Source organism: Bufo gargarizans, chromosome 10 (assembly GCF_014858855.1).
Source record: "Bufo gargarizans isolate SCDJY-AF-19 chromosome 10, ASM1485885v1, whole genome shotgun sequence".
Classification (NCBI taxonomy): domain Eukaryota; kingdom Metazoa; phylum Chordata; class Amphibia; order Anura; family Bufonidae; genus Bufo; species Bufo gargarizans.
The window spans coordinates 88,644,921-88,789,099 of NC_058089.1; the positions used below are offsets into that span (position 1 = coordinate 88,644,921).

Here is a 144,179-nt window from a genome sequence, read left to right on the forward strand (position 1 = left end):
GAATATTCGTGATCAACACTAATCACCTTTTGTTTTGAGCTATTCGGTGGACCGCTGAGGATTTGTGGTCGTGGTTCGGCTGGTGCATTCCGGTGGGGTCGTAAAGGTCTGAGTGTGCTGCTCTACAATACTATTTGTACACAACTTAAGAAGGTCTGCAGCTTTCATCACTAGCCATCCTTCCTCTGATGTCATGGAGAAGCTAGTGTGTATGCTAATGGCCTTTTACAACTGAGTGTTATGAGGTCATTTTAACAAAGGTTTTTGCTCAAAATCTGTCCAGTGAGATATATTTTCATGTGGGCATCACAGCGACTTCATACTACCTTCAGCCAACCCATCATAATGTTCCAGACACTTGAATATCAAAAATGGAGTGGTTAGAGACAGTACTTGATGAGTTCCTTAATTACTACATCTTACAGAGCCCTGATTGAGGTGACGTTAACATAGGTGATGCCGGTAAATGGCCTAAGTCCAACCTGAGGAAGCACAGTGCCAAAATATGGATTAGGTCCAGTATTTCTCTGATTAATATTTATCTGTCTGGGTTTTTATACATGACCCCTTCTACAGGTTATTGTATCCTCAGCCTGACCTTTCAAACAGCTCCACCAGGTCTAGAGGGTTTTGTTGAAACTCATATACCAGTAACAGGTTTAGGGGTGATCTCCTGTCTGTGTAAAGTTGTTCCCTGGTTTTGTTTAGACAGACCTTATATTCTCATTTTGGGAAAAAGACATTGAATTTTATGAAGAAAATGAATTGAGTCCAGACTTTGTATAACGTTGAAAAACAGCTTTACTTGCATCAGAGAAACACTCTTCCAACTTTATCTTGGTTATCAGCAGGTATTGGCTTGAGTTTTGACAGGCAAACTAATTTGGCTCTGGACCTCTTTAGCTCTGCTGTGCTGTCAGATTGAATAGACACTTTTCCTTTCTGCTGTACTTAGCTTGGTAGTCTGACTCTCTCTTTATCTTGATCTGTATCTATTATCTTTATCTTTATTTCGCTCTCTCTTTATCTTTATCCAGGGAACCTTTCTTCCTGGCTTCTGAAGCTCTCTCTTTCTGCTTCTACATCCAGCTGAGCTGATGGTGCTCTTGATGGCCTTGGCAAGACCTGTCCAACAAGGACAAGGGCCTGCTTCTTATCCCATAGAGGGGATAAGCTAGACTAAGGCCTCTTTCACACGGGCGAGATTTCCGCGCGGGTGCAATGCGTGAGGTGAACACATTGCACCCACACTGAATCCGGACCCATTCATTTCTATGGGGCTGTGCACATGAGCGTTGCGTGAAAATCGCAGCATGCTCTATTTTGTGCGTTTTTCAAGCAAATCAGGCCCCGTAGAAGTGAATGGGGCTACGTGAAAATCGCAAGCAAGTGCGGATGCGGTGCGATTTTCACGCATGGTTGCTAGATGACGATTGTGATGGGGACCCGATCTTTATTATTTTCCCTTATAACATGTTTATAAGGGAAAATAATAGCATTCTCAATACAGAATGCTTAGTAAAATGTGGATTGAGGGATTAAAAAAAATAAAAAATGAACTCGCCTCCTCCTTTTGATCGCATAGTTGCCGATCTCTTGTTACTTCTTTAATCATGAGCTGCTGGCTAAAGGACCTGTGGTGACATCACATCACATGGTCCAATCACATGAAGAAAGAGCAGAGACCAGCAGCTATGGAGGAGGTGAGTTTACTTTTAATTTATTTTTTAACTCTCAATTGACCTTCTACTAAGCATTCTGTATTAACCAGCTCAGCTCCCCTAGCCCCCTTAATGACCAGACCACTTTTTACAATTCTGCACTACACTACTTTCACGGTGTATTGCTCGGTCATACAACTTACCACCCAAATGAATTTTACCTCCTTTTCTTCTCACTAATAGAGCTTTCATTTGGTGGTATTTCATTGCTGCTGACATTTAATTTTTTTTTGATATTAATCAAAATTTACCGAAATGTTTGCAAAAAAACGTCATTTTTCACTTTCGGTTGTAAAATTTTTCAATTAAAACTACATTTCTATATACATTTTTCTCTAAATTTATTGTTCTACATGTCTTTAAAAAAAATGCAATAAGTGTATATTTATTGGTTTGGGTAAAAGTTATAGCGTTTGCAAACTATGGTGCAAAAATATTAATTTCCGCATTTTGAAGCAGCTCTGACTTTCTGAGCACCTGTCATGTTTCCTGAGGTTCTACAATGCCCAGACATTAGAAACACCCCACAAATGAAACCATTTTGGAAAGTAGACACCTTAAGGTATTCGCTGATGGCCATAGTGAGTTCATGGAAGTTTTTATTTTTTGTCACAAGTTAGCGGAAAATATTTTTTTTTTTTTTTTTTTTACAAAGTCTCATATTCCACTAACTTGTGACCAAATTTTTGTTTTTACATGAACTAACCATACCCCTCACGGAATACCTTGGGGTGTCTTCTTTCCAAAATGGGGTCACTTGTGGGGTCTTTATACTGCCCTGGCATTTTAGGGGCCCTAAAGCGTGAGAAGTAGTTTGGAATCCAAATTCGTAAAAATGCCCTGTGAAATCCAGAAAATACTCATTGGAAATTGGGCCTCTTTGCGCATCTTGGCTGCAAAGTAGGGCAATGTGTTTTGGGGTGTATTTTTACATATACCCATGCTGGGTGAGAGAAATATCTCTCTAAAAGTCAACTTTTCCCATTTCTTTATACAAAGTTCTCATTATAGAGAGATATTTCTCTCACCTAGCATGGTTATATGTAAAAAGACACCCCAAAACACATTGCCCAACTTCTCCAGAGTGCGACGATACCACATGTGTGACACTTTTTTGCAGCCAAGATGCGCAAAGGGTCCCAATTTCCTTTTAGGAGGGCATTTTTAGACATTTGGATTCCACACTTCTTCTCACGCTTTAGGGCCCGGCCCCTAAAATGCCAGGGCAGTATAAATACCCCACATGTGACCCAATTTTTGAAAGAAGACACACCAAGGTATTCTGTGAGGGCATGACGAGTTCATAGAAGTTTTATTTTTTTGGGCACAAGTTAGTGGAAATTGATTTTTTTTTTCTCACAGAGTCTCCCTTTCTGCTAACTTGTGACAAAAAATGCAATCTTTCATGGACTCAATATGCCCCTCAGCGAATACCTTGGGGTGTCTACTTTCCGAAATGGGGTCATTTGTGGGGTATGTATACTGCCCTGGGATTTTAGGGGCCCTAAAGCGTGAGAAGAAGTCTGGAATATAAATGTCTAAAAAATTTTACGCATTTGGATTCCGTGAGGTGTATGGTGAGTTCATGTGAGATTTTATTTTTTGTCACAAGTTAGTGAAATATGAGACTTTGTAAGAAAAAAACAAAACAAAAAAAACTATTTCCGCTAACTTGTGCCCAAAAAAAAAAATCTTCTATGAACTCGCCATGCCCATCAAAAGTGATCTTTTTATAGCGCCGCAGCGATTTTACTGTGTTTTTGCAGTGATCAGAAAAAAAAAATTCGGACATGAAAAGGCATTTTCTATATAGTTCTGGAAATGTGCGGATCCGCTGAATGTGGAAAGCACATTGCCGGTGTCTGTGTTTTGCGGATCCGCGGTGTCCGTGTTTTGCAGATCCGTGGATTCGCGGATCTGCAAAACACATACGGACGTCTGAATGGAGCCTTACAGGGGGGTGATCAATGACAGGGGGGTGATCAGGGGGTTAATAAGTGACAGGGGGGGGGTGTAGTGTAGTGTAGTGTAGTGGTGCTACTTTACAGAGCTGCCTGTGTCCTCTGGTGGTCGATCCAAGCAAAAGGGACCACCAGAGGACCAGGTAGCAGGTATATTAGACGCTGCTATCAAAACAGCATCTAATATACCTTTTAGGGGTTAAAAAAATCTCATCTACAGCCTGCCAGCGAATGATCGCCGCTGGCAGGCTGTAGATGCACTCGTTTACCTGCCGATCCTGTGAACGCGCGCCTGTGTGCGCGCGTTCACAGGAAATCTCGCGTCTTGCGAGAGGATGCGTCCAGGAGGAATTACAGGGCCGCCGCCAGGACGCAATCCTGCGTGTGGTGGTCCTGTACTGGTTAACCACCTCCGGACCGCCTAACGCAGATGTGCGGTCCGGAGGCGGCGGCCCTGCGCAGAGTCACGCATATACGCGTCATCTCGCGAGGGCCAGGATTTCCTGTGAACGCGCGCACACAGACACGGAAGGTAAGCGAGTGGATCTCCAGCCTGCCAGCGGCGATCGCTCGCTGGCAGGCTGGAGATCAGATTTTTTTAACCCCTAACAGGTATATTAGACACTGTTTTGATAACAGCGTCTAATATACCTGCTACCTGGTCCTCTCGTGGTCCCTTTTGTTAGGATCGACCACCAGAGGACACAGGTAGGTCAGTAAAGTACCACCAAACACTACACCCCCCCCGGTCACTTATTAACCCTTTATGAACCCCTGATCACCCATGATCACCCCATATAAACTCCCTGATCACCCCCCTGTCATTGATCACCCCACTGTCATTGATCACCCCCCTGTCAGGCTCCGTTTCAGACATCCGTATGATTTTTACGGATCCACGGATACATGGATCGGATCCGCAAAACACATGCGGACGTCTGAATGGAGCCTTACAGGGGGGTGATCAATGACAGGCGGGTGATCACCTCATATACACTCCCTGATCACCCCCTGTCATTGATCACCCCCCTGTAAGGCTCCATTCAGACATCCGCATGTGTTTTGCGGATCCGATCCATGTATCCATGGATCCGTAAAAATCATACGGACGTCTGAATGGAGCCTTACAGGGGGGTGATCAATGACAGGGGGGTGATCACCCATATACACTCCCTGATCACCCCCTGTCATTGATCACCCCCCTGTAAGGCTCCATTCAGACATCCGCATGATTTTTACGGATCCATGGATACATGGATCGGATCCGCAAAACACATGCGGACGTCTGAATGGAGCCTTACAGGGGGGTGATCAATGACAGGGGGGTGATCACCCATATAGACTCCCTGATCACCCCCCTGTCATTGATCAACCCCCTGTCATTGATCACCCCCCTGTAAGGCTCCATTCAGACGTCCGCATGTGTTTTGCGGATCCGATCCATGTATCCATGGATCCGTAAAAATCATACGGACGTCTGAATGGAGCCTTGCAGGGGGGGTGATCACCCTGATCACCCCCTGTCATTGATAACCCCCCTGTAAGGCTCCATTCAGACGTCCGCATGTGTTTTGCGGATCCGATCCATGTATCCATGGATCCGTAAAAATCATACGGACGTCTGAATGGAGCCTTACAGGGGGGGTGATCAGTGACAGGGGGGTGATCACCCTGATCACCCCCTGTCATTGATAACCCCCCTGTAAGGCTCCATTCAGACGTCCGCATGTGTTTTGCGGATCCGATCCATGGATCCGTAAAAATCATACGGACGTCTGAATGGAGCCTTACAGGGGGGGTGATCAGTGACAGGGGGGTGATCACCCTGATCACCCCCTGTCATTGATCACCCCCTGTAAGGCTCCATTCAGACGTCCGCATGTGTTTTGCGGATCCGATCCATGTATCCATGTATTCGTAAAAATCATACGGACGTCTGAATGGAGCCTTACAGGGGGGGTGATCAGTGACCTTGTCATTGATCACCCCGCTGTGAGGCTCCATTCAGACGTCCGCATGTGTTTTGCGGATCCAATCCATGTATCCATGGATCCGTAAAAATCATACGGACGTCTGAATGGAGCCTTACAGGGGGGGGTGATCAGTGACAGGGGGGTGATCAGGGAGTCTATATGGGTGATCAGTTGATCACCCCCCTGTCATTGATCACCCCCCTGTCATTGATCACCCCCCCCCTGTAAGGCTCCATTCAGACTTTTTTTTGGCCCAAGTTAGCGGAAATTTTTTGTTTGTTTTTGTTTTTTCTTACTAAGTCTCATATTCCACTAACTTGTGTCAAAAAATAAAATCTCACATGAACTCACCATACCCCTCACGGAATCCAAATGCGTAACATTTTTAGACATTTATATTCCAGACTTCTTCTCACGCTTTAGGGCCCCTAAAAAGCCAGGGCAGTATAAATACCCCACATGTGACCCCATTTCGGAAAGAAGACACCCCAAGGTATTCCGTGAGGGGCATATTGAGTCCATGAAAGATTTAAATTTTTGTCCTAAGTTAGCGGAAAGTGAGACTTTGTGAGAAAAAAACAACTTATGCAAAAAAAAAAAATTTCTATGAACTCGCCAGGCCCCTCATTGAATACCTTGGGGTGTCTTCTTTCCAAAATGGGGTCACATGTGGGGTATTTATACTGCCCTGGCTTTTTAGGGGCCCGAAAGTGTGAGAAGAAGTCTGGGATCCAAATGTATAAAAATGCCCTCCTAAAAGGAATTTGGGCCGCTTTGCGCATCTAGGCTGCAAAAAAGTGTCACACATCTGGTATCGCCGTACTCAGGAGAAGTTGGGCAATGTGTTTTGGGGTGTCATTTTACATATACCCATGCTGGGTGAGAAAAATATCTTGGTCAAATGCCAACTTTGTATAAAAAAAATGGGAAAAGTTATCTTTTGCCAAAATATTTCTCTCACCCAGCATGGGTATATGTAAAATGACACCCCAAAACACATTCCTCAACTTCTCCTGAGTACGGCGATACCAGATGTGTGTCACTTTTTTGCTGCCAAGGTGGGCAAAGGGGCACATATTCCAAAGAGCACCTTTCGGATTTCACAGGCCATTTTTTACAGATTTTGATTGCAAGGTACTTGTTACACATTTGGGCCCCTAAATTGCCAGGGCAGTATAACTACGCCACAAGTGACCCCATTTTGGAAAGAAGACACCCCAAGGTATTCCGTGAGGGGCACGGCGAGTTCCTAGAATTTTAAATTTTTTGTCACAAGTTAGCGGAAAATGATGATTTTTCTTTTTTTTTCTTTTTTCCTTACAAAGTCTCATATTCCACTAACCTGCGACAAAAAATAAAAAATTCTAGGAACTCGCCATGCACCTCACGGAATACCTTGGGGTGTCTTCTTTCCAAAATGGGGTCACTTGTGGCGTAGTTATACTGCCCTGGCAATTTAGGGGCCCAAATGTGTGAGAAGAACTTTGCAATCAAAATGTGTAAAAAATGGCCTGCGAAATCCGAAAGGTGCACTTTGGAATATGTGCCCCTTTCCCCACCTTGGCTGCAAAAAAGTGTCACACATCTGGTATCGCCGTACTCAGGAGAAGTTGGGGAATGTGTTTTGGGGTGTCATTTTACATATACCCATGCTGGGTGAGAAAAATATCTTGGTCAAATGCCAACTTTGTATAATAAAATTGGAAAAGTTGTCTTTTGCCAAGATATTTCTCTCACTCAGCATGGGTATATGTAAAATGACACCCCAAAACACATTCCCCAACTTCTCCTGAGTACGGCGATACCAGATGTGTCACACTTTTTTGCAGCCAAGGTATATTCCAAAGTGCACCTTTCGGATTTCACCGGTCATTTTTTACACATTTTGATTGCAAAGTTCTTCTCACACATTTGGGCCCCTAAAATGCCAGGGCAGTATAACTACCCCACAAGTGACCCCATTTTGGAAAGAAGACACCCCAGGGTATTCCGTGAGGGGCATGGCGAGTTCCTAGAATTTTTTATTTTTTGTCGCAAGTTAGTGGAATATGAGACTTTGTAAGAAAAAAAGAAAAAGAAAAAATCATAATCATTTTCCGCTAACTTGTGACAAAAAATAAAAAGTTCTATGAACTCACTATGCCCATCAGCGAATACCTTAGGGTGTCTACTTTCCGAAATGGGGTCATTTGTGGGGTTTTTCTACTGTTTGGGCATTGTAGAACCTCAGGAAACATGACAGGTGCTCAGAAAGTCAGAGCTGCTTCAAAAAGCGGAAATTCACATTTTTGTACCATAGTTTGTAAACGCTATAACTTTTACCCAAACCATTTTTTTTTTTTGCCCAAACATTTTTTTTTTATCAAAGACATGTAGAACTATAAATTTAGTGAAAAATTTATATATGGATGTCGTTTTTTTTGCAAAATTTTACAGCTTTGCAAAAAAATCGTTACATTTCGATTAATAACAAAAAAAGTAAAAATGTCAGCAGCAATAAAATACCACCAAATGAAAGCTCCATTAGTGAGAAGAAAAGGAGGTAAAATTCATTTGGGTGGTAAGTTGTATGACCGAGCGATAAACGGTGAAAGTAGTGTAGTGCAGAAGTGTAAAAAGTGCTCTGGTCATGAAGGGGGTTTCAGCTAGCGGGGCTGAAGTGGTTAAGGAATGCTATTATTTTCCCTTATAACCATGTTATAAGGGAAATTAATAAATTCTACACTACAACTAACCCGAACTTCATTGAAGAAGTTCGAGTCTGGGTACCACATTCAGTTTTTTCTCACGCGCGTGCAAAACGCATTGCACTGGCGCAGAAAAAACTGAACCACGCAACGCAATCGCAGTCAAAACTGACTGAAATTGTGTGCTCACTCGCACCATGCACCCGCATCCTGTCCCCAATTTATTACGCCCGCGTGAAAGAGGCCTAACTTTCACTAACTAAGAGAGGGCTAGAATGAATAGGAGGTTCCAACTCTAGGCAAACTAGCTCTGCCATTGCTGCCGCCATTTGCTGGTAGACCAGGTACATTACACTTTAACAGTACATTACAAGGGAAAGAATATGCATAGTATACAGGACCTGGAAATCACTACATAAGATGACATTGGGTCAACCACAGGTGATAGTAGGGGCTACAAAGAGGTGCATATTACACATGCAGGGTCATAGAAAATGACAATCAGTGTTTTAAGTTACCATGTCTGTTACTGGAAGACGGGAAAAAAAAATCTTTGTGGCGTTAAATTGAAAAAAATAACACAATTCCGCCAAGGTTTTAGGGTTTTGAGATCACAGCTTTCACTGTGCACTAAAAATGACATGACATTCTTGCTCTGCGGCTAAATACAAATAGGTTTGAAAAAAATCTAAATTGTCTTTGCATTGTGTACAGCCATAACTTTTTTAGATTTTCATCCACAAAGCTGTATGAGAGTTTGATTTTTTGCAGACGAACTGTACTTTTTATTGGTGCTATTTTTGTGGAATGTACAAATTTTTGATCACTGTTATTCACTGTTATTAAAAAAATAATCTCTTGCAGCGTTTACTACACAGGAATTAAAAATATATATTTTAATAGTTCAGACATTTTCAGATGTGCCGATACATGATATGTTTATTTTTTATTGTTATTATATTTTTATATGTAAAATAGAGACAGAGCGGTGATTTAAACTTTAAATATTTTAATGTTTTTTCCTTTTAACTTTTTGTTTGATAACTATTAACCCTGTTTAGGGACTAGATGCTGGGATCTTTTGATTCCTTGTCCTGTTCCCCCTAATAGAGATTTAATCAGTGTTGATTGTGGCACCTGAGGGGTTAAATGACAGGGTTCGGCAGGATCTCTGTTCACCGTCATTGCGGCTGGGTGCCTACTGTATGATACAGATGACACACGTCAGTATGGAGTGGGCTCACAGCAGCAGCCCGCTCCATACCTTACCTCAACCACCATGACGTGCAGGTATGTCACTGAGGTTGAAGGGGTTAAACATTACACTGGTGAATAGATACTGTACAGGGGAGCGAACCATTGCTGATACTGTAGTTCATCCCCCAAACAGTCTGCATAGACCAACATTTAAGAATAGGCTGGAGAACCCCTTTAAAAATGAAGAGTAAATGGCTGATGTCATGGGTCACATCTAGAATTCTTTATTTCTCAGTTTTCATTGCAGTATGCGGAAGAATAGAACCTAAAGAAAAAAAGGTTAAGGAATGAATTACTGGAATTTGGAATTTTTTTGTGTGTCTTTAGTGTTTCTTTAAAATAACAGCAAACAAGTAATGTTTCTCTACCTACAAGGAAATGTGCTTTCTACTCACAGATGTATATGGATAAGCAGTGTAGCATGACTGCCATTCTACACGTTGTAAAAAAATAATTTTCCCCTATTTAAATCATCCTTCCCTCAAACTATAATGCAGAACATTTTACAAAATACTAGTACAATGTGCAGTGCTGGATGAAGTCATGAGAGATACAATACATACAGCAAAGCACATAAATACAGCTAAAATTCATAATTCATATATGTAGACATTAAGTAACATAGCAGGTGAGAATGCAAAGTGTGCACAGGTAGATCATGGCTCACTTCAAAAAGGGTTCACCAGAAATTTGATGGCCTATCCTCACGATAGATCATCAATATCTTATTGGTGGGGGTCCAACTCTTGGCATCCCCACCAATCAGCTGTTTAAAGAGACCATGGCACACCAGTGAGCACCGCCAGTGACATCACATTCATCGGTCACGTGGCCTACTTGCAGCTCAGGCTCATACAAGTGAATTGGCCTCAGGTGCAGTACCAAGCCCAGCCACTATACAGTGTATAAAAAAAAGAAACATTTTACCAATACTTGTAATTTAACCTCTTATGTGCCTAGTCAATAGCAAGCTATAACATATTTGTAATTTTTTTTAAATCATTTATTTTTTTAATTTTTCTTCCCTAGCTGTTTGTTCAAAATATAAAAGAAAGCACATAATAATGACTTGTCTTATAAAATAATCACACTATTTAACCCACATGGTAGGCGCCATAAAAATAATTTAAAAAATGCCAAAACCGCATTTCTATCACATTGCAAAAAAATAGATAAAGTGTGATCTAAAAATCATATGTACCCCTAATTTATCAACTTTTTTATTATGGAAAAGTAGTAAAACATACAAAACAATATAAATTTGGTATTGCAGGAATCACACTGGCCCACAAAATATACAGTGAATATCAAAGAAATGAAAACCTATAAAATTAAAAATTGCGGAATTAAATTAATTTTTTATTTTTTTTTGCATTGCTGCCCTCAGCAGAATTAATAAAAAACTATAAATTATATGTTTATGCTAGAATGCGAGGATAAAAACAGCTATTGAAGGTGTATGGCATGCTAAAGACAGAAAAACATTACAATTACTTACTACTTACAAACAATTAAAGGTGTTGTCTCATCTCAGACATTTATGGGATATCACTAGAATATACCACCTCTGGGACTCGCTCCTACCTCCAGAACGAGCAAGTGGACTCAACAGTATTCAGAAGGCCAATAGTGATAAATGGACAGCACACCGTGGAAGTGCGGCCATCACTCCATTTACTTCTATGGGACTGCCAGAAATAGCTGACCTGGTGCTCAGCTATTTTCAGAGCTCCCATGGTGGCGAATAGAGGGTGGCTGCTTTTGTAATACCCCAGAGTGGTATCACCATTTCTACATCCTGCTACTGTCTTTAATTGCTACACACAATGTCATCTGTGTATTTATTCCAGGTCATTTGTCACCGTGCATTGAAAATGTTGCTAGGAAACTGTTTTGTACATGTAATATGCCTGGTTCACCTGCAGGTGGCAGCGGACATATGGCATAGAGATCTTTAGATAAAATGGGACTTGCCATTCCATTCTCCCCCTTATGGGCAGAAGTGGGCTACTACCATTTCCTAGCAAGGAAGGGGCAGCAGGAAGTGTCTAGTCAGTCTAAGCCAGGGTAGCATCTGATGCAGATGTGCCAAGATGTAACAGTGAGGGGATGCCCCCCTCCTGATTCAGGAGTCCCTCCAGAGGTGAGCCGTTCATAGAACATCTTGATTCCTTACCGATTTACAGGCAGAGTATTGCGAACGGGTCAACAGCCAAAGGCACCCCACTGCAAAGGTACTAGATGAGCCCTAAAGTCAACCGACCATAGGAAAGCCAACAAAACATCAAGAGTGAAATAATTATTTCACTCTTGATGTTTTGTTGATGCGTTTAGCTAGATCCACGTCTTGACCCCGGCATTCATTTGGGGTAATTTAGTGGACCAGCCCAATTTGATGTTGTCACTAGGTGGGTATTTAAGTCCCACATCACTTGATGTATGCATGCTTGACAAAGGCTCCTTAGCCGAAACGTTGCATCTGGAATAAATTTCAATCATTGAACATGCTGTCTCTATCTTTTTCTTTTTCGACGTGGACTAACCCTGCGAAACAACTATATCCAGGTAGGAGCAACATGACACACACAGAAAACTATTTGGGCTGCACCACACCACTCTGCATTCCTAAGAACCTGGGGCACGATCGGCCCTGGGGGGGGGGGGAGGGGGCACGTTGCACTTTCTGTTCACTTTGGGGAACCCATTCTGGAGATTGGTGCAGGTTCCACCTTTGGGACCTGGTCCTATGTGACATTGATGGCATATCCTTTCCATATGTCATCAGTATCTGAGATTTGCCAACCCCTTTAACTATATAAATGCCTTGTGAAAACTACAGACAGTGCAGTATTTGAGAATTGACATATATAGCTATTGTTGAAACATATGCAACCCAGGTAGTTGTGATATGATTTAAAGGATTGTGCCACAAAACATATTCTATATTTTTCAAACCAGCACCTGGATCTGAATACTTTTCTAATTGCATGTAATTAAAAATTTAGTATAGCCAGTGAGCTATTCAATAAAATGTTTCTGTATAGCGCCACCTGCTGTTTGTTCTTTTCCTTATTTCTTGTCCACCTCACTGAGGTGGTCGCCCACACTCAGTTTAAATCTTCAACTGCCACCAGCCATGTCTTCTGTTAGAAGCTCGCTTTACTGCCGGGCCCAGGCATGCAGAGTCAGTTCACTGATGCAGCTGCCCACAGTGGGTAGTATACAGCACATGCCTGGGTCTGGAGCACAAAATCCTTTGCGTGGTGATGACATCACCACACCGGCTGGCCTGTTGCAAACAAATGGAATAAGTAAGTATGATTTGTTTTTTAAATTGTGCAATAATGTATGAATGCGGCATCTGAGGGGTACAATGATGGGGAGTGGTGCAATCACCACTCCCTGTCATTACACCCACTACTTACAAAGAAATGCGCTTCGTGACAAAGCAACATTTTTTGTCAAATTCGACGCAGCAGCCGAATTGATTTTTTTGAATAATTTATTCATCTCTAGCAGTTGCCCTGTGTTCTCTGTGTTCTCTGTTGGTTCTCTGAATCACATACAGATGAAGTGGAGTTAACACACATGCTTTATGAGATGTGTTATCTAAACTAAATACTTTAAGCAAACACCTTCAATTGCTTTTCAATGGCTTTTGATTCAAGATAACATGATAAATTAACCTCTTAAGGACACATGACGTACCGGTATGTCATGTGTTGTTCCGATCACCGCCGCCCGGCGGGCGGTGATAGGAACAAGGTGCCTGCTCAAATCATTGAGCAGGCACCTCGGCTAAATGTGCAGGGGGTTCCGTGACCCCCCATGTTGGCGATCGTCGCAGACTGCAGGCAATTTAGACCTGCGGTTTGCTGCGCTTTCTGCAGTTTCTGATCCCCGCGGTCCTGACTGCTGGGATCAGAAACCTTAAATCGCCCAAAATATATATTTTTCACACCCCTAAATGATTTTAGCAGGTGGGTGGTTCAGGGGGGGTTGCAGGCGGTGCAGGCGGTGCAGGTGGCGGGCGGTGCGGCAGGCGGGATCGTGATCCCCCGCCCGACTACTCTTGAATAATCATTGGTGTCCAGTGGGTATACCAGAGTGTCAGCACATTGCTGACACTCTGGTATAAACGGCTGACATCTGTGCTGTTGATGTCAGCCGTTTAACCCTTTCCATACCACGGACCGTACGGACCGCTGTATGGAAGAGGTTAAAAGTTAGGGAGCTCCCTCCCTCTCCCATCGGGGGGCTGCTGTGCCTTTGCAGCCCCCAGACAGGATGGGGTCACAGAGGGAGGGAGCCCCCAGACAGCCCCCGTCTGCTCAGTTGTGGCAGATGGGGAAGGTTCCCATGGCAACAGGACGCCTTCTCAGGCATCCTGCTGTCCATGGTGCTGAACATATCTGTGCTAAAGGCATAGATCTGTTCAGACAAAGTGTAAGTAAAATACAGTACAATACACTATCTAGAGTACTGTACTGTATTATACAGACATCAGACCCACTGGATGTTCAAGAACCAAGTGGGTCTGGGTCAGAATTTTTTTTAAAAAAAGTGAAAAAAGTAAAGATAAAAGAAAAAACATTTATCACTGAATAAAAAATAAAAAAAATACACTACACATATTAGGTATCGCCACGTTCGTAACGACCTGATCTATAAAACAGTCATGTTACTTTCCCTGCACGGTGAGCGCCATAAAAATAAAAAAATAAAAACTATGAGGAAATTGACATTTTGCATACCTTACTTCCCAAAAAAGGTAATAAAAGTGATCAAAAAAGTTGCATGTACGCCAAAATAGTACCAATCAAACTGTCATCTCATCCCGCAAAAATCATATCCTACCCAAGATAATCGCCCAAAAACTGAAAAAACTATGGCTCTTAGACTATGGAAACACTAAAACATGATTTTTTTGGTTCCAAAAATGAAATCATTGTGTAAAACTTACATTAAAAAAAAAAGTATACATATTAGGTATCTCTGTGTCCGTATCGACCGGCTCTATAAAAATATCACATGACCTAACCCCTCAGGTGACCACCGTAAAAAAAAAAGAAAACGGTGTAAAAAAAGCAATTTTTTGTCATCTTACGTTACAAAAAGTGTAATAGCAAGCGATCAAAAAGTCATATGCACCCCAAAATCAAACCGTCATCTCATCCCACAAAAAATGAGACCCTACCTAAGATAATCGCCCAAAAACTGAAAAAACTATGGCTCTCAGACTATGGAGACACTAAAACATGATTTTTTTTCAAAAATGAAATGATTGTGTAAAACTTTCATAAATAATTTTTTTTTTATACATATTAGGTATTGCCGCGTCCGTGACAACCTGCTCTAACCTGACCACATGATCTAACCTGTCAGATGAATGTTGTAAATAACAAAAAAAAAAGTGCCAAAAAAGTTATTTCTTGTTACCTTGCCTCACAAAAAGTGTAATCTAGAGCAACCAAAAATCATATGTACCCTAAACTAGTACCAACAAAACTGCCACTCTATCCCGTAGTTTCTAAAATGGGGTCACTTTTTTGGAGTGCATCAGGGGGGCTTCAAATGGGACATGGTGTCAAAAAAAACAGTCCAGCAAAATCTGCCTTCCAAAAACACCATGGCATTCCTTTCCTTCTGCGCCCTGCCGCGTGCCCGTACAGCAGTTTACGACCACATGTGAGGTGTTTCTGTAAACTACAGAATCAGGGCCATAAATAATGAGTTTTGTTTGGCTGTTAACCCTTGCTTTGTAACTGGAAAAAAATATTAAAATGGAAAATCTGCCAAAAAAGTTAAATTTTTGAAATTGTATCTCTATTTTCCATTAAATCTTGTGCAACACCTAAAGTGTTAACAAAGTTTGTAAAATCAGTTTTGAATACCTTGAGGGGTGTAGTTTCTTAGATGGGGTCACTTTTATGGAGTTTCTACTCTAGGGGTGCATCAGGGGGGCTTCAAATGGGACATGGTATAAAAAAAACAGTCCAGCAAAATCTGCCTTCCAAAAACCATACGGCATTCCTTTCCCTCTACGCCCTACTGTGTGCCCGTACAGTAGTTTACAGCCACATATGGGGTGTTTCTGCAAACTACAGAATCGGGGCAATAAATATAGCATTTTGTTTGGCTGTTAACCCTTGCTTTGTTACTAATTTGCACAAAAATCAAAATTCTGAAATTTTATCACCATTTGCCATTAATTCTTGTGGAACACCTAAAGGGTTAACGACGTTTGTAAAATCAGTTTTGAATACCTTGAGGGGTGTAGTTTCTAGAATGGGGTCATTTTTGGGTGGTTTCTATTATGTAAGCCTCACAAAGTGACTTAAGACCTGAACTGGTCCCTAAAAAGTGGGTTTTTGAAAATTTCTAAAAAAATTCAAGATTTGCTTCTAAACTTCTAAGCCTTGTAACATCCCCCAAAAATAAAATATCATTCCCAAAATGATCCAAACATGAAGTAGACATATAGGGAATGTAAAGTAATAACTATTTTTGTAGGTAATACTATGTATTATAGAAGTAGAGAAAATGAAACTTGGAAATTTGCAATTTTTTGCAAATTTTTTGTAAATTTGATATTTTTTTATAAATAAAAATGAATTTTCTTTACTTAATTTTACCAGTGTCATGAAGTACAATATGTGACAAAAAAACAATCTCAGAATAGCCTGGATAAGTCAAAGCGTTTTAAAGTTATCACCACTTAAAGTGACACTGGTCAGATTTGCAAAAAATGGCTTGGTCCTTAAAGGGGTTGTCCAAGTTATATTTATTGATGACCTATCCTCAGGATAGGTCATCCATATCAGATCAGAGGGGGTCCGACACCCGACACATCCGATCAGCTGTTTGAAGAGTAGGCGCGCGCCGTGTCAGCGCTGCCTCCTCTTCACTGTTTACCTTCTAGCTGTTGCATCTGCAGTGGTGAGCAGGTGTAATTACACACAAGCCGTCCCTGTTAATGTGCTCCTTTTAAAATATCCAGCTCACCTGTATGGGATAGTGCAATCATACAAAAGCGCGTTCATTTGTGGAGCCTGTGGGGATCGTCATCCCGGAAATGGACGGGAGAGCGCGTGCGAACACCCGATGGCCAGTCAGGTGACTGCACGCGCAGTTTCGCCCACGTGACGCGCCAGACACGTGATAGCCTGTCACGCGCCCGCCCGCGCCACAGTCAGATGACCTCCCCCACAGGAAGGTCCTTAAAACATAATTCCAAATGTTAATATATACAGCAATAGGGACAGTACAGGAAATTCTATGGAACAACCTATAAACCACCCATGTGGCGAACATGCCTACATTAAATACATGATTGTGAAAAGAATATATAAGAAAATAATTCAAATACATGATTAAAATTAATCATAATAAAAGCCAAATGAATAAGTGAATTGACATATAAAAATGAAAAAATTTATAAAAAAGAAACTAAAAAATAAAATTAAAAAAATGCCAATCTCGAACACTATTTCATAACACAGTGTACTAAGATGGGTTAAAAAGTGATGAACCGAAAACAGCCAATAATGTTCCAATAAATCAAGCTTCCTGAATCCCTCCTGGAATCATCAAAGGACAAGACCACAAAGGCATGGAACCAAAAAAGGTGAGCTAGGGAATATAAAAACAAATATGAGTCCAGATCCACCTGGTCTCATGTTGTGCCAATATTTTCATTACATTACCTCCCCGCGTTCTCAAATCAACACGGTCAATGCCACATACTCTCAGTAGGGAAAGATTACCCTCATGATATTCTTTAAAATGTTTTGAAATCGGTTTTAAATTAACCAGATCATCATCATCCCTGGCTCTCACTATATCCCGGACATGTTCCCTAACTCTTACTTTTAGTTCCCTGGTGGTGAGGCCGATATCGTTTTTTTGGCATGGGCAGGTCGCCTAGTAGACCACAGCTCTTGTGGTGCAAGATATACTATGTGTGATCTGATAGGTTTTCGTCTGGGTGGAATTACTAAACTCGATGGCCTTCTCCACATTTGGATACGCAATACATCTGCCACATGGGGAACAACCCCATTTTGGTCCACTTGACCCAAAAATTGTGCCCATTCCTAAAGCGGCATAATAAGATTTCACTAGGTGATTTCTCGAGTTCCTCGATCTCCTAGCCACCAAGGCCAGAGCAGGGGTAAAAAATGTTGTCAGGGTAGAGTCTGTCCTTAAAATTGCCCAAAACTTTTCAACAACTGGTACATGTTCTCCCACTGTGAGTGATAGTTGGTAATATATGTCACTGTTTCAACGGGTTGATTCTTTGGTTTAGGATGCACCGCACTCTCCCGTGGTGTATTCTTGGCCCTATTGTAGGCTTTCTTAATTGATCTTTTGCTATATCCTCTTTCAAGTAACCGACTTTTCAAGACATTAGCCTGTTGCTCTTATCCTGGTAAATTGGCCAGTTGGAATTCCCCTGATGGTCTGTTTTGGGTGTGACAATGTTGTGTGTAATAGCGTATTTACAGATGTCTCTTTCTTGTATACATCTATCTGTAAATAACCCCAATCATCGACTTTAATCGTGACATCCAAAAAATCTGCTGTCTTGGGGCAATAATTACAAGTTAAATGGATGTTGTATTCATTATCATTGCTGTCCTTGATTAAACCTTGAAGCCCATCCGATGAACCATGCCAGATCAAAAAGATGTCATCGATGTACTGGGTCCAAAAAATGACTTGGTCCATCAACACAGCCTAATCTGACATGAAGAGCTCTCCCTCTCCCACAGCCCCAGGAAGAGATTGGCATATGACGGCGTGAAAGCCGCCCCCATAGCTGTCCCCTGTCCCCTAGGTAGAAGGAGCCGTAAAAGTAAAGAAATTATGTGTTAACACAAAAAGTAAAAGATCCATGATATATCTTGATGTATCACTGTCACTGTCACTCATAGATAAAAAATAGGATGTGGCTTTTATTCAGTCTACATGTTTGATGTTAGTATAGAGTGACTCCACATCACATGTTACAAGTAAGATATCAGAGTCCAAATGAATCCCATCGATCTTTTGGAGTAAATCAGCAGTATCTCGTGTATATGAAGGTAGGCATTCAACAAGTGGTTTTACTTTACAATCCAAAAATTTGCACACATTTTCAAAAGGTCTCCCACATCCAGATATAATGGGCCTACCTGTGGACTTCGTGTGGCAGGCGCAGCACTATGAAGTGCCTTTTGCGCTGTGGCATTAGAAGAATTTTGGTATCTCTGACTTTTAGTCTAACTAGACTTTGAATCCAGAGGGGAGACAAACCAGGCTGGTGTAGTGAGCTGCATCTATATTTATTTATATAAGGAGATATATAACGCGAGTTTGACCGCGACGCGTGGTTGATTAAGTGTGTGGTTGCATACAGTGGCGGAAATAATTATTTGACCCCTCACTGATTTTGTAAGTTTGTCCAATGACAAAGAAATGAAAAGTCTCAGAACAGTATCATTTCAATGGTAGGTTTATTGTAACAGTGGCAGATAGCACATCAAAAGGAAAATCGAAAAAATAACTTTAAATAAAAGATAGCAACTGATTTGCATTTCATTGAGTGAAATAAGTATTTGAACCCCTACCAACCATTAAGAGTTCTGGCTCCCACAGTGTGGTTAGACACTTCTACTCAATTAGTCACCCTCATTAAGGACACCTGTCTTAACTAGTCACCTGTATAAAAGACACCTGTCCACAGAATCAATCAATCAAGCAGACTCCAAACTCTCCAACATGGGAAAGACCAAAGAGCTGTCCAAGGATGTCAGAGACAAAATTGTAGACCTGCACAAGGCTGGAATGGGCTACAAAACCATTAGCAAGAAGCTGGGAGAGAAGGTGACAACTGTTGGTGCGATTGTTCGAAAATGGAAGGAGCACAAAATGACCATCAATCGACCTCGCTCTGGGGCTCCACGCAAGATCTCACCTCGTGGGGTGTCAATGGTTCTGAGAAAGGTGAAAAAGCATCCTAGAACTACACGGGAGGAGTTAGTTAATGACCTCAAATTAGCAGGGACCACAGTCACCAAGAAAACCATTGGAAACACATTACACCGCAATGGATTAAAATCCTGCAGGGCTCGCAAGGTCCCCCTGCTCAGGAAGGCACATGTGCAGGCCCGTCTGAAGTTTGCCAATGAACACCTGAATGATTCAGAGAGTGACTGGGAGAAGGTGCTGTGGTCTGATGAGACCAAAATAGAGCTCTTTGGCATTAACTCAACTCGCTGTGTTTGGAGGAAGAAAAATGCTGCCTATGACCCCCAAAACACCGTCCCCACCGTCAAGCATGGGGGTGGAAACATTTTGCTTTGGGGGTGTTTTTCTGCTAAGGGCACAGGACAACTTATTCGCATAAACGGGAAAATGGACGGAGCCATGTATCGTGAAATCCTGAGCGACAACCTCCTTCCCTCTGCCAGGAAACTGAAAATGGGTCGTGGATGGGTGTTCCAGCACGACAATGACCCAAAACATACAGCAAAGGCAACAAAGGAGTGGCTCAAGAAGAAGCACATTAAGGTCATGGAGTGGCCTAGTCAGTCTCCGGACCTTAATCCAATCGAAAACCTATGGAGGGAGCTCAAGCTCAGAGTTGCACAGAGACAGCCTCGAAACCTTAGGGATTTAGAGATGATCTGCAAAGAGGAGTGGACCAACATTCCTCCTAAAATGTGCGCAAACTTGGTCATCAATTACAAGAAACGTTTGACCTCTGTGCTTGCAAACAAGGGTTTTTCCACCAAGTATTAAGTCTTTTTTTGTTAGAGGGTTCAAATACTTATTTCACTCAATGAAATGCAAATCAGTTGCTATCTTTTATTTAAAGTTATTTTTTCGATTTTCCTTTTGATGTGCTATCTGCCACTGTTACAATAAAACTACCATTGAAATGATACTGTTCTGAGACTTTTCATTTCTTTGTCATTGGACAAACTTACAAAATCAGTGAGGGGTCAAATAATTATTTCCTCCACTGTAAGTGTGTGACTTAAGAGTAAGTGAGGGAGTATCTGAGAGCTAAATCATTTGTGGACATTGAGTGGCTGTATTTGACTGTATTGTATGCTGTGATAACACTTTTTTTTTTCCTTCTCCAGGGGTGCACAGGTGAGTAATTAGGGTGTGGCTGTCTAATTTGGGTGTGGTTGTCTAATTAGGAGACTATAAAAACTCAGCAGTGTGAGCAGCACAGCCTCTTTGAATCCAGAGGGGAGACAAACCAGGCTGGTGTAGTGAGCTGCATCTATATTTATTTATATAAGGAGATATATAACGCGAGTTTGACCGCGACGCGTGGTTGCATAAGTGTGTGACTTAAGAGTAAGTGACTTTAGATTCAGGGACTTCAGTGGGGGACTGTAATTAGCCAGTTTCTTAGTACTACATTATATTGTATTTTTTACTTTGCTGGTGTAATCCCCATTTAGTATGTGTTGCACAATTGACAACGCAGTCCAGTGCACATCTTGCATGATGTATGCAGTCCTGGAACAGGAGTTCAAGGGTGCATATCTTTGTTCAAGATGTGAGCAAATTACCCGTTTGGAATCGCTAATCGAGTCTCTAAATGGGCAAGTTGCAACACTGAGAGGCATTGACAATTTGCAAACGAGTTTGCTTCTCACCGAGCAAGCACTCTTTGGGGTAGATGAGGAGGAGGGTGACAGAGAGGAGGCTGAGGAAAGTGAGGTAGCTAGCTGGGTAACAGTTAGAAATCGGGGTAGAGGGAAGAGTGCCAGGGAGGCTAGCCCTGATCTGACACACCCCAACAAGTTTGCACGTTTGGCAGATGAGGGGGATGTCAGTCCAGGGATGGCACTGCCGCAGCCGGACACTTCCTCTGCCAGTCAGGGGAATGCCAGCACCGGTAAGCAGGGGACCAGGAGAGCAGGGCAGGCCAGACAGGTGCTGGTAGTGGGAGATTCAATTATTAGGGGAACAGATAGGGAAATCTGTCACAAAGACCGTGATCGCCGAACAGTGTGCTGTCTTCCTGGCGCTAGAGTTCGACACATCGCGGATCGGGTTGACAGATTACTGGGAGGGGCTGGAGAAGATCCAGCGGTCATGGTCCATATCGGAACCAATGACAAAGTTAGGGGTAGGTGGAGAGTCCTTAAAAATGATTTCAGGGATTTAGGTCAAAAGCTGAGGGCAAGGACCTCAAAGGTAGTATTTTCCGAAATACTACCTGTACCACGGGCCACACAAGAGAGGCAGCGGGAGATTAGGGAAATTAACAAGTGGCTCAAGAACTGGTGTAGGAAGGAGGGGTTTGGGTTCCTGGAGAACTGGGCCGATTTCTCTATCGGCTACAGGTTCTATCGTAGGGACGGGCTGCACCTCAATGGGGAAGGGGCAGCTGTGTTGGGGAAGAAGATGGCTAGAAGGTTGGAGGAGTGTTTAAACTAGGGACTGGGGGGGAGGGTAATTATGTTATAGAATGGGAAGATAGTGCAGATAGAGACCGGGGGCAAGGTAGTGAGACTGGGGGAGGAACGGAAGGAGGGACTAGAACAGTTCAGAAGGAAAGGTGTAGAGTAAAAAATATACATAAACCTCTCAAATGTATGTATACTAATGCCAGAAGCCTGACTAATAAAACTGGTGAACTGGAATTAGTGATGTGTGAGGAGGACTATGACATAGTGGGAATAACTGAGACATGGCTGGATGATAGCTATGACTGGGCAGTTAATGTACAGGGTTACAGCCTGTTTAGAAAGGATCGCCAAAACCGGAGAGGGGGAGGGGTCTGCCTTTATGTAAAGTCCTGTCTAAAGCCCACACTACGGGAAGATATAAGTGAGGGACATGAACATGTGGAGTCACTGTGGGTAGAGATACATGGCGCTAAAAACAATAATAAATTACTAATAGGAGTTTACTATAAACCACCTAATATACCAGAGTCCACAGAAAATCTACTACTAAACGAGATAGACGAGGCGGCAAATCATAATGAGGTGGTTATTATGGGGGACTTCAACTACCCAGATATAGACTGGGAAACTGAAACTTGTATATCTCATAAAGGAAACAGGTTCTTGGCAATAACCAAAGACAATTTCCTCTCCCAACTGGTTCAGGACCCGACTAGAGGGACGGCCATTCTGGACTTAGTATTAACCAATAGGCCTGACAGAACAACAGACGTGCAGGTTGGGGGACACCTGGGAAATAGTGACCACAAAGTAATAACCTTCCAATTATCATTCAAAAGAGCGTTTCTACAGGGAGGAACAAAAATACCAAACTTCAAAAAAGCTAAATTTAGCCAACTAAGAGAGGCCATAGGCCTAACTAAATGGGATAAAGTCCTCACAAATAAAAATACAGCCACAAAATGGGATATCTTTAAAAGCATCCTAAAATCTCATTGTGAGAGGTACATACCGTATGGGAATAAAAGGTTAAGGAACAAAAAGAAACCAATGTGGATAAACAGAACTGTAAAGAAAGCAATAAATGACAAAAAGAAAGCATATAAAACACTAAAACAGGAAGGTAGTACAGAAGCACTGAAAAACTATAAGGAAAAAAATAGAACATGTAAAAAACAAATAAAAGCGGCCAAACTAGAGACCGAGAGATTAATTGCCAAAGAGAGTAAAACTAATCCTAAAATGTTCTTCAATTATATAAATGTTAAAAAGTATAAATCTGAAGGTGTCGGCACGTTAAAGAGTAATGAGGGGAGAGTCACAGAGAGCGACGAGGAGAAAGCAAAGCTGTTAAATATTTTTTTCTCCAATGTATTCACTGAGGAAAATAAACTGTCAGATGACATGCCGAATGTTGAAAAAATTCCCCATTAAAAGTGTCCTGCCTGACCCAGGAAGAAGTGCAACAGCGACTTAAAAAGATTAAAATAGACAAATCGCCAGGACCGGATGGCATACACCCCCGTATCCTAAGGGAATTAAGTAATGTCATAGCCAGACCCTTATTTCTAATATTTGCAGATTCTATATTGACAGGGAATGTCCCACAGGATTGGCGCATGGCAAATGTGGTGTCACGACCCTCGGTCTTGGTCGTGACTCCTTGGGAGCCGCATGCGGTTGACCGCGTTTTGGAGTTCGTCAACCGCAGCTGGGGGCACTTAGTGGTTGCCTCAGGTGCGGTTGTCGCGGACAACAGTCATGCGTGCGGTTGCCCTTGGCAACGTGTTTTATATGTGTGCACATTCCCTGTTTGGTGTCCACAGGGTTTGAGTTGTATGCACTTCCCCTTTTAGTTGCTGTCTTCCCTTCCACTGGTGTTGGAAGGGTTAATCCCCTTCTGTGTGTTGTGAACATTGGGTGTGTCTCTGTGTGGGTGTGACCTCAGGCCTCCTTATAAGGTTGGTGTGTTGGAGTCTGAAGGTTCAGTTGGGATTTGGCTCAGCTTGGTGTGGAGCTCTGCTCCTGGGCTGTTTGTTATCCTGTCTGTGTGAGCCACCCTTATTTATTATTCTGTTTCCCTTGCTGTGTCTGTTGTCCCCTCCGGTGTGTTTGTCATTCCTCTCCCCACCTGGTGTATGTAGTTGTGGTGTGGGTTTTGTCTGAGAGGTTTGATTATGGTGTGTGATGGCTCTGAAAAGGGCGTGCTTACCCGGAGGGGTTAAGCGAAGGCAAGACCGTGGGTTTCCAAGCCCGGAGCCTCTTTCCATCTTGGCTGCGGCAGGTAAGAGTAGATAACATTGTTATTGTGCTTTGTGTCTTACCTGCCGTACGGCTTCCCCCATTGCCTTGCACCCTGTCAGCTACTGGGCCTCTGGAGACGCCAGTCATCCGTGTCGAGGATGCACAGGCATTCTCTGCCCTGTCATCAGGCCTAGGGTGTAGCAGGGATAGCAGGGTCCTAGGTTGGAGAGTATGAGCCCCCTTACCTTATGAGGCGGCTCATACGCTAGGAGTCCAGGGAGAGCGCTTAGGGTTGCGTGAGGAGGTGACCAGCTCCCTGTTCCCTGCTATCTGGCGTTGCAACAGCAGCTATTGCACGGTGGGGGGTTTTCCCCACTCACCACCGTGACATGTGGTGCCAATATTCAAAAAGGGTCCAAAAACAGAGCCTGGAAACTATAGGCCGGTAAGTTTAACATCTGTTGTGGGTAAACTGTTTGAAGGTTTTCTGAGAGATGCTATGTTAGAGCATCTTAACGGAAATAAGCAAATAACGCCATATCAGCATGGCTTCGTGAGGGATCGCTCATGTCAAACAAATTTAATCAGTTTCTATGAGGAGGTAAGTTCTAGACTTGACAGCGGCGAATCAATGGATGTCGTGTATCTGGACTTCTCGAAAGCATTTGACACAGTACCACATAAAAGGTTAGTATATAAAATGAGAATGCTCGGACTGGGAGAAAACATCTGTAAGTGGGTAAGTAACTGGCTCAATGATAGAAAACAGAGGGTGGTTATTAATGGTAAATACTCAGATTGGGTCACTGTCACTAGTGGAGTACCTCAGGGGTCAGTATTGGGCCCTATTCTCTTCAATATATTTATTAATGATCTTGTAGAAGGCTTGCATAGCAAAATATCAATTTTCGCAGATGACACTAAACTGTGTGAAAGTAATTAACACTGATGAGGACAGTATACTACTACAGAGCGATCTGGATAGATTGGAGGCTTGGGCAGATAAGTGGCAGATGAGGTTTAACACTGACAAATGTAAAGTTATGCACATGGGAAGGAATAATGCAAGTCACCCGTACTTATTAAATGGTAAAACACTCGGTAACACTGACATGGAAAAAGATCTAGGAATTTTAATAAACAGCAAACTAAGCTGCAAAAAACAGTGTCAGGCAGCTGCTGCCAAGGCCAATAAGATAATGGGCTGCATCAAAAGGGGCATAGATGCCCGTGATGAGAACATAGTCCTACCACTTTACAAATCATTAGTCAGACCACACATGGAGTACTGTGTACAGTTCTGGGCTCCAGTGAACAAAGCAGACATAGCAGAGCTGGAGAGGGTCCAGAGGAGGGCAACTAAAGTAATAACTGGAATGGGGCAACTACAGTACCCTGAAAGATTATCAAAATTAGGGTTATTCACTTTAGAAAAAAGACGACTGAGAGGAGATCTAATTAATATGTATAAATATATCAGGGGTCAGTACAGAGATCTATCCCATCATCTATTCATTCCCAGGACGGTGACTGTGACGAGGGGACATCCTCTGCGTCTGGAGGAAAGAAGGTTTGTACACAAACATAGAAGAGGATTCTTTACGGTAAGAGCAGTGAGACTATGGAACTCTCTGCCTGAGGAGGTGGTGATGGTGAGTACAATAAAGGAATTCAAGAGGGGCCTGGATGTATTTCTGGAGCGTAATAATATTACAGGCTATAGCTACTAGAGAGAGATCGTTGATCCAGGGATTTATTCTGATTGCCTGATTGGAGTCGGGAAGGAATTTTTATTCCCCTAAAGTGAGGAAAATTGGCTTCTACCTCACAGGGGTTTTTTGCCTTCCTCTGGATCAACTTGCAGGATGACAGGCCGAACTGGATGGACAAATGTCTTTTTTCGGCCTTATGTACTATGTTACTATGTTACTATGTTACTACTCTGTAATTCCTCTAGTGCTGTTCTATGGAAACAGTAGGTTTAAAGAGCACACCAAATGCTTGAAAAAACTTATTTATTAACTTCAACTTTTCTTCATGTAACACTGCCGCCTCCACAGCAGATAGTCCATGTACATAACACGTGTTGAAAAGATATCACAAAATGGCGGTATGATGTAGATGGTGGTTCAACTGTTCAATCTTGTCATTCAACATAAAATGGTGGATATATTTCTCTCTTGAGTATCTGTACTCTCACTTTAAGTTATTTAAGCACTTTATGATCTCTCTGAGAGGTATATCTGAGGTCTAACTAATAGTTCTGCTTGCTCAACTTGGTTTGCATTTTGCAGTATGCAATTGCTTATGATCTGGTATAAGCAGTTTGCAGTTTGTATGCAATTTGTATGGAATCTGGTTTGTATGCTTGCAATTTGGTGGAACTGTAAGTAAACACATATATAACTGGTTCAGTATACAGTTCTAATCACAATACTAACAATATGAACATTATATAACTGTTCTAAATACCTATTTTGGCCTCTTGTTCCCATAAAACTGGACTCTGACTGGAACTGTGTGTCTGTTCAGCTCCTCTCTCTGGTGAGTAATGAGTCCAGCAGCTCCTGATAGTGGTATTCCCAGACAGGCTGTGTGTGAGGCTGGCTGTGATTAGTGAAAATTCTTGCTGTGTGAGAAGCTGGCTGTGATTGGTCTAGACTTCTGCCCAGCAACAACAGATTAACACTATGCTTTCTGTTGTTTCTGCTGTGTCACCGAACCCACCTTACATTACAAAATGAGTCTTAAAGGCATATTATCTTTTTCTGCTTCTGTGAACACAAAATATAACCGTTATATGACATCCAAAACATGATGTTACAGCAAATAACTCTGCTATTGTCTTTAACACATAAACATAGGAACTGTATTAAGGTTATTAGCAGGTCTAGCTGTATACACATATAAGCTATACTAGCAACCTAGGACAGGTATTAGCTGGCCAGCTACACTCCCACCAAAATTACCTATAATTCTATGTTCTTAGTGGTAGGACTTGAACATAAATTTGAGGAATTTTCCTAAAAAAAATAAATAAAAATATTCTTCATCTATTTTCAATTCCAATTCTTCTCTCAGAAACTTGCTTACTGATGCTGAAACTACGGCTGCTCAAGTCTTGGTATTGTCTGAATATTGGTAGGTGCAACTCTGGCCTTCCCCATAACCAGGGCACAGTGTATCTTTTCTTCTCCTATTACTCTGATGTAGGAGCACTGACCATAACCATAACTACTGGCATCTGAAAAATGATGAAGTTCTATTTTCTTGTACTTTCCGAAATCTTGAGGTACAAAACATCTGGGTATCCGAACTTCTCTCAAGTTTTGCAAGTCTCTTATCCAACTTTCCAACCTTGGCCTCAAATTTTCAGGTATGGGCTCATCACATCCCAACTTCTGTTTGCATAATTCTTGCAGTATTTATTTTGCTCCGAGGATTACTGGGGCCAAGAATCCCAATGGATCAAATATAGAAGCCACTGAGGAAAGAATGGTTCGTCTAGTTGCAACTTTCTCTTCAATAGATACTTCGAAGAAGAACTTGTCATTCTATACATTCCATCCCAATCCAAGTGCGTTCTGAACTGGAAGATGATCATAATTGAGATCTACATTCTTCCTTGTTGATGCACATTCAGAGTCACTGATGGATTCCAGTACCTCTCTGTTGTTTGAGATGAATTTATGAAGGCGCAGGTTTCCTCTTGCACATAACTCTTGGCTTTCCTGTTTGATTGCAGATTCTGTGGACTCTAGTCTTATGAGACCATCATCTACATAAAAGTTTTTCTTCAGAAAATTTGTGCTAATAGGCAATCCTTTTCATTCTGATTGGCCAGATACTTCATACCATAATTGGCGCAACCTGGAGACGATGCTGCTCCAAACAAGTGTACTTTCATTCTGTATTCTGCTGGCTCTGAATCTGTATCTCCATCCCCACCATAGAAACCTCAGGAAGTCTCTATCTTTATTTTTAACATGAAACTGGTGGAACATCTTTTCAACGTTACACATGACCGCTACGGGATACTTTCTGAATCTACAGAGTACTCCAGGCAGAGTTTGTAGATCTGGTCCTTTTAGTAGATGATCATTCAATGCAACAACATTGTACTTTGATGGGCAATCAAATACTACTCTAATCTTATTTGGTTTCTTTGAGTGGTAAACAAACCGAAAGAAGGGATATATCACACTTCTCCTTCTTTAGGTTTGTTATTAACTTTCTCTGCATGTCCTTCTTCAAGGATGCCTTCCATGAATTTCAAATAATCCTGCTTGAATTTGAGATCTCTTCCCATCTTTTTCTTCAAATATTTCAATCTTGCTAGGGCAAGATTTCTGTTATTTGGCAGAGGAGGTCATTCTCTAAAAGTTAAGGGCATTTCAAGATGACCTTGTTGATTCTGCTGAATATTTTTTTCTAGAGTGTGTACGAACTTTGTCTTCTTGAGATACACTCTTTTCTTTAGAACTTATGTCTGCAAAGTCGGATTCAAGGATCTTGATTACATTAGCTGGACTTACAGTTGGTAACTCTTGGACAGATATTCAATGACACAATCCTGTAACCTGTCTTGAGTTTGCGATCTGCTGTTTTCCTCCAACAACACCCCATCCTAGATCAGTTTGAACAGCGTAGGGTTCACACTTTCCTCCAGTGATTACCTTTCGTGGTACCAAGACTTCGGGATAATTGTAACCTATCAACAGTCCAACACCAAACTCCTTTAGTGGGGACATTTTTATGAGATATGACAGATAGGTGCTACCATTTATTGGCTGTTTCACAGGTAGGTATGCGATCTCGAACTAGAGGTATATCATCTTTTGTATAAGCTGGAGGTAGATTCAATGTGCAGTTTGAATGAAGTCCTCTAAATCTCAGTCCTTTGACCCTTTGACTGTTCACTAATGTGTCTATCCCCATCATTGTGGTGAGTTTGAGCCTCATTGGTTCTGTAGCCACTTGCAGATTTCTTGATCAATGAAGGTGACATCACTCTGGGCATCCATTAGCTCATAGGCGTATACCTTCTTGTTCCTCCTTTTAGTATTTAATATGCACACTGGTGCAACCATTGATGTGCCATTGCTTTCTCCTTCCCTCACTCTGCAAGAGAATAACGATACTTTCTTTCCTTACTTAGTATCTTTAGGTATTGAGGATTTATCTTTCTTTGGACGTTCGTCATGTAGTGGTGTAGAATGGCGTCCTTTGCAAACGCTGCATGTGGCCTTTTTCTTACACTCCTTAGTAACATGGCCTTTTCTTAGACATCCAAAATACAGTTGGTTATCCAGTGCAAATATTTTCTATTCATCTGGGGACTTCTCCTTCAGTTGTTGACACTTGTGTATGGAGTGGTTCTCTCCACAGAATATACATTTGAAGGTAGTCTGAAGATTTGTCGGTTCTGTCTCTCTATTGATCCCAGTAGTGACTTTGGACTTGCTCTCGTAAGTGTCTGAACCTTTAGCTGCTGTGTTGGTTGCAAAGCTAGTTGCTCTTGCGCGTCTTATATCTCTCACAGGTCTTTCTTCTAAGGATTTTAAGACGTAAGATGCTGTTACTGGATTACATGCTATCAATGTTTCCTTATTGATGAACTCAGAGAACTCTCTAAAACTTCGGAAGTACTTAACTAGATCTAACTGTTCAGTCACATAGCGATTCCATCTAGAAGCCACTTCTTCAGGTAGCTTAGTTAGCATCCTGTGGTTTTCTAGATAATTATTTAGTACTTCTAGTCCTCTTACATGTGGGATGGCATTGCTGCATGCTTGCAGGAAGCCACCATACTTTTGGAGTTTGAAGTGTTCTTTAGGACCTATTTTAGGCCAGTTATTTAGTTTCTCTCTAAAGGATCTTTGTACTAAGAAAGGATGACCGTATCTTGCATTTAATTTTTCCCAAGCTTGTTTGTAGGCTTATTCGTCTTTTCTATAGAAGTTACCTTCACTGAACTTCCTTGGCTTCTCCACCAACATATCTCTGAAGTTAGAATAACCTGTTAACTGGACTGAAGCAATGATGCTCAATGATCATTTCAAAACTTGCCTTCCACTCTATGAACTTCAGTACGTCTCCTGAAAACACATTAGTTTCCGGAACGGGAAGTCTAGCTAGGACTGTTCTCTGTGGTCGTGCTGGGACAATGGTTGTAACATTCTCCTGAGTACTGCCGTGACATCTAGGAATAGAATCATCCTGTTCTATTTTCTCACTTAGTTCCGAATTAGGTGAGTCCCTCTCTTCTTCTTTTCCGGTAGAAATAGAGGGTAAATCCACACACCTTTTTCCTAACACTGGACTAGGCCTCTCTTTGTCTTTTTGAGCATGGATGGAAGGATAATGACGTATTTCCTCACTAAGTGCTGAAGATTTCCTTCCATTCTCCTGGGAGTATGCAGGAGTCTGCTTTATCACTTAGTACAGATTTGAGCCTATGAGTACTCTGATTCATATCCTCTATGGGTACTCTAAGTCTGTCTTCTATGATCTTAACTTCTTTTTGCCTTTCCAGACTTTTCAATTCAGCTTCCATTTGATGGCGCTGTGCCTCCATTTCAGATTCCATCTGATGGTGCTGTGCCTCCATTTTAGCTTCCTTTTCAGCCATCAGTTGGCGCTGCGCCTCGATGGCAGCTTCCATTTCAATTTCTGCCCGCTTGACAGCAAGTTGTTCAGCTAATTCCTTTCTTTTGGCTGAAGTATTTGAGGACTCAAGTAACACTTGAGATTGTAGTACCACCTAAGGACCTAGCATAGTCTCTCATAAAAAGCTCGTTCATTCTACTTTTTGCTTTAACTTTATTATAGTTTTCTGCAGATGATAGTTCTCTTATGATCTTAGTGACCGCATTACATGGGTCCATGTTCCTTACAATATCCTTTGAAGGTGTCGTAAATGACCGCAGGTTGACATATGCTGCCATAAGCTCTGATTCAGATTCTTCTATCGTCTCTACCATATCACTCAAGTTCCCTTTTATACTTTCTTGCTTTAGCTTTTTACAAATGTCTTTAATGTATAATTTCCATTTATCATACATTCTGGTGAATTTTTTCCTTTCAGTACTGCTTCTTGCTCCAAATTTTCCAGCATCTTTTGGGTCCGTTTTCTGGCACGGGATGAAAGTCTTAGTTCATCTGTTTGGGCTATATTTGCTTGAGGCAATACTAATGCTGCTTTACCTCAGACAGGTTCCCTTGTTCATCCTGCTCTACTCTATCTATCTTTGTATCCTCTAACAGTGGCATGGTAATACTAGGTTCAGACATTTTACTTTAAATGCAATACTAACAATCAATACAAATTTTTAGAGTCCTTTCACTTTAAATGCAATACTGACAAATGCAGAATTAAATGACTGTCGCTATAAATATAACAGCGACAAATGCAGGCAATAAATGACTTTCACTTTAAATGCTTTAGAGTCTGTGTACTACAAACTGTCCTTTGTTTTTATTTAAGGTGTCTTATTTCTGAACACAAAAAAATGTTTCTTTATGCCAAAGCCTATATGCAATGAAAAGTAATAAAAGGAAAGCTCTGACCTTATTCTAAAGAGCAGAAACAAATGTCAATCTTAAGGAAGAAGTGTCTTTTCTTAATATGATGTGATGCTTGCGCTGAATTGCGATGCTCTGTGATGACTTGCGATACTCTGTGCAGACTTGCGATGCTTTGTGCTGACTTGCGATGCACTGGCTTGGATACGCTGCTGGCTTTAGGCCTAGTGGTGAGAAACTAGCTGGCTGCAGTACATGGTCTCTCCGTGGATAGCGGTGCAGGCACTCTAGCTCTGGACTTTGGCCTCCCACCATGCGTCTCTTTCTCTCTCTAGGGATCGCAGGATGGTTGGCGCTCTTTATCTGACTATTTTTCCTTTGCCATTATGCCACTTTAAGAGTCAGCTGCAGTTTGACTAATGCACACGTTCTATGGTTTCATATAACACTGCCGCCTCCGCAGCAGATACTTCATGTACATAACACGTGTTGAAAAGATATCACAAAATGGCGGTATGATTAAGATGGTGGTTCAACTGTTCAATCTTGTCATTCAACATAAAATGGTGGATATATTTCTCTCTTGAGTATCTGTACTCTCACTTTAAGCTATTTAAGCACTTTATGATCACTCTGAGAGGTATATCTGAGGTCTAACTAATAGTTCTGCTTGCTCAACTAGGTTTGCAGTATGAATTTTCTTATGATCTGGTATGAGCAGTTTGAAGTTTGTATGCAATTTGTATTAAATCTGGTTTGTATGCTTGCAATTTGGTGGAACTGTAAGTAAACACATATATAACTGGTTCAGTACGCAGTTCTAATCACAATACTAACAATATGAACATTATATAACTGTTCTAAATACCTATTTTGGCCTCTTGTTCCCATAAAACTGGACTCTGACTGGAACTGTGTGTTACTCTTCTCTCTGGTGAGTAACTATTCCAGCAGCTCCTGCTAAGGGAATTCCTAGACAGGCTGTGTTTGAGGCTTGCTGTGATTGGTGAAAACTTTTGCTGTGTGAGAAGCTGGCTGTGATTGGTCTAGACTTCTGCCCAGCAACAACAGATTAACACTATGCTTTCTGTTGTTTCTGCTGTGTCGCAAAGCCCACCTTACATTGCAAAATGAATCTTAAAGGCATATTTTTTTTTCTGCTTCTGTGAACACAAAATATAACAGTTATATGACATCCAAAACACGATGTCACAGTAAATAACTCTGCTATTGTCTTTAACACATAAACATAGGAACTGTATTAAGGTTATTAGCAGTTCTAGCTGTATACACATATAAGCTATACTAGCAACCTAGGACAGATCTTAGCTGGCCAGCTACACTTCGTCACACTTTTATGAACTTTAGGTAAAAGGTACAACATTGGAATCGTATGGTTGTTCACAATTAGTGCCTCTCATAGTTGTTGGGAGATAATACCATCCTCCACAGCTCTATTTAATAGGTCCCGTAATAGATTACCGAAAGATGTAAGAGGGTTAAATGTAAGTTTCTTATAACAGGATGAATCTCTTTTTGACGATAAGCTTCCAACTCATACATTTTACGGGGCCACATTGCCACCTTTATCCGCCGGCTTGTAAATTATGTCCTTAAAGGACTGTAATTTTTTCAGACTTTGGCATTGGTCCAATGTTAAATTGTCCCCTGTCTTATTTTGAGGCAACTTGTGGAGTTCATTAGTGACAGATTTCACAAAAAGGTCCACAGCCGGACAGACTGATAGGGAAGGGAATTTCTCAGACCGTTTCCTCAACACCGTAGAAATCTCACCTGATGTATTGGTAAGTTGTTCCTGTAATAGGCTCTCCAAAACCTCCAAGGCTTCACTTTCCACAGGTGTACTAAAAACATTATCCTCTTTAGACCCATGAAACCACTTCTTAAAGATCAATAAGCGTCCAAAAAGGTGAAGATCCTTCACCGCTGTAAAACTATCAGGAGGGGAACAGGGTGAGAAGGTTAATCCTTTCTGTAACACGGATATATCCGTGTCAGAAAGCTGATAGATAAATGAATTGCCTTTAAACTGTTGGTGTTTTGCACTCCCACATTCTTGTCATCCTGTCTTGTTAGGTTATCCTTTCTTATCCCATTTCCTCTTGTTCTTTCCTCTCCACCTTGTGGTTACACCCAATCCAGCATGGCTATTAATATCACTGGCTGTTGACATTGAGGAAAAAACTGCCGTTTGAATGAACTCCAATCCTCATCCGTCAGGATCTCCCTCAATTGACCCTGTGTTGACTTAATATCTTGATCAAGCGTACATAATATTTTAGAGTCAAGACCTATAAGAAGTTCCATGAGTTGTAGTGAACTGTTGGTACAAATTTTCTCCCATTTCGATATAAACCCTTCATCCGAAATAGGAAAAGATGGAAACACCTGAAGCAACTTACCGATACATCAGATGACATTCCTACGGTTTTGAGGAAATGGTCTGAGAAATTTACAACCCGGCGGATAAAGGCAGCAATGTAGTTATATAAACCAAAGAATCAACCAGTTGAAACGGTGAGATATATTACCAACTATCACTCACAGTGTTCCAGTTGTTGAAAAGTTGTTGTTGGTGGCTAGGAAATCGAGGAACTCGAGAGATCACCTAGTAAAATTTTATTATGCCCCCTTTAGGAATGGGCACAATTTTTGGGTCAAGTGGACCAAAATGGGGTTGTTTCCCATGTGGCAGATGTGTGGCGTGTCCAAATGTGGAGAAGGCCATCGACTTTAGTAATTCTACACAGACGAAAACCTATTGGATCACACATAGGATATCTTGCACCCAAGAGCTGTGGTCTACTTTGCGACCTGCCCATGCCAAAAAATCGATATCGGCCTCACCACCAGGGAACTAAAAGTAAGAGTTAGGGAACATGTCCAGGATATAGTGAGAGCCAGGGATGATGATGATCTGGTCAATTTAAAACTGATTCCAAAACATTTAAAAAAATATCATGATGGTAATCCTTCCCTACTGAGAGTGCGTGGCATTGACTGTGTTGATTTGGGAATGTGGGGAGGGAATGTAATAAAAATATTGTCACAACGTAAGACCAGGTGGATCTGGACCCTGGATACTATGCAACCGAGGGGTCTTAATGATGTTCTAAGCTTTGCTCCTTTTCTCTGAGTACCATTTAGTTACAACCGTATATTTTATATCATATGTTTTTATGTTGTGAGTCCTTATTTTTGGGTTCTTTTAATATATTACATGTATACTCATATTTGTTTTTATATTCCCTAGGTCACCTTTTTTGGTTCCATGCCTTTGTGGATTGACCTTTTTTATAAAATTTTTATTTTATTCATTTTCTTTTTTATAAATTTTTTCATTTTTATATGTGTCAATTCACTTATTAATTTGGCTTTTATCACAATTCACTTTAATAAATCATGTCATTTCATGCTTTTATTATGATTCACTTTGATTGATCATTATATATGTTTTGTATAATCATGCATGAATTTATTATTATATATGAATCATGTGTTTTTCATTTTACTCTGTTTTTGTCTCTAATATTTATCATGTATTTAAATTATTTTCTTATATATTCTTTATACAATTATGTATTTATTGTAGGCATGTTCGCCACATGGGTGGTTTATAGGTTGTTCCATTGAATTTCCTGTCCTGTCCCTATTGCTGTATATATTCACATTTGTGTTTTATGTTTTAAGGACCTTCCTGTGGGGGAGGTCACCTGACTGTGGCGCGGACGGGAGCATGACAGGCCATCACGTGTCTGGTGCGTCACGTGTGCGGGACTGGGCGTGCTGTTACCTGACTGGCCATCGGGTGTTCCCGCATGCTCTCCTGTCCATTTCCGGGATGACGATCCCCACAGGCTCCACAAATGCACTATCCCATACAGGTGAGTTGGGTCTTTTAAAAGGAGCACATTCACAGGGAGAGCCGCACCCCCAGAGGAAGGCATCGCCGAAACATGTGTCAGTGTACGTGGCTCTCCTGAGGTGGATATCCTTATGATGGGTTATGTGATACTATTGTGACTTTAGGCATGAGTCCAGGCTCTTTATATGTGTGTTCACCAGCATATTCATTTGGAAGATTTAGGTAGTCCCATTTATGTCACTGGCGTATTGCTATTTGATATGGAGACATAGCTTTATTAGATAACATGCACTTGCACTTTAGTATTGCTGGGTGTCACACATATATACACATGTGTATATTTATATATATATATACGTATATTATTGGCATATATGTATTTATAAAATTGGGCCAGTCCATACGACTTTTTGTTTTTTCCTCTATACCGTATGTATACTTTATGAATAGCTCCTCAGGTGTAGTCCACTATTTTTATCTGATGTATCATGTTCTCTTTTTTAACTATGTAATTTGCATTTATAATAAAGCATATATATTCTTTTGATGTAAAACCTGTTTAGTCTCAGTTCATTTTAGTATAGGTGTATTTATGTACACTGAGTAGGTTTCTTATTAGGGCCACACTTTATCATAGCGCCTAACACATCATTTGTGGGCCTATGTGTACTTTATGTTTTGTAGCCTGTGCATACTTATCATGGAGCCAGGGGTCACAGCGTTCCACCTGCTCCTCCTCCTTGCAGCCCCAGTGGAGGCCTTTCAGTCTTCATTGTCCATTCCTAGAGGGGCACCTTCCTTTTTCCTAAGAAGTGGCAAGAAATCCCCACCACACCCTACAGCAGATAGTCAAGAGAGCCTCCCTGTTGACGACTTTTGTGAGAGTAGTCAGCGTTTGTACTGCCCTAAGAAGGAGATGGAGTCAGCAGACCCCAGACATAGCCGTCTAGGTGGTGGTGGTAGTGGCCCCTGTACCCGCACTATTGGCATTGGGTCAGCGACAGTGGCAGTCAGGGAACAGCAGGGGAAGGAGGCCAAAGAACCCACCATGATATCCCACAGTCTATTAGAAGTAAAAGGGAGAGTGAGGACTCCAAAGACGATTGTGTTCTGGACAGAACCTGGGAGCCATATTTGGGTGCTGAGGAGGAGGCAACATCAGAGGAGAACCTTGATGGTGGCAACAATAAAGAGCAGAGGCCACATACCTCCCAAAAAACAGCCAGGGCCACGACTGCTTTTGGATCTGGTGATGCCGCTGACAGGTAGGTTAGGCCCAAAATGTGCCTGAGGTAAGCCCAGCTTAGCTGCCTCTGTTGCACGAGTATCTCTGTTATGACATTTTTTCTCCACACTGCCGGAAGACAAAAGCATTCCCTTGTACAAGCTGTGCAAGGACAAAATAAAATGTGGGCAGGCAAACACAAACGTACACACCAGAGCTCTACTGAACGACATGAAGCGGCATCACCTCATCCCGTGGGCAAACAGAGGTGGCAGCCAGCCACCGCAGCAGGAGTTCCCCCCTTCTCCCAGTCTCCCTTACAGCAGCCAGATCGCATTCACGGACAAAACGGTGTCTTTCATATCATCATTAGTGTTGATCACGAATATTCGAATTGCTAATTTTTATCGCACTTTGAGAATTAACGAATGTTTAGAATATAGTGATATATATTTGGAATTTTGAATATTTGAGATTTTTTTTTTTCAGTACACATGATCCCTCCCTGCTTCTAGCTTGTGGGCCAAAGAGAAGGCTGCAATATCTTTGACTTTAGTAGTAGTGTTGAATGCAAATTTTTATTGCGAATTTTTCAATTGACGATTCCCGCAATCAAGAAAATAATGACTGGAGATAACGAATTCTCGAATTCGCAAATACATGGCGAATATTCGCCCAAATATTTGCGAAATATCACAAATTCGAATATTGCCCCTGCCGCTCATCGCTAATCATCATCATCTCTTTCTGCTTCTACCGCTCAGACTCCTTCTCCACTCCATCAATAACAAAATTCGTGGCCAGGAAACAACTCTAAGCGCCCAGCAATCCGATGATGCGCAGGCCTAATTCCCACCTGGCCAAATTGCTGGTGGTGCAGTTGCTGCCTTACCATTTAGTCAAGGCTGCTGCTTTTAGGGACCTAATGGCATGCACTCAGCCTCGCTGGAAGTTTCCTAGCCAGCATTATTTCTCCCAAAAAGTCATCCCTGCCTTGTACTCTCACATGGGCCGCTCGCTGTGTTTCTCGCTGTGCAGCAAGGTTCGCACTATCCTTCTCATATTTATATTAGAACAGTTGCTGATGGTCATGCAAAAGGGGACCACAGTGGAAAAAAAGAACAGCCGAAGCATCTTGCTGTCCTATCTATAGCTGTTGGGGATAGACAAAAGGAATCTGACATGGAGGAGGATGATGAAGAATAGGTTGAGGAGCTGCCACTGCAAGAGGAGGAAGAGAAGTGGGAGGTGGAGGAACAAAAGGACAATGATGAGGATGACATCACCCAACACTCCCAATTGTGTTAGTGGGGGCCAGAGCTGGATAGAACTGGCTCCTCGGGCACGCTGGCCAGAATGACAACCTGTATGCTCACTTGGTTATGCAGTGACAGGCGTATTGTTGACATCAAGCAGTCTGATGATTACTGGATAGCCATGCTTTTATAGCCTTGCTACCAGGGCAAAATGGGGGAATGTTTTCCCATTGCAAAAAGGGAGGACAAATTATGTTATTATCAGGAAACACTTTGCAAGTAGCTTGCTGCAGCTTACAGAGAGCAGACATCTGACGCCAGCGTGAAAGGGAGGTTCCTTGTCACCCCTCGCAGAATCAACCCACTCCCGCTGCCACAAGCAGCAGAAGCCACAGCAGCAGCAGACATTTCAGTCTCCTCAACATGATGGAGCAGTTTTTCCACGTGCCGCCCCCGGTTGAGGCCAGTCAACTAGCCGACAGCTCCCCCCTCAATGCCCAGGTTCAGGCCTACCAAAACTATGGCAGTCTCTGCCACATACCCTATTTCCTGACCCCATGGATTTCTGGGCAGGCAGGCTAGAACAGTGGCCCGAACTGGCACAGCACGCTCTCTTTCTTCTTTCTTGCCCAGCCTCCAGTGACATCTTGGAGAAGGTTTTCAGAACCGCGGGAGACATGGTCACACCCAAACGGATCAAGTTGTCCCCCACCAGTGTTCAAAACATCACTATTGTCAAAATGAACCAAGCCTGGATTCAGGAGGATTTTCATACTCCTCCAGCTGATTCCGATGAATAGATCTAGCCTTGCTTGCTGTGCCCCATCTTGCCACAGTTGCTGTCTGTCTGCCTGCCTACCATCACGTTCTCTATGGCTCCTGCTGCCACCTGCATCATGCCACTAATGTGACCTGCCTACCATCACTTTCTGTACAGCCGTTGCCATTGCCTCCATCATCCCACTGCTGCTACCTGCTGACCATCATCTTTCTTAAGGCTGCTGCTGCCTCCTTCATGCTGCTGCCTTTCTGCCAACATGTACCACATGGCTACTGCTGCAGCTGCTGTTGCCCCTCGCTGTTAATCCCCTACTGCCACCCCTATTAATGCAAAGCATCTGCCGCCACTATCACTACTACTGCTACTATTGCTACTACTACCCATAGAGAGCCTTGTATGTTCCAAGCTATACTGCTCCTGTTGCCGTCACTATTGCAGCGTCATGCCACTATATCCGTACCGTGCTACATCCACATTGCACTGCAGCTGCTCCCAATTAAAGGGGATAATTTTTTGGGCTTGTTCACAACGGGCCACTTTCTTCTAATAATCAACACGTTTGTGTGTTGTACAGGCAGACATTCCGACCTTGTCATTCCAGCGCAGTGTGTTTTTAACTCGAAAAATTAGAATATCGTGCAAAGTTCATTTATTTCAGTAATGCAACTTAAAAGGTGAAACTAATATATGAGATAGACTTATTACATGCAAAGGGAGATATTTCAAGCCTTTATTTGTTATAATTTGGATGATTATGGCTTACAGCTTATTAAACCCCAAAGTCTCAATTTTGAGGTAACCTTTACTCAGGGGGTATGGATTAATTAGCTGACTCGAGTGTGACACTTTGAGCCTAGAATATTGAACCTTTTCACAAAATTCTAATTTTAAACTGCATTAATGCAATTCCTTTTCATTTGCATTACTGAAATAAATGGACTTTTGCCCAAAATTCTAATTTTTTGAGTTTCACCTTTATGTTAACGCTATCTAACATATGTTTTCCCATAGCTAAGTATGTATGTCAGAGTCACTCAGATATCATTTACTATTGCTGTCAAAAAAGATAACAAGCTTTCATAAAAATAGTCCTACGAGTCCTAGGAGGCTAGAGGGGGTTATAAACTTCGGTAATTGGATCAACTTCGGTTCGTCTTGAATCGATTCAGGTCTGAACCGAACTGTTTAAAAAATTCAGAAAATCGGACCCGAAGCGAATCTTGACTGGTTCACTCATCTCTAATTCCTTATTATATACCATTGTAACTGTTTGAGAATTCATGAACTAGAAAGTCTTTATCTAATAACATCAACAATCCCCTTCAGAGAAGGACTGATATGCAGTACTAATGAAATCAATACAAATGGTAAAAATACACAACCACTAAAAATGAAACTTTATTAGTAAAGAAGGTTTAATACCTATTTGAAATGCTGATGCTGAAAAAAATGCATGAGAGTGGTCATTTAAACCGTAGTTTTCCTGTTATGTCTTCACACATGATCGCTCCTGTAGCAGTTAAGAGTTATGGTTACTTAGTTACTCAGAGCAAAGAATAAAACATGGGTAGAGGGTATAAGCTTATATGCACTTGGTTGACTCTAAGGGAAAATTCTAGGCACATACCCACAAATATACAACAAAAATAATACCTTACGCCTTTTTTACAGATCAGTGAGTGTGAACCCACTGTGCAAACTAACCGGTTTGGCTTTGGCTAAACACTAAGGTTATTCCTGTTCTGCCCTGGTATTCACTAGTTAACCCATATACAGGGATCTCGATTTCATGGCAGGGAAGCAACTGGGCTGATATCTTGTGGGATAGGCCCTGTGTTCTGGCAGCTAACCCACTGGGGTCAAGGACTCTGGTGCAAGTACCAGAAACTACAAAAATAACATAAAAATAAAAAAAACACAGAAAAGCTGCAGGTACAGACTATTAAAAATGTTTGCTGGTGACCAGGGAACCTAAAGCTCAGGCACCCTTCTGCTGGAGAGGGTGCCTTAAATACCCAAGAACCCTCAGCCATCATCTGGGGAAGGATTTGGGAGTGTGTGCACTGGTATTGAAGAGGCCAGAAGTGAGCATGCACTCCCTAAGGGATCATCAGGCAGGAGCATGGAGACAACAGCATAGAGAAGACACTGGTGACCAGGATGCCAAAAGACAGCATGGTAAGCGGTCCCACATGGGACAGCAGGAGGGTGATGGGCATGGACCATAGACCTAACAGTCTTACGTGCACATAACAGTAGAAAATCAGAAAGAACTGTGTATGCCCCGGTACTAAATAAAAGGCATCTGTGTTCAGTATGGCTTCATATACTACTATGGGTGTCATAAAATGCTGTAACCACACACAAAAGATGGCAATGATGGTCACAATTTGGCCATGATCTGATAAATGCCTGTATATCAGTGCTGGCATCATTAAAGGGAGTTTCCCATCATTAGAAAATATGGCATAAGATATTATGGTGCTGAACGTACACCTGAAGTCATCTGTGTTATCCTATTTTTCTATTGGTGACAATGCCCAAACCCTTGATAATTATTGGAACTACATAAGGTTTGTCATACTACGCCCTCCCATTATGCTTCCCGATAAATGAAGGGAACTGGCTATATTGTCAGACTTCTCTGGAACGCAGAACGGTATCTGTTCTTGTTTTCTCCACCAGGTAATCCAGTACAATTATCAGAAACTCTGGAGCAAACTGAGTTATCATGGAATTCGTGTGCAACCAGGGGTGTAGCTATAGGGGAAGCGGCTGCCATGGGGCTCAAATTCAGAAGGAGGACTAAAGTATTTTATTGTCAGGGCCCCCTCAACAGTATCACACAATGACATTATCTGCAGTGACAGTATATACAGTGACATGACATATAGTATATACGTATGAGGGGGTTGAGAAGAAGTTGCTGGAGAGGGGTGGTCCCATTAAAAAATTTGCTGTGGGGCAAATTTCTAGTTACACCATTGTGTGCAACCTAAGTTCTCTACCCTAACAGTCTCTATGAGATATAATTTTTTTTTTAAGTACAGGTACACTTAAGGGTCCATTCACACGTCCGTGGTGTATTGCAGATCCGCAATACACCAGGGCATACATGGCCGGCACGAAATAGAGAAGTCCTATTCTTGTCCGTAGCTGAGCACAAGAATAGGACATGCTCTATTTTCTTGCGGAGCTGTGGACCAGAAAATCGGGGCCGCGCTCCGGAAATGCGGATGCGGGGAGCACATAGTGTACTCTCAGCATCCATTCCGTCTCCATAGAGAATGAATGGGTCCGCACCCGTTCCGCAATTTGCAGAACGGATGGGACCCATTCTATGGATGTGTGACTGGACCCTTAAGTGTCAAGTTAAAGTTTTCTAAATCTATACTCTATGTACTGCCATATGAATCTTCAACGAGGCATAAATGTTTATAAGGAAGAATACTTGAATCAGGGGCGTTGCTATGTATAAACATTAGGAGCCTGGGCCTCGGATGTTTTGTCCCAGGCTCCAAATGTACTGTTGCCAGATACATGTCCTCAGGGCTAGTGTTGGGCGCGAATATTCGAATCGCGAATATTAATCGCAAATATCGGCATTTTGAGAATTCGCGAATATTTCGAATATAGTGATATATATTCATAATTTCCAATATTCTAGATATTTTCATCAGTAACCTCACTTTTTGCTTGTGGGCTAATGAGAAGGCTGCAATGTCTGAGCTTAGCAACATCCCCAGCTACCAATAGGAAAGGTGCCTACCCCTTACTATATAAGAACCTCCCCAGTAGCCATTTTCTACAGTTTTACAAAGTTCTGAGAGAGACAGCAGTGTCATTGCTGTGCTCTGTGCTTTCCACTCATTACATTAGATAGTTAGATAGTATGTATATATATATATATATATATATATATATAGTACAGATAGTTAGTGGGAGATAGTCAGTGTAGGTTATATCCTGATATAGTGTAGCTGTTGCAGTGAAGTGTGTTAGGCAGTATGATAGGTTCTGCTGCTACATACAGTACATACAGACCTGCTAAAGTTTGAAGTTTCACGTATTGTGCCAAAATATTCGCATCTTTAGTGCCGATTAGCGCAATCGTGAATATATTGGAGCACTCTAACTGCATATAAAGCCATTTTAAATGTTCTGCCGTGCCAACCAATTTCTCCAGTTTCTCAGGAAACTTCTAGCAGCTTGGAAAATGTAGAAAAAGTGACCCACACCTGTATTTCACGTGGATTACACGAATATTACATTGCTGATTTTTCACAATCAAGAAAATAATCACGAATTTGTGAATATATGATGAATATTCGCCCAAATATTCGTGAAATATCGCAAATTCTAAAATAGCCCCTGCTGCTTATCACTGCTCAGGGCAGCAATACAGTTAAATCGAATGCACTGCTAGAGCTGAAGGACCTGTGATGACTTCACAGTCATGTGATCAGTGCTAAAGGCAGTGGTTGAGAAGGACCTGCGATGATGTCACCATCATGTGACCAGTGCAGGAGCAGATGGCGCTCAGCAGTGAAGAGGAGAAGTCCTGGGGAAGAAGCCGTGGTGAGGTCTGCTACATGAGGAGAGGTAAGTGAAGGGATAGATTCTCAGTAATGCTGGGAGTTGTGGTTATTTAACTGGGACTGTATCTTAGGACTGAAGGTAGGGGTGTTATTTACATGGGACTGTATGTTGGAGTCGGTGGAGAGATGTTATTTACATGAGACTGAGAGTCTGTAGAGAGCTTTATTGCCACTGGGGGGACAATAGAGGGCCTTATTTCTACTGGGGGTTCTGTGAGGGCATTATTAATACTGGAGGGTTCTTCTACTAATGGAGGCACTCTTGGGGAGCATTATCACTTTTGGGGGCACTGTAGGGGGCAATATTACTAATGAGGGCATTCTAGAAGGGAATTACTATTGGTGGGGCTTTGAGGAGTTGCCCGGATGGAGAAGATGATGACAGAGAAGATCTGCATCACAGGAGACATCACCTGGGAGGTATTGGATGTGAGAGGTATGTGCTGCTGTATAGCAAGTACAGTAAAATATCTTTAGTGCTAGAGTGTGCAGGGAAGGGGTCGGGGGGATCGACTCAGAGAACCGTCATATACATTGGGGCTTGGGCTCCCAATCTTTTGATACCACAATGACACAATTTTTTTGCTTATGTACTGTATGAAATCAAAGAAAGGTGGGAGTAGAGTTTTGGCCCATAGCTCATTGGATTTGTATTATATATCTATACAACATGTAATATGGGCCTGCCTGCAGATACTGTAGCTGAGTAGAGTGCTCAGCTGTCCCTTAGAGAATGAACAATACGCCAGTGCACATGCTCAACTTATTCTTATGATTGGTGGGGGTTCCCCTGGCTGGACCCTAAGCAGCCACAAAGGCTTCTGGGCCTGCACCCAGGTAGCAGTGGAATAAAAAATAAAAAAGTGTTTTATAAAAATTCATATGTACAGCGCCATGGAATGAATGCTGCTTTAATAATAAATAATAATAATAAAAATAAAGGATAAAAGTTTCACACAAAATAACTGGCTTTTTTAGCGTATAGGGGATAACTATTAGAAATGTGGTGTCCGACTGCTGGGTCACCTACAGATGACAAAAATGAGAGATGATGAACTCATTTATTGTGGGATCAGTATGATCTCTTCAGCGACTGGAGGCCAAATGAAAATTAAGCTTGAGATAACAATCCCTGATGGTAGCACAAAATAAAATTGAAAGTATATATTATATTTTTTGTGTATTTATTTATTAATTAAACAATCAGATTTTATTGGTACAAAAGCAAGCATACATGCAATTAGGAGATAAGGTGTACCATACACCATACCGTAAGAAATAACATTACATATAAGTTGTGTAATATCAGTTCATACACAAGCATTGTGCAAACAACATAGAGGCAGATTTACAGTACTAATCATGTTGAAAATATAGACAGCGTAAACTTAAAGCGGTTGTGCAATCACCCCCTTTTTGCTGGACCTTCAAAGGGAAGATTACTTATCTTCTTCCTGGAGGAGGCTCCCTTCTCTTCCTGCAGGCCTGAGATCCTCTGCCGGGCTCCATCGATGTCAGTATCCCGTTTGACATCTCCGCAGCCAATCACTTTTCGCGGCGGTGTCCGGATCCCCTTGCGTCATGTGATCTGGACACGGCCACGGCCAGCGATTGACTGCAAGGGAGAAGGAGACGCCCCTTGTGAAACCCGGCCATCTCCTCCTCCCTGTAACGATGACTAATTAGCATACAAGGCAGCAAAAGTGAACGGGGCGCAGAACGGAGAAACTTAGCAGCCAAGCTGAAAAAGAAAAAGTGCCCTGATAAAGCCCTACACTGCCAGGTAATAATATTGGAATGTTAGGACCAGTGAAAGGTCCTATTTAAGTCATCATTCCTTTGCAGGTCTAACCAACCTCCTTCCCCCCCTCATTCTTGCACAACCCCTTTAAGATACCCATACACCCTCAGTAGCTATCGCACGAACGCTCATTCAGGCAACAGTTTTTTCTCCTGACTCCCCCTCAGCCAAGCATTTCCAGTATGTGGGAAGTGGGGAGAGAGAAGAAAGTTTCTGCCAAGCACCTCTGGCAGTTGTTTATCTCCTTGGTGAAGAAAAGGATAGTGCTTTGAAATTAAAGCCGTCCAAACCTTCTCTCCACCGACAGTCAGGAGATCCCCATCTATATTAGATTGTCAGGCAGAGATGGCGAGTGTGAGCAACAATAGCCTAACATGTAGGGGGCATTATGCTTATATTAGACCAGAAGATCATTCAGGTGATTGTCGGGAAGGAAGCGTTCCTTCTTGGCAATCGCCTACTCGTCAGCGGAGGAGACTGTTGCTATTACATGCCGTGATCTCCTCCTCCTAATGCCATTGCTCGTCCCTATACTAAATCATTGTTTGCCAGCACTTTTTATGCTATATTCTAATTGCAGCCACATTAGTAAATGAGGACCACTGTGTCCATGTGTAATTTGGAGGCAGTATTTCTATTACCAAGAAGTTCATACAAACATCAACAAATGTTTAGTTCAAGGAATTTTAGTTTAGTGCAGTAAAGTTCAACTGCAGTCTATTGACAGGTAATCAGGGCCGTCTTTAATATTGATTGGACCCTGGGCAAAAATTTACTTGGGCCCCCTGGATCCCGCCTTCCCACACCTTAGCAAGCAATCACGCCCCCCACCACAACACACACACAAAAAATCCACACATCTGGTAGAGTCCAGTGAATGACTGTAAATACTTCCAGTTCTGAAGACTCCACTGGCTCAGGGTCAGTGTTCTGGGCAGCTGGGCTCAGGCTGGAAGTGGGCACCGCTCAGCAGGAAGGAGAGGCCCTAGTTTTACAGTGCACCCCAGCACCCCACAGTATGCAGTATAGCACCCTATAGTATACAGCACCACAGAGTATGCAGTATAGCACCCCACACTATACAGTACCCCACAGTATATAGTAGAGCAGTATAGCAGCCCACAGTATACAACACCTCACAGTATACAACACCTCACTGTATACAGCCCCCCAAACTATACACGATACAGCCCCCCACACTATACAGTACAGCAGTATAGCACTCCACACTATACCGCACCCACAGTATACAGACCCCCACAGTATACAGTACAGCAGTATAGCACTCCACAATATACAGCCCCCTACACTATACAGGCCCCCACACTATACAGGCCGCCCCACACTATACAGGCCCCCCCACACAGTATACAGGCCCCCCCACACAGTATACAGCCCCCCACAGTATACAGCCCCTCACACAGTATACAGCCCCCCACACAGTATACAGCCCACCACACAGTATACAGGCCCCCACACAGTATACAGGCCCCCACACAGTATACAGCCCACCACACAGTATACAGCCCCCACAGTATACAGGCCCCCCACAGTATACAGCCCCACACAGTATACAGCCCACCACACAGTATACAGTCCCACACAATATACAGCCCCCCACAGTATACAGGCCCCACACTATACAGTAGTTTACAGTATATTAACATAACAGCCCCTGTCACCTTTTTCTGATGTAATCTTCACACAAAAAAGCTCCACAGTTAACTTCTGCAACACTCCTGATAGGACCTGTGACGACCTCATAGCCATGTGACCAGTAATTGCGAGGTTACTAGTCACATGGTGATGATGTCATCTAAGGTCCTAGATCACAATGTTAAAGTACACAGACAGCTTGACACCCGGGGCAGTAGCTAGCAGGGCTCAGGAGGCAGCTGCCTTGGGCCCCCCAGGAGCAACTGAGCCCGGGGCAGCTGCCCCTTTTGCCCCTTGGTAAAGACGGCCCTGCAGGTAATAGTAAACGAAATACAAATCACCAATATTCATATAAAAGAAATAGAAGTGGTGAAACATCGTAAATCATGAATGAGCTATCAAATTCCTACATGTACAAAGAGGTCATGAAAAATACATACAAGTAAAGCCCTACTACTGGGGCTTAGACCATTCATTCTGCAGCTATTGTGCCAGACAAGGAAACTTTATATTGTACACAGCCTGCGGGCAGTGTAAATGGATTTTGTTCTGTAAGCCAAGTTTGATCCCTCTTAGAAGCCAATGTATCTTACAAACCAGTGGTACACATTAATGCTTAATCTCTCTAGGTAATAATAGTTTTCGGTACGTATTATGTTAACCAGGTAATAAGCAAAGCTGAAAATATGATGACTAAAAAAATCAAATATGTTATAAAGACAAGCCGGTCTACTACAAGAGCTGCAGCATGCCATTCTGTCTTGACTTCATCCATTTCCCTAGTATCGATAATTTCCTTGTGGATCCTCAAGACTTCTCGCAGGAGCATCTTCAACAGCTTTACCTCTATACTGCCATCTGTGTTTCTTTGAGAACTTTTAGTTTTCAAGCTTTGTTCTACTGCCCTCTTATTATGATCTAAGAAGAAATATGAAGACTTAAGTTGGAATCAATATGATATTGCATTTTCACGCCCGATGCTCCTCCTTGCCGTGCACTGAATCGCGCAGGGCAAGGGCTGTTTTTTTTACATTTTGACACTGCTAGGCAGAGGCTTCAGTCTAGCAGTGATCCTGGTGACATCAACGGCTCTAATGGGCGGTCTTTAGCGCTGCCCTAGCCTGTAAAAACAGGCTAGGGCAGTGCTAAAGACCTCCCATTAGTGCTGGTGACATCACCGGGAACACTGCTAGGCGGAAGCCTCCACCTAGCTTACCCATGAAGAGCCCGGTACATCACCAGATCTTAAGAAAATTCCCTTTCCCTGCGCAATTTAATCTTCCCATACACAAAACTACTTACATGTTTCTGCTTCTGAAAGCTTGATCCCATATTTCATAAAGGTCTTTCCTTTAAAGCAGAGGACATATGCCAGGCGCCCCAAGATCCAGGTTTTCATCCAGGAAGGGACAGTTGGTTGAGATTCAGATAGCATTAACATGTGGGAGATAGCAATGGCTCCTATTATACTGATCACCATGCCAGCCATACATAAACAGCAGAATATGCCTGCCAAAAAGTAAGAAATATAATAGGTTTATAGAAAGTGCAGATGCTGTGCTTTTTGATTTTGCAAGTATTGCCTAATCTGTGAGCAGACCACATGGACATAAAATGTAGATGACTAATAACTGAGCATGGCTTAGTAATGGCAACTTTGATAGGCTGCTTTGGGCAGCAAGGGAAATTTTGTATTATGACTCTGAGGCCTTTAGTGCTTCAGTCCTTAGTCTGTATCACAAGAACAATAGTTTGTTGCTGTACTGCAAAATAATCTATAGTAAAGCCTTTCCAGTGTTCCAGTGAGTTTGTTGCCATCCACCTATGTACCTTACACATGGCAGTAGTCGGCAAGATGGATATGGCAACAAAAGGTGCAACCTCCTCCATGAGTGGGACACAGCCCATGATACCGTTGGGGGCACTACTGAGCCACCTGCCCAAGTTTAATAGATCCAATGTGTTACTAGAAGACTAGAAAGAGAGGCTGGTGGGAGCTGCACATCTGTGTAATATTGCCCCACATCTGATAGCAGAGCTAGCCTTGAGCACATTAGAAGAGGAAGCCAGAAAGACAGTACTGCTGCAGCCAGCGAGGCTGAGACAGATGTTTGAGCAGATATCATGCATCCTGGAAGATGAGTACGGGGATACAACATCTAAAGCTATGCTGAGAAAGAAACTCTTCACCAGATACCAGATGGAAGATGAAATATTGCCCCAGAATGCAAATGGCTTGCAAGAGCTTATGGCCACACTACAAAGAAAAGAAGGACAGGAAGTCAAATCCTTCATTAATGCAGAAGCGGTCCTGCAAGATCTTTTTCTCCTCAACCATACGCTAGAGACTTAAACTTACACCAGGTGCTTACAAAGCTATTGCCCTGGAAAAGGAGGAACCGGGTGTATCAGTCCCATTAGCCCAGCAAGTAGAGGTAACTCCCACCAAAGAGGAGTGTGGAGGCCCAGGTGTCATCATTGGAAGAGGTAATTAGAGAACTAAGGAGACACTGACCGTGAAAAAGGAGGGAGTGGCATCAAAGACTCATGATAGAGGACAAGCCTATCCTGCACCCAGGCAGTTCTACAGAGGGGCCCGACCTGCAAGAAGATGCTGGACATGTAACCAGAAGCGGCACTGAGCCAGGAACTGCCCCAACTGTGGCACCATTAGCAACCAGAGAGATGTAAACTAGTTCCACCCACGATTGAAGGGCAAATAAAAGGAGGAAGTACAGGTTTATGCCCCCTGCTGGAAGCTATGAACTTACTGGGAGACAGCCCAGTTGTTGCAGCCAAGTTTAACAGAGAAGAACTCGCCTGTCTAGTGGACACTGGGTGACAAGTAACGACAATGGCCAAGAAAGTCTTTCGAGACACACTGCCCATTCTAATGTTTGGAGTCATGCAAGCTGACATTGAGCTTGGGGCCAGACAATGGAAAAAAAAGGAGTGGTGGTGCTACAGAATGCAATGTACCCAAATCTCCCTGTGATACTAGGGCTGAATGTATTGTGAGAATTAGATGGATGGATGGCTCGACAGCTGGGGCCCAAATATTGGAAGAATGTCCCAAATTTAAAACCACTACAGGTGGCCCTGCAGAGATTGCTCAAACAATGCCAGATGCAAGTAACCCTGTCTGGCCTGGTAGGAAAAGTGGTGATATGAGGAAGCAGAACGGCGAAACGTACGTCGAGGAGATAGTGCTCACCTGTCCTGACTCTAACTGGTGCGATTATTACTTTATATCTTGAGCTACTCTTTCAGATATTTGTATTTGACTGGATTACCACTGATGCTGTTCAGAGAGTGTGGAGTGTTGTCAGCGCACTGAGATATTTTTAGAGGGTGGTTCTCTCTTTTTACTCAGTGTGTCATTTTCTCACCGCACCCCACTCCCTGGAATAGCATCTTTTCAAAGTTTCATTACCCTTAGAGTTATATATATATTCAGGTCAGGCGGTGCTTGAAATTGGACATATTCAGTATATGCTCATCATTTTTGTCATTGTATAGTATCATGTTTGACTTGTGATTTTTTGAATAAAGATTATATATTTTTAACCTATGGGACATGAATCTACTGTCTTTTGTGTGGTATATACAGTACAGACCAAAAGTTTGGACACACCTTCTCATTCAAAGAGTTTTCTTTATTTCCATGACTATGAAAATTGTAGATTCACACTGAAGGCATCAAAACTATGAATTAACACATGTGGAATTATATACATAACAAAAAAGTGTGAAACAACTGAAAATATGTCATATTCTAGGTTCTTCAAAGTAGCCACCTTTTGCTTTGATTACTGCTTTGCACACTCTTGGCATTCTCTTGATGAGCTTCAAGAGGTAGTCACCTGAAATGGTCTTCCAACAGTCTTGAAGGAGTTCCCAGAGATGCTTATCACTTGTTGGAACTTTTGCCTTCACTCTGCGGTCCAGCTCACCCCAAACCATCTCGATTGGGTTCAGGTCCGGTGACTGTGGAGGCCAGGTCATCTGGCGCAGCACCCCATCACTCTCCTTCATGGTAAAATAGCCCTTACACAGCCTGAAGGTGTGTTTGGGGTCATTGTCCTGTTGAAAAATAAATGATGGTCCAACTAAACACAAACCGGAAGGAATAGCATGCCGCTGCAAGATGCTGTGGTAGCCATGCTGGTTCAGTATGCCTTCGATTTTGAATAAATCCCCAACAGTGTCACCAGCAAAGCACCCCCACACCATCACACCTCCTCCTCCATGCTTCACGGCGGGAACCAGGCATGTAGAGTCCATCCGTTCACCTTTTCTGCGTCGCACAAAGACACGGTGGTTGGAACCAAAGATCTCAAATTTGGAATCATCAGACCAAAGCACAGATTTCCACTGGTCTAATGTCCATTCCTTGTGTTCTTTAGTCCAAACAAGTCTCTTCTGCTTGTTGCCTGTCCTTAGCAGTGGTTTCCTAGCAGATATTCTACACAGTCTCCTCTTAACAGTTGTTCTAGAGATGTGTCTGCTGCTAGAACTCTGTGTGGCATTGACCTGGTCTCTAATCTGAGCTGCTGTTAACCTGCGATTTCTGAGGCTGGTGACTCGGATGAACTTCTCCTCCGCAGCAGAGGTGACTCTTGGTCTTCCTTTCCTGGGGCGGTCCGCATGTGAGCCAGTTTCTTTGTAGTGCTTGATGGTTTTTGTCAGTGTACTTGGGGACACTTTCAAAGTTTTCCCAATTTTTCGGACGGACTGACCTTCATTTCTTAAAGTAATGATGGCCACTCGTTTTTCTTTACTTAGCTGCTTTTTTCTTGCCATAATACAAATTCTAACAGTCTATTCAGTAGGACTATCAGCTGTATATCCACCTGACTTCTCCACAACGCAACTGATGGTCCCAACCCCATTTATAAGGCAAGAAATCCCACTTATTAAACCTGACAGGGCACACCTGTGAAGTGAAAACCATTTCAGGTGACTACCTCTTAAAGCTCATCAGGAGAATGCCAAGAGTGTGCAAAGCAGTAATCAAAGCAAAAGGTGGCTACTTTGAAGAACCTAGAATATGACATATTTTCAGTTGTTTCACACTTTTTTGTTATGTATATAATTCCACATGTGTTAATTCATAGTTTTGATGCCTTCAGTGTGAATCTACAATTTTCATAGTCATGAAAATAAAGAAAACTCTTTGAATGAGAAGGTGTGTCCAAACTTTTGGTCTGTACTGTATAATAGGAATAGAGTATCCCAGTGACAGTAATTGTTACATTATCCAACCTATTGGTGATTAATTAGAGGTTTATGACTTGTCATAAATTAGGTGCATCCTCCTGCTGTCCGTGTGCCTAACCAGAAATCTATGACAGCTCAGATCTTTTGTAGATTTATGTCATTTACACCAGAAAGCTGGTGTAAATGAAAATAAATTTGTTGCTGCGTCTGGTCACACCCCTTTCCCCACCCTTGCCACACCCCGTCTTAGAAAAGTGACGAGAACGGCGTAAATGGAATGATAACTTTCCTCCATTATCTGCAAACAAGAAATTTAGGGAGCTGCCATTACATGTGGGAGATCAAGTGATGGTACGCAATCAGACAGCCAGGAGGGCTGAGAAGCTGCAGTGGCAGTGAGAGACCGTGCCATACGTGGTAGTCCTGCAACCTAATCCAAGCAGACCAGTGTTCAAGGTGAAACCTGAGCTTGTAACCGGGTCTGTGCACACAGTGCACCAAAATATGCTCAGGCCATGCACTTTTCTGAGAAGGGCTCCTGAGCCTATACCAGAGAGCTCCTCCTTGACAGTAATGCCATCTGGGTACCGCCTCAACCACAGCCAGTTCCCCTTGACCAGTTGTGCATTAAGAAGAGAATTGATGGTGCATCTGTGGAGCGTTTAGCTCAGAAGGAGAGGAGTGCACTGCAGGAGATCCAAAGCAAGGTCCGTTACCAGAGCTTAGAGGTGGTGTGATGCGGCCACCCAAGTGAAGCAGTGCAGCCCAGACAGGTGCAGAGAGGCTGCGTCAGGCAGAGAATTGTGTGGCACTGAAGGAAGAGTGCAATACGGACCAGAGCAAGGCAGCAGAGTATGGAGCACATGTGTCAGACAAGAAAGGCCTCAGAAGTGCCTATAGAAAGATGCCACCTTGAAGAGATAAATATAGAGTACCAGGAGAGTCCCTCTCCCGCTAGCAGGATCAGTAAGTGCGGCCCATGAGAGACTAAAGTAAACCAACTCTATAGAGACTGTAGTAATACCCTCCCTGCTATCAACTCAGTTTCTTAAAGAGACAGCATCCCTATTGATTATAAAATGTACCAGTTTCACAAGTACAATAGTTACAGCCAGTATGGACTAAAATGTGTATGGTTGTGTCTGCAAAATTAACATTCCCCAGATGTTTGATTGTTGAACGGCTTTTAACCATCAATCAACGTCTTTCTAATGTGTATAGCCACCTTTAGAGACACACATACTAGGGCTGTAGTTAGCTCCTATAGTCAAGATATGATTAAAGGGTAACTCCACTGATGATGATTTTAGACATTCTTCTAGCAATGTTAACTTACATCACACCAAGGCAAAGGGAGACCTGTATGCAATGAGATGGTTGGGTGGCCCATTGAGTATGCATAAACATTCACTTTACTTGCCAATCGGTGGGTGGTGTAGACATGGGAACCACTCTGCCTTCCAAAGGCCCCCATACACCTGTGTTTGACCACAAACAAGTATTAACAAGACAACATACCTAAAAGTGGAGCCTTGTCAGAGCTTGGGAGCAAGTTGTTTAGAATTAAAAGGAGCACAGAGAAGCCCAACACAATAGCTATTTTAAAGCCAAGTCTTCCCTCACGGTCCATTGGTATAAGCATACTGATAATATCCAAAATAACCATGAAGCATGCTGGGACAATAAGTGTAAGGATGTAACTGGTAGGTGTTCGTTTTACAGTTATCTAAAAAAAAGAAAGAGAAAAGAAAAACCCAAAATTTAGTATAAGTGAGACATCTCCACAAAACCTGCATGCAACAACACCTATTTCAATTATTGCTGAAAGTCATCTATCTACTGCATCATGACAGTAGTTGTTTGAGCTGCAAACACATTCTCCAGGAGGGCAGGACTGTATTTAAGAATGAAGGCAGATTCTCTTTTACCCACTGTAACAATTCAGTGTGTTGCCCATCACCCACTAAGTGGTACGCACAATTGCGTGTTGGCATATGCAGATTTGTAGCCTGGTGCCGCAACTGCATGGGAACAGTGCTGCTCTCATCCCAAATGGAAAGTCAGTCTGCTTCCAAAATAGTATGAATTTCGCCTTATTAATTGCTGGTGCCAGTGCTTTCCCTGGGCTTTCTCTGCTAGCCACCCCTAGTAACAGAATACCAGTTTTCCACTTAAAATGTACTGGTCAGAACTGTTTAGTAGTCTGAATCTTCACAATTGCAGTGAATTGTTATTATTTCACTACCAGAAAATGAAAAAAGAACATCTGGAAAACTTAAAGGGGTTCTCCAGCCCATAATATTGATGACCTATCCTCAAGATAGGTCAACAATATCAGATCGGCGGGGTCTGACACCAGACAGCTGTTTGAAGAGAAGGAGGCGTTCCATGCGAGCACTGCTTCCTCTTCATTATACCGCACTTCGTCTTGGAGGTTCAGTGTAATACAGGCACCCCCTCCATTCAAGTGAATTCGGATGGTGCCTGTAATTACACTATACCACCGCTCCACTGGATACAACATGTAGTGTAATGACTAGGAAGCGGTGCTCACATGGAGCACCACCTCCTCGTCTCACAGCTGATCGGCGGAGGTCCCGGGTGTCGGAGCCCCACTGATCAGATATTGATGCTTAAGATAGCTCATCAATATTATGGTCTGGATAACCCCCTTAATGCAATTGAGCTGAGATTGACAAAGTATAAACTACTAGTGGTGCTTAGTCAATGATGACACAAGCAAGGTGGTCCACCCTTCATTTTGGGTTCCTCCATTTTTTAGGATACATTTTGGCCATTAAAACCTTGATTTCTAAAGAAGCCCTCAGTTTTTTTTTTGTTTTTTTTATATAATGTTAACTCATCAGCAATATTCTAGCACTGTATTTTTTTTTACTAAAAAACTTAATTCCATACATACATATTGAGCCACATCCTCTGGACACACCTTATATGCTTACGATGGGAAAACCCCTTTAATAGCACATGTTTTTGGGACTCTAGGATATCTTTAGGATAAGTGGGGCGTCTGATACCTCCAACAGTCAGCTGTTTCAAGAGGCCACAGTGCTTGTGAGAGTACTGGAGCCTCTTCAATGTCCACCTACTTATCGTCTAGCTAGTAATGGTCGTGGAGGGTATTTAGAGATTTGTCCCATTCACTTAAATGGTAATAAGCTGTAATGACCCTGCACAATGTAGATGGTGTTCCGGTAAACAATGAAGAGTTGGACCCGACTGATGTGATGTTGATGACCCATTCTAATGATTGATAGGACATTGATATGGTGAAGCTGAAGAAACCTTTTAAGATTTACATTTCCTGAGAGGAAGGGGTTGTCCAGGCTTTGCTAAGTGATAGCCTATCCTCAAGACAAGTGCCATCTACTACAAGGGTGAAGGAGCTGTGTACTTCTGCCGCCAACCTCCATCGATGGAGCTACACTCAAACAGCTGATCGGTGGAGGTGTGGAGTATTAGGCTTCCGTCGATCAGCCAGTAATGCATTATTCTGAAGATAGGCAATCACTTAGTAAAGCCTGGACCAACCCTTTTAGAGCTAGCTATTAGCATCAGTGTTGTTGTCACAGTCAGTCATAGGGAAGAGAGGGGCTACATCACTAAAAAGACTGAAATTCATACAAATAGGCTTTAGGTGAGTAAACCTAAGAAAAAAACAAACCAGTTTGGTGGAAATAAAATGCCAACCATCCAAGCACTTTTGGCGGAAAAAAAAATAAAAGAGAGATTAGCAAGACCTGAGGAGTTACCACAATGCAAGAATTACACAAAGCATTAAAAATGATGCAGCTGCTCTTCTCATACCTTATAGTAAACGCTACTGTAGTTTGTTCCTAAAACATTCCTAGAGTCATTTTTCACTGTGATATCTAACAGTTCCCATTCTCCATTGCTAGCAAAGATGTATTGGGAATCACTTAGAACCTTATTGGAATCATCAGATGAAAACATGACAATTGCATTATCTGTAAGGAAGAAATAACATTGTCAAAATACTAGCAGTGGTTCCAGCCTTGAAAGTGAACAGAGAAGAACCATGTAAATCAAAATCAGTATGAGATGAGCAAAGCCGCTTTTAACCCTTTCTACCCCTGGCGATTATCCGTTTTTGCATTTTCATTTCAATACACAATTGAGGGCTTGTGTTTTTTCTGGACAAGTTGTACTTTCTAATGGCATAATTTATTACTTTATACGACATAGTGGAAAACTGGGAAAAAAAATCCTAATGGGGTGAAACTGGAAAAAACACACAATTCCGCCACTGTTTTCTGGGTTTTGTTTCTATGGTGCTCAGGGGCGTTGCTAGGTTAAAATATTTGGGGCCTGGGCAATACAATTGCATCTAATGCACTGGAAACGTTTAAGAACCTGTGATGACATCAGTTTATCTGACCAGTGTAACAGGCAGTGGTTGAGGACCTGCGATGATGTCACCATCATGTGACCAGTGCAGGAGAAGATGGCAGTGAAGAGGAGAAGTGGTGGGGAAGATGCTGTGGTGAGGTCTGCTACATGAGAGGTAAGTGAAGGGAGAGGTAGAGCAATGCTGGGAGTTGTGGTCATTTAACTGGAACTGTATGTTAGGCCTGAAGGGAGGGATGTTATTTACATGGGACTGAATGTTGAGGGGGTGATGTTATTTACATGAGGCTGCATGTTGGAGGTGTCTGGGGCAGGGTGATGTTATTTATATGGGACTGTATGTTGAAAGCGGCTGTGAGAGGGGGTGATGTTATTTATATGGGACTGTATGTTGAAAGCGGCTGTGAGAGGGGGTGATGTTATTTACATGGGACTGTATGTTTATGGCGGCTGTGGGAGGGAGTGATGTTATTTACATGGGACTGTATGTTGAAGGTGGCTGTGGGAGGGAGGGATGTTATTTACATAGAGAATAGAGAAGGACCGCGCCCCCTGTGTGTGAATTGTTGGGGATGGTTAAATCTTAGCATCCTGGTAGTACTGCCATTTTTCCCCCTAAACTTACCTATGTTATTTACATGGGACTGTATGTTAAAGGTAGATGTGAGAGGGAGTGATAAAGGCGGATGTGGGAGGGGGATATTATTTACATGGGACTGTACATTAGAGGGGGATGGAGATATGGTGTGATGTTATTTACATGGGACTCTCTGGAGGAGGGAAATTGTGTTATTTACAAGGGACTGTATATTGGAGGGGCTGAAGGGAGGGGAGTGATATTATTTACATGGGACTGTATTTTGGATGGGGCAGGAGAGATGGTGTAATGTTATTTACATGGGACTGTATGGTGGAGGGAGGAAAATAACTACAGGGGGCACTGAAGGGGGCATTATAAATACTGGGGGCACTTCAGGGCGAGCATTATAACAATAGACGGCAGAATAAATACTGGGAGCACTTCAGGATGAATCTTTTAACAGTAGGGGGCGATATAAATACTGGGGGCACTGTAGGGGCATTTGAAATACAGGGGGCATTATAAGTGTTCTTATTACTACTTGGGCTCTATAGGAGTGAGTTATAGATCCACCTTATTTCTACTAAGACCACTATGGGGGGTCTTATAACTACTGAGGGGTCTGTAGAGAGCTTTATTACCACTGGGGAACAAGGGGGCCTTATTTCTACTGGGGGCTCTGTGAGGGCATTATTAATACTGGAGGGCTCTTCTACTAATGGGGGCACTCTTGGGGAGCATTATTACCGTTGGGGTACTGTAGGGGGCAGTATTACTAATGAGGGCATTCTAGAAGGGAATTACTATTGGTGGGACTTTGAGGAGCACTATTATTATGGGGGAACTATCTTTATGGTACAAATTTTTGTTCAGGATAGTATTTGGGGGTATTGGGAAGCACAGCGAACAGCAGGATGACACTCTTGGAACTCCAGGTTGGGGGATGATGATAGAAAAGTGAAGAAGCTAAGATGTCAATGTGTCACACTCTGCAGAGACGAGGCGCCTGAAAGAAGTTGTCTGAACTGAATGGAGAGGATGATGACAGAGAAGATCTACATCACAGGAGACGTCACCTGGGAGTCACTGGACGTGAGAGGTATGTGCTGCTGTATAGCAAGTACAGTAAAATGCAGAGTGTGGGTGTAGGGTCGACTTAGAGAATTGGGCTATATGCATTTGGGCTTGGGCCCCGGATCTTTTGATATCCTAGTAACGCCCCTGACAGTGTTCCCTAGGTGGTAATTACAGGGATACATCTATCCCTGCAATTGGCATTATCACGGATTTCAGACATTAGCCATGGGTGTATTCTGTATCTAACAGCAGAAACACGGCGACTGTGGTGCCCGTTACATTCGCTAGTGAGGAGGAGGTTAGGAAGGGGTTAAATTATAGTATTTTTCATCAATATTTCCAAGTCAAAGCCAGGAGAGGGACCAAATTATATACTGGTCACTTGGCACTATGACCTTGAGGGACGCTGCAGCCAGCCAGACATTTTTGTAGTATCAAAGGGTTATTTCTATCTCAGCCCTTAATGCCCGATATAAGAATAACCATAGTAAGCACTGGCTTAGTGTGGTAGGAGTTATGGAAATGGTTGGGTGGGCTGTGCTCTTCGGTTCCTGTAAATCTCATAGCAGTGAATAGGAGATAGGGATAAACTACAGCAGAGTGAGCTACACTGAGACAGAGTGGGTCTTAATTAATTACGATGAAATCTGCCTTCACTAAATCAAAATCAATTAGTATATTAGACTTTGATCATGCATACAGTTTTTGGGGCAGGTTTTGTCATGATTTTTAATGCATGAATAATTAAGAATTGCATAATATATATATATATATATATATATATATATATATATAACTTTAGAGTTACTATTACCTACAGTATTACTGGACAATTAATTATAACATAAAGGGTACAACCATAAGATCAAGTTTCTGCATGCAGTTTTGTAAGCCAGAATCAGGAGTGGATTATACAGGTCAGATAAAACTTTTCTTTTTTTAAATGGAATTTGTCAGCAATTTTGACTATGCCAGACTGTTGACAGCACTAAGTAGGTACTGGGGAGAGTAGGACAACCATATCTTTTCTGGAGCTTCTCTCATGAAGAGTAGTGTGAATATGAGGTTTTATTCTGTAAGATTCTCCTCTTGCAAGTGCCAGGGGCTTCACAGTTAAGTTCACAATGCATTGAGATACATCATAACCCCTCTCCTCTGCTGTAAGTGACAGCTGTAGTGGTCTTCTGGTTGGAACCTACATCTGTCACTCAGAGAAGGAGGGGCGGTGAAGCAGCTCAATGCAGAAAGCAGTGAAACCGCACCCTGGGCACTTACAAGAGATGAACCTAGCAGAATAAAATTTCATATTCATACTTCTCCAAATTCGAAAAGCTACACAAAAGGAATGTTTGTCCTGCTTTCCCCAGCCCCTACTTATTGCTGTCAACAGTCTAGAATAATTTTGACTTCCAAAACTTGAACGTGTGGCCGTGCCCAAAGAAAAGAACATGCCAACTAAGTAATTACCATAATATTTTCTGATTTGTTGTAGCCAATCATAATTTCTGCTAAATTCAGTGGGTTCCATATGTTTTCACTACTAGTTATCTGGGCTTTAATATATGTAATGTATTTATACCACTACAGTATAAAGTAAGCTTACGTTCTAAATACACATACCTGGGTGAATATATGAACCAAATGTCAGATTACACTTTTGGGTGTCGAAAGGAAACTTGAAGACATCTAGTTTACAGGCACTAATAATCCGCATTGGCTTTGCAATGTTAGTGCTTCCAGTGTGGTTAAGAGAATAAAAAGGCACAACAGGAGACTTATCGTCACTGTCTGTCCTGGATAATACAAAGCAAACATTCAATTTTACAAGTCATTTCACAAGATCATGTGTTTTAAAATAAACATTTATCTATATGTTACTACTTTGGAGTACAAAGTGTGCCCCATAGCAGAAATCTAAATGGGTCTTCACAAGGGTTTGGTACCCAGTTCAGAAGAGCCTGGAATTTCTTTCCTCTCTATCTTTTGATGACTCTCTTTGTCAACAATGCAGTTCCTCTGGGGAGGGAAGTCCTGCACTGGTTCTTGCCACCTAGTAGAAAAGGGGCCAGGACCAACCTGGGGTAGAATCCCTTATAAGAGGGTTGAAAATGCTTGCATCCCCTATTACAAAAATATGTGTTCTTTTACAGTTATACTAAGCTACTGTTGACCCTGTAACAAGGGCTGTACCACTATTGTTGACCTGTTCGACTGCTGTGTCCCTGTTTACTGTGGAAAACGGCAGTATTGTGCTTATTATGTGATCTGCTATGTCATGTACAGTGATCCTTCAAGATACAATGGCCTCAGGATACAATATTTTCAACATACAATGGTCTTTTCTGACCCATCTTAAGTTAAAACCAGACTCAACATTTAATGTCTCAGTCAGATCCAACCAATCAAGGCCACTTCTCTGGTAAAATAGCTGTATTAGCTGACTTGTTTTATCTGTCTTAGTTATCTGCTTATTTTTCTTCAATCATGATTTTCTCTTATCTTGGATGACATTTTGGGGCTTTGGAACCAATTACTCAACTTACAATGGTTTCAACATACAATGGTCATCCTGGAACCAATTAATATTGTAACCTGAGGGACCACTTAAAGTGCCTTATGCCACTGTGAGACACCAGCATCATACTTATGTACCACTGTTTATCTTTAAAATGTGTATTGTTAGTGGTAACCTCACATGTGCCCTGAAAAATGTAGAAAATGGCCAGGTGAGCCATATAACATGTCAAAGAAATTTTTGATCAGACTGTGTTGGCTATGGATAATAATAGGGATGAATTTGTGGTTTACACTGAGCAGATAGGGAAATCCGATGATCACAATCTCTTTCTAACAAAGCTAGAACCAGCCCTGTGCCTCACATGGATCCAGAGCTCCCCATTCACTGCTCTTCAGGCTGGCACCTGTGCCGCTCCCTCCCTGTAACTGTCACAGCCTCTAGCAGTAGATATAGCTGTTGGCAGTTGATGAAGGGAACTGAGCTTGTGTCACCACCTCAGTAGGTGGACGTGGACATTACTATACTGATTAGACACCAGGGGGCGCCATTATGATAAATAGAATATCTCACAACTGGTGCATTTTTGGAACAAACATTAAATTACAGAAGTAATTAGTTTTTCATGCTGAATCATATTAAAATTAAATGTATTGTGGCACAACCCCTTTAACCCCTTCAAGTCGAAGTTTATTTTGTTTTTACACTTTCATTTTTTCCTCCCCACATTCCAAGAGCCATAACTTTTAACATTTTCCATTTATATAGCCACATGAGGGCTTATTTTTTGAAGGATGAGTTATCTGTTTTAATGGCACCATTTAATTTACCATGTCTTGTATTGGAAAACGAGACGAAAATTGTTTGTAGGGTGAAATTGAAAAACAAATCCATAATTCTGCCAAGGTTTTGGGGGTTTTGATACTATGGCGTCTATTATTTATGGGATTCTTACGATCTGCCTGCTGAGCCATGCCTTGTGCACAGCTTTGCAGGCAGTTTACTATGACGTATGAGTCTTTCAGCAGGCCCCCAGTTGTCGTGGTAACCGACGGGAGCGATTTCACTGTGTGGGCTCCAATCCTCTGCCTCTCTCCAGAAATGCAGAGATCACTATTGATCACGGCATCAGAGGGGCTATATGACCAGGTTCTGCGTCATCACCAATCCCTGTCAATTGGGCCCGATACTTGCCGTATGATACAGCCGGCACACGTCATGTATGGAGCGGCTCAGTGCACATGTACATCATAACAGGTGAAGGGGTTAAAGTGGTTTTCTGAAATAATTAAAAATCACCTTTTGCTATCAGACATTATTTCGTACTGCTGTGTGTACCTACCTCTCGTAGATATACAGGTCAGGCTGCCAAATAGTAAAATTAGACAGAAACAGTTTTCTAATATTACAATATTCTGAAATGTTCCAGTTTAAGAATTCATTTTCCCATGTCTGCAATACAAAATGAGTTGTGCATTATACCATCTATTTCATTTTCTGATGGTTGTACTGTCCATATTTTACTTTCACTAATGGGAATTAACATCCATAATAATTTATATTACACAGCATCCTTAAAGGGAACCAGTCACCAGGATTTTGTGTATAGAGCTGAGGACATGGGTTGCTAGATGGCCGCTAGCACATCCGCAATACCCAGTCCCCATAGCTCTGTGTGCTTTTATTGTGTAAATAAACCGATTTGATACATATGCTAATTAACCTGAGATGAGTCCTGTATGTGAGATGAGTCAGGGACAGGACTCATCTCAGGGTAATTTGCATATGTATCAAATCGGTTTATTTACACAATAGAAGCACACAGAGCTATGGGGACTGGGTATTGCGGATGTGCTAGCAGCCATCTAGCAGCCCATGTCCTCAGCTCTTTGCACAAAATCCCGGTGACAGGTTCCCTTTAAGGGCTGAAATGAGTCATTTAGCAAAGTTTTTTTTTTAATTCCACCAGACCATTGTTTCCTAGAGGTAACATACATTGGCACATCGAGTGCCTATGAAGCCATAATGCTAAAGACTCTTGGGCACTGCATGACAAGTAAGGTAATTTGCACATTACATTATTTTGTGACATTTCAGGATTTAGGGGCACATTTATTAAGACCTGCGTTTTAGACACTGGTCTTAAAAAAGGCCCATAGCTGGCAGTGGATCTGCCAGAGTTATGAAGAGGTGCCGGCCTCTCCATGACTTCGGAGCATCCAGTACCAGTTCTAAATGTGAGACCGCTTCCTAGCTGTCTTACATTTAGGCCTCTTTCACACGACCGTGTGTCCCCCGTGGCCGTATTGCGGCCTGCCGTATTGCGGCCTGCGGTTACAAAATACATGGGGCACTGGCCGTGTGCATTCCGCATCACGGATGCGGACCTATTCACTTAAATGGGTCTGCAAAACAGAACAGAACCATGTTCCGTTCTTCCGTTCCGCAAAAAGTTCTTGTTCTATATTTTTGCGGAACGGAGGGATCGCGGAACCCATTCAAGTGAATGGGGTTGTGATCCGCATGTGGCTGGCCCACGGGGGACACATGTTTGTGTGAAAGAGGTCTTAGACCATTTTCTACGGCTACATTCACACAAACTTATTTTTTTTCCGTGTCTGTTATGTTGTTTTTTTTGCAGATAGGATGCAGATCCATTCATTTCAATGGGTCTGCAAAAAATGTATGTGTATGTCTGTTCCATAGCCCCTCCAAAAAAAAATTCTATTCTTGTCCGTTTTGCAGACAAGAGTAGGCATTGTTGCAATGGATCCGCAAAAAAAAAAAAACAGATGCCGTACAGACGTCATCCTTTTTTTGCAGATCCGCAATTTGCGGACCGCAAAACACTTACGGTCGTGTAAATCTAGCCTAAGGCCTCATGCACACAACCGGTTTGTTTTTTGTGGTCCACAAACCGCGGATCCGCAAACCACGGAAGCCGCCCATGTGCCTTTCGCAGTTTGCGGAACGGAACAGGCGGCCCATTGTAGAAATGCCTATTCTTGTCTGCAAAACGGACAAGAATAGGACATGCTATATTTTTTTTGCGGGGCTACGGAACAGAGCAACGGATGCGGACAGCACACGGAGTGCTGTCCGCATCTTTTGCGGCCCCATTGAAGTGAATGGGTCCGCACTCGGACTGCAAAAACTGCGGCTCAGATGCGGACCAAAACAACGGTCGTGTGAGGCCTAAAATAGAGGGGGGAAAAATTTGAAAATGGTGAATGAGACGTCCCCTTCCCGCCCACACCACGCCCACAATTTTAGACCTGGAGTGAACGGGACAAAGTCGCAGATAGCGGAGCAACTAAACAGTTAGGAAGATTATTCAAGGACACGTTTATATTTTTATCTTATAATTCTAAACCTGCATGTCACTTACCATGCTGAACCAAATCAACGTAGTTAAAGATTGCAGCATTGTGTCCTAGAAACAGAAACGTGAGTTGAAATGATTTAGTTAAGAAAAGAGATATTTGCAAACTAGCCCTGAATGTGATTAGTATACTGTCTCACTGAAAAAATTCACCAAAAACGTTTTTCAATCCACCATTGCATGCAGTTAAAAATAATTGTATAGCCACTGAGATTTTCAATAAAATGTATCTTTCTAGCACGCACCACCTGCTGTTTGTTATTTTCCTTATATCTCTGTCCACCTCAGTAACAGCGCTTAGGAGGACGCACATGCTCTGTTGCACCCTCCAACTACCACCAGCTGATCCTACGGTTAGACTCTGTGAGAGTTATTGACATGCCCAGACAAGGAAATGTTTTCATTGCCTGGCCCTGTTAATCAAAGTGGAGAGGGCTCAGCAGTTGTAGAGAGATCTGAGCCTCTAAGTGTAACGGCTACACTCTCGTTGCTCCTAGAGGCTCATTTGCATATAATAAAACATAATTTTTCTCAGTAATGTGGACACATATGAACATGGGACCGACACAGATGCCTTCAGCTGCCAAGTGCACATGTAACAGGTCAGCCGGTGTCCCGGGTACAAATCTGCTGACAGGTTCCCTTTAATAAAAAAAGCATTTTTGTAAAAAAAAAAAATCAGTTTTTATTTAAACTTTTTTAAATAGCCAATTTTTTTTTAAAACTTTTTTTAGTCCTACAAGAGGATTTGTCCCCCCTGACATCGCTTGATGGTTCACATTATTGATATAAAGCAGTATTCCTATCATTATACACCAGCATTAAGTCTATCTATTAGAACCTGCCTAAAGGTCCAATAAGCTTCCGTACTTGGATGACCCCACGGCTATTGATAGGCCTCCGTCTGTCATTGTAGAGGTGTACTGTCGACTATTTTTGTGGACCCATTAAGATGAATGGGTCCTCATCCTATCTGCAAAACATGCGGATCGGATGCTGACCAAAAATACCGTCGTGTGAACGGGGGGGGGGGAATTTCCAGTTTAGGGACCAGAGTAAAAGAATAGTGGCCCTGTAACGTGACCCTAGTGGTTCCATTCTACTGATGAAGAACTGTTGCCTGGAGTTACACCAAGGCCTGTCCTAGTAACAGCTTCATCTCCTGCAAAATCGAAAGATATTTTAGAAGATAAAAAGTTGCCAACACGAATTTACCAGTTTAATGACGGCGTACAGCTTCATTCCAATAGTCACTGTAGTTGTTGTGTTCCAGATTTTCACTGGCCGAATATTTGGATTCGGAAACTCCAAATTCTTAATCAGATGTTGAAAACTACAGTCAGTCTGGCAGTAACCTACACCTACACGTAGAAGGAAAAAGAGAAACAGAACTGAATTCTAGTAAAGTAAATTAATAGACAGCCCTTTCTCATACTGGGATTGCGCCCATGTGGTGATACCACGCATGCTTCACTGAAAATTGCCACAGTTTTGCCAGTGTGGTTTTTCCTTGCAAGACTTTGACGGGTTAAATAAATTGAGAGCACTGGACGAGCATCAGTTTTTCCACTTGGCATGCCAGACTTGCTAGGTAGCATGTGAGAAAGCACTTTAATTATTCACCCCTATTAAAGGTAGTTTGATATAGGAGATCATCAGCTGTAAGGGCCACGGCCTCTCCCTAGGCCTGTGACGGCACATTCATGGAAAAATGGAGGCAATATGGATAATAACAATACATTAGTAACAGGGGTCAAGTCCTGGGAAAAAAAGTGTGGGAACTCACCCAAGATCCACTGCAACCCCCCCCCCCCCCCCCCCTCCAAAAAATAAAAAAGCACAGAAAATCTAGCATGCTGTAATTTGTGCCGCTGCGGACTAAAAAAATAAATAAAAAAAATAACACTTTTAGAAAAGTTTGTCCTGGGATTCGATCTCATGACCTCTACACAGCAGAAGCAAGGCATATGCCCTCACAGCTATGAAAGCTGTCTAGCTTGTTACTTAAAAAAAAAAAAATATAAGACTTCTACTGTAGGTAACTTTGCCCACTGTGTATGGATGTAGCAGAGCTGGGTGTGTTGGGGCAGCTGTCATGTGTATGGTTGTACAGTAGGTATCAGTACACTAGGTATCAGTAGAAGTATCAGAAAAAAAAAAAAAAACACTTTTAGAAAAGTTTGTCCTGGGATTCGAACTCATGACCTCTACACATTACAGGCAAGGCATTTACCCTCACAGCCATAAAAGCTGTTGAGGTAGTTGCTTAAAAAAAAAAAACTAAGACTTCCACTTATACCTAGTGTACTGATACCTAGTGTACAACCATACACGTGACAGCTGCCCCAACACACCCAGCTCTGCTACATCCTTACACAGTGGGCAGCTGTCATGTGTATGGTTGTACTCTAGGTATCAGTAAACTAGGTATCAGTAGAAGTCTTATAAAAAAAAAAAACACTTTTAGAAAAGTTTGCCTTGGGATTCGAACTCATGACCTCTACACATCAGAGGCAAGGCATTTACCCTCACAGCCATAAAAGCTGTCTAGGTAGCTGCTTTAAAAAAAAAAAAAAATAAGACTTCTACTTATACCTAGTGTACTGATACCTAGTGTACTGATACCTAGTGTACAACCATACACATGACAGCTGCCCCAACACACCCAGCTCTGCTACATCCATACACAGTGGGCAGCTGTCATGTGTATGGTTGTACACTAGGTATCAGTACACTAGGTATAAGTAGAAGTCTTATATTTTTTTTTTAAGCAACTACCTAGACAGCTTTCATGGCTGTGAGGTTAAATGCCTTCCTTTGATGTGTAGAGGTCGTGAGTTCGAATCCCAGGACAAACTTTTCTAAAAGACATTCTAAATGATCTCGTAGTGAAGGAGATTATGTCATTAGGGGCATGAGAGGAGTCGCAGGCAGCGGCACCGCACAGACAGCTTCCTCTCAACTGAAGCCGCCCCTCCTCCCTTAGCCTGCCCTGTACAGTGCGCTCCGTCTCCCCCTGTGAATCTGATTCAGCCGTGTTCTCCTGACTTGAGGCTGAAAGGGAACGGCGTTCCTGCCATGAAAAAAGTGCAGGAACGCCGTTCCCATGCGTTCCCCCTCCACTCGACCCCTGATTAGTAAGCACTTGATTAACTTTGTCTGCATAATAAATGCTATTTGCTGAAGTGACACAACCCCCGTAAAGAGAGGGGTAGAAGCGATTAGCTGAATGCTGTTCCCCATTGATTTTGCTCATCTTTCCTCGGAGGTGCAAGTAGTGGGGTTTACAGGCTCATGGGACTTTGAACTTTTATATTTTATTAGCAAAAAAATAAAAATTGGTCAAACTCAGATGATTGAGGGACTTTTATCAATGTATTTACGCCGGTATTGTTTCATTAAAAAGCCACAAATTATGGGGCACTCCATATTTGTGCCATCATTTGTGACTTTCTGAGTTACTCGCCACTTTTCTAAGGAGGTGAGAAAACGTGCGAGGCTTAGCTGAGCGACCGCCCACCAGATTTACTATAATGTACACCATAAACTGGTGTAGATTTGAGTTTCTAGTGTACGGAGAGCCAGAGATGTGCCTGATATATTAAGAGGCATCTACCTCTTAATAAACTTGATGCATGTTACTCGAGCTCTCAGGGGATCAAGGCTGGCGTATGGCATAAATGTCCTCCATTGTGTGTGCTGATCTGGAATCAAGGGTAGAAGTATAGATAGAATCTCCCTGATGAGGAGAGTTTTTTCCACTTTTGGTCTTAGAGTATTTATAAACCTGAAACAATGGGATAATTGGCACATAGTGCCCTCCGTCTATTTTAGTCATGGACGGACTGGCCATAGGTCCTACAGGGAAATTTCCCGGTGGGCTATTGCCCAGAGGTCTGCCCAAGCTCTTCTCTTGGCTGCAAGCCATGTACATAAAGGTCTGATGCTTTCACTATTAATTAATGTGGGAGCATCAAGCACTTATGTATGTACCTGGCCAGGTGCCCTCCGAAATTCAACTGTATTGTTGTCCTCAGGATGATGAAACAGTTTCATACTGTAGAGCGGGTGGCAGCGTTTTGCACTGTGATATCAGATTCTGCTGAGGCAGTATTTTGTGCCGCACTGTGAGATCTGGTTCTGCAGTATATTGGGCGGTAGTTCGTTCTGCACTGTGGTATTGTTGGCCCTGACTACTTCTTTTGTCTAGAGGACTCATGTTCAACCTGGGGCCACTTTTGGTTTTTTTTTCCAGGGCCACTTTAAATTTCCAGTCAACCCCTGATTTTAGGCAAAGAAGAAAGATTCTACACAATACATCATGTATACAAGGACGGGTTTCGGCTATTGTGTCTTCATCAAACCTGTTGATGAAGGCAAATTAGCCGAAACGAGTCCTTGCATATGCGTGGGATTTAATTAAAAGCACAAACTTTGAAAGCAAGCCACAATTGCCGGGATCTTTCTTCTTTGCCTGATTTTGGAGATCGCTCCTTCCCACTGCAACTTCTGCCACAGACCGGGTATTGACCAGAATATCACTATAACCTCTGATTTTAGTCATACAGGGGCACATTGACTTAGACCAACATATTACATGCTGGTCTTAACTTGTCCCCCACTGGCATCAGATGTGCCACAACAATTATTAACAGTTGCATGCCTCTTAATAATTGTGGGTCATTTGTACCAAAACGGAACAATTCTAACAATGTGGATGGCTGACCAAGCAATGCCCGCTCCCCGTCCCACTCATTTTTCAGAAAAGAGGTAAGTGGGGTTCCAAACACTCAAGAAGTCAGAAAATTAAGCACAAGTATGGTTTGCACCAAGCATTATGACTTTTTTTCACCAGATTTCTGTCATATAGGGGACAATAAATGTCCACCATAGTCATATTATTTTTTTTATCATTGAGATGAAAGGATAATGAATTTAAACAAAAGTGTTAGATGCTTTTTACATGTCTTGAAAAGTGTTTACTATAATAAGCATAGCAGAGAAGAAAAATAAAATGTACCACGTTTGCCACTTTTTGTGTATGCCAGCCAGAAGATGGCACACACCCTAAGTACTAGTGATTAGGGATGAGCGAACTCGAACTGTATAGTTCGGGTTCGTACCGAATTTTGGGGTGTCCGTGACACGGACCCGAACCCGGACATTTTCGTAAAAGTCCGGGTTCGGGTTCGGTGTTCGTCGCTTTCTTGGCGCTTTTGTGACGCTTTCTTGGCGCTTTTTGAAAGGCTGCAAAGCAGCCAATCAACAAGCGTCATACTACTTGCCCCAAGAGGCCATCACAGCCATGCCTACTATTGGCATGGCTGTGATTGGCCAGAGCACCATGTGACCCAGCCTCTATTTAAGCTGGAGTCACATAGCGCCGCCCGTCACTCTGCTCTGATTAGCGTAGGGAGAGGTTGCGGCTGCGACAGTAGGGCGAGATTAGGCAGATTAACTCCTCCAAAGGACTTGATTAACTGATCGATCTGCAGCTGTGGATCATTGAGCTGCTGATCCTCAATTGCTCACTGTTTTTAGGCTGCACAGACCGTTTGTCAGTCTCATTTTTCTGGGGTGATCGGCGGCCATTTTGTGTCTTGTGGTGCGCCAGCACAAGCTGCGACCAAGTGCATTTAACCCTCAATGGTGTGGTTGTTTTTTGGCTAAAGCCTACATCAGGGTGAAGCTGTCACACCAAGTGCATTTAACCAGCAATAGTCTGTTCATTTTTTGGCCATATACAAAATCAGGGGCAAGCTGCGCCTGTCACCAAGTGCATTTAACCCTCAATGGTGTGGTTGTTTTTTGGCTAAAGCCTACATCAGGGTGAAGCTGTCACACCAAGTGCATTTAACCAGCAATAGTCTGTTCATTTTTTGGCCATATACAAAATCAGGGGCAAGCTGCGCCTGTCACCAAGTGCATTTAACCCTCAATGGTGTGGTTGTTTTTGGCTAAAGCCTACATCAGGGTGAAGCTGTCACACCAAGTGCATTTAACCAGCAATAGTCTGTTCATTTTTTGGCCATATACAAAATCAGGGGCAAGCTGCGCCTGTCACCAAGTGCATTTAACCCTCAATGGTGTGGTTGTTTTTTGGCTAAAGCCTACATCAGGGTGAAGCTGTCACACCAAGTGCATTTAACCAGCAATAGTCTGTTCATTTTTTGGCCATATCCCAGTCTAATTCTGTCACTAAATCCATACCGGTCACCCAGCGCCTAAATACTAGGCCTCAAATTTATATCCAGCTAAATCTGTCCCTAGTGCTGTAGCTGGGCGAGTTATTTAGTGTCCGTTCAAGCACATTTCTTGTTCTGGGTTGAAATACAATTCTCAATTTAGCAATTTCATAATTTAGTGGTTCCTGCTATATCAGAGCTCTTTGAAATCTATCCCAAAAAGGGTATATAATATTGAAGGTGCACATAGGGTCATTCAGAGTAACTTCACACACACCCGCTACTGTGTATTTCCAAGTCTAATTCTGTCACTAAATCCATACCGGTGACCCAGCGCCTAAATACTAGGCCTCAAATTTAATTCCCTCTAAATCTCTCGTTACCCACCGCTGTACTGTTGTTGCTGGGCAAGATATTTAGTGTCCGTCAAAGCACATTTTTTGTTCTGGGTTGAAGTACAATTCCCAATTTAGCAATTTCATAATTTAGTGGTTTCTGCTATATCAGAGCTATTTGAAATCTATCCCAAAAAGGGTATATAATATTGAAGGTGCACATAGGGTCATTCAGAATAACTTCACACACACCCGCTACTGTGTATTTCCAAGTCTAATTCTGTCACTAAACCCATACCTGTCACCCAGCGCCTAAATACTAGGCCTCAAATTTAAATCCCTCTAAATCTCTCGTTACCGTTGTCCTGTTGTAGCTGGGAAAGTTATTTAGTGCCCGTCAAAGCACATTTTTTGTTCTGGGTTGAAGTACAATTCCCAATTTAGCAATTTCATAATTTAGTGGTTCCTGCTATATCAGAGCTATTTGAAATCTATCCCAAAAAGGGTATATAATATTGAAGGTGCACATAGGGTCATTCAGAATAACTTCACACACACCCGCTACTGTGTATTTCCAAGTCTAATTCTGTCACTAAATCCATACCGGTGACCCAGCGCCTAAATACTAGGCCTCAAATTTAATTCCCTCTAAATCTCTCGTTACCCACCGCTGTACTGTTGTTGCTGGGCAAGATATTTAGTGTCCGTCAAAGCACATTTTTTGTTCTGGGTTGAAGTACAATTCCCAATTTAGCAATTTCATAATTTAGTGGTTTCTGCTATATCAGAGCTATTTGAAATCTATCCCTAAAAGGGTATATAATATTGAAGGTGCACATAGGGTCATTCAGAATAACTTCACACACACCCGCTACTGTGTATTTCCAAGTCTAATTCTGTCACTAAATCCATACCGGTGACCCAGCGCCTAAATACTAGGCCTCAAATTTAATTCCCTCTAAATCTCTCGTTACCCACCGGTGTACTGTTGTTGCTGGGCAAGATATTTAGTGTCCGTCAAAGCACATTTTTTGTTCTGGGTTGAAGTACAATTCCCAATTTAGCAATTTCATAATTTAGTGGTTTCTGCTATATCAGAGCTATTTGAAATCTATCCCTAAAAGGGTATATAATATTGAAGGTGCACATAGGGTCATTCAGAATAACTTCACACACACGCTTCTGTGCATTTCCAAGTCTAATTCTGTCACTAAATCCATACCGGTGACCCAGCGCCTAAATACTAGGCCTCAAATTTAAATCCCTCTAAATCTCTCGTTACCCACCACTGTACTGTTGTTGCTGGGCAAGATATTTAGTGTCCGTCAAAGCACATTTTTTGTTCTGGGTTGAAGTACAATTCCCAATTTAGCAATTTCATAATTTAGTGGTTTCTGCTATATCAGAGCTATTTGAAATCTATCCCTAAAAGGGTATATAATATTGAAGGTGCACATAGGGTCATTCAGAATAACTTCACACACACGCTTCTGTGCATTTCCAAGTCTAATTCTGTCACTAAATCCATACCGGTGACCCAGCGCCTAAATACTAGGCCTCAAATTTAATTCCCTCTAAATCTCTCGTTACCCACCGCTGTACTGTTGTTGCTGGGCAAGATATTTAGTGTCCGTCAAAGCACATTTTTTGTTCTGGGTTGAAGTACAATTCCCAATTTAGCAATTTCATAATTTAGTGGTTTCTGCTATATCAGAGCTATTTGAAATCTATCCCTAAAAGGGTATATAATATTGAAGGTGCACATAGGGTCATTCAGAATAACTTCACACACACCCGCTACTGTGTATTTCCAAGTCTAATTCTGTCACTAAATCCATACCGGTGACCCAGCGCCTAAATACTAGGCCTCAAATTTAATTCCCTCTAAATCTCTCGTTACCCACCGGTGTACTGTTGTTGCTGGGCAAGATATTTAGTGTCCGTCAAAGCACATTTTTTGTTCTGGGTTGAAGTACAATTCCCAATTTAGCAATTTCATAATTTAGTGGTTTCTGCTATATCAGAGCTATTTGAAATCTATCCCTAAAAGGGTATATAATATTGAAGGTGCACATAGGGTCATTCAGAATAACTTCACACACACCCGCTACTGTGTATTTCCAAGTCTAATTCTGTCACTAAACCCATACCTGTCACCCAGCGCCTAAATACTAGGCCTCAAATTTAAATCCCTCTAAATCTCTCGTTACCGTTGTCCTGTTGTAGCTGGGAAAGTTATTTAGTGCCCGTCAAAGCACATTTTTTGTTCTGGGTTGAAGTACAATTCCCAATTTAGCAATTTCATAATTTAGTGGTTCCTGCTATATCAGAGCTATTTGAAATCTATCCCAAAAAGGGTATATAATATTGAAGGTGCACATTGGGTCATTCAGAATAACTTCACACACACGCTTCTGTGCATTTCCAAGTCTAATTCTGTCACTAAATCCATACCGGTGACCCAGCGCCTAAATACTAGGCCTCAAATTTAATTCCCTCTAAATCTCTCGTTACCCACCGCTGTACTGTTGTTGCTGGGCAAGATATTTAGTGTCCGTCAAAGCACATTTTTTGTTCTGGGTTGAAGTACAATTCCCAATTTAGCAATTTCATAATTTAGTGGTTTCTGGTATATCAGAGCTATTTGAAATCTATCCCTAAAAGGGTATATAATATTGAAGGTGCACATAGGGTCATTCAGAATAACTTCACACACACCCGCTACTGTGTATTTCCAAGTCTAATTCTGTCACTAAATCCATACCGGTGACCCAGCGCCTAAATACTAGGCCTCAAATTTAATTCCCTCTAAATCTCTCGTTACCCACCGCTGTACTGTTGTTGCTGGGCAAGATATTTAGTGTCCGTCAAAGCACATTTTTTGTTCTGGGTTGAAGTACAATTCCCAATTTAGCAATTTCATAATTTAGTGGTTTCTGCTATATCAGAGCTATTTGAAATCTATCCCTAAAAGGGTATATAATATTCAAGGTGCACATTGGGTCATTCAGAATAACTTCACACACACACGCTTCTGTGCATTTCCAAGTCTAATTCTGTCACTAAATCCATACCGGTCACCCAGCGCCTAAATACTAGGCCTCAAATTTATATCCAGCTAAATCTGTCCTTAGTGCTGTAGCTGGGCGAGTTATTTAGTGTCCGTTCAAGCACATTTCTTGTTCTGGGTTGAAATACAATTCCCAATTTAGCAATTTCATAATTTAGTGGTTTCTGCTATATCAGAGCTATTTGAAATCTATCCCTAAAAGGGTATATAATATTCAAGGTGCACATTGGGTCATTCAGAATAACTTCACACACACCCGCTACTGTGTATTTCCAAGTCTAATTCTGTTACTAAACCCATACCTGTCACCCAGCGCCTAAATACTAGGCCTCAAATTCATATCCAGCTAAATCTGTCGTTAGTGCTGTAGCTGGGCGAGTTATTTAGTGTCCGTTCAAGCACATTTCTTGTTCTGGGTTGAAATACAATTCCCAATTTAGCAATTTCATAATTTAGTGGTTTCTGCTATATCAGAGCTATTTGAAATCTATCCCTAAAAGGGTATATAATATTCAAGGTGCACATAGGGTCATTCAGAATAACTTCACACACACGCTACTGTGCATTTCCAAGTCTAATTCTGTCACTAAATCCATACCGGTCACCCAGCGCCTAAATACTAGGCCTCAAACGCAGCCGCCTGTCTACAGCCAATGTGGACAAGCTGACGTTCATAAAAATGAACCAGGCATGGATCCCACAGGATCTGTCCGTCCCTTGTCCAGATTAGACATTAACTACCTCCCCTTAACCATATATTATTGGACTCCAGGGCACTTCCTCATTCAATCCTATTTTTATTTTCATTTTACCATTATATTGCGAGGCTACCCAAAGTTGAATGAACCTCTCCTCTGTCTGGGTGCCGGGGCCTAAATATATGCCAATGGACTGTTCCAATGTTGGGTGATGTGAAGCCTGATTCTCTGCTATGACATGCAGACTGATTCTCTGCTGACATGAAGCCAGATCCTCTGTTACGGGACCTCTCTCCTCTGCCTGTGTGCTGGGCCTAAATTTATGAAAATGGACTCTTACAGTGGTGGGTGACGTGAAGCCTGATTCTCTGCTATGATATGAAGACTGATTCTCTGCTGACATGAAGCCAGATTGTCTGTTACGGGACCTCTCTCCTCTGCCTGGGTGCTGGGCCTAAATATATGCCAATGGACTGTTGCAGTGGTGGCTGACGTGAAGCCTCATTCTCTGCTATGACATGCAGACTGATTCTCTGCTGACATGAAGCCAGATTGTCTGTTACGGGACCTCTCTCCTCTGCCTGGGTGCTGGGTAGTGTTGAGCGCGAATATTCGAAAAGCAAATTTTTTTCGCGAATATCGCAACTTCGCGATTTCGCGAATATTTCGAATATAGTGCTATATATTCGTAAAAACGAATATTCGTTTTTTGTTTTTTCCCCCCCCCACAAAATTACAGTACACATATAATTGATTGTTTCCCAAAGGTCCAACAGCTCAGATCTTACTCACATTGCCTAGAAAGTGATTGAGGCGCGAATCTTCGTAAGGCGATTTTATTAGCGCACATGCGAATATCGGCACGTCCCAGAACAGAGGCAAAGGGCTTTGCATTCATACATTAGTGAATTGAGTTGCGAATCTTCGTAAGGCGATTTTATTAGCGCACATGCGAATATCGGCACGTCCCAGAACAGAGGCAAAGGGCTTTGCATTCATACATTAGTGAATTGAGTTGCGAATCTTCGTAAGGCGATTTTATTAGCGCACATGCGAATATCTACACTTGTCCCAGAACAGAGGCAAAGGGCTTTGCATTCATACATTAGTGATTGAATTGAGCTGCGAATCTTCGTAAGGCGATTTTATTAACGCAAATGCAAATATCTACACTTGTCCCCAGAACAGAGAGGCAAAGGCCTGTGCATTCATATAGTATAGCACCATATTCGCGAATACGTAGAACTTCGTAAAATTCGATTTACGAATATTCGTATTTTTTATTTTACTTTCCACCTTACAGATTACATTGATCTGTACTCTGTCAACTACTGTCATCACCCCCCACTGTATCTCGATTGATTCCCAAAAGTCTCACATTCCCTAGAAAGTGATTGAGTTGCGAATCTTCGTAAGGCGATTTTATTAGCGCACATGCGAATATCTACACTTGTCCCAGAACAGAGGCAAAGGGCTTTGCATTCATACATTAGTGATTGAATTGAGCTGCGAATCTTCGTAAGGCGATTTTATTAACGCAAATGCAAATATCTACACTTGTCCCCAGAACAGAGAGGCAAAGGCCTGTGCATTCATATAGTATAGCACCATATTCGCGAATACGTAGAACTTCGTAAAATTTGATTAACGAAAATTCGTATTTTTTATTTTACTTTCCACCTTACAGATTACATTGATCTGTACTCTGTCAACTACTGTCATCACCCCCCACTGTATCTCGATTGATTCCCAAAAGTCTCACATTCCCTAGAAAGTGATTGAGGTGCGAATCTTCGTAAGGCGATTTTATTAGCGCACATGCGAATATCTACACTTGTCCCAGAACAGAGGCAAAGGGCATTGCATTCATACATTAGTGATTGAATTGAGTTGCGAATCTTCGTAAGGCGATTTCATTAGCGCACATGTGAATTTTGCATAGCATATGTATTATGCGATGCGAAAATTCGAATTATCGCATATGCGAAATAATAACGAATTTGAATAATCGCGAATATTTTACGAATATTCTTTCGAATATTCACAAAATTTCGCGAATTCGAATATGGGACATGCCGCTCAACACTAGTGCTGGGCCTAAATTTATGACAATGGACTGTTGCAGTGGTGGGTGACGTGAAGCCTGATTCTCTGCTATGACATGCAGACTGATTCTCTGCTGACATGAAGCCAGATTGTCTGTTACGGGACCTCTCTCCTCTGCCTGGGTGCTGGGCCTAAATATATGCCAATGGACTGTTGCAGTGGTGGCTGACGTGAAGCCTCATTCTCTGCTATGACATGCAGACTAATTCTCTGCTGACATGAAGACAGATTCTCTGTTACGGGACCTCTCTCCTCTGCCTGGGTGCCGGGGCCTAAATATCTGAGAATGGACTGTTCCAGTGGTGGGTGACGGGAAGCCAGATTCTCTGCTATGGAACCTCTCTCCAATTGATTTTGGTTAATTTTTATTTATTTAATTTTTATTTTTATTCATTTCCCTATCCACATTTGTTTGCAGGGGATTTACCTACATGTTGCTGCCTTTTGCAGCCCTCTAGCTCTTTCCTGGGCTGTTTTACAGCCTTTTTAGTGCCGAAAAGTTCGGGTCCCCATTGACTTCAATGGGGTTCGGGTTCGGGACGAAGTTCGGATCGGGTTCGGATCCCGAACCCGAACATTTCCGGGATGTTCGGCCGAACTTCTCGAACCCGAACATCCAGGTGTTCGCTCAACTCTACTAGTGATCCATCTCCCCACAGTCTACCTGTACATCCCTACAGCAAGCAGCATATAAATATCTATTCCTCCCTGCAGGAATGGTCCCGAGGACCAAGATTTTGAAGATTTTATGTCAGCGCATATGATCACCACGTGTGCTTTGTTTCTTGACTCATATTCATATTAAACCAGACAACCCATTTCCCAAACCTAGCCCAAAATAATAAAAACAAATCTGACACTAATGCAGAAAAGGTTATTGTACTTTAGTAGAAAAAGGAAGCAACTGTTCACGCTAGAAATATAAGTCTATAGCTACAATCAGAACTACTGACTCTAAAATAGACGTAAATAAACGAATCCGTGTAAATTTCAGACAGACTGTTCCAAGTATAAAACATAGACAAACCTACCAAACAAGGAGCATGCGAGCAGGAGGGTCAAGCCGTGCGGAGACATTGTGAGACAAGAGGAAATACATGATCGGCCGTCTCCAAGAATACTTATATTTATGGGAGGAGTTATTCGTTTTCTGAGGAATTTGTGGTTTGTGAAAAGTTGATAAACTTGTTTGAGATAGCGTTTACTTATGGAAATTTACATTTATGGAAGGAAATGCGTAGAAAGATTGTAACATTTGTTAATACAAGGACATAATAATCTGCATAATATACAATGAAAAAGTCATTCCAGGATGTCAAATAATCGTAAGTATGATCAACGTTAAAACCATGTCCAGGACTTTGATGCTGATGGCCTCAATATTAGATTGGGCAGTTTTATAAAGACAATTTTTATTCAGTTCAGATACTAATTAGCGATTAGGTTTGTACCAAACTTTGAGAGTTCCGGAGACCCGAACCTGGATTTTTTCACTGAAGTCCGGGTTCGGTGTTAGGTTAATTTTATTATTTTCCGTTATCACATGGTTATAGCAGAAAATAATAGCATTCTTAAGACAGAATGCAAAAGAGTATGGCAATTTAGGCGTAAAAAAAACAACAACTCACCTTACCCACTTGATCGGGCTGCCACAATGTCTTCTATCTTCTTTCAGCAGGACATGCGAAAGGTGGTGAGCGTAGTGACGTCATCGCAGGTACTGTCTTAAGAATGCTATTATTTTCCGCTATAACCATGTTATAACGGAAAAATAATAAAGTGAAGTTCGGGTCCCCATTGACCCCATTGCCGAGTTCGGCCGAACTTCAGGTCAAAGTTCGGGTTCGGGACCCGAACTTGACCCCGAACCCGAACTTTGACCTGAAGTTCGGCCGAACTCGCAACTTCCACGGGTTCGCTTATCTCTAATACTGATATGAACACATCAGCTGCATTGACAGTGTACTGTCCCCGATTTTTTTAGACTGTCCAGAAATTTATGGACTGTTGGATACCATGACCTCTACCACCGGGACAGGACCTTGTCCTTCTTTTCCTGTGGGTGCAGACTCACAAATAAAGCTGTTCTGGGCTGATGACAGGTCACACTAAGGCTAGTTTCACATCAACGTTTCGTTTTCCGTTCTTCTGTTCCATCAGAAAAAAAGAAACAGATCCCTTATTTTGAGCATCCGTTATGCTCAATTTGCATCCGTTTTAGTCATTTCCTTCTGAGATCCGTTATATTAGACGGAAGAGAAACTCCTTCATGGAGGACTTTTTCTCCAGACTAAGGGTCCATTTACACATCCGCATGAATGAGTGCTGACCCATTCATTTCAATGAGGCCACAAAAGATCCGGACAGCACACCGTGTGTAGTTCCGTTCCGCGGCCCCATAAAAAAGCGCAGCCACAGACAAGAATAGGGATTTCTATTACAGGGCTGTCCGTGTTTTGCGGATCTGCAATTTGTTTTTGTTTGTTTGTTTGTTTTCTGTTTTTCTGATGGATAAGAAGAACGGAAAACTAAACATTGATATGAACGTAGCCTTATAGGCACGATTCTTCTCAATGTGTAATGAAAATGAGAGTGCTGGCTTCCCCTTCCCGATCTCTCAGCAGCCGATAAAGCAGGAAGCGAAATGTTCTGGAATGGTAAAGATTTAAGCACATCTGTTTAAATGGTTAGTAAGCAAAAATTATCTTTATATTGCGCCAACATATTCCAAAGCTGCAATTGGGACATAAAGACACAGGTAAAATCAGGGGTCAAGTCCTGGGAAAAAAAGTGTGGGAACTCACCCAAGATCCACTGCAACCCCCCCCCCCCCTCCAAAAAATAAAAAAGCACAGAAAATCTAGCATGCTGTAATTTGTGCCGCTGCGGACTAAAAAAATAAATAAAAAAAATAACACTTTTAGAAAAGTTTGTCCTGGGATTCGATCTCATGACCTCTACACAGCAGAAGCAAGGCATATGCCCTCACAGCTATGAAAGCTGTCTAGCTTGTTACTTAAAAAAAAAAAAATATAAGACTTCTACTGTAGGTAACTTTGCCCACTGTGTATGGATGTAGCAGAGCTGGGTGTGTTGGGGCAGCTGTCATGTGTATGGTTGTACAGTAGGTATCAGTACACTAGGTATCAGTAGAAGTATCAGAAAAAAAAAAAAAAACACTTTTAGAAAAGTTTGTCCTGGGATTCGAACTCATGACCTCTACACATTACAGGCAAGGCATTTACCCTCACAGCCATAAAAGCTGTTGAGGTAGTTGCTTAAAAAAAAAAAACTAAGACTTCCACTTATACCTAGTGTACTGATACCTAGTGTACAACCATACACGTGACAGCTGCCCCAACACACCCAGCTCTGCTACATCCTTACACAGTGGGCAGCTGTCATGTGTATGGTTGTACTCTAGGTATCAGTAAACTAGGTATCAGTAGAAGTCTTATAAAAAAAAAAAAACACTTTTAGAAAAGTTTGCCTTGGGATTCGAACTCATGACCTCTACACATCAGAGGCAAGGCATTTACCCTCACAGCCATAAAAGCTGTCTAGGTAGCTGCTTAAAAAAAAAAAAAAATAAGACTTCTACTTATACCTAGTGTACTGATACCTAGTGTACTGATACCTAGTGTACAACCATACACATGACAGCTGCCCCAACACACCCAGCTCTGCTACATCCATACACAGTGGGCAGCTGTCATGTGTATGGTTGTACACTAGGTATCAGTACACTAGGTATAAGTAGAAGTCTTATATTTTTTTTTTTAAGCAACTACCTAGACAGCTTTCATGGCTGTGAGGTTAAATGCCTTCCTTTGATGTGTAGAGGTCGTGAGTTCGAATCCCAGGACAAACTTTTCTAAAAGACATTCTAAATGATCTCGTAGTGAAGGAGATTATGTCATTAGGGGCATGAGAGGAGTCGCAGGCAGCGGCACCGCACAGACAGCTTCCTCTCAACTGAAGCCGCCCCTCCTCCCTTAGCCTGCCCTGTACAGTGCGCTCCGTCTCCCCCTGTGAATCTGATTCAGCCGTGTTCTCCTGACTTGAGGCTGAAAGGGAACGGCGTTCCTGCCATGAAAAAAGTGCAGGAACGCCGTTCCCATGCGTTCCCCCTCCACTCGACCCCTGGGTAAAATGACAAGTAATCATGTCAAACAAATGGCTTCACCAATTAACATCACAGCTATATGTACGCAATACAAAAACAAAGAAAAAACAACTACCAGAGATGAGCCAATCGATTCTATACAAATCAAATTTGCTATGAATTTCCCCAAATAATTTAATTTCGAAGAGTCTGAAACTTTTGTGATTTAACCTTTATGATTTTCTCAAAATACTAGCCATCATTTTATGGGTCAGAGACAGAGAAGAAGGTATGTCCCAAAAATAAAGGGATCAGTTGTGGACTGTTTTTTATTTTAAAAAAATCTGACAGTGCAATCTGTTTTTAAACAGGCTGAATGTTACCATCCTCTACCACTCTTTTACTCATAGTTATACAGTATACAGTTACAAGAAAAAGTATGTGAACCCTTTGGAATGATATGGATTTCTGCACAAATTGGTCATAAAATGTGATCTGATCTTCATCTAAGTCACAACAATAGACAATCACAGTCTGCTTAACCTAATAACACACACAGAATTAAATGTTACCATGTTTTTATTGAACACACCATATAAACATTAACAGTGCAGGTGGAAAAAGTATGTGAACCCTTGGATTTAATAACTGGTTGAACCTCTTTTGGCAGCAATAACTTCAACCGAACGTTTTCTGTAGTTGCAGATCAGACGTGCACAACGGTCAGGAGTAATTCTTGACCATTTCTCTTTACAGAACTGTTTCAGTTCAGCAATATTCTTGGGATGTCTGGTGTGAATCGCTTTCTTAAGGTCATGCCACAGCATCTCAATCGGGTTGAGGTCAGGACTCTGACTGGGCCACTTCAGAAGGCGTATTTTCTTCTGTTTAAGCCATTCTGTTGTTGATTTACTTCTATGCTTTGGGTTGTTATCCTGTTGCAACACCCATCTTCTGTTGAGCATCAGCTGGTGGACAGATGGCCTTAAGTTCTCCTGCAAAATGTCTTGATAAACTTGGGAATTCATTTTTCCTTCGACGATAGCAATCCGTCCAGGTCCTGACGCAGCAAAGCAGCCCCAAACCATGATGCCCCCACCACCATACTTCACAGTTGGGATGAGGTTTTGATGTTGGTGTGCGGCGCCTCTTTTTCTCCACACATAGTGTTGTGTGTTTCTTCCAAACAACTCAACTTTGGTTTCATCTGTCCACAGAATATTTTGCCAGTACTGCTGTGGAACATCCAGGTGCTCTTGTGCAAACTGTAAACGTGCAGCAATGTTTTTTTTGGACAGCAGTGGCTTCCTCTGTGGTATCCTCCCATGAAATCCATTCTTGCTTAGTGTTTTACATATCGTAGATTCGCTAACAGGGATGTTAGCATATGCCAGAGACTTTTGTAAGTCTTTAGCTGACACTCTAGGATTCTTCTTCCCCTCATTCAGCAGTCTGCGCTGTGCTCTTGCAGTCATCTTTACAGGGCGGCCACTCCTAGGGAGAGTAGCAGCAGTGCTGAACTTTCTCCATTTATAGACAATTTGTCTTACTGTGGACTGATGAACAGCAAGGCTTTTGGAGATACTTTTATAACCCTTTCCAGCTTTATGCAAGTCAACAATTCTTAATCGTAGGTCTTCTGAGAGCTCTTTTGTGTGAGGCATCATTCACATCAGGCAATGCTTCTTGTGAAAAGCAAACCCAGAACTGGTGTGTGTTTTTTATAGGGAAGGGCAGCTGTAACCAACACCTCCAATCTCATCTCATTGATTGGACTCCAGTTGGCTGACACCTCACTCCAATTAGCTCTTGGAGATGTCATTAGTCTAGGGGTTCACATACTTTTTCCACCTGCACTGTGAATGTTTACATGGTGTGTTCAATAGAAACATGGTAACATTAAATTCTTTGTGTGTTATTAGATTAGGCAGACTGTGATTGTCTATTGTTGTGACTAAGATGAAGATCAGATCACATTTTATGACTACTTTGTGCAGAAATCCATATCATTCCAAAGGGTTCACATACTTTTTCTTGCTACTGTATGTTGCTGTCACTTTGGCTTTGCTAATGCTGTCTTATCATTAAAAAACAGACCCCAGAGTGTCGTACATGACTTTTCAGGACAAAAGAGGCACTTTCGATTGTGACCAAATGTATTCAAAATAAACCTGACAACCAAATTAAATGTGATGGAATCACCTTGATATAACATGTGGCTTATGACAAGCTAAACTAATTGCAGTCTATGGTATAAGCAATTTGATGATCACAATCTGAGGGACTAAAAGTTAAAAAAAAAAGTTTTTAAAGGGGTTTGCTGAGTTTTTTTTAGTGATGGGGTCCGAAACCTGGGACCACCGCTCATCAGATACTGATGACCTATCTAGAGGATAGGTCATCGGTCAGAATATCTTGCAAACTCTCTTTAATAATATAAATTTAATTTTTTTTTATTTTACATATAAAATAAACAATCAAAGAATAACATAATTGGCATCCCTGTGTCTGAAAATGCCCGAACTATTAAAATCTAAAATTATCCTTTAAAATGAATGCTGAACTGTAAAAAAATCTACAGAAATGAATTATGTTTTGTTTTTCGGAACTACCCAAAAAATGAAATAAAAAGCGATCAAAAATCAAGAAAAACTACAGATCACCCCGCAAAAAAAAACAAAAAACCTCACACAGCTCCATTAATGGAAATGTTATAAAAGTTACAGGTAACAAAATATGGTAATGCAAATGTTTTGTTTTTTCAAATTTGTAAAGCATTAAAACATCAAAAACTATAGAAATTTGGTATTCAGTGCACAGGAAATGCTGTAAAAACAAAAGTGAAACAAAAATGATGGCGGAACTGTATTTTTTATTTCACCTGACAATTTTTTCCCCCCATTTTCCAATATATAATAAGATAAATTAAATGGTGTCATTAGAAAGTACAACTTGTCCCCACAAAAAGGGAAAGTGGCTGCATAGGAAACTGGATTGGTAACAGGTTAATTAATAATAATTCACTCATCCCTGCATTGGTCAGAGATTTACACCGGCTACTAGCATAAATTATAATTTACCCCATGCGGAGATATTTACTGCACATGCTCCTATGGTAGAATCTATAGCGCATGCTGAGATCACAGGCCCAAGCAAGAGAACAATGATGATACCTGACCCTGTCAGTCAAAGAGTAGTAGATAATGCTGTAAAGTGGCCAGCCCCTCTGTGCACTGAAGTCCTCATCTGCATATGGAATAAAGGCCTGTTTTCTCAGGAACAGTACTAAGGATTTTTACGAGACAGACATTGTTATTGTAAGTAGGATCAACCCTATTAAGTAGTATGGTTGGTGTTATGGGGTTGCCCCTGCCGACAAATGCTCCTTAATGGACTCCTCAAAGCTGAAAAGGTTTCTCTTCCTAAGACACTAAAGGGGTTATCCCATGAGTGATGTAAAAAAATGAGAACCAGACATCATATAATACATGACAATACCCTTCTAACAAAGCTAGATCCAGCCCTGTACCTCACATGGATCCAGAGATTTCAACATTCATAGCTCCAGTTGTTCTTCTAGTTTATCTTCGGCCTGGCAGCTCATGGGACATGTCCTTTTTGCTGTAGCTCCATCCCTGGATCTGCCACGTATGACTGGTGGTAGTTGAAAATTTAAACTGAGCATGTCCGACCAGCTCATTGAGATGGACAAAACATAAGGAAAAGAACAAACAGCAGGTGGCGCTATACAGATAAGTTTTATTGAATAGCTCACTGGCTATGCTAAATTTTTTATTACATGCAATTACAAAAAGTATTCAGATCCAGGTGCTGGTTTGAGAAATGTTTTGTGGCACAACTCCTATAACTGAGGGAAGTCCCACGAATGCTTAAAATAATTGAATTATAAAGGCTGGTCCCTAAGGGGAGAAGGTGCAAGGGCACTCCCCAGGGTAAACTACTCGGTAATTAGAACTATGTAAAGCAAAAGGGCAGTAACGTATTAAAACCTAACGTTTATTAGGACAATTAAGATCCCATGATTGGGAAAGAAAACCCCTTACAGACAAACAATGCACAGAACGGCAGGGAACCTGTGATAACAGGTCACCTTATGATCAGGTCCACATTACCGCCTCTGGGCGGGGCGGGGTTGGGACTATTTGACCAATGGACGTACACCAAGTAAAGACCACGGTGGTATGCCAGGGGTCTAAGAACATGCCAATAGTCTAAAAAAATAAAAGGGTGGATCTTACCAGTGGTGGACGGTCAGGACCTTCTAGTCCAGTACCCCCAGGAGAGGTAGTTCTCACGCCTGAATACGTCCTCAAGTGGGTGGTAACTTTATGCTCGAGGGCCACAGGGAAAGTCTGTCCCTGTTTATGCCCTACTTGGCCTAGTATGCCCTAAAGTAAACCTCCTAACACGGGGTCCTATCCCTTCAAGGGGTGGCCCCGTCCGCAACGTAACCCTAAATAGATTGCCCTAGGTGACCCTGCCAGGACAGGCGAAGTGGCCCAATGGAGGGCTTAGAGAACCAGGGCAATACAAAAAGATGGTAATAGTGGAGAACTATTGTGAGGATATACTCAAAGTCCCTACACGTTTCATATCAGAGTATATGCTAATCTTAAAGAAAAGACCTCTACCTATTGAAGACCCCCTAACTCATCAGGGGACAAGGGTCTAGGGTAGAGGAAGTGCCCCCACTCCCTACCCAGCTGTGTGATTCTAACAGATGGAGGGGGGATAGAATTAAGGTGGTGCAGACTTATAAGGACATGTTTAGTCCAAATAAACCCAGATACCTGTGAAATGGAAAGTAACAAAACAAAACCATTCAGGTTGAGGAAATAACTGCAATTCTTTCTGGTGGCATGTAAGGGTAGTTTACTTACTGTTTAGCATGGAGTGCGTGTGTACTTTACCATGTGATGTGGCAGGGCAGTAAAGCATACTGCCGGTCTGCCGGGGTTAAGTTTAAATGGAAGGGGAAGGGTGGCTGCACGCACGCGCGATGGGCGTGGCTGCCGCTCACGTGATAAGGTGTATGTCATCTGACGCGGCGAGCCACATACCCGCCTGCGCATGCGCACCTGCCAGGAGGGCAGCCCGTTTGCCGCGCAGCTTCAATAATGTCACCGCGCACTTCATGGGCGTCATCGCATGAGGGCGTGATCAAGGTGGAGCGCAGCATCGGCTGTCCAAGGAAGGAGGCAGGAGTGGGAGGGGTCAGGTCTCAATCAGAGCGGCTCCTACGACTACATTCCTGCTGATGCTGGAGAGGATAATAGGCATCACCTCCAGCATGGGACCTAGAGGGGGACATTGTTGGCAGTCCGACCCCTAAACCTAGAAAGGGTACATAAGTATTGATAACACATGATAATAACTGTTACACATTCAGATGGAGTGATTGACTTTGAGACCCTTACTGGTGACAGCAGGATAGAGACAAAGGAAGAAAGGGAGACAGAGACAGACCTCCTAATGCGAGGGGTGAATAAATAGTGGGACGGTCACGCCCATCTCGCATGTGCGCAGCCACCCTTCCCCTTCCATTTAAACTTAACAGCCCGTCTAGTCGCGCTGTCAGACGCCGGCAGACCGGTGGTACGCTTCACTGCCCTGCCGCATCACATGGTAAAGGCCACACGCGCTCCATGCTAAACAGTAAATAAACTACCCTTACATGCCACCAGAAAGAATTGTGGTTATTTCCTCAACCTGAATGGTTTTGTTTTGTTTTGTTACTTTCCATTTCACAGGTATCTGGGTTCATTTGGACTAAACATGTCCTTCTAAGTCTGCACCACCTTAATTCCCCCCACCCCTCCATCTGTTAGAATCACACAGCTGGGTAGGGAATGGGGGCTCTTCCTCTACCCGAGACCCTTGACCTCTGATGAGTTAGGGGGTCTTCTATAGGTAGAGGTCTTTTCTTTAAGATTAGCATATACTCTGATATGAAACGCACAGGGACTTTGAGTATATCCTCACAATAGTTCTCCACTATTACCATCTTTTTGTATTGCCCTGGTTCTCTAAGCCCTCCATTGGGCCACTTCCCCTGTCCTGGCAGGGTCACCTAGGGCAATCTATTTAGGGTTAGGTTCCAGACGGGGCCACCCCTTGCGGGGATAGGACCCCGTGTTAGGAGGTTTACTTTAGGGCATACTAGGCCAAGTAGGGCATAAACAGGGACAGACTTTCCCTGTGGCCCTCGAGCATAAAGTTACCACCCACTGGAGGACGTATTCAGGCGTGAGAACATCCTCTCCTGGGGTACTGGACTAGAAGGTCCTGACCGTCCACCACTTGTAAGATCCACCCTTTTTTTTTTTTTTTAGCCTATTGGCATGTTCTTAGACCCCTGGCATACCGCTGTGGTCTTTACTTTACTTGGTGTACGTCCATTGGTCAAATAGTCCCAACCCTGCCCCGCCCAGAGGCGGTAATGTGGACCTGATCATAAGGTGACCTGTTATCACAGGTCCCCTGCCGTTGTGTGTCTGTAAGGGGTTTTTCTTTCCCAATCCTGGGATCTTAATTGTCCTAATAAACGTTAGGTTTTAATACGTTACTGCCCTTTTGCTTTACATAGGTAAAATAATTGAACAAACATTTCCTTATAAAATCACTCTACACTGTACTCAAGAATACTCAAGAATACGGAACTGATTTTTTTTATTTTTTTTTTTTTGCTGTTCACTGATCTATATGGAATCTTTACTATGTCTTATCTAATCTAATCTTTCACTCAGTGTTGTGTGAAGGGAAGGAGGGGGTTTGTAGTTCTCAAGCAGAAACACTAAGCTCCAAATGTATTACGTTGTACTTTCCACACTGGGTTTTGGACCTGTCCAAATAAAAATTACTGTAAGACGGCACGGTAGGTACACTTGTAAGGAGTGGAACGGCTCTCCATTGTCAGTTTTGGTTAGGACTTTCATTTTAATGTCTGCTGGGAGGGCTGCAGGCAGTGCATGTAATTGCATTACAGCTGACCTATAGTGTGATTATATATATATATGTTATGTGTATGGTTTGGCCATTAAAGAGATTTTAATATGTTATCAATGTCAAATACGTGCTGGTTACACCTCTGGGACCCGCTACTATCTCCAGAATGGGGTCCCTGAATTGAACAGAGAGGAGGCGGGCATGCACGGCCACCCTCAGTTCACCGATATGGGAGTTCCCAAAATTTCCAATAGTCTCATAGCTATGAATGGAGAGGTGGCTGTGGTGGCACACTTCCCTTCAGCGCTATAGGACTTCCAAAAACAGCCCCGCACGCTCACTTTCAGAATTTCCATAGCAACAAATGGAGATGCAATGTGCTCTCCTTCACTTCAGGGGCCCCATTCTGGAGAAAGGGGAAGGTCCCATAGGTGAGACCCACACCTATTGATGGCATATCCCGGCAATATGCCATCAATGGCTCAGATGAGCCAACCCCTTTAAAGGGGTTGTCCCACGAAAAAATAGTCTACAGTTTTCACACCCTCACCTGTATCTGAATTCTTTTGTAATTGCATGTAATTAAGGCCGAATGCACACGGCCGTTGTTCACGGCCGTGAGCGGTCCGTGGAACCGAGGCCTGGATTCCTGCTGAGAGCAGGAGCGCACGGCGTCATGGGTTGCTATGACGCCGTGGGCTCCCTGCTGCCGCCGCAGTACAGTAATACACTGGTATGGATCATACCAGTGTATTACTGTACTGCGGTGGCAGCAGGGAGTGCACGGCATCATAGCAACCCATGACGCCGTGCGCTCCTGCTCTCAGGAGGAATCCAGGCCGCGGTTCCATGGACCGCTCACGGCCGTGAACAACGGCCGTGTGCATTCGGCCTAACAATGTAATTTTTCATAGCCACTGAGTTCAATAAAATGTATCAGTATAGCACCACCTGCTGTTTGCTTTATTCTTATTTCTTTGTCCTGCTCCCTGAGATGGCCGCACATGCTCAGTTTCATCCTACAACTGCCTCCTGAGCTGTGATAGGGAGAGCATGGACACGCCCCATGAGCTGTGATAGGGAGAGCTGAGACACACACCCTCAGCTGTAGCAGAAAGGACACTCCCCTTGAGCTGTTAGCTTGATATAAATCTAGCAGAGCAATGAATGGGGAGATCTCTGGATCCATGTGAGGCACAGGGATGGTTCTAGCTTTGTTATAAGGAGACAGCCATGTACTATAATGTAAAACATGAAAACCGAAAATCATAATCATGGGATAACCCCCTTAAGTTCTGTGCCTTTTAGTTGCAGCAATGTAAAGTATTCACCCCCCCCCCCCCCTTGACTTTTTTCGTATTTTGGTGCCTCACAACCTAGAATTAACATGGATTGTTTGAGGATTTGCATCATTTAATTTACAGAACATGCCGACAACTTTGAAGATGTTTTTTTATTATTGTGAAGCAAACAACAAATAGCACAAAATAATAGAAAAAGTCAATGTGCATAACTATTCACCCCCCCCCCCCCCCCCCTAAAGTCAATACTTTGTAGAGCCACCTTTTGCGGCAATCACAGTTTCAAGTCGCTTTGGATAAGTGTCTCTATGAGCTTGCCACTGGGATTTTTGCCCATTCCTCCTTGCAAAATTGCTCCAGCTCCTTCAAGTTGGATGGTTTGCGCTTTTGAACAGCAATCTTTAAGTCTGACCACAGATTTTCTATTGGATTGAGATCTGGGCTTTGACTAGGCCATTCCAACACATTAAACCAGCCAAGTGTTGCTTTAGCAGTGTGTTTGGGGTCATTGTCCTTCTGGAACTTGAACCTCCGTCCTAGCCTCAGATCACACACAGAGTGGTACAGGTTTTGCTCAAGAATATCCCTGTATTTAGCACCATCCATCTCTCCCTCAACTCTGACCAGTTTCCCAGTTCGAGCTGCTGAAAAACATCCCCATAGCATGATGCTGCCACCACCATGTTTCACTGTGGGGATGGTGTTCTTTGGGTGATGTGCTGTGTTGGGTTTGCGCCAGACATAGCGTTTTCTTTGATGGCCGAAAAGTTAAATTTTAGTCTCCTCAGACCAGAGCACCTTCCTCCATACATTTTGGAGGAAACTCACAATGTGCCTTATTGTTTTTAGCTGAAAGCAATGGCTTTCTTCTGGCCACTCTACCATAAAGCCAAACTCTATGGAGCGTACGACTTATTGTCGTCCTATGTACAGATACTCCAGTCTCTGCTGTGGAACTCTGCAGATCCTCCAGGGTTACCTTAGGTCTCTGTGCTGCCTGTCTGATTAATGCCCTCCTTGCCCGGTCTGTGAGTTCTGGTGCCCGGACGTTTCTTGGCAAGTTTGATGTTGTGCCATGTTCTTTCCATTTGGGTATGATAGATTTGATGGTGCTCCTGGGGATAATCAAAGATTTTGATATTTTTTAATAACCTAACCCTGACTGGTAAATCTCAACAACATTGTCCCTTACTTGTTTGGGGAGTTCCTTGGTCTTCATGGCAGTGTTTGGTTAGTGATGCCTCTTACTTAGGTGTTGCAGCCTTTGGGCCTTTCAAAAAAGGTGTGTATATGCAATGTCAGATCATGTGACACTTAGATTGCACAAAGGTGGAGAATCATTTCACTAATTATGTGGCTTCTGAAGGTAATTGGTTGCACCAGAGCTTTTTATGGGCTTCCCAACAAAGGGGGTGAATACATACGCACATGCCAGTTTTCTATTTCTAAACAATAGTTTTATTTATATATTTTTCTCATTTCACTTCACCAACTTAGACTATTGTGTCTGATCCGTCACATAAAATTCAGATTAACAAAACATTGAACGTAAGACTTTAATGTAACAAAATATGAAAAAAGTCTAGGGGGTGAATAGTTTTGCAAGGCACTGTATGTGCTAAAAACATATAAATCGGATAGTGCCATAGTCTTTCAAACTCTCCTCAAACTGTGATTTAGTGAACCCCCCCCCCCCCCCCCACCATAAAAAAAATATATATATTTCCTTGGATTTCATACTCATGCCCCTGGAAAAAAGTAGACAACCATTTCAAATGGTCTATCCAATTTAAAAGGCATTGAAAAGTTTAATATAAATAAATAACAGGTCATAAAGAATTACATTTTTTTCACTTTCAGCATGTCAGGCAACCTGGACGGGAAGGACTCTGATGGCACCTCAATCAAGACTCTGGCACCCCAAGCGCAGTAAAGCAGGAGGGGTGGGAGGCAGGGCCTTCCACACATGAACCCACCAGTCAGAGAAGTGGAACCAGGAGTAGAAGTCTTGCCCAAGTGGAGCAACACGTCCTCAAGCTCCTCCGTCAGAGTACAGGGGAGGATAAGAGTGCCAGTTTTGTGAGGTTGCTTGGGCTGTACCTGTCTGGTCTCAAAGAACAGTGTCTGCAGACACAGGCAATCATACTCAGTGTTCTGGAGGCTGGAATTCCTCCTAACAACCCCAGGGACATCTTTGAGGCAGTCAACCAACTGAGAATGGGAGGGAAAACTTATGTAACAGCCAGATACCGCACTACCGTATAACATATTCTTGAATATAGTGATATGGACCATGCTGGTATAACCTGGGTATCTCCTGTATATAATAATATATGTACAGCTGGTATAAGTTATACATCTTGTATATAGTGATATGGAGCATGCTGGTATAACCTGGGTATCTCCTGCATATAATAATATATGTACAGCTGGTATAAGTTATACATCTTCTTGTATATAGTGATATGGAGCATGCTGGCATAACCTGGGTATCGCCTGTATATGATTATATATGTAGAGCTGGTATAAGTTATACATCTTGTATGTAGTGATATGGACCATGCTGGTATAACCTGGGTATGTCCTGTATATAATAATATATGTACAGCTGGTATAAGTTATACATCTTCATGTATATAAAGTGATATGGAGCATGCTGGTATAACCTGGGTATCTCCTGTATATAATTATATATGTAGAGCTGGCATAAGTTATACATATTCTTATATACGGTGATATGGGGCATCCTGGTGCAATGTTTACATTCTGTTCATATTAGTATCTGTATAATGTAGTATTGTGCATACTGTAGTATTGAACTATTGTGCACCACTGTCCCCGGTACAATGTCCTCCTTTTCGGGGTGTGATGTCCTCCTTTTTGGGGTTCTGCAAGTGGCCACCCTACCTGGAACCAGTTGCCATGGCTATAGCAATGGCTCACAGGCAACTGACTGAACAAGCAACGATGATACTATAGATAGCTGAAATTTGTAGCTGGTTGAACTTAAAATTTGTACATTTATTACATTTTTTGTGCATTTTTTCATTTATGCCATGTTGTAAATGTATTTAAAAATTAATATTTTTTGAGTGAAAAACCTGTGTTTTTCTGGGTCTGATGGAGTGCTGCATAGGGAGGTGTTGGGCGGTTGTGGTGTTATGTAGGTTTGCACAGTAGTACAATGGGAATACCAGACACAGCAGAACAGGTTTATTTATTTTTGTTTCCTTTCTTAGTTTTCCAATACAAACAAAACCAGTGAACACAGAAGCAGAAAGGAACTAAAGTCAGTTGTAGACACAAAGCATGCACAAACAATAGAAATGATCAGTGCCCACAGATATAGTCCTTCTGCAATGGAACTGCTCCCTCTTGCGTCAAAAGGTAGTCTAGAGGGGGCAGGGGTCCGGACATGCAGGTCTTGTTCCACATATGCATCCATAAGACACATACTTTTATGACTCTGCTGACATTGTCTGGGACCATCTAGATAATGTTAAAGAAAACTCTCCCCTCACTGGATAGTATAACAAAGAAACACTCCAAAAACCCTACAGGCCCTGGTGAAATGATAATTGAAGATATGACGCCTGTCATCCAAGCCTCTTCTGAGAAATGGGAGTTTGACATACGTGGAGAGTTCAAAGCCTCATCTCACAAATGGAGCTGGTGGTCCAGATGATCTGGGGAGTATCTGTGGTTCAGAGAGGGACAACTGGTTGGTTAGATGCTGCTGACTCATTTTGGTGGCCCAGAAGATGCAAGCGTCAGCAGTATTTCCATAGGACCAGATAAGTACAAATATAATCAGGAATTACTGTCAGCTATGGCAACAGGACTACAAAAAAGGACTGTTTATAATTGTAGTATCAGTAGCCCAAGTGCAATGGCTTCTTGGCGTGGATATGCTCGTCATCCAGCTCCCCAATGCTGTTGGAAAACTGCGCTCCCTCTAAGGGTCCATTCACACGTCCGTGGAATGGGTCCGCATCCATTCCGCAATATCCGGAACAGGTGCGGACCCATTCATTCTCAATGGGGCAGGAATGGATGCGGACAGCACACAGTGTGCTCTCCGCATCCGCATTTCCGGAGCGCAGCCCCGATCTTTTGGTCTGCAGCTCTGGAAAAAAATAGAACATGTCCTATTCTTGTCTGCAATTGCGGACAAGAATAGGCAGTTCTATGGGGGTGCCGGCCGGGTGTATTGCGGATCCGCAATACACCACGGACGTGTGAATGGACCCTTAAACCCAGTGGTGAAGTCCAACCACTGTTCAGTTGTTAGCTGCCTCATCACAGACTGAAAAAATCTAAAATGGGCCAGGAATCCCAGGGTAATCATATAACAACTTAACTTTTATTGTCCTTGTTTATAAAAAGGTAACGTATTGCTCAAAGCAATAACAAAATGCAGCAAATAAAGGGGTACTGTCGACTCAACTAGAGATGAGTGAATTTTTTAAAAAATTGCTTCAATACGAATTTATTCATGGCGAATCGCGTTAAAAAAGGTCTATTTCCTGGCTGCAGAGAGCCTTTATAGTGGTGTAGAACACGGTGCCTTGCAGTAACACGCATAGGGAGTCTGCTCTGGTAGTGAAACAATACTGTGAGTCCATATGACATGCAGATGACAGGCATCGCTCTTAGAATCACTGAATACTTCACTTATTTGGGCAGTCACAGGGCCAAAACTGACCAACTAATTTAAATATCAACTCAGCCTTACAGGTAGATGTTAGCGTCAAGAAGAAGTGCAATCCTTTTACACCCTCGTCAGTTGATTCCACACAGATGTCTACAGAACTTGTTATTTGCCCTTCCTTTGATCCGTCACAACAATAACCCCTCAAAAAACAGTTCCTGTCTGTTGAGCATTTGCCTTCATTCGTTCAGCATTTGGTCAGTAATCCATCAGTATTGCTAATGCCCAAAAAAAACAGGAGTGGATCTAAAACAGAGATGACACGTGAAGGTAATATTTGCATATGTTCTGTGTTTTCTACCCACTCCTGCTTTTGGCTACCAATTTATATGCCAATTCTGATGGGACCATATAGGCCTTAAAGCTGCTACACAGACAGGATTTGTTGTGTGTCTCTTTTTTCCTTCCTTCTGACAGATCAGAAATGTCAAATAAATGATGATGTTAGCCAGGCCGAAAGCCAAAATAGTGGACCAGTCATGAAGGGTGGGAACAGCATTAGAAGTCCACAGAGTGGACCTATGACATAGTGGTGATGGTGAGGTGGAAGCAGCATGTGGAGACCGCAGAGTGGCCCAATGATGGTCTGGAGGTGGAAGCAGTATGAGGAGGCCACCGAGTGGCACAATAACAGACTCCGTAGGTGGCGGCAGCAGCAGCATTAGGAGAAGGCCACCGAGTGGCACAATGACAGAGTTTGAAGGTGGCAGCAGCATTAGTAGGCCACCGAATGGCACAATGACCGGGTCTGGAGGTGGCAGCAGCATGAGTAGGCCACAGAGTGGCACAATGACAGAGTCTGTAGGTGGCGGTAGCAGCAGCATTAGGAGAAGGCCATCGAGTGGCACAACGACAGAGTCTGGAGGTGTCAGCAGCATTAGGAAGCCACAGAATGGCACGATGACAGAGTGTCGATTGACCAAGATACATCCGTACTTCTGGGGTAACCTGCCTGGTATGAACAGGCCTCTAGTGGCTACAGACAATGACAAGACAAAGCGTCAAGATAGCTTTGAGTCTGGAAGAGTCGCAAAGTTTATCGTCACTAAAGATTTTACTGCATATAACCGCAGCGCTGACCACTGTTTTTCAACCGACATACTTCTATAAAGATTTTACCACATATTACTACAGTGCTGAATGCTGAATAAGGATTGTTTTTCCACTGAAATACGTCACTGAAGATTTTACCGCATATTACTACAGTGCTGAATGCTGAATAAGAATTGTTTTTCCACTGAAATACGTCACTGAAGATTTTACCGCATATAACTGCAGCGCTGAACGCTGAATAAACGCACCGGCCCATAAGACGCACCTAGGTTTTTGGGGAGGAAAATAAGAAAAAATATATTTTCAACCAAAAGGTGTGCTTTTGGTGGGTTTGGAACTAATGGTGGTCTGTGGATGGCACTATTACTGGGGATCTGTGGATGACGGACACTGTTATGGGGGGGAATCTGTGGATGACGGACACTGTTATGGGGGGATCTGTGGATGACGGACACTGTTATGGGGGGATCTGTGGGTGACGGACACTGTTATGGGGGGATCTGTGGGTGACGGACACTGTTACGGGGGATCTGTGGATGACGGACACTGTTACGGGGGGATCTGTGGATGACGGACACTGTTACAGGGGGTATCTGTGGATGACGGACACTGTTATGGGGGGATCTGTGGATGATGGACACTGTTACGGTGGGATCTGTGGCTGGCACTGTTACAGGGGGGATCTGTGGCTGGCACTGTTACATGGGGGATCTGTGGATGGCACTGTTATATATGTGCCATCCAAAGACCCCCCACCCCATAACAGTGCCATCCACAGACCCCCCCAGCCCATAACAGTGCCATCCACAGACCCCCACCCCTTAACTGTGCCATCCACGGATGTTATCCACAGATCCCCCCCCACCGCTCCAGTGTACAAATATAAAATGTCTTATTCAATTAAAAGTGATTACACATGCCCCGTCACTCCTAATAGTACCGTACATCCTAGCGTACAATGCAGGCAGGCCGGACGGACGGCACGTCACTCACTGATGTCACTTGCCTGCGCCGCCTGCTTTATTCATAAAGTAGGAGGCGCAGGCACGTGACATCAGGGAGTTACGCTGCCGCCCGCCCGGCCTGCCTGCCGGCATTCTACTGAAGCTTTTAATTGAATAAGACATTTTATATTTGTGCAGCACTGGAGCGGCGGGGCTATAGTACAGTGACTGCACCGCCCCGCCGCTATTGCTGGCCCCCAGCTCCTCCCAGTCCCTCCCCCTCTGGCTCGTACATCGCAGACTGCGATGTTAAACTGTCAGCATTCGCCCCATAAGACGCAGGGGCATTTTCCCCCCATTTTGGGGCCGGAAAAGTGCATCTTATGGAGCGAAAAATACGGTAAGTACAGCGCTGAACACTGAATAAGATTTGTTTTTCCACCAAAATACGTCACAAAAGATTTTGCCACATATAACTGCGACCGAAATACATCAATTAAGATTTTACCACATATATCAGAGCACGGAGATGGAGAGGGTGTTCGGATTCCCCCCGCACTATACGGACGTCTCAGAAATGAACCTCTGCTCCCGACAGCAGCTCCTGGCAAGGTCATGGAACGTCCCGGTCATCCGGCATCTATTCACTCCGCGGAAGGATGATTTTGAAAGTGTGTAGAACCACATGGAGCCCCCACGCTGCAGATTTATCATGGAGACATAATGGAGATTTTACAGCATATAACCGCAGAGCTGAACGCTGTATAAATTTAGTTTTTCGACCGAAATACTTCTATAAAGATTTTACCACATATAACCGCAGCACTGACTGACTGCTCCTGCCGCTACATCCGTGAACCCCTGCACCACTACTTCCTGGGTAGGTAGGATGCTGCGAAGCAGGTGCTCTACCCCGGGCACGTTTTCCTCCTGACATCCTACTGCTGCCACCCTGCTGAATCCCAGCCATGCTTTTAACACATATAACCGCCAACGTGAACTGAGAATATATTTTTCTTTTTGTACTTAAATAGGCCACTAAACGCTTTCAACACATATAACCACCGCCACCGTGAACTGAGAATGCATTTTTCTTTTTGTACTGAAATACAAAATAGCACATAGAACGGCCTCACTGACTGACCGCTACTTCAATGAACCCCTGCACCACTACTTCCCGGCCGGGTAGGTAGGCTGCTGTGAACCAGGTGCTCTACCCCAGGCACATTTGGCTCCCAACCTCTCACTGCTGCCACACTGCTGACTTCCAGCCATGCTTTTAAAACATATTACCACCGACATGAACTGAGAATATATTTTTCTTTTTTTACTGTAATACACCCCTATTTGCTTTCAACAGAAAAAACTGCAGAAGTGAACTGAGCATATATTTTTCTTGTTGGACTGAAATAGGCCACTATACTCTTTCACCAGGATGAACTGCAGACATGCACTGAGAATATATTTTTCTTGTAGTACTGAAATACGCCCCTATCCACTTTCACCATAAATAACTGCAACAGTGCAGTGCGTATATATTTATCTTTTTTACTGAAATATGCCCCTATACGCTTTCACCAGAAATAACTGCAACAGTGCAGTGCATATATATTTTTCTATTTTTTACTGAAATATGCCCCTATAGGCTTTCACCAGAAATAACTGCAGAAGTGAACTGAGAATATATTTTTCTTGTTGGACTGAAATAGGACGCTATACGCTTTCACCAGAATTAATTGCAGAAATGTAGTGCATATATAATTTTCTTGTAGTACTGAAATACGCCCATATACGCTTTCACCAGAAGTAAATGCAGAAGTGAACTGAGAATATATTTTTCTTGTTGGACTGAAATAGGCCACTATACGCTTTCACCAGAATTAATTGCAGAAATGTAGTGCATATATAATTTTCTTGTACTATTGAAATACGCCCATATACGCTTTCAACAGAAATAACTGCAGAAGTGAACTGAGAATATACACGGCCTGTTCCAAAAAAAAGTCGCCACCTGGATTTAACTAAGCAAATAGTTATGAGCCTCCTATTGGATAATTACTGCATGGGCGATTATCTTTCAGCTGGCAACAAGTTATTTAACCCCAAGTGGTGCAATGAGCTGATTCTCATTTCTTAAACAACCATGTGGAAAGACACATCTCGTGGTTGTGGAAAAGATGTTAGTCTGTTTGAGAAGGGTCAAATCACTGACATGAATCAGGCAGAGAAAATATCTAAGGAGATTGCAGAAACTACTAAAATTGGGTTAAGAACTGTCCAACACATTATTAAAAACTGGAAGGATAGTGGGGACCCATCGTATTCTAGGGAGAAATGTGGCGGGAAAAAAATCCTGAATGATCGTGATCGGCAATCACTTAAACGTTTGGGGAAATCAAAGAAAAACAACAGTAGAACTCGGGGCTATGTTTACTAGTGAAAGTAAGAGCATTTACACACGCACAATGCAAAGGGAACTCAAGGTATTGGGACTGAACAGCTGTGTAGCCGTAAGAAAACCACTAATCAGTGAGGCAAACCAGAAAAAAAGGCTATAATTTGCTAGGGAGCATAAAGATTGGACTCTGGAGCAATGGAAGAAGGTCATGTGGTCGGATGAGTCAAGATTTACCCTGTTCCAGAGTGATGGGCGCATCAGGGTAAGAAGAGAGTCAGATGAAGTGATGCACCCATCATGCCTAGTGCCTACTGTACAAGCCTGTGGGGGCAGTGCTATGATCTGGGGTTGCTGCAGTGGGTCAGGTCTAGGTTAAGCAACAGTATGTGCTCCAAGATTGAGGTCAGCTGACTACCTAAACATACTGAATGACCAGGTTATTCCATCAATGAATTTTTTCTTCCCTGATGGCATGGGCATATTCCAAGATGCCAGTATTCATTGGGCTCAAACTGTGAAAGAGTGGTTCAGGGAGCATGAGACATCATTTTCACACATGGATTGGCCACCACAGAGTCCAGACCTTAAAGAGGACTCTGCAGCAGTCAGACTCTACCATCATCAATGCAAGATCTTGGTGAAAAATGAATGCAACACTGGATGGAAATAAATCTTGTGACATTGTAGAAGCTTATCGAAACAATGCCACAGCGAATGCGTGTCGTAATCAAAGCTAAAGGCGGTCCAATGAAATATTTTTAGTGTCGACTTTTATTTGGGACGGGCAGTGTATTTTTCTTGTTGGACTGAAATTGGCCACTATACGCTTTCACCAGAATTAACTGCATAAGTGAACTGAGAATATATTTTTCTTGTTGGACTGAAATAGGCCACTATTTGCTTTCACCAGAAATAACTGCCACAGTGCAGTGCGTATATATTTTTCTTTTTTTACTGTAATACACCCCTATACGCTTTCACCAGAAATAACTGCAGAAGTAAACTGAGAATATATTTTTCTTGTTGGACTGAAATAGGCAACTATACGCTTTCACCAGAAATAACTGCAGAAATGCACTGAGAATATATTTTTCTTGTTGTACTGGAATGCGAACCTATACGCTTTGACCAGAAAAGACTTAAAGAGTGAAGTGCATATATATTTTTCATGTAGTACTGAAAAACGCCCCTATACGCTTTCACCATGAATTAACTGCAACAGTGCAGTGCGTATATTTTTGCTTCATTGATGGAAGGTATGTGTCATCAAGATTCCTAGCCTCGGTGCGGTAAGAGACGGTAATTAAAAGTGTCAGCCGCAGTTTGTGCTGACACTATTTGTTATTTAGCATGGCTGTAGAGCCGATTCGTGCTGGCTCTTGGAAGCAGCCAAAGTGCAGGGTGGGTGGCTGCTCCCCACGTTCCAGGACGGGTTTTGGTTTGGGATAAAAACCCAGCCAGCAGTCTCAGTTGTGTGGATGATCCTCCACTTCACAGTGAAGCTGTGGAGATGCAACACGCCAGACCTGCAGGGTATGCCGAAGTGAGGTCACAGTTATGGGCAATCGAGGGTACTCACTATATTTGAAGAACCCTGGGCAGGCGCGTGGCAGTGAAGGAGAGGTAGACACAGTTCCTCTGGGGCACGCTCTGTAGATAGGGACCAGGCCTGATGGTAGTTGAGGTGCCCTGGATGTTACAGGTATTTTGTGTGCCTGGGGCAAGGTCCCTGTGGTATTCGTGACGCCAGTGCCTTTGGCCGGTGGCACGCCGGTTGATGGTTGGAAAGATGAAGGTACACAAGTATGCAGTGAACCAAACGGAAACTTTACTGGACAATCCAACTTTGTACAGCAGGGAGTAGTATAGTCTCTGTATTACAGTTCCACAAAAGGGGCTTATTCACAAATATGGCAGGCAATAGTCATGCAAGTTACACTGAGGGTAAATTCCACAAGCACTCAGCAGCAGGTTGTACTTTTCCCAGAATCACTGTACCGTGTCCTCTATAGAACTCCTGCTCTGGCTTTATATCTCCCAAGGCCCGGATGCCTAAAAGGGTGGCTTATATCCTTGGTTACTTTCTTCCTCAGGTATTATACTGCTTGCTATGATTCCTAAGTTCCTCTGCCTATCAGGGTCACTTTGCTTACCCTGGGTCGCCTCCTCCTATCAGGTGGGTAACTGTTGGTTTCTCCCAGGAGGTTGAATCCTGCAACTGGGGTGTCTCTTCAGAGCTAACTTAGGCTCTCTTGTTCTCAGGCAGGCTGGAGCTTCTCAACAGCCTCCTGGACATCACTAGCAGCCAGGGCTATCCAGCTGCATGTCAGGAGCAGGCTTACTGGCCTCTGTCTTCTCAGACTCCTGACTCTGCACTAACTCTCCCTATCTGGGCCTGGACATTTATACTAGGGGCTCCCTATCTCCCTCTAGTGTCTGGGATGTCTAACTACACCCAACTAGGCCTGCTACTGCATTACACAGGGGTACATTACATATAACAACACATTAAAACATACATTAAATGCAGAATTAAATATGACATCTCTGTTCCTTGTGAGTAGGAGCAACGCGCACACCAATTGACCCTTGTGTAGTGCCCACCCATACCTAGTGGGACACTACAGAGACGCTGTGGTTTTGGGAGCTCTCTGCGCTGAGGTCTGAAGACCGCGTGTCAGGCGAGCAGGCCGCCTTACAGCCTGCAAGTGGACATTCTGAGGCTGAGCATTCAGCCGGGTGTGAACTGACATCCAGGATACCAGGTGAACGGTATTTAGTTTTTTCTGTGTGTGAACAAGCACCAAGCCTTAAAAGGGACTCTTGTGTTATGTTATGAGTGTGAATAAACACTGAAGATTGATTTAAAACCTGGTCCATTGCCTCTATTCTGCGTCCGCTAACCTGTCTACCAGAGCGAATCCCCACATTTGGTGGAGGATGTGGACAAATGCAGAGAGGCTGTCCTGAAGGCCGAAAAGTTTTTGTTTTTTTACCCGGGCACGGGTGTATATCTTATATCAAGCCGGCAAGGTTACGACCGGTATCCCCTGACAAAATGGAGGCGGTCGTGAAAGCCATCTGTAAAGGATCTCCTGACACCCCGACTGGGTACCTCCGTTGATAGATGCTCCCAGTGCCTCCCGAGGACTCCAGGCACTCCACTTGACACCAATACCACCACAGGAACCAGGAACAGCTCTTACAAGAGCTAGGAGTAATAGCCAGGGGAGTATACACGTATAGCAATCCCCACACACATGAGACGAGGCTCTATGTTGAATGTAAAATAGCAACTCTTTATTTGAACACACAGAATTGATTTATACCCATCTTCCAACAAGGTTACCACCCACAGGGTTTTGTAAAAACAGCCAATCACATGCATTTACAGTATTGACACCTTCCCAGCAATTGTACACAAAACCCCCTTCCCTTTGTCTGTAACGCAATTAACAAAATACAATGGGCATTGTCTTTGACGCAATTAACTAACACACCGGCATTGTCTGAGACGCAATTAACTAACACACTGGCATTGTCTGAGATGCAATCAACAAAATACAATTACCAAACATAATGGGCTAACTTAATCCTTCACAGACATAAACCACACATTATTCCCAAAACACAGAAAACACCTCAAAACCCCACATATCCCCATAATGTATACATCCATGGATAGCTCTGATGTGGGTGAACAACATATCCAAAAATCACCCAGATCCGAGCAGGGGTTCCCGAATTCCATGGACGTCACGTTTGGCCGGCCGCAAGCATTGCTTTCCTGCCCAAAACAGTACCACAGATTTAAGCTGTGCGGCCGGTCTACCTTCTCCTTCAAAGTTAGTATGGGTCATAATCCTGAGGCAAGAGGCTGGCAAACAGGCCCCTCCAAAACCCAGTGGTGAGGTTGGTTTTTCCACACCATCGTGGAGGCTAACTTGCAGCAGCGGAAGGCAAAGAAGCAGCAGGAAGCCAACCAGCTGCTATTACAGCATGTGATGATGGCATTACAAGCGGCAGGAGCATTCCAGAATGTCCTCGATGCCCGGAAAGCTGTTCGTGCTGCGATCCCTAAGATGACCCAATCGGATTACGTTGAGATGTATCTGGCGGTGTTTGAAAAGGTGGCCGAGGTCATCGGAAAATGTGTTAGTAGTTGAGGGTGAGCCGAAACAACCGGGGGCCAAGTCTATGTTCCCTTGTTTTGTGGTTCAACAGGAGATGCTGTATCGGATAAATCAACTTCAGGGTGAGCATATTAAACAGCTGGTGGTGGCTAAGTCGTATCGCAAGCTCGTGTTGGAGTTATCCCACCAACATGTTCTTGGGGGACACCTGGGACAGCAGAAAACGCAGGACCGGATTCTACAGCCCCAGTGTGTTCAGAGAGGTGGAAGAGTATTGCCAGCCTTGCCCAACTTGCCAGATAACCAGCCCCCAGCCACATTTCCATAGTCCCTTAGTCCCTCTCCCGATTATTGAGGTTTCATTCAAGGGGATCGCTATGGATCTCATAGGCCCAGTACCGAAGTCCGCTAGAGGGCACCAACACATCTAAGTTGTCCTCGACTACACCACTCGGTACCTGGAGGCAGTGCTGCTGCATCATACATCAGCCAAACTCATAGCTAAGGAGTTAATGGAGATGTTTTCTTGAGTGGGTCTGCCTAAGGAGGTTCTGACTGACCAAAGGACCCCGTTTATGTCCAAGGTCATGAGGGAACTCTGTAAGTTGCTCCACATAAAACAGCTACAGACGTCTGTGTATTATGCGCAAATGGATGGCCTGGTAGTGAGGTTTAATCAAACACTAAAAAATATGTTAAAAAGAGTGGTGTCTAAGGATGGGAGGGACTGGGACCTTCTTCTGCCCTATCTCATGTTCACAGTGCAATAAGTGCCCCAGGCCTCTACTGGGTTCTCGCCCTTCGAACTGCTATACGGCAGACACCCTCGTCGTCTGTTGGACGTCGCCAAAGAGGCGTGGGAGCAACAGCCAACACCGCACAAAAGTCTTGTTTAGTACGTCACCCAGATACAGGGACGGATGGAAACAGTGTTGCCTCTGGTTAGGGAACATATGGAGGCAGCACAGCGATCCCAGAGTAGGGTCTATAATAGGCAGGCTCAGATCTGGAACTTTAACCCGGGTGATCGGGTGTTGGTTCTGGTACTGACTGTAGACAGTAAGTTCCTAGCTAGGTGGCAGGGGCCCTACGAGGTACTTTAAAAAATTGGAGAGGTAGATTACAAGGTACACCAGCCAGGGCAGGGAAAGCCAGAGCAGGTGTACTATGTGAATCTGCTCAAACCTTGGAAAGATAGGGAAACCTTTACGGAAGACAGCCCATGACCAGGGTTCCTAGGGGTAGCGGTTTCGGCCCCTTTGTCTGAAGCAAGGGAAGCGGCTGCCACAGTGAAAATTGCTGACCGACTCTCCTCTAAACAGGCTCAGGCAGCCAGGGAGTTCATTAGTTGAAACACGGATGTGTTCTCAGACCTCTCTAGACGCACGTCAATAATTCGGCATGACATTGTCACTGAGCCTCAGGCAAAGGTCCGGTTAAAACCATACCGGGTACCCGAGGCTCGGCGACAAGCCATCGTGGAGGAAGTGCAGCTAATGCTCCAGCTAGGTGTCATCGAGGAATCAAAAAGTGAATGGGCCAGTCCGATAGTCTTAATGCCCAAGCCGGACGGGACATTGTGGTTCTGTAAGGATTTCTGCAAACTGAATGAGGCGTCCAAGTTTGACGCGTATCCCATGCCCCGAGGAGATGAGCTTATCGAGAAGTTAGGCCAAGCCCGGCATTTTTCTGTGTTGGACCTCACCAAAGGGTACTGGCAGGTACCCTTGACAGAGGCTGCCAAGAAAAAAATGGCTTTCATCACGCCAGAGTGGCTGTATCAGTACAAGGTATTACCCTTTGGTCTACATGACGCTCCCGCCACGTTTCAAAGGCTAATGGACATTGTACTCCGTCCACATCGTCGGAATGCTTCGGCGTACCTGGGCGATATCATTTTCCATAGCACCGACTGGGAAAGTCACCTACCTAAAGTACAGGCTGTAGTTGACTCTCTTAGGAAGGCTGGCTTTACTGCTAACCCCAAAAAGTGCGCAATAGGGTTAGAAGAGACCAAGTACCTGGGGTATGTAATTGGGCGCGAAATTATCAAACCTCAGGTGAACAAAATTGAGGCAAATAGGAATTGGCCCCGACCTGTCTCTACTAGGCAAGTAAAGTCATTCTTGGGTATGGTGGGGTACTATATGAGGTTTGTCCCCAATTTTGCTACAGTCGCTGCACCATTGACAGGCCTTTTGAAGGGACGCAAGTCAGTGACGGTCCACTGGAATGAGCAGGCAGAAAAGGCTTTCTCCGCTTTGAAGTCTGCCATGTGTGGAACCCCGGTATTGGTGACGCCCGACTTCAAGAGGGAGTTTGTGGTACAGACAGTAGGCCTCAGAGCTGTACTCTCTCAGGACATCAATGAGGAGGAACATCCCATTGTTTTCCTGAGCTGAAAGCTTACCCCAGCCGAGACTAGGTACAGTATAGTGGAGAGAGAGTGCCTGGCCATCAAGTGGGCACTCGAGTCTCTCCGCTATTATTTGGGAGAAAGTTCCATCTGGTAACCAACCACTTCCCTCTCAAGTGGATGAGCCAAGCCAAAGAGAGGAATGCTTGGGTCACCAGGTGCTTCTTGTCTTTACAAAACTTTACGTTTCCCGTGGAACAAAGGGCAGGCAGGTTACAGGGAAACGTGGATGCCCTGTCCCATGTTCACTGTCTGGCAAGTGTTCACCCCTTCAGGATTGAACAAAGGGGGGAGGTATGTAGGAAGGCGCAAGGGTCCGTCATTGACGGAAGGTATGTGTCACCGAGATTCCTGGCCTCGGTGAGGTGAGAGACGGTAATTAAAAGTGTCAGCGGCAGTTATTTAGTATGGCTGTAGAGCCGATCTGGGCCGGCTGTTACTGGGAGCAGCCAAAGTGCAGGGTGGGTGACTGCTCCCCACATTCCAGGCCAGGCTTTGGATAAAGACCCAGCAAAAAAAATTAATATTGATTTCAAGCGGTCTGGCAATCCTTATACAGGTATTTTTAGTTAAAAACAGTATTGGCCTGTTCTGCTTGAACAAATCCAGCTCAGGGCCATGGAAGCATGCACAAGCCTGCACTTTTTGCTATAGTGTGCAAGCATGACCACCAGTGATGGATTGCAGGGTGGTCATAATCATGGATACGAGCAGTGTATAATGTGATGGGAAAATGAATGAAGCCAGAAAAGGAGACAATATGGACAATCACAATACATTAGGAAGTGCCTTGTATTAACTTTCTCTACACAATAAGTGATACCCTTTTAACTGACACCTGAGGTGATAACTGCAAGTCATTGGAGGAGTTGGGGTTGATGTCTTTCCGCCAAATTAATGTCAGCTAGTCTATGGCCCTGGGTCAGTGTTTATTTAACTCCAACCCCCAAAGGGTTATAGTTATGTACAGTATTTACTGAGTGGAAAGTATTCCGCGCATACAGCATTGCAGTTATTGGCCAGTCACACAGTCTACTGTTATCAACAGCTTGAGAAAAAATGGAAAATATAAAAAAAAAAATTATTTCATTTTAAGGTTTTTATCCAAATCATATGTACAAACTTCCCAAGAGTTGAGGGGTCTTCAGGAGTCCTGTCCACATTGTTACAGTTCTCTGCAAAACAAACACAATGTAAAGTTTATGAAGCAATAAATACTAATTTACTGGTGGGGAAGGTCATATTTAAAATCCACTATATAAGTGGCTATTCACACAACTGTATCCATTTTGTGGTCCGTGAATCACAGATCCGCAAAATATGAATGTGGCCAGTGTGCATCACTTTTGTCGGGCCCCACTGTCACAATGTCTATTCTTGTCAGCATAACGGACAAGAACAGGAAATGTTCTATCTTCTTTATGGGGCTGAGGAATGGACATAAGGCTTTCCCAGGAATGTCTTCACCAAGAACACTTTCTTGGTTGCCCAGATTTATCTCCAATCAAGCATTTATAGGAGCAGCTGGGTCACCAGCTTCAGCAACCTACGAGCGTGGAGAATCTACAGGTCCAGCTGCAACATCTGTGGGCAAAAGTGCCACACGATACCATAGAGAACCTGTATGACTCCATGTCCAACCGTATCTCATCTACTATCCAGGCTAGAGAAGGCCCAACAGGTACTAGAGCCTCCTTGCAATTTGTAGCAATACAAGTTTAGCTATAGAATATTTGCTCATACATAAGGTAATGGTATCGCAATAAATGATAGACAAGTCAGACATTGGTTTTGGAGATAAAAAAGCCTCCCCTTTCTATTCCCATACAACCTCTTTGAATTCCACAGGCAAAATATTTGATATTGTATATTATTATACTTTGTGTCCCTATATCATGGAAAAACTTGTAAACCACAGAACTGTGACCTCACAGTAAGAGATATGTCAAGGCACTTTTAGAACTCCAGTACTGTGACCTCACAATCACCAAGAATTATGCCATAAGTGATGTGATGACATCATCACGTTCTACTTCCAAGTCAAACCACTTGACCAAAATCACTGCCTCTTGCGACTCTTATAGGAGAGGTGGTCGCTCTGTGTTTCGTTATAAACGAAGCGATTATTGATATATACAATGACTTTCATGGAGGAGAGGAGAAGAATCCTAAGAGAAAGGGTTCTTCAGAGGAGGAGAAGGATCATGGAAGATCCGGAAGCTTTGTTCACTTTTGGACAAAGCAATCAGCAACCACTGGATATGGATAGTGACACCTCAGAAGTGGTGTCCAAAAGGAAAGATCTGGAGAGAGAAAGAAAGATTAAGAGAGATGCGATCCTCACTGAAAAGAGGAAAATTGAGAACCTCAAAGAGGCCGACTCTGCAATCTCTGCCTATAAACAACTGCAGGAGACCATTCTCAACAACAGAAAGAACATCAGAGAAGAGGTCCCTGCAAGACGGAGGATCAACAAGGAGAACATCCTCAAACAGCGCAGAAATATTAACAGCGCAGAGTTAGAACCAGAAGAGCTTCTCCAAATAACACCAAAAAGCATCACTTGCCCCAGATCTGAAAGCTCAGAGAGTCTAAACCTCCGAAGATTGGAAACCCAGAAAAGGATTAAGAACAACAGAGACTGGGTTCTCCAGAGTAGGAGGAGACTCAGATATATGAGCCCAGTGGAAGACAAAAATTGCGCAAACAGGTCCAGGCCATCATCTGTCAACATCACATCCAGACAATACGAACATCACAGCTGCATGGTGTCTCCAGCCAATACATCAGGTAAGATGGGAACAGGGAAACAGAATCAGCCTGGAGGTTGATGATGGGGGTTGTACTGATACCTGTTGCATCATTACATAATGTATCAAGTGTAGACAAGCCAATAATACTATGCACAGAAATGTCAGCAGTACACAATAATTGCACCTCAAATCAAATAATAAATTACTGGAATAGGAGCTACAGTACAATAAGACCGTACACATGTATAGAACTCACAATTACCCACAAATATAGGCTACGGCATGTCCGGAGGTCAGACAATAATAGCCAGCCAGTCAGTGTGTCACTACTCGCCCTTATAGCAGTAATATCAATAATGATGATAATTAGTAACAGGGTAGCACATATAATATGTTTTTCCAACACTGCTGGTGATTTGGTGGTTTATAATAAAATGATGCCCAACCAGTCAGTATGCTACTACCAGTGGTCAGACCTCTCTTCTTAACACCGACTATGTGAAGTTGTAAACATCTCCAGATCTCCAGTAGTGGTATATGGTAGACGGGCGGGTGGTAGAAGTTCTCAGATCCAGCCATGCCTTTAGATAAGGTGATATCACCGTCCATAGGCAAGTGTCTCTGCACCGAACCTTGTAGAGAACCTGCCCTGTAAAGTTTGACCCCACAGACTAGACCCTACATTTACCTTAGGCCTCATGCACACGGCCGTTGTTTTGGTCCGCATCCGAGCCGCCGTATTAGCTCGGATGCTGACTAATTCACATAAAATGGCCCCTCCAAAAAATATAACATGTCCTATTCTTGTCCGCGCTTTGCGGAAAAGAATAGACATTTATATTGAAGGCTGTCTGTGCCGTTCTGCAAATTGTGTAACGCGCACGGACGCCATCCGTGTTTTGCATATACCCGATTTGTGTACCGCAAAACACACCACGGTTGTGTGCATGAGGCCTTATAGAGACAAATTATCAGCATAATTGATATTATTGCTATAATGGCTATGAGAGACACACTGACTTGACAACGAAGGGCATATGTTTGTGGCTAATTTTAAAGGGTTTTATACATATGTAAGGTTTTTATGCTATTTATGAAAATGTATATTTCATTGTACTCAGTGGTGACTCTAGGAACAATATATAGGGGGGCACAAAGATACCACAGTCAAAAATGGGGGGGCAAAAACAAAATAAGTATATATAAATAAGATTACAAAATGCGAGAGAATTGCGGTCTGCAGGGATACATTTATAATAAAGCAATTTACTTACAAAAAAAAACTATTCAGTCGTCTGCTGTGCCGTCCTCTGCTTGCTTCCGCGGAATCTTTCCCCTTCTTTCTGTCTCTCGTCAGTGTGCAGGGGCACTGTTATGGTGGATCTGTGGAAGACACACTGTTATGGGGGCATCTGTGGATGACACTGTTATTATGCCTCTCATTAGCCCCCATATCAGCCCTTATGCCTCATTAGCCCACATTATGCCTCTTATTAGCTCCCATATGCCTCATTAGCCCCCATTATGTCTCTAATTAGCCCCCATTATGTCTCTAATTAGCCCCCATTATGCCTCTCATTAGCCCCTATTATGCCTCTTATTAGCGCCAATATGCCTCATTAGCCCCCATATGCCTCTAATAGTCTAATTAGCCCCCATGATGCCTCTCATTAGCCCCCATTATGCCTCATTAGCCCCATTATGCCTTATTAGCCCCCATATGCCTCTAATTAGCCCCCATATGCTTCTAATTAGCCCCCATTATGCCCCCAGCAGCCACATTTTTAAAAAAATAAAAAACCACTTACCTCTGCTGCTCCTGGACGCCGCCTGCAATTTTCTCTCTCCTCAGTCGACTGTGGTCACAGAGCGCCCTCACGCTGTGCGCAGCCCTGCACAGCCGACAGCCGACAGCCGAGGACCAGGAAGTGGTTAGTACAGAGCGTTCACCGCTTCCTGGTCCTTCGGTACTAATGAGCGCTTCCATAATGGGAGCACTCATTAGTATTCACCTGGGGGAATCAGCGGGGGGGGGGCCCTCGCCCCCCTCTAGCGACGCCACTAATTGTACTGTAGCTCCTTTTAAAGTGATTACACTTAAATTGATGTTTTAATGAGGGCCTATTATAGATTTCCAGCCATTACATACATAGATAAATAGACGCCATCAGATGTGGATGCTATGGGAAAATCTTCCACTTTTATCGGGCTCGTTTTTCAATCATTACGTTAAAAATAAATGGTAACTATCCTGATAATGGACCTTGAAGTATTTTTAATAATGTAATTATTATCTCAGCAGGTGCAAGCCTAAAGCCATGTCCTGACATCTGGCTCATGCCATCGGAGCACTCTAACGTCATAGACATGCCAGGTGAAGGCCCAAACATCTGGGACATGCCAGCAGGCAGCTCTGATATCTGGGATATGCCATCAAAGGGCGCTAACAACCAGGACATGCCAGTAAATGGCTCTTTCAAGAACCGGGACGTGCCAGTAAAAGAAAGCCTTTCATCTGGTCTTATTACCACCAAAACATCTATTGACCATGAGGACTTCCATTTCCTTAAAGAGCTTGGAAAGGGAGGCTATGGAAAGGTAAGTGCATGATACCTGTGTGTTCATAATACTCAAGAATCATCAAAGCCCCAACTAACATTGTTAAGTGGCTGGAGATGCAGAGATACAATTTCATTTCTGAGTAGTCATTGTGGTTATACTATGTATTCCAATCATTATTCATTGTGCCTGGTCTGATCATTTTTGTGTCTTCTACAGGTTCTCCTGGCACAAGATCCAGACACCGAGGAGCTTCTGGCTGTCAAAATAATGCAGAAAAAGCTCATGAACACCAAAATCTCAGTAGAGCTTGAGATCATGGAACTGGCTGTCAGGAGTCGCTTCCTGACCTACCTGCGAACATCTATGGAGACAGCAAAGTATTTCATCATTGTCATGGATTATATGGCCGGAGGTGACCTGCGCCAATTTATGGCAGGAAAGCTGCCCCTAAATATGGACACAGCAAGGTAAATGTCTTACTGATATACTGTATTTGCACTGAAGTTTCAGAATGAAAGAAACATGTTTTGAATATGACTGGAAATAGATGTCTCATCATTGTGTGTTCTGTGTATGTCCCTATATATAACACTGATCAACTCTCTTCTCCACTTTACAGATTCTTTGCATCTGAAATGGTCTGCGGACTCCAGTTCCTGCATGAACACGGCATCATCCACCGGTAAGTACAGCTGTTACATTTCATGATAGGCCAAAAGAGGAAGCCATTTACAGTATATATTTCTCCAAACTTAGCTTCTTTTATCTTTTCCTGGATTGTAAAGCAGTTTCATCTAATCCCCCGTCTAATAATTTTATAATGTTTCTCTCCCCAGTGACATAAAGCCTGCTAACGTCCTCCTAGATAACATCGGACACATCAGAATCGCTGACTTTGGACTATGTGCCATTGGCGTATTTGGGGAGGACAAGCAAACAGGCTATGCAGGGACAGTTGGATACATCGCCCCAGAGGTAAGGAGCATTCATTATGAAAAGAGAGCTGTCAATGTGTAATGGAGGATGAGATCACATCTATCTGTGTAATGTTTAGTATCTGAGGACTGTAGAAGTGCTACCATGTCTGCAGCCCCATTTCTGAGTCTGTATGAGGGTAGATACGGTCAGTATAGCATTATACTGATAACGATAGAGGTGAGAGACAGGATCCTTGTAATCTAAGAAATAACAATAATCTAAGATGTTCCTTTGGGCATATACGCTTACAGTATCTGCATCAATTCATCTCTAAACTGATGTCATTACAGATGATGAACAGAGAACCTTACAATCATCTGGTGGATTCCTTTGCCTTTGGCGTCACCGTATTCAAGATGCTAACAGGTGATCAGCCATTCAACGGCTACGGGACAAGGATGCAGTACAAACAATCGCTGCAAGAGGATGAGCCTTATTATCCAGCATGGCTGTGCCCAGATGCCATCAACATCCTAGAAGGGGTGAGTAGGATCATCTGGAGAAGAATGAGGCAGGGAATAGATGAAGTAGTAGAAGGATAGATTTGGACAATAAGTGAGAAGAGAAATTAATATGATGGTGGAATCTCAATTTATTGCCATATAGACTGTGTATATACAGTATATATATCAGTTATAACCCAAAAGGATATTGATTAATGGTCTCCAATTACATTTTTAGCTCCTCAGCAAGTCCCCATGTAGCCGCCTGGCAGTAACATCTACCATCAGATCCCACCCGTTCTTCAGACCAGTAAACTGGGCTGATGTGGAGTCCGGCAGCATCCACCCACCTTTCCATATGGACATTGTAAGTGTAATACATAGTGACACCCATAGTGTTATCATCCCACTCTGTGATATCCATATATACAGTATCATTCTCATTATTATGGCCTATGATCTACCTTCATGGCTGCAGACGAATCACACTTGATGCATTGTAAGGCTTCATGCACACGACCGTACAGTTTCTTACAGTCTGCAAATTGCGGATCCAAAAAACACGGAATCCGCCCGTGTGCCCTCCTCAATTTGCGGAACTGAACAGGCGGCTCATTGTAGAAATGCCTATTCTTGTCCTCAAAACGGACAAATATAGGACATGTTATATTTTTTGGGCGGGGCTACTTAACGGAGCAACAGATGTGGACAGCACATGGAGTGCTGTCCGCATCTTTTGCGGCCCCATTGAAGTGAATGGGTCCGTACCCGAGCCGCAAAAACTGCGGCTCGGATGCGGACCAGAACAACGGTCATCTGCATGAGGCCTAAGTCTAATAATATGAGATACTGATCTGGAGATATCTGTGTGTCCTCTTACAGCAACCATCTCACAGTCCAGAACTGGAAAGGAGAAGACGATCTTCAACATCATCATCGTCTTCATTATCTTCAATGTCATCATCAGACTCCTAGATCCTGGCAAGTCCACAACACCTGGACACCTCATCTACTAAGATATGAGCATTGAGGAGCTAAGGCCAGAAGAGTCTTTGTAATCATCATTATCATATTCTTCAACCCTTTCCCCATCATCAATCCCCCATAAAAAAAGAAAAAAAAAACATCTCATCATCATCCATCTTCCTCCCTTACCCTTTACCCATCATCTATCCCCATAACAAAACATAAAAACAAAACAAATCATCCCCATCATTTATCTTCATCCTAACCCTTTCCCCATCATCAATCCCTCATATAAAAAGAAGAAAAAAAAGAAAAAAACATCTCATCATCATCCATCTTCATCCCTTACCCTTTCCCCGTCATCAATCCCTCATAAAAAAAAAACAAAGAAAAAAAACCCATCTCATTATCATCCATCTCAATCCCCAACTCTTTCCCCATCATCAATCCCTGATAAAAAAATAAAAAAAATTTCATCATCATCCATCTTCATCCCTTACCCTTTCCCCATCATCAATCCCTCATTAAAAAAAATAAAAAAACAAAAACATCTCATCATCATCCATCCTTATCCCCAACCCTTTCCCCATCATCAATCCCTCATAAAAAAAACATGTCATCATCATCATCCATCTTCATCCCCAACCCTTTCCCCATCATCAATCCCTTATAAAAAAAACTGAAAAAAAAACTCATCATCATTCATCTTCATCCCTTACCCATCATCAATCCCCCATAACAAAAAAATAAAACAAAACAAATCATCTCCATCATTCATCTTTATCTCAACCCTTTCCCCTTCCTCAATCCCCCATAAAAAAATAAAAAAAATTACAAAAAATGTTTTATGCATCTTCTCTTCATTTGATGAGAAAAACGTCCTTCCATCTATAAAAGATTTCACCATCTTCTATGTGACTGCGGATACATTACTTCTTTGTTGCCAACCGTCTGTTAATTACGGACAGTCTGTAAGAACAGGTCTTCGTTTACACCATCTATAGCTTCCCCCATAAAAAACTCCTGTCATTGATTATTATTTCTATTGAGCAGATGAATACATGCCCAGTGCAAGCTAACCTGGCCGGCAGTGTGTGCCCCGGCACTATCTGATGGGGGTTGTTTTTACGGCAAGCACATGGTTTTCTGCAAGCTTCACTTAGATTAATGAAACGGATTTTCAGTCATAGAACATTCTGCCGTGTGTGAACGCACCCTAAAGCATCAGCTGCCTGGCAGGTTTCTGCTGGTCTCCGGAGTTTCTCAGGTGCTGTGAAAGCAGGTGACACTAGGGAGGTTGGTCACCGTCGCGGCCCTCTATTGGCTGCTCCCCCCATTACCGGATCTTTTGATCCGCATGTCAGGGAGATGCAGCGGCGGCCGTGAAGGGATCCGGAGGAACACGGGTGCCGGGGAGCAGGTAAGTATGCTCTAGAGGAGGGGCCCCGGGCATTCTGAGGGTCATTATAGGGATTGGATAACCCCTTTAAGCACAAAGCACCTACTCATAGGAATGCGAGTGCTGAGACGATCCCTACAACGAGAAGATAGAAATGCTCACATAGTGCACCGTCTCACCTCCCTGCAGGAGACAGACTCGAGGTGGGGACGTAGACTTTCTATAGAGCCCATCTTTAGCTGTGAGGAGAGACAGTAAGTGTTCTGTGAGAGTGCTTGCTTCTCCTCATTTTTGCAATTGGTGGGGGTCTCGGCACTCTAACCTCCACTGATCAAAACCTTTGATATCTCACTACGACATATCAAAATTTTTGCTAAAAACACAGGCAGCAACAGTGACTGTGATAAAATAACTGTTATAGAAGTCATACTAAACACTCTCCAGCATTACGCTTTAGTCCTGCAGCAGTGTTCTCTTCCTGGCTGCAGCGGTGACATCCTGGGCACACCAGGTCATTGTGCAGCCAATTAAAGGCATCAGCAGAATACGACACGTGGCTGCTGAGGCCAGTGATTGTCTGCAGTTCAGTATGCTACAATTGACATGCACCAGGAGACAGCACATGCATACAAATGAGTGAATGTGCCCCACTGTGTACCAGCTCTGCCGCACCAAATCTGTCCTCACCCCTCGTGTCTTTCTCTGTGTATTCCAATAATTGTCAAGAAAAGCATAGGAAGGATACTGGAATACTAGAGTAAAGGCCCCTTTACCTGGGCTGAATGTGCAGGCAATTATCGGGAATGAACTATCTGCTCCCAATAATTGCCTGCTCATTAGCGGAGGTGAGAGCTGCATTTACACGTGGCAATCATGATCACTGTATGGGAACAAGCAATTGCAAGCAGATTTATTGTTTCAGGGCAGCAGATCCCTGCTTACACAGAACAATCTGCTGCCCAGAAACAACTATTTTGGGTGCTGCTTTAATGATGCTTTCACCCAACGAACAAGCATGAGAAAGTTTTGGTCTGGAGAAATAAAGGATTGGGGAATGGAAATCCAACGTGCCTGATCCTTACCCTCTCCCTTGGCTGATGTCGAGGGAGAGTTGGGAGGCCACCATAAACAATTTACCGTATATAGTTATCTAAACCCTCCAAAATCGTCAGGTTCAGTCAATACACATCGAATGAGGTCATGTTTTTGGCGGGATGACTTGCAGTTTCATTTTGAGCTCTAGCAGCATTTTTTTAGCTTGAAATAGAGCCCCGCCACTCTGCAGCCAAGTTGGACTTGTTAAAAACAGTATTTGTATCCAGTATCTGGAGCGTATTAATTGGTGTTTGGGAATATATAGTGTGTGTCCCTCGGTGATGTCACCACCCCCAGACGAAGGTTCGCCGAAACACGTGTCGGGGTTGGCGCCATCCCAGAGGAGACACATTATGGGTAACTGATTCCTGTCCTGTATCTATTTAGTCATTGTCACTTGCTGCACTTGCATTTTATTTTTGATTCTCTGTTTTCTGTGGACAGATATGAACTGTCTCCATTGTGTTCTCCTCTGGTTGATGTCGCCTTTTCCCTGCAGTGATATTTGTTTTTAACTTATGAATTTATTTATCAATAAAATTTATATTGATTTCAAGCAGTCTGGCAATCCTTCTATAGGTATTTTTGTTAAAAACAGTATTGGCCTGTTCTGCTTGAACAAATCCAGCTCAGGGTAATCACAGGAAGGGTTAATGCAAAATCTATAAAAGGGTCCCAAATACCATGTGCCATTTATAATACCGGCAGCAAGGCTGAGTTGTGACCGCTATAAGCTCCGTTACTTGAGTACATAATAATGAATAAAAAAAACAATCAGGACCCAGTGCAGCGTGTCGCCCGGAAGAAGACCAGGCAGGGTGAGTAGAGACAGCGCAGCACTTCCCTCACCACTCCCCGCACCTCCTGCAATGCTGATAACTGCTTCCATAATGGAAGTGGTCATTAGAATTTGGACTATAAGACGCACGTTTTTTGGGGGGGAATTTGCATCTTGTAGTCTGAAAAATATGGTAAATCATCGTTCGTCATCCAGAATTCCACAAGTGTATCGTTTACAGCACAGAAGAGTCCACAGTGGGTGTTTGCCTGACAAACTATCTATTACACGATCGCACTCACACAGTTTTACATGATACTCTGCATGGCAAAAAGGTTTGAAAATTAATGACTAGAACAAGGACTCATTCTTCACTTGGTCAAATCAAGGCTTCTTAAAGGATAAAGGCTTCTTAAAGGGGTTGTCTCACTTCACCAAATGGCATTTATTATGCAGATAAAGTTAATACAAGGCACTTACTAATGTATTGTGATTGTCCATAATGCGACCATCCTGCAATCCATCAGCAGTGCTCATGCTTGCACACTATAGGAAAAGGTGTCGGCCTCTCTGTTGGCCAGGGCCATGTAAGGCGTGCACAAGCCTGCGCTTTTTCCTATAGTGTGCAAGCATGACCACCAGTGATGGATTGCTGGGTGGTCATAACCATGGATACGAGCAGTGTATAATGTGAGGGAAAAATGAATGAAGCCAGCAAAGGAGACAATATGGACAATCACAATACATTAGGAAGTGTCTTGTATTAACTTTCTCTACATGATAAATGAGACGACCCTTTTAACTGACACCTGAGGTGATAACTGCAAGTCATTGGAGGAGTTGGGGTTGATGTCTTTCTGCCAAATGAATGTCAGCTAGTCTATGGCCCAGGGCCAAGGTTTATTTAAATTCAACCCCCAAAGAGTTAGGGCTCATGCACACGACAGTATTTTGCGTTCAGTATACTGGCTGTTTTTTTTGCGGTACATATACTGAACCATTAATTTCACTGGTTCAGCAAAAAAAACTGAAGTGTCTCCGTGTGCATTCCGTTTCAGTATTTCCGTACCGTGAAAAGATAGAACATGTCCTATTCTTGTCCGCAAATCATGGTGCTTGGCTCCATTCAAGTCAATGGGTCCGCAAAAAAAACGGAACACATACGGAAACGCATCCGTATGCTTCCGTATCCGTTCCGTTTTTGCTGAACCATCTATTGAAAATGTTATGCTCAGCACAATTTTTTCTATGTAATTACTGTATACTGTATATGGCATACGGAAAAACGGAAAGGAAACGGAAACACAACGGAAACAAAAAACAGAACAACGGATCTGTAAAAAACGGACCGCAAAACAATGAAAAAGCCATACAGTCGTGTGCATGAGCCCTCATAGTTATGTACAGTATTTACTGAGTGGAAAGTATTCCGCGCATACAGCATTGCAGTTATTGGCCAGTCACACATTTTACTGTTATCAACAGCTTGAGAAAAAATGGAAAATAAAAAAATATAAAAAAAATGTTATTTATTTAATTTTAAGGTTTTTATCCAAATCATATGTACAATCTTCTGTAGTCTCCTTCCCAAGAGTTGAGGGGTCTTCAGGAGTCTTGTCCATGTTGTTAGGCTACATGTACACGAACGTTGTTTGTTTCCGTGTCCGTTCCATTTTTTCTGCGGATAGGATTTTTTTCTAGTTTGCGGACAAGGATAGGCATTATTACAATGGATCAGCAAAAAAATGGATGTCATACGGAACGTCATCCTTTTTTTTTGCAGATCCGCAAAACACATACGGTCGTGTGCATGTAACCTTATAGTTCTCTGCAAAACAAACACAATGTAAAGTTCATGAAGCAATAAATACTAATTTACTGGTGGGGAAGGTCATATTCAAAATCCACTATATAAGTGGCTATTCACACGACTGGATCCATTTTGTGGTCCGTGAATCGCAGATCCGCAAAATATGAATGTGGCCAGTGTGCTTCACTTTTCTCGGGCCCCACTGTCACAACGTCTATTCTTGTCAGCATAACGGACAAGAACAGGAAATGTTCTATCTTCTTTGCGGGGCTGAGGAATGGACATAAGAGTGCGGACAACACACTGTGTGCCGTCCGTTTCTTTTGCGGCCCTATTGAAATTAATGGGTCTGGAGTGGGACCTATTGCAGCCCTTGCTGCATCTGTTATTGTTAAAAACAAGTTTGAAATACTTCAATAATTTTCTGGCTTTGAAAAAACACCCATTTTTGGCAATAACCTTCCTTTCGGGCCTCTGCCGCATTAGTCAGTGTGCAATTTAAGCTAGAAATACAGCTATAATTTTCTGGGTTTTAAAAAAACACCCTTTTTGGGCAAAATACACAATTTTACAGCCCTTGCTGCATCTGCACGTGCGAAATTCAAGCGTTATATACTGCTGTCATATTCTGTTATTAAAGAAACACCCATTTTGGGTCATAAACTTAATTTTGCAGCCTTTGCTGCATATGTCATTGTGAGATATACCCTTTAGATACTGTGGTTCTATTCTGCTATTAATAAAACACCCATTTTGGGCAAAAATATTTAATTGCGGCCTAGTCTGTATCTGTACGTGTGAGATACATACTTTAGATACTGTGGTTCTATTCTGCTATTAATAAAACACCCTTTTTGGGCAAAATACACAATTTTACAGCCCTTGCTGCATCTGCACGTGTGAAATTCAAGGGTTATATACTGCTGTTATGTCTATTTCTCTTATATTGTTTTTGTTTCACACAGTAAAATCATATTTGAGTAACAAAACATGTTTTTGGGTGTCCAATTTAGGTTTGTGCGACAAGGTGAAGGTGTGATTTGTGCTATTCAGGGCTATATTGGGATTTACGATGGCTTGGCGTTACAGTTTTTCTGATGTAAGGTGACAAAAAAAGGCTCTTTTTCTGTCCGTTTTTATATAATTTTTGGGGTGATTGGTGCCATCTCAAGGGGGAATGCGGCTATTTGATCACTTGGCATTACGCTCTTTCTGATGTGAGGTGACAAAATAACATATCTTTTTCAGACACTTTGTATTTTATTTTATTTTTTACGGCATTCACCCGAGCGGTCATGAGATATTTATATAGAGCAGGTTGTTACGGGCGTGGGGATACAGGATCAGAATTTTATATCATTTTTATTTAATTTATATATATATATATATATATATATATATTATTATTTTTTTAAATCTTGAAAATCCAGTGGGTCTGATGCCTCTACAATACACTGCAGTACACAGTATAGTGTAATGCAGTGTATTTTACACTGAACACTGCAAGCCGGATGCCTGTGAAGGCGTCCAGTTGCCAGGCAGACACCTGATGTAGAAGGGAGGGATCTAGCCTCCTGTCACACTTCAAACACACTGGCACAGCAGGCAAAGCGGCACAAATGGGGGAGGGCTCCCTGTAGGGTTGCCACCCGTAAGGGAATGACCCGGACAGTCCGGGTTTGTAATCATGTGCCCGGGTACAAGCCTTTCTCAGACCCGGCACAGCGTTCAACTGTGAGTGATGCGATGCTAGCCCAGGGCGGCGCTGACTTCAGACACGCCCACCCTCCCTCCTGTTCGGGTTTGGCTTGAAGAAAAGGTGGCAATCCTATCTCCCTGATAACCCCTTCCATACAGCAGTACCTACGGCATAGAATGCGTTAAACAGCCGCCATCCCCCGTGACAGCACCGTGTCATCTGTATATTACAACTAACACTATGCTCACAGTTTGGCCATCAGGAATTAAGGGCGGGGTGGGGCAGGACGCTCAGCCATCCAGCATTATTTTATTGAGGTGGGGCGGGGGAGGGGCAGGACGCTCAAATATCCTGCATTATTAAGCGGGGGCAGGGCAGGAAGCTAGGCTATCCGGCATTATTGGGGTAGGGCGGGGCATGGGGAGGGGCTTCTGATGGACATTATGGGGGCGGGTTATGGGTTGCGCTGGGCCATACACAATGAGTGGGGAGCGCTGGGGGTATTTTATGTATATGTTGGGGGGCAGGGCCCACATAGGGATTCGATCCGGCGGCTCAGATCTCACCTCATGTAACACAGTATTACGACATTTTCGGTATATGGTATATCCCAGTTGCGAACAGAAGATGGCGTGAAATGTGCTATTCTGCACCAAATGTAAGACAGTACTGACATTACTGGTATATTGTATTTGCCAATTGTGGGCCGCAGGTGGTGTGAAATGCACCGGGTGGCCACAGCACATGTAAGTATGCTGCTGACTAACTGACCATGGCAGCCAGACAGGACTTCAGTAGCGTCATGGCTGCCATGGTAACCGATCGGAGCCCCACCAATGATGGGGGGGGGCGCACTGCCCACCAATGATTTTAATACTGTGGAGGGGGGGCGCACTGCCCACCAATGATTTTAATACTGTGGAGGGGGGGCGCACTGCGCACCAATGATTTTAATACTGGGGGGGGCACTGCCCACCAATGATTTTAACCCCTTAGTGACCACCCATACGTGTTTTTACGGCGGTCACTAAGGGGCCTTGGGCTGGAGCGCCGCCTTTTTACGGCGGCACTTCAGCCCGAGTTAACGCTAAAATCAAGCGTAGTAGCTCCGTGCCCGCAGCTACCGGAGGTAGCTGAGGGCTCGGGGCAGTGATCAGAGACCGTGACAAGCGGTCTCTGATCACGTGATCGCCGTGATACACTTTATCACGGCGATCACCGAAAATGAAGCCTGAACTAAAACTTTCTCCCTCCTCTCATGTGAGAGAGGAGGGAGAAAGTCTCCGGTGCTAGGATCGGGTCCCCCAGCACTTCTATCCCTAAGCTGGGTCCCGATCCTCACCCCCCCACCCCCCTTACCCTCAAGGAAGATGGCGGCGGCGGCCGGCGCATGCGCAGACTGAAAGCCGGCCGCCGCCGCTTACTGTAAGGTCTCTCTCCTCAGGAGAGGAGAGAGAAGTTCAAGTTATGCCCCGATCGGGTCCCCAGCACCCCGATCGGGTCCCCCAGCACCCCGATCGGGGCAATAGGGCCCTTAGATATATTTTAATAAAGTTATTAGGGCCCCCCCCCCCCCCATCTAATAAAAAAAAAAAAAATGGCACAGACATGCGCACTGGTTACTGTGCTGAAGATCTGCCTTCAGCACAGTAACCATCAGGGACCAATAATAATGGTCCCTGATCATGTGGTCTCCATGATAAACCTATCATGGAGATCACATCCATTATATTTACAAAACATGGCCAGGACAGGGGCTGTGCTTCTCTCTCCCCTCAGCGCAGTTGTTCTGTGAGGAGAGAGAGATCAGACTTCTGTCCTGGCTCTGTGATTACATACTGTGAAAAAAAAAAGAAAAAAAATCAAATTATAAACTGTCCGTCAGTAACTGGCGGTCAGTGGATGTCCGTGATTAGGCGTCCGTCATTAGACGTCTATTAGTTACAGTCATTTATCTTTATTAGGGACCCTGTTCGTCTGTTACTGGCGGTCAGTGGGTGTCAGTCAGTGAGTTGTTGGGTGTCACTCCGTCAGTCGGTGGGTGTCACTCCGTCAGTCGGTGGGTGTCACTCCGTCAGTCGGTGGGTGTCAGTCATTTTTAGGGACGGTCAGTTATTTGAATTTTTCTGAGCTGTACAGAAAAAAAAAATGGCTCGGAGATTGTTAAGTGCGGAGCAGGCATACGAATTCCTCTGCTCTGACCACTCTGAATCTGGCACCGCTTCAGAGGCGGAAATATTTTCAGATAGCGGGGACTCTGATTCCATCCCCAGACCCCATAGCCCTATGGTGGTAGAAGTCACCACCTCCCCTCATTCTCCACCCAGCGGTCCCGTCCCTTCTGCTACGTGGGTTCCTGCCACTTCATTTTCCCCCCAAGTACCCCAATTTTTACCCACTCCCCAAATTAATGTGGATGTTGGCAATTTTACCCCTTATGATTTTTTTCATTTATTTGTAGATGATAACGTCCTTGAGTTAATTGTGCAGCAAACTAATTTGTACGCCACACAGTTTGCTGTACAAAAGCCCACATCTATTTATGTAAGACGGTGGACCCCCACAAGTGTCCCTGAAATAAAAAAATTTTTGGGGCTTACCCTGGACATGGGCATTGTAAAAAAACCCTCTGTCCGATCCTATTGGGCTGCGAGTACTGTCCACTCAACCCCTGTGTTTGCAGCAGTTATGTCCCGTAACCGCTATGAAGTCATAATGCGGTTCATGCATTTTTCAGACAATTCCCAAGTCCCCCCCAGAACTGACCCAGCCTTCGACCGCCTAAATAAATTGAGACCCCTTATTTCCCTCCTTACAGATTTATTTTTGAAATTATATACCCCTGAGAAAAAATTATCAGTTGACGAGTCCCTTTTTAGTTTTAAAGGCCGCCTTTCCTTCCGTCAATATATTCCTTCCAAGCGTGCCAGATATGGGGTAAAGTTGTATAAGGTGTGCGAGAGCACAACCGGCTACACCTGTGGCCTGTCTATTTATGAGGGCAGAGACTCCCAACTTAACCCCCCAGGCTGCCCCGAAAATATTGGCACATCGGGAAAAATTGTGTGGGATTTATTGGCACCATTCCTGCACAAAGGGTACCACGTGTACACCGATAATTTTTACACTAGTATACCCCTTTATAAATCCCTCCATGCTGCAAACACAGGGGCTTGTGGGACAGTCCGCAAAAATAGAGTTGGATACCCACAACCGCTGGTCTCCAAACGTTTGGAGAAAGGAACATCCTTCGCCCTCGCAAGTGACCAGCTGCTTGCCGTGAAGTGGAAGGACAGGAAGGATGTCTACATGCTGACCACCTTGCATGCAGACACCACAGTGGCAGTTAGGGAGAGGGGGGCTACGGCGGACAAGCACAAACCGGTCTGTGTGACAGACTACAATAAATTTATGGGAGGTGTAGACCTCTCGGACCAAGCGCTTCACCCCTACCTGGTGAAGCGAAAAAACAGGGCCTGGTATAAAAAGGTAGCAATCTACCTCATCCAGATTGCTACCTATAATAGTTTTATTTTATTCAAAAAGTCCCAGGGAAACCTTAACTTCCTCGAGTACCAGGAGAAGGTGATTGAGAGTCTCCTGTTTGAGTCCCCCGCACCTAGGCAAGCCTTCGAATCGGAGGACGTTCGAAGGCTTTTAGAACGCCATTTCCCTCACCCCGTCCCTGCCACTACCAGCAAAACGTATCCACAGAAAAGATGCCGGGTGTGTAGCAAACATGGAAGGAGGAGGGACACCCGGATTTACTGCCCCAGCTGCCCATCACAACCAGGGCTCTGTAATTACCCCTGCTTTGAAACGTACCATACGGTTGCAAATTATTAATTTTATTTAATACCAAAAAGAACAGGGGGGGGGGGGTCAGGAATTCAATTTATTCTCATTTTCTGTTTAGTTTGTGGGCTTTCCAGGGAGGGAGGGATCCCTTTGGGATGGTTCGTGGAGCTATTTTTATTTTTTTTCACCTTCTTAGCATTAATTTCTACAAAAAACTAGGGGGTCTAAATGCTCACTACACCCCTAGATGAATACCTTAGGGGGTCTAGTTTTCAAAATGGGGTCCATTGTGGGGGTTTTCTATTGTTTTGGCAGCTCAACGCCATTACAAGTGTGCAATGGGGCCTAAACCATTTTCAAGCAAATTTTGTGTTCTGAAAACAACTGGGTGCTCCTTTATGTTTGGGCCCTGCCGTTTGTCAAGACATAAGATTAGGGCCACAATGGGGGTATTTCTGAAGACAGGAGAAACAGGGCGATACATTTTGGAGTGTACATCTTCATTTTCATGTGCACTGTAGAAAAAAATCTGTCTTTAAATTGACACTTTTGTGTAAAAAATGAAAATTACATTTTTTTCACCTTCTTAGCATTAATTTCAACAAAAAACTAGGGGGTCTAAATGCTCACTACACCCCTAGATGAATACCTTAGGGGGTCTAGTTTTCAAAATGGGGTCCATTGTGGGGGTTTTCTATTGTTTTGGCAGCTCAACGCCATTACAAGTGTGCAATGGGGCCTAAACCATTTTCAAGCAAATTTTGTGTTCTGAAAACAACTGGGTGCTCCTTTATGTTTGGGCCCTGCCGTTTGTCAAGACATAAGATTAGGGCCACAATGGGGGTATTTCTGAAGACAGGAGAAACAGGGCGATACATTTTGGAGTGTACATCTTCATTTTCATGTGCTCTGTAGAAAAAAATCTGTCTTTAAATTGACACTTTTGTGTAAAAAATGAAAATTACATTTTTTTCACCTTCTTAGCATTAATTTCAACAAAAAACTAGGGGGTCTAAATGCTCACTACACCCCTAGATGAATACCTTAGGGGGTCTAGTTTTCAAAATGGGGTCCATTGTGGGGGTTTTCTATTGTTTTGGCAGCTCAACGCCATTACAAGTGTGCAATGGGGCCTAAACCATTTTCAAGCAAATTTTGTGTTCTGAAAACAACTGGGTGTTCCTTTATGTTTGGGCCCTGCCGTTTGTCAAGACATAAGATTAGGGCCACAATGGGGGTATTTCTGAAGACAGGAGAAATGGGGTGATACATTTTGGAGTGTACATCTTCATTTTCATGTGCTCTGTAGAAAAAAATCTGTCTTTAAATTGACACTTTTGTGTAAAAAATGAAAATTACATTTTTTTTCACCTTCTTAGCATTAATTTCTACAAAAAACTAGTGGGTCAAAAAACTCATTACACCCATAGATAAATACGTTAAGGGGCCTAGTTTTTAAAATGGGTTCACTTTTGGGGGGTTTCTATTATTCTGACACTTATAAACCTCTGCAAACTTGGCTTGTTTCAGGAAAAAATATGTACTTAAAAAATTTTAACATTTATGTTAAAATGTAAAGTCTCCTAAATAAAAAAAAATAAAAAGTAAAAATTTTTGTGAGTGCAGCCAAAATAAAGTAAAGATGTGGAAATAAATTTCTGATAAAAAAATATTGAATAGTATTTATGTATGTATATGAAATATTGCAGTTGAAAATAGGAAAATGTGCAGTTTTTTACAAATTTTCATAAAATTTCACTTTTTTAATAAGGATACGCATACTTTATCGGTAGAATTTTACCACCTAAGTAAAGTACAATATGTGACGAGAAAACAATGTCAGAATTACTTTGATGTGCAAAACCGTTACAAAGTTATTCTAAGCTAAAATGACACATGTCAGATTTCCAAAATTTGGCTTGGTCATTAAGGCCCAAACAGGCTTGGTCACTAAGGGGTTAATACTGGGGATGGGGGGCGCACTGCCCACCAATGATTTTAATACTAGGGAGGGGGGCTGGTGAGAAGCACTGGGGGCTGATGGAGATGCACTGACTGCGGGCTGATGGAGAGGCACTGACTGGGGGTCCTGGGGTCTGATGGAGAGGTACTGGGGGGCCGCTGGTGAGAGGCACTGGGAGCTGATGAAGAGGCACTGGGGGCTGATGAAGAGGTGCTGGGGGTTGATGGAGAGGCACTTGGGGCTGGTGAGAGGCACTGGGGGCTGATAGAGAGGCACTGGGGGCTAGTGAGAGGCACTGGGAGCTGGTGAGAGGCACTGGGGGCTGATGGAAAGGCACTGGGGGCTGGTGGAGAGGCACTGGGGGCTGATGGAGAGGCTACTGGGGGCTGCTATGAGGCTACTGGGGGCTGCTATAAGGCTACTGGGGGTTGCTATAAGGCTACTGGGGGTTGCTATAAGGCTACTGGGTGCTGCTATGAGGCTACTGGGGGCTGCTATGAGGCATGGGGTTCTTATCTGAGGTCTGATTGGGGGTCATTCATATTGGGGTCTGTGCTGAGGTGTGATCTGAGGTCTTATTAGGGTCTTATTAACATTGGGGATCTTATTGGGGCTGTTAGTTGAGGTCTGATTAACATTGGGGGTCTGATTGGTGGTCTGACCTGAGGTGTAATGAAATATTTTTTTTTCCCCGGAGCTGCTTGGAGAAAAAAGGCCTCACAGTCTCTCACACTCCTTCTGCCCGGCCAAGCGAGTCAGCACCCCTGAGGCCAAGCCTGTCAGCACGCCTGAGGCCAAGGCTTTCAGCACCCCTGAGGCTAAGCCAGCCAGCACCCCTGAGGCCAAGCCAGCCAGCACCCCTGAGGCCAAGCCTGCCAGCACCCCTGAGTCTTCAAAACTGTAAGTAAATTATATATAAGGGGAGCTTATAATATGAAAGAGACAAATTATGTCTGAACAGACATATAGCACAAATTCCAGTTTTTGTTTACGTTTTATGTTGCACTGAATTGTCTGCGAAATATATATATATATATTTTTTTTCAGGGGGTGGGGGGGCCGGGGTGGCAGTGGATCTTGAGTGAGTTCCCACACTTTTTTTTCCCCAGGACTTGACCCCTGGATGTGGGGGTGCAACTTAGAAAACTGGGCCATATTCAATGGGGCTTGGGCCCTGGTTCTTTTCAGACCCTAGCAACCCCGCTGCAGCAGACACAGTTCGTGCTGCTGGTCTGAGTGGGAGGAGCCTGCAGCCCAGAAACCCGACTAAGCTCCTACCACAAAGTGCTGAGGAGCTGTCTGTGCCTTCATAGGAGAGCTTCAACGGGACAAGGTAAGTAGTTACTGTGGTTGGTTGGTTTGTTTTTAACACTGAGTGCATGACTGAAGCAGGCACAATGGGCAGTAGTTTTGGGGGGATCTGACACGTGATGGCATGGCAGGAAACGCTGATGGCAGGGGGTGGGGCAGCCTGATGGTACTGGGAGGCAGCTAATAGTACTGTGAGGCAGCTGATGGCATCTCGGGGGTGCAGATGATGGCACTGGGCACAGCTGATGGCATGTGGGGGGGGAGACGATGGCACTGGGAGGGGAGGTTGGGGGTTGGGGGCTCTACAGCAGCTGAAGCTGATGGCACTAAGGGGAGGGGAGCCTGGCATCTAGAGGGTGCAGATGATGGCACTGGGAGGGGAGGTCAGGGGGGTGGGGGCTCTCCGGTAGATGAAGCTGATGGCACTGGGGGGAGGGGAGCCTGGCATCTGGAGGGTGCAGATGATCGCACTGGGGGCATGAAGGGGGGAGCCTCATGGCGGTGGGGGTTATGTTAATGCAATTAGTCGTTGGATTAATCAATAGAATACATGCGGACACTGTTATGGGAGGATCAGATGCCGACCCACTGCCCAGAGATTGCTTTTATAGCTCTGGACTCAATTTGCCCACTTTGATCAGGGGTCGGCTTCGAGATGACCATGGGCTATGCAGTGGCACTCGTCACCTCGTTGATGTGATTCAGCCCCTGCTGGGAAACAGTCAGAGGGCTGGCAGGCCAAGCTCATTTTCAAGCTTGGGATGACTTCCATAGCTCTGGGCTGAGTTTTCAAAGTTTGAGCAGAAGTCGATTTCCACGTGACCATGGGCTACGAAGCGCCATGTAGAACTTTCATGAACCAGTATGAAAGAAGGTGAGAGCGATAACACCAAATTTAACTCACCTGCTCTCAGGGGTCGCAGTAACGCCGGTCCGAGGGTCATTGCACTAAGCGGGGCACGGTGGCAAGGACCCAGATGCTAAATAGGGCCAGGACAATAAAGATAGAGTACACGCTGCTTTGTCACCTTGTTCTGTGCATCCATCTGTGAGTGTGTGTGTGATGTATGGAGTGCAGTGTGGGTGACCATCACATCACACACTACACTGCAACACACACATCACGCCCTGCGCCACATACATCGTAAACTGACATGTGTAGTGAATGAAGGCAGGCTATTTCAGCCAAGTGATAAAGGAGATGGAGGATCCACTATAACAACCTGATGTTATTTAGATTAGTAACGGTTCCCTGCATACCCATCTCTTAAACCCCGTTCACACCAACGCTATTTATTTCTGTTGTTCTGCGCCATTAGATGAACAGAACAACGAAAATAACAGCATACACAAAAACTGTATACATTAACGGACGCATCAGACAGACGCCACACTGTGGCATCTGTCCTCATGGAGTTCCGTTGTAAAAAAAATAATTATATAACTAATATATATATATATATATATATATATATATATACACACACACACACACAGTACAGACCAAAAGTTTGGACACACCTTCTCATTCAAAGAGTTTTCTTTTTTTTCATGACTATGAAAATTGTAGATTCACACTAAAGGCATCAAAACTATGAATTAACACATGTGGAATTATATACGTAACAAAAAAGTGTGAAACAACTGAAAATATGTCATATTCTAGGTTCTTCAAAGTAGCCACCTTTTGCTTTGATTACTGCTTTGCACACTCTTGGCATTCTCTTGTTGAGCTTCAAGAGGTCGTCACCTGAAATGGTTTTCACTTCACAGGTGTGCCCTGTCAGGTTTAATAAGTGGGATTTCTTGCTTTATAAATGGGGTTGGGACCATCAGTTGCGTTGTGGAGAAGTCAGGTGGATACACAGCTGATAGTCCTACTGAATAGACTGTTAGAATTTGTATTATGGCAAAAAAAAAAGCAGCTAAGTAAAGAAAAACGAGTGGCCATCATTACTTTAAGAAATGAAGGTCAGTCAGTCCGAAAAATTGGGAAAACTTTGAAAGTGTCCCCAAGTGCAGTCACAAAAACCATCAAGCGCTACAAAGAAACTGGCTCACATGCAGACTGCCCCAGGAAAGGAAGACCAAGAGTCACCTCTGCTGCGGAGGATAAGTTCATCCGAGTCACCAGCCTCAGAAATCGCAGGTTAACAGCAGCTCAGATTAGAGACCAGGTCAATGCCACACAGAGTTCTAGCAGCAGACACATCTCTAGAACAACTGTTAAGAGGAGACTGTGTGAATCAGACCTTCATGGTAGAATATCTGCTAGGAAACCACTGCTAAGGACAGGCAACAAGCAGAAGAGACTTGTTTGGGCTAAAGAACACAAGGAATGGACATTAGACCAGTGGAAATCTGTGCTTTGGTCTGATGAGTCCAAATTGGAGATCTTTGGTTCCAACCACTGTGTCTTTGTGCGACGCAGAAAAGGTCAACGGATGGACTCTACATGCCTGGTTCCCACCGTGAAGCATGGAGAGGGAGGTGTGATGGTGTGGGGGTGCTTTGCTGGTGACACTGTTGGGGATTTATTAAAAATTGAAGGCATACTGAACCAGCATGGCTACCACAGCATCTTGCAGCAGCATGCTATTCCATCCGGTTTGCGTTTAGTTGGACCGTCATTTATATTTCAACAGGACAATGACCCCAAACACACCTCCAGGCTGTGTAAGGGCTATTTGACCATGAAGGAGAGTGATGGGGTGCTGCGCCAGATGACCTGGCCTCCACAGTCACCGGACCTGAACCCAATCGAGATGGTTTGGGGTGAGCTGGACCGCAGAGTGAAGGCAAAAGGGCCAACAAGTGCTAAACATCTCTGGGAACTCCTTCAAGACTGTTGGAAGACCATTTCAGGTGACTACCTCTTGAAGCTCATCAAGAGAATGCCAAGAGTGTGCAAAGCAGTAATCAAAGCAAAAGGTGGCTACTTTGAAGAACCTAGAATGACATATTTTGAGTTGTTTCACACTTTTTTGTTATGTATATAATTCCACATGTGTTAATTCATAGTTTTGATGCCTTCAATGTGAATCTACAATTTTCATAGTCTGTATACACACACACACATAAACATGTTTTTATGCAGGACTCTGCAGGATGGGAAAGCGTATTATACAACATTTTTCCACTCTGCAAAGTGCAACAAAAAATGCATAGGTAAACATGTACTTTGTATTTATTATTATATATAAAAAACAAAAAAGAAAATATATGGCAGCACTAATGCACAATAATAGTCACGGGTGCTATGTCCAAGGGTGTAACTTCTTACCCAAAAATATAGAAGGAAATGGACAGCACTTCCAATAGAAAACCATAATTTATTCAGCCCAAGTGGCACAATGAGACAACGTTTCGGCTCGGACACAGAGAATTTATTCAACACACAATTATATATATATATATATATATATATATATATATATGTATATATATATATATATATATATATATATATATATATAATATTTTTTTTTTTATAGCATATATACTGTTTTTGTTGTACATTAAAGGGACACTGACAGGCCCAATAACCATAATTAGCTGTACATATGCATGCACAGGTCTTCTAATGTGCATTAAAAACATATAAGTATCCCCCCTGTCCACATTATGAATACTGTTAACTCACGTTTTATAACCTGAACTAATCGCTGTTCTTTCTGCCCAAGGGGCGGGGTTTCAGCTTCTCTTGCGCCCAGCCAGCATCAGCCCAACCGCCGTTTTTGAAGCACCGCCCAGCTCATCAATATTCACTTAGCTGGGCGGCTTCTGCAGTCCCCGACCTTCCGAGATCCGGCGCATGCCCAATAGAAAGCTATGGGCATCGGACTCGCTTTCAGCTTCCGCGCATGCGCCCGGCACCCATAGCTTTCTATTGGGCATGCGCCGGATCTCGGATGGTCTGGGACTGCAGAAGCCGCCCAGCAAAGTGAATATTGATGAGCTGGGCGGCGCTTCAAAAACGGCGGTTGGGCTGATGCTGGCTGGGCGCAAGAGAAGCTGAAACCCCGCCCCTTGGGCAGAAAGAACAGCGATTAGTTCAGGTTATAAAACGTGAGTTAACAGTATTCATAATGTGGACAGGGGGGATACTTATATGTTTTTAATGCACATTAGAAGACCTGTGCATGCATATGTACAGCTAATTATGGTTATTGGGCCTGTCAGTGTCCCTTTAAATGTATAACAAAAATGAGAGGTGAACTCAGCCTGACTGACAGGGAAGAAGCTGAACATACTCCAATGACTATGAAGGAGTGCGTTCAGTTTCCATTCAGAAGGATTTTTACCAGACAAAAAAAGTTCTGCATTTGAGTCTTTTTTTGTCAGGTCATTTTTGACAGAAGCTGCGACAGACGCCACTAACGGAGCGTCCGATGCAGATATGAACAAGTGTAGTCCTACGTATTATGTATTTGAGTCACCGCAACTTTCGTATTCCTCCTCCAATAAATATACTGCTCAAAAATAGTATGAGGAGTATTTTTACTCTCCCTGGGGGGAAAAGAAGGAAGTGCAATTTCTGCCTGCTGCTCGGCATTAACGTCTGAGAGCTTGTAACACTGACGAGTCACCTGACACTGGGGCAAATTGGGCACGGTTTAGCCATTTTCACTTATGGGTGAGCTCACTTTTGTTGCCTGGTGGATTTTACATTAATGGCCGTGTGCCAATCTACTTTTAGGGCACACCGAATTTACAGTTATTTAACGCTGTACACTGACTACTTCACATATCTTGAGTGCTGTCCCGTAAAAAGATATGATAAAGTATTTACAAAAATGTGAGGGGTGTACAAACTGTTGTGAGATACTGGTAGCTTGTGGGGTTGTTCACACTTCATTTGACAGAAGGGCATGCCGCCCGTGAGATCTGTACGGGCCCGGGACATACTTAACTGTGCAGCATTGCTCCTGTGAACCGGACTGCACGGCATCGTAGCCGTCCACTCCGCTCCCATTCAAAAGGGGGATGCCCCTCAGGGAAATATGCCCCGCAGACATCTCACGGGCGGCATACCTTGGCGTCAAACCTGCAGTTTTCCTAGGCTACAATTTATTGGCTTGGTATCGCAAGGAAAACGCACAGATATTAAGTGGAGTAAATAAAAACAACTTTAATGGCAACATATATACTAATACATTCGATATCGTGGTAATAGTGGCAGGCGTACACCGGCCTACATGCGTGAAAACGGCTTGTTGACACAGGATATCGAAACAGAGTCTATATAGGAGATTAAAAAAAACTAATGTGTAATGGGCGCACAGTAGGCTAAAACCTCCTATATAGTGGAAAAAAGAGAGAAGAAAGAAAAGTAGCAAAAGGAACACAAAACATAGACAGAGTGTTGATCTTGATGTCCTCCTTCTCACGTTGTGAAATGCAGCTCTCGGTCCTTCGGTGGAGTCTATTGGCCGAAGCTCAGCTGCATTCTTAGGACTGCCGATATTCCATCTAGAACGAAAAGGAAAAAAAAACATCCAACTTCATTGAAGCGTGGGATCCCAACCGGACAATATCTAAGATTGAGACGGAATTGTACCGACCTAAGAGAATTTTAAAAACAAACTGAATAATACAACATCCTTTAAAAGTAAATTAATAATAAGCTAAAATCTAGATAATACATTTCTACACCTAGAAAAACTAATAATACTACAAGGATTACAAAGAAACACACCCAAAAAGTAATAAACAATAAAACAATAAAATAAATAAACACATAGAAACCGCACCGGCGTCTTGCCATTTTAAATCATTAAAGGATAAGAATTCCCAGCATAAATATACAGTCCAAGCATTCTAGTTTTTATTAAAAATAAGAAAGAAACCCCATACAATATAGATATCCATTTTTTATAATCTTTTATACACTTATTTCTATATATTCAAATTGTATATATTTATTTCTCCTTTTATTTTATTTTTATATTTTCGATTTTCTTATATTCTATATATTGTCTTAAACTATATATTAAATGAAACCTTATATGTACTGTACATCAAAGCAAAAATATTCTAAATGAATCACCCTTTCCAGGACTTATAAACAACTCAATTCAATTTGGGACACACCCCTTTGAAGGAGATACCATATATAAACCCTCACTTGTTCCCAGTAAACAACTATTAACCACTGAGGAACGGACAAGAATTTTTCCCGAAATGCGTTTGGTACAGAGAAACTGTGAGGAACATCAATACCAGGACAACTATTAAATATCAAAATTATTCATCGAGAAGAAGAACGACAAAGCGAAAAAAGTTAAATCGCAGTGTCTTGCAAACTTTGTAACTAAGAAAAGAACCTATCAGGAATCCCGGAATGAGTGACGCACCGCCCTGCCAGAATCACGTGGGACGCCAGAAGATAAAGCAAGAGACCATGTGGGACGCCGCGTAAGGTCCTTGCAGGACAAAAGCAACACAAAAAACGGCGAGGAGTGGTAACAGCTCTTAGCAGCTGAACTTAGACTATCAAATTTTATTATGAGATATATACCGGTATACACCTGCAATCCGGTTGTTATCCTCCCCACAAAGTGGGAACATTTATGATCGAAATCCTACCAAACATAAAGTCATTATTTTGTTGACGTCAACACTAAACGTTCCATCTTAGTGACATTCCTGATTCATATATGTCCAAATGACATTTCTTTTTTGTCCTGAACAATATTTCAGTGCACTGAATTTGTATGCACAGTTTACCTAGTGGTCTTTTTTATTTTAAGCACCTATATGCACACTGATCAATCTACAAGTGTGTATATTTAGATATTATTGTTTACCTTTATATCCAGCTTTACTCAATTGCATGTATTCAGCGTACACTGAACACCTTATACATCTTATTTGCCTACAGCATGGACTATATTCAGCTTATTTATAGCAATGTACCCAGCCTGCATTTAGCACTTATTACATTTAACTTACTTGCAGCACTTTAGTGTATCCAGCTTGCACTAGCACTTTAGTGTATCCAGCTTGCGCTAGCACTTTAGTGTATCCAGCTTGCGCTAGCACTTTAGTGTATCCAGCTTGCGCTAGCACTTTAGTGTATCCAGCTTGCACTAGCACTTTAGTGTATCCAGCTTGCGCTAGCACTTTAGTGTATCCAGCTTGCGCTAGCACTTTAGTGTATCCAGCTTGCACTAGCACTTTAGTGTATCCAGCTTGCACTAGCACTTTAGTGTATCCAGCTTGCACTAGCACTTTAGTGTATCCAGCTTGCACTTGCACTTTAGTGTATCCAGCTTGCACTAGCACTTTCATATTTTAGCTGACACACAGCATTTATTGTACCCAGCCTATATCTAGCACTTCTGTGCATTCAGTTCATATAGCACTTTAGTGTATTCAGCCTGCATACAGCACCTTAGTTCTTGGAACCTACACCAAGACAGCACTTCAAACCGGATATACACAACAGTTCTCTTTCTATCCTTTTGTACTCAGCCATTGTATTTAACATTGTATATACCCAGCTATAGTAATATATGCAACCTGGATATCAAATATAAAACTATTCAACCAGTCTATCAAATTGCTTTTATACCAAAAGTATAAATAAATACGTTTTTAAACATAATAACCTATTTCAGTTTATACCAGATGAGAGTGTTCCATCACAACTACATTTTTCCAATTTATTGTCTACACGGTTTCTAGGTGTGCCGGTGTATGAGCACCTCTATCCACATTGCAACAAGCTGGGGACCTGAGAAATAGATTCAGGGCTCGGGGCTACCCAGATAGAACTTTACGTGCTGCGTATCAACGTGCGCTATCACAAACGCGCACAACACTATTACATCCAAGAAGTAAGTCTAGAAGTGATAGGTCCAATATGATTAGAATATTGGTCCAATATGATAGGTCCAAGTGATAGGTCCAGTATGATTAGAATAATAGGGACCTATGATGCTGCAGCGGACGAGGTTAGACATATTTTTGGTCATCATTGGGAGATATTGCTAATGGACCCCGATCTTAAGGAGGTCCTTAGCCCCCGACCAGCGATCACTTATAGAAGGGGGGGAAAACTTAAGAGACCATATGGTACATAGTCACTATGTCTCACTTGAGAAACCACGCAACTGGCTGGAGAACCCGATTAGGGGTTGTTTTAGATGTGAGAATTGCAGTTTTTGTGATTTTATAAGACCAGTAAGCTTCACTAGCACGAACACACAAAAACAATATGATATACGTGATTTCATCACTTGCCGGACCCGGGGGGTTGTCTACCTGGTTACCTGCACCTGTGGTTCACAGTATGTGGGCAAGATGGGTAGAGAACTGCGCCGTCGGGTAGGCGAACATCTTGGTGATGTCCGGAATAATAGAGACACGTCGATAGCCAGACATGTAAATACTGTCCATAGTGGACGATTGATGGTGCTCAAATTTACAGGTATTGAACGAGTACTAAAACCAATACGAGGAGGTAACTGGAATAGACGTATCTTGCAAAGAGAATGCCGTTGGATTTTTGAGCTTGATACGTCCAACCCCCATGGCCTCAATGAACAATTGAATTTCGGTTGTTTTATTTAAAACAGTATATTTTTTTGTCATGTGCTCTTTGATATGACATGGTGAAAAAACTGTTTTGAATGTCTATTTGCAATTGTTTCTTGCATCTACTGATCGTTTGTCCCCTGAGGACAATAACATATTGAGGCATTTTATTTATCTAATGCCTTATATGGGTAACCATTTGTAATGACCTATGATAGATTGTTATCATGGTGATGCCCCTTGTTGGTACCGGCAGGATCTGTGTATACAGGTGAGGTGTTGACCTTCCAGGACCTGGGAGGGGGCGGCACCCGACGGACGCTTGGTGGAATAATGATCTTTCAGGACCTGGGAGTAGGCGGGACTAGGTGTAACTGACTGAATAGGTTCCCGCCCTCCTCCCAGGATGCATGTTACAATTCCATGTGACGCTCCCCACGTGCGCGATGACGCTACACACGGAAGTGGGGTGACGTCAGGAATGGTGGGCGGAGATTTAATTGAAAAGGAGGCGCAATATGGTGCCTGATTGCTATGACGCCACATTGGATAGGGGATGCCACACACCTATAGTGGCTTCTTACCCTATGTCAATAATACCCATATCGTTTACGGGTGAACACTACTGGAGGTGCGACCTTACACCCCCTTAGGACGACTATTCCAGGATTGGACTATCCCATATAGATGTGAGTGAGAGGTCTAACGGCTGCCTTGAATGGTGATAATGGGTGGCTGGATTACCTCCTGTTTTAAACACACATATATATTTATCTTTGTTTTTTTTCTTTGCTTCCCCCTCTAGGTTGTATTAGCCCCATGTCCTCTGATGAGTTTTGGGCTATATAAATAAATGAAACGCGTAGGGGCAATATTTTCTCTTTATCTGAGCACTTGTGGGTAGGTTTCTTGGCACCCTTTTGAATCAATATTGATAGGGTTCTATCTCTATACTGTCCTCTGAAACACTACACTATCAAATCAGATGATGAAGGGGCGACGTATTTGAGGATTGAAAACAACTGAACCCCAAGTCATCTATGTCTGAGGACGAGATTTAAATGGTTCTCTCTACCTTTACCTACACATTAATTCGGGTAAGCAGTGTATATACTAGTATACCTATTTAATATACACGTGTCCGACATGGATTTTGCGATGTTTATTACCTAACTAGTGCGGCTTCATGGTTACACTTTGGGCCTTTTGATCTTTTAGATTAATTAATAAAAGTTATATTTTACTACTGCCCCTATAGATTTTGATTTTTTGTATATGGTGGTAGCCTTGTAGGACTACATCTTATCCTGTAAGTAGCAACAGCTCCTGTGGTGGCTGTATTGATAAAAAAAATAAAAAACTGTATCCAAGAAACAAGCACGGTCTTCAAAAACTCTATTATTCCCTGATTTCATCAAGCTATATTATTAGGCATTAAAAAGACGAGTATCCTGATTATAGATTATAGATTAAAGTGTAACATTAACATCAGGGACGGGAATACAGCCTGTGCAGCTGGTTCAGCGGAAAAGGGGCCCATGTGTATGTGTGTGTGTGTGGGGGGGGGGGGGTGCGGGAGATGAGCGCTTACATTGTGGAAGCGCATATCTCTATATTCAATTGTGTCGCTGTCGATACAAATGAATGGTGGGACAGGGGAGGGGCGTCTCCTTTCTAAGTTTCTCAGATAGGCCGCAGGCTTCATGGCGCCACCTGAGACGGGCAACGTACAGCGAGGGACACAGGTCGAATGAGGCCTGCATCGCGTAGCTGAAAGTGGCATGGAGGGTAAGTATTAGTGTTTATTTTTATTATTATTTTTTTCATTATTTTTAATATATTAAGGGGAAGTGGCTCTATGTAGAAGTTGGTTGGGGGCATCTACGGAGGGGGGGTATTTAAAGGGGTTGTCCACGTTATGAAAAAATTCAATAAATCTGTAGCACTGTAAATCTGATGAACAGCAATCTATAAGTAGGCTAAGCAAGTTTTTGTCGAAAAAAGAAAAAATCTATTTCCTCATTGCCCTGGTTCTGTTATCGTCCTTTGTTTACCTTCAATAACAAGAATCTCTGAGGTTTTCATCGTGAATATTTGGGAAACCACCCCCCCCTGGCAAAAGGAGTGAATGCAAGTCCTGCCCTGAGTGACTTGTCTGACCGATGGTAGACTCATCAGCGTGTTGTATGTGTAGGACTACAAATCCCAGCACAGTGATGTCTCGTGTACAGACACATATCTGCTTTCTCAGGCTTGTTCACGGGAATTATTAATATTATTGTGACTTATGCAATATTACAGTTGGGGAGGGGGAAAGTATCAGCTAGGTACAGTTATTTTTAGGGGGCATTATGTTTGCACTGTTAGGGGCACTATTTGCTGGGTGCAGTTTTTTTTTGTTAGTTTTTTTTATTAGGGCATTGTGTTCCAATAATAATTGAAGGGGCACTATATGTGTGTAATTAGTATTTTCAGGGGGTTTATCTGTTTCTGCAGTATAGTTTTGGGGAGCACAGCGGGCACAGTATTGGTGATGGGATGTTGAGAAGGTGGGAGGATGATGTAGGAAAGTAATATGCCTGTTTGTCAAACTCTGCAGAGACGAGAGGTGGCTGAAAGAAATCATCATGATGGTCTGGTCTGAATGGAAAAGATGAGGAAAAAGACCATCTACATTGAAGGAGACATCACGGGATGTAAGAGATATGGGGCTCTGTATTAGGCTACCTTCACATCTACATTAGTGATCCACTAGATTCGGCACTGCTGGATGCAGACGGAATGCCTGCCGCGCCATTAACTATACTTAATTGACTAATTTTATATTTATATGATACTTTTACTTCCCTAAAGTGCACCATTCTGCACAGCGGAGTACAGAGTGTGAGATTCATGAGTGAGGCCACAGGATCGCTGTGAGTATGGGCAGGAGCACGTATTTCTGCTCCTGCCCATGCTCATTGGAGGATTACTAACTCCTGGAATAGCACATGAGAACTCTGTACCCATTACTAACTAGCTGAGTGTAGTGGGCTCCTGCTTCTGGCTGCTTCTCTAGGCTAAGTGCTGACATGCAGTTCTCTTAGCTTAGCGGAGCACGCAGGAGCCCGCACTGTTTAGCTAATCCTGGCATGATACAGGGTACCGAAGTGCTATGCCAGGAGTCGGTAAACCTCCAGGGAGCACGGGCAGGAGAAGCAATATGCACTCCTGCCCATACTCACAGCGCAGCTGCAGCCCCATTCATGAATTTCTCACTCCGTACCCCGCTGAGCAGTCATCGGTGTACAGAGAACCGACTTTTAAGAGCAAGTAATTAGTAAAGATAGTAGATCGGAATAAATAAAAATACATAAATAAAATCAGGGCATTAGGGACATCTTATTTAAAATTTAATTCAAAGGTTTAGTTACTCTTTAACGTTTAAAAAATAAATAAATCACGCTTTAACAGAACCTGAAAAATCAAGAAACGAACACAAAAGACATAGAACGTCTACGAACCCTGGAACCCTGCTTTGCTATATTGACGGCCTATCTTCCGGATCAGGGCAAGGATTGGAAAGAGCTCTATTCACTGTTCGCCTGCTCGCCGCCGATATTGCGGAGGCGGGCGGGCGGGGGTAATTGCAGCTCGTTCGTTGTCCCAGTCGCTTGAAGGCGGCGAGGCGGGAGGAGCTGCAATGTCACCTGCTCTCCGCCGCAACAAGAACTCGGGGTCAGGCCCCTGCCAGTCTGATATCGCTGATCTACCGCGAGGATAGGATATCGATATAGGAAAACAGACAGACCCTTTTAGCAAAAGTACAGCAAGGCAATTCAACAAAATACCATTCCACATTCAAGTGTCCAGCCAGTCCAAATGGGCTGCTTCGCCGTAAGTGCGTCTCCTCACTCCGTAGTCAAAAAATAGTTCAGTCCCCGGAGAAAGATCATTTATAGCCTCGAAGAGAATCACTGGGACTCTTCCTTCTGGTGTGCACTTTACCAGCGGCTTCAGGTTGGCTCTCTTCCGCGAGTGGTTGATTAGCCTTCCGAACGTGGAAGACATATGGGGGTGGCAGTCGCATGGAGCCTTCATGGCATTCACACACATCTTTTTTTCTTTGTGTCTGAAGAAGTAGATGTAGCACTTCCCGTCCGTGATGGAGCGCTGCACTTCCTCTCCTTCTTTCCCATCCATCAAGACTCCATGACAGTCGCAGACAAGCTCTCCTTTTTTAAAGACTCGAGTGGTCTTTAAGGCGAATCCCCCTTTCGCTTGGTCTTCGACGGCGACTAGTCCTTCCCAGTCCTGAGATGCCACCTTTGCCTCAAAGTTTGGAAAGTGTCCGTGCTTTCTTCGCAACTGCTGGGGTTTCCAAGCCTTTAAAACATCCGCAGCTTTGGGGAGGTTGCTTGTCCAGCCCTGTCGCTCCATGTAGATGTCGACCATCTCTTCCGTGGGAAGGCTCCTAAAGTGTTCTAGGAGAAATCGTTACAAAAAAAAGATGTTAAAGCAAGCCGTTAAAACATACACGCCGAATGACAATGCCCACATCTCATTTTAATTGGCAGAAAATTAACTTACCGACGACGTCAGCTATACGCATCTGGTACTGTCTCCTTCGCCATCTGTCCTGACAGTACTGAGAATGGCGCTGACTGATGTCTTTACAAGTCATAAGTGATGGAAGTGGGTGGTCCAGTCTCACTGGACACCTTCTCAGCAGCCTCTTGAAGCATTCTTCCCTGACGTCCGCCACAACTTCTTCAGGATCTTCTACATCACGTCGCTCTTCCTCCTGTTCTTCTGATTCTTCTTCTTCCCTCCTTTGCCTCTTTCTTGATGAAGCTCTGTGAAGTTAAAGAGAGATGCAAAAAATTTTGTGGGTACAGTGGGTGAGAACTGAGTGAACAACCATAAAAACGTAATATAATTAAGGATAAAAATCAACTCTTACCCCGGTGTATCGCTGGCCAAATTATGCAAAATACAACCAGCCTTCATTATCACATCTCGATTTGCTTCCTTAGGATCTCCCAGGTGCATATACTGCTTCAAAGCATCTTTGTCTTCGACGCTGAGAGTCTGGAGTGCCCACCTCTCGATGGCCTCTATTGCATCTTTATTAGTGAACGGTTCCTGCTGAAATCTAACGATATGGTGGTAAGAGTTGTTAGCATGGATGGATAAGACAAAATGTATGTACTGTAAACAAAAAAAAAGAAGAGTTCAGTTTCCATGAGTAACTTACTTTTCTTGAAACCTCTGCAGGTCCTTGTTTGGATTTGTTATCGGTTTTCCCGTTGTGGAAAGGAAAAAACGATTCTCAGCACTCGACTCCACTTTCAGCAACGTGTGTCGGATGCACCGGAAGTAAATATCGAATAGCTGTAAAGGTAGAGCGGAATGTGTTAATCATTTGCTTGACAGTATTTATTTGTTGGAAAAAAAAAAAAGAGAGAGAACATACAAAGAAACAGGTATATGTTGTTTCAGGAGAGGGTTAACACTTACTCGCTCATCCTCTTCAGGTAGCACGATGACACAGTCCGACATTTTTACTACTGTCACCGTGTTGCCTGAATATTCGCAGCGGTCCCTCTCCAGCCATTCCTTCACCTGTAAGAGAACGGAAAAATATAAAATTACGTTAGATGAGGCATCTCGGGTTGTCTTTTAGTAGACAGTGATTGGAATGGCAAGTCGGTTAGTCAGAATTGTAACAAGAGCCTTACCGTCAGGTTTTGGACGGCAGATGGTTTCCTCAGGTGCCTGATCATAACCAATGCCTCCAGGTAATAGCAGGCCAGCATCTTTTCCTTTTCATCCAGCACTTGGCCTGCATTTGCCCGTGAGAAGAGGTTGCATGCCTGATTTCTTGCCACTTGGAGCACCTTGTGGCACTCCTCGGGAGAAGACGGAAGTCTGTGTTTGGTAAAACAAGAGTTATGTTAAGGCATGAACATGTATACCAAACTGTTCACTACTAAACTTAATAGGACTTACACCCGCTTCCCTCTTTTCGCAGACTTTTCGTTGATTTCCACTGTCAGCTTCTTCAGACTTCGAATAAAGACCTCGGAGGCCTCTCTGTTGTTCTCCTCGATCTCATCCGGAAAGTCCTCGGACACCACGTACTTGGCAAAGTTACCTATATGAATGATATAGTTTTTTACCGTTCCGTGCGATACTTTGAAACTTAACAGAGTGCTGACAAACTGTTTAGTCTTATCAATGTTTTGTAGAAAGTCATGGTTGATCTTCGCCGGATCCATAAAATAAAGGAATCTGGAAACATTCTCCATCTGAAAATAAACAGGCAGTGTCAACCCATGAATATAATTAATACATTAATAAAAGAAAGAAGAAAAAAAAGTTACCATCTGCTTAATGGTAGGATCGCTGAAATGATCCTTCAGGTAACGCTGATAGTTGGCAAACAACGAGCATTCCAGGTCGTGCTTCTCGTGAAGGCCGGCTTTCGACAGTTTCTTCCGCAGCATCGGTGCATGGCTCCCCCTATGGCAAAAAGAAAGTCCACTGTCAGTGTGAATACTACCAAAGGTTCTGTAGTCAAATCAAAAATAAGTTTATGAGTAGTTTGAACTTACGGTACTGCATCACTGGTTTCACCCTCAGGATGTTCCTCTTCATCTGAAAGTAGCCTAGGGACAGAATGAAACTATTATTATGAGATTATATACACACACATACACACGCATCTATACATATGCTGGTTACTCTATGGGCCATACACAGATCTCGTACAAATAAAAAATATTTTAGTCACAGAGATGCAGTATGGGCAGGCACCCTGAACGCTTCCATAATGATCGGGCAAACGCACATACAGTTTTTTGTCTGAGCACCGACAGAGCTGGGAGGGAGTCCTGCAGCCACCATTGGGGAAGCTCAGTGAGTAGAAATTAATAGAACTAGCCTGGAAACTGTAATGATCTCTTTGCATTGTGCTTGTATCTATGACAGCTGTGTAAAAAATTGCGTTGCGTTCCCGTACCAGAGAGGAAACGGCAGCAATCTGCGGTTTTCTTTCCGTCATGGGATACGGAGCCGGCGTAACCCACAATGCAAGTCAATGAGGACAGATGCGTTTTCTCAGACACGATAGAAAACTGATCCGTTCACCATTGACTTTCAATGGTGTTCTAGACGGTTGTATTATCATTAATCATTAACTATTGTCCCGCACTCGTAAGATCACATTTGCATATAATAAAACATACATTTTTCACAAAATCTGAGGTACATTAAGTCAGCCAACTAAATAACCATGTACCTGATGACAGAAGCCCTTAAAGAACCTTTGCATGTAGCAGAACCGTATGTGCGCATGTAGCAGAGCTGTATGTGCGCATGTAGCAGAGCTGTATACGTCTTTAGATAAAAAAAAAACTATGAATAAGTAAAATTAAATAAAGGCAAGTAAAAGGGTCAGCAACCGCCGTCACTACAGGTGTTGGGAAACTACACCTCCCAGCATGCACACTTGCTTGGCTGCTCTCTAAACTCCCACACAGGTGGAAAGAGCATGCTGGGAGTTATAGTTGCACAGCAGCTGGAGTGTCGAAGGTTGCTGATCCCTGACCTATAACAATGTTCTTAGCCAAACCTGACAGGAATGCTTAACTTACGGCCCTCCAGCTGTTGCAAAACTACAACTCCCAGCATGCCTGGACAGCCTACAGCAGAGATGCCCAACTTTTGGCTCTCCAGCTGTTGTAAAACTACAACTCCCACCATGCCCTGCTGTAGGCTGACAGCAGTAGGCTCTTTGTGCATTCTGGGAGTTGTAGTTTTGCAACAGTTGGAAGGCCATAGGTTGAGCATCCCTGGCCTACGGCTATATGGGCATGCTGGAAGTTGTAGTTTTGCAACAGCTGGAGGGCTGCAAGTTGCAAGCAAGGGAAATGTGTGTACTCTTACCGTTCAGAAGGTAGATCTGTAAGTGTGCAACCGTGACGCTGCAAAAAATTTGCAAAGAAGTCCTGTGGTTCTGAAAAGTCGCTGTTCCGATAATTTAGAGCTTTGTAGGAAACAATGCTCAAGTTCCCAACCAGCTTCATCAAGTTCTCCTTTGCCTCCATCATAGCTTGGTTCAGGTCTTCATCACTTTGCGTTTTCATGCACACTCGGCGGAGATGGACCGACAGCTTGTCCTGAAGTTTGACGCAGTTCTTGCAGACAAGGCGGGTGCGCATTTCTACCTTGCGAGAGGCCATCTCTGCTGGATTCAAAATGGTGGCTCAGCTAGCAAAGACAGGAGAAAACAGATAACAGATCTTCCTATAGCTTGGCCAAAGTGGTCTGAGGGCCAAATAGCTGGCTACCTTGTATATGCAGTAAACTGACCAATGATATGTCACCTGGAATGTTATTGGTCCACAGCTCACAACAGTCAGACTTTGAATAACAATAGAAGAGTGTCACCTATATGTAACCCCACCATGGCCCCGGGCTGTCTGGGAGGAAGTGTGATCTTATTTTAACCCTTATGGTAATTGAGGGATTGTCCATTAAGAGTTTCAGTCTTCATTAAAACTTAGTGCAATGCAATTACAAGGACCAAGATATCTCTATATCATATCTCTCTCTCTAGACATATATATATATATTAAATATAATTTTGACAGCATATAACATGCAGTTACATACAAATGAATATTATAAGGTCTGTATTGTACCAACAGGTTATGGGCACATTCACACGACCGTAGTGTTTATCGGATACTCAACTTGCGGATCCGCAAAACATGGATACCAGGCGTGTGCGTTGCGCAATTTGCAGTCTGCACATGTCCATTGCCATAAGAGAATATGTATATTCCTGTCCATGAATGTGGGCAAGAATAGGACATGCTGTATCCTTTCTGCAGGCGGATGCGGACAGCACACGCTCTCCGATTCTATTGCAGACCCATTAAAATGGATGGCAAAATTGCAGAACAGGTGGGGACCCATTCATGCAGCCATCTGAATGGGCCATAACTGTCATATAGTCTAATAATTGGTCAGATGGGCTATTACACGCTGTCAATTGGTCTGAATGGACAGATGTTGGTCAGATAATCTGTTTTGTGCAATATAGACACTACCAGCCGTTGCCGGGAGGGAACCGAACCGCCCCAGCTATCGCCATATAGCTAGCGTATGACAACGCTGCTATTACATGCTGTGTGTGCTCTGTAACATGGAGAGGAGCGATCAACATGCCATCACTCGTCCCCATACAGAACTGCAAAGTGCCCGAGAAGAACCCTATTGCACACCGCGGTTTTTCGGCTAATACATTGCCCCCAAAAAAAACAGGAAGCGATGTGATGGTACGGTGCCTCTCTGGGATACTGTAATCTACTTCCTTGAATCGAGTTCTCTGAGGAGAAATGTCTGAAGACAAATTGTGCAGACAATTTTTGAATGATGCACTGCATGTGACAGGCTTGCATTCAGTAATGACCAAGCAGTTTTTAAACATATAAATAACTCCCCTGACATGAGTTTATAGCTACA

At 43.1% G+C, this 144,179-nt stretch overlaps 2 protein-coding genes across 2 annotated transcripts; one reads left to right on the top strand and one right to left on the bottom strand.

Moving 5' to 3' along the window:
- Window positions 1-47,641: 47,641 nt before the first annotated feature.
- On the bottom strand, window positions 47,642-92,660 carry LOC122920080 (5-hydroxytryptamine receptor 3A-like). Its single transcript, XM_044269290.1, has 10 exons — window positions 92,577-92,660; window positions 90,892-91,126; window positions 65,365-65,510; window positions 64,156-64,200; window positions 62,110-62,219; window positions 59,873-60,045; window positions 56,035-56,195; window positions 53,728-53,935; window positions 48,292-48,498; window positions 47,642-47,907 (listed from the first exon to the last, which is right to left on the bottom strand). The coding sequence occupies exons 1-10, from the start codon at window positions 92,658-92,660 to the stop codon at window positions 47,642-47,644; spliced, it is 1,635 nt and encodes a 544-aa protein (XP_044125225.1).
- Window positions 92,661-106,774: 14,114 nt separating this feature from the next.
- Window positions 106,775-112,281, top strand: LOC122920081 (protein kinase C theta type-like). Its single transcript, XM_044269291.1, has 8 exons — window positions 106,775-107,360; window positions 109,626-109,921; window positions 110,102-110,352; window positions 110,505-110,567; window positions 110,722-110,860; window positions 111,154-111,345; window positions 111,545-111,673; window positions 112,189-112,281. Exons 1-8 carry the CDS (start codon window positions 106,775-106,777, stop codon window positions 112,279-112,281), a joined length of 1,749 nt encoding a protein of 582 aa, XP_044125226.1.
- The last annotated feature ends 31,898 nt before the right edge of the window (window positions 112,282-144,179 follow it).

Excerpts from the sequence above, each read along its gene's own strand:
- LOC122920080 (XM_044269290.1), bottom strand. The coding sequence starts at position 92,660 with ATGAGTCAGCAGCATCTAACCAACCAGTTGTCCCTCTCTGAACCACAG. Across the intron at positions 60,046-62,109 it reads GACCTGTATATCTACGAGAG|GACAGACAGTGACGATAAGT; the intron begins GTAGGTACACAC and ends TGTATTATCCAG. Across the intron at positions 47,908-48,291 it reads GCTTTCAGAAGCAGAAACAT|ATCATAATAAGAGGGCAGTA; the intron begins GTAAGTAGTTTT and ends ATTTCTTCTTAG.
- LOC122920081 (XM_044269291.1), top strand. The coding sequence starts at position 106,775 with ATGGAAGATCCGGAAGCTTTGTTCACTTTTGGACAAAGCAATCAGCAA. Across the intron at positions 110,353-110,504 it reads CTAAATATGGACACAGCAAG|ATTCTTTGCATCTGAAATGG; the intron begins GTAAATGTCTTA and ends TCCACTTTACAG. Across the intron at positions 111,346-111,544 it reads CCATCAACATCCTAGAAGGG|CTCCTCAGCAAGTCCCCATG; the intron begins GTGAGTAGGATC and ends TTACATTTTTAG.